Source organism: Lates calcarifer, linkage group LG1 (assembly GCF_001640805.2).
Source record: "Lates calcarifer isolate ASB-BC8 linkage group LG1, TLL_Latcal_v3, whole genome shotgun sequence".
Lineage (NCBI taxonomy): Eukaryota > Metazoa > Chordata > Actinopteri > Centropomidae > Lates > Lates calcarifer.
Window position 1 is genome coordinate 7,285,549 of NC_066833.1, and position 110,929 is coordinate 7,396,477.

The 110,929-nt window shown below is 38.1% G+C and overlaps 5 protein-coding genes across 7 annotated transcripts; 1 reads left to right on the forward strand and 4 right to left on the reverse strand.

Moving 5' to 3' along the window:
- Positions 1 to 1,411: 1,411 nt before the first annotated feature.
- Positions 1,412 to 46,629, reverse strand: slc49a4 (solute carrier family 49 member 4). The gene is made up of 9 exons (XM_018696530.2): positions 46,195 to 46,629; positions 40,517 to 40,610; positions 34,495 to 34,769; positions 33,561 to 33,690; positions 28,585 to 28,693; positions 22,015 to 22,082; positions 15,889 to 16,016; positions 12,054 to 12,236; positions 1,412 to 2,979 (listed from the first exon to the last, which is right to left on the reverse strand). The coding sequence occupies exons 1-9, from the start codon at positions 46,487 to 46,489 to the stop codon at positions 2,864 to 2,866; spliced, it is 1,398 nt and encodes a 465-aa protein (XP_018552046.1). The 5' UTR covers positions 46,490 to 46,629; the 3' UTR covers positions 1,412 to 2,863.
- Positions 46,630 to 46,694: 65 nt separating this feature from the next.
- hspbap1 (hspb associated protein 1) lies at positions 46,695 to 63,144 on the forward strand. Of its 3 annotated transcripts, none has more exons than XM_018696527.2 (8): positions 46,696 to 46,855; positions 49,875 to 50,085; positions 50,954 to 51,138; positions 52,253 to 52,389; positions 54,604 to 54,775; positions 60,086 to 60,169; positions 60,608 to 60,718; positions 61,895 to 63,144. In XM_018696527.2, exons 2-8 carry the CDS (start codon positions 49,890 to 49,892, stop codon positions 62,504 to 62,506), a joined length of 1,497 nt encoding a protein of 498 aa, XP_018552043.1. In that variant the 5' UTR covers positions 46,696 to 46,855; positions 49,875 to 49,889; the 3' UTR covers positions 62,507 to 63,144. The 3 variants fall into 3 exon arrangements, with proteins under 3 accessions (XP_018552045.1, XP_018552043.1, XP_018552044.1); XM_018696528.2 differs by lacking the exon at positions 46,696 to 46,855 and adding an exon at positions 46,879 to 47,133; XM_018696529.2 differs by lacking the exon at positions 60,608 to 60,718 and having other exon boundaries at positions 46,695 to 46,855.
- A 491-nt stretch (positions 63,145 to 63,635) lies between these two features.
- On the reverse strand, positions 63,636 to 85,489 carry slc15a2 (solute carrier family 15 member 2). Its single transcript, XM_018696526.2, is given in 24 exon segments — positions 63,636 to 64,741; positions 65,429 to 65,500; positions 65,502 to 65,534; positions 66,331 to 66,474; positions 66,564 to 66,663; positions 69,005 to 69,112; positions 69,278 to 69,324; positions 69,710 to 69,874; positions 70,352 to 70,477; positions 71,540 to 71,621; positions 72,193 to 72,281; positions 73,676 to 73,711; positions 74,003 to 74,047; positions 74,677 to 74,766; positions 74,915 to 74,998; positions 75,148 to 75,230; positions 76,415 to 76,492; positions 76,597 to 76,687; positions 77,653 to 77,752; positions 78,319 to 78,411; positions 78,794 to 78,855; positions 78,857 to 78,936; positions 83,611 to 83,698; positions 85,257 to 85,489. Coding segments are annotated over 24 exon segments (2,115 nt in total). The 5' UTR covers positions 85,266 to 85,489; the 3' UTR covers positions 63,636 to 64,531.
- Positions 85,490 to 88,067: 2,578 nt separating this feature from the next.
- si:dkey-91i10.3 (cytochrome P450) lies at positions 88,068 to 99,928 on the reverse strand. The gene is made up of 9 exons (XM_018696555.2): positions 99,368 to 99,928; positions 98,652 to 98,842; positions 96,513 to 96,712; positions 94,073 to 94,270; positions 93,285 to 93,448; positions 92,818 to 92,984; positions 91,850 to 91,931; positions 90,995 to 91,198; positions 88,068 to 89,621 (listed from the first exon to the last, which is right to left on the reverse strand). Exons 1-9 carry the CDS (start codon positions 99,620 to 99,622, stop codon positions 89,460 to 89,462), a joined length of 1,623 nt encoding a protein of 540 aa, XP_018552071.1. The 5' UTR covers positions 99,623 to 99,928; the 3' UTR covers positions 88,068 to 89,459.
- Positions 99,929 to 100,888: 960 nt separating this feature from the next.
- eaf2 (ELL associated factor 2) lies at positions 100,889 to 106,043 on the reverse strand. Its single transcript, XM_018696562.2, has 6 exons — positions 105,866 to 106,043; positions 105,349 to 105,443; positions 104,418 to 104,554; positions 103,839 to 104,017; positions 103,485 to 103,706; positions 100,889 to 102,613 (listed from the first exon to the last, which is right to left on the reverse strand). The coding sequence occupies exons 1-6, from the start codon at positions 106,005 to 106,007 to the stop codon at positions 102,567 to 102,569; spliced, it is 822 nt and encodes a 273-aa protein (XP_018552078.1). The 5' UTR covers positions 106,008 to 106,043; the 3' UTR covers positions 100,889 to 102,566.
- Between the last annotated feature and the right edge of the window lie 4,886 nt (positions 106,044 to 110,929).

Here is a 110,929-nt window from a genome sequence, read left to right on the forward strand (position 1 = left end):
ATCTTCTCGTTCAAACACACTGATATTAATTGGAACCAGACTGTCTTCAACAGTCTCCCTGCATGCAGACTCGCCCCAGAGACATTCTCACCAGCATGAATAACAGAGCATGAGCTCATCCCCAGCTGGGCCAGCAGGGGGAGGGGACTATACATACACACAGGCGCTTAATGGAGGGTTTAAAAACAGTGAGATCATAGCTATGGGTCATACATGCTCATTCTAATTTGTATTCAAAGAAAGACAGAAGTAGGAAGATTTCCTAGAATGTAAGAATCCTCTAAGAGCATCCTCTGCTTCTGACCCAGGACATTATACGACAACATTCCTGCACTGCCAAAAAAACACAGCAAATGAGTTCCTCAAAGCACCATATGTCATCTAAATGTAAACAAAAAAAGCCACTACTCAAGATTGGAACCACCTATCAATCTTAAATAGACTGACTACACAAAATTATTTATTCCTACACTAAGTCATATATGTTGATGTTGTTATATCAACAATGCTTGTAAATGGGAGTAACACAGACCAGTGTTTTAAGTCAAAAAGTCAACCTCGGAGAAAGTAATGGGGGGTAATATTTATGATACTACTTATGATACACATACTAGGGGCACCTGCGGCTCAGTAGGGTTGCTCACTAATCAGAGGGTCATTGGTTTGATTCCTGGCTTCTCCAGTCTGTGTGTCAATGTATCCTTGGGAAAGGTATTGAACCCCAAATTGCCCATCACTGATGTGTGTGTGTGTTAGTGAGCTTCATATATATATATATATATATATATATATATAGATAGATATATAGATGTGTGTGTGTGTGTGAATGGATGAATGTCAGCTGTAGTGTAAAGTGGAGATGGAAAAAGAGGAAAGGTTATACAAGTTGAACACAATGTAGTAACAGAGCAAAAACTTTTTCTACACCCTTTCATTTGTTCAACAGTCATTCTGACAGGACTCCATCCTACACAAAGCATGGATAAACTTCTCATCGACCGTAGGCCCTATGGAGAACAAATAATGGACCAAAATGTACTGCAGCCACAAAGAAGGCTGGGTTTTGAGTAAGGACCTCAGCGGTGATAATGGAAGCACAATAATTATTATAATAACTTGCAGTCTGTACAAATTTGGACTGTCAAACATTTTCTATTGTGTTGGCTCTGTACTCAAACACATTGGGTGCAAAATGAAACAGTGACTATGAGGTAAAAGTGCAGACTTTCAGCTTTCTGAGTCTTTGAGATGTGCATATCCTCACTGGGGGAACTACAGAAAGGCAACAAAGTAACATCCCAAAGATCACAAAACGACCTCTAATGGAAATGTAGATCAGTAATGTAAGAACAAGTAACAAAGACAAATTTTTAGTAACCTTCATTAGCCTATCAAGAGAAGAAGAGCGGTATTATTTTTAAAATGTTCTTTTTAATAAGGTGCTGGAAATATTGATTGAGTCACATTAGTTCTTTCTCCTTTCCACAGAACAAGGACATTTAGAACCCAAAGCCCAGGAGTGTGACATGCTGAACAGAAGAACATAATCTTTAACAATATATACAGACAAAATAGTCACAGTGTGGAAGAGAGGGAGACTGAACGCACTGCACTGGGCAATTAAGGCAACACGTCAAAAGGTAAAAGACAACCTTTTCTGTACAGGGAGAGTAAAAAAAAAAAAAAAAAAAACAAGCACCAGGAAACACATTACAGAGCCTTCTCAAAACCCACAGGAAATGAAACACTTGTAGCTACTATGCAAAAGACAGACACAAAAATGTCATGGACAAGTTAGAGAAAATGTTTGTCTATAAGTGACAGATGTTTTTCGTTTGCCCTTATGTGTTTCTTTATTAATATGTCTATCTAGACTTGGAGCTGGTGACACCTGCTGGTGCTTTTGGAGGAGGGGCAGCTTGGCAATTACAATGCAATGTAATCCTCATATGTTTCTGTGACATAGGATGTTTGGACCAGGATGACATTTCCAATAAATACTGGCAGGTTGCTGAGGAAAACTGATGATTAAAAATTGTTGAAAAAAATAAAAGTAATTAACATTATTCACTTAGATTAAAAAGTAAATCTTCCAGAAATTGACACAATTAAGTTGGCTGAATAACATCTGTAGTGTGAGGGTGTAACAGCTCCACATGGACAGTTCATTGGTGGGAAAAAAAACGCAGGCTTATCCAATCCCAGTGCACATCTCTAGCCAGCATCAAATCATCAATCTAGATAGGTTTTGCATATTTGTCTTGAGAAGGTGATAAAACATAAGTATCTGCCTCTCAATGACAGGCAGTTTCACAGGTCACTTAAGAGTGTTACGCCAGCACAGCCAGGCTGTGATTGGCTGATGAAGCTGTCTCATCCCTCATTTCCTCATTAGAGGACAACACTTGACATCCAACTTGTGAGCTTTGACAGTGTCCAGCTTATTTTAGAGATGATAAAATGGAGAAGCCACACTGGGAAGGTGAATGGAGAAGCCACACTGAGAATAACTTAAAATATTACATCATCTGTTAGCAACAACAACTAACAGTCCATCATGTTGTGCCTGGTTTTAAAAAAATTACATACAAACACAAACATAAAAACAGGTAATGATGTGTTAGACAGTCATATGGCATTGAGTCGAATATGTATAAAGAGTAAACACTGATGTAGAATCGCTTTGTGGTTCTTCTCAGCAGCCATACAATACACATATACATTTACAAACTAAAATCTTATTTCTTAAAAGAGTGTGGGGTTTCCACTTTCCCCTCATCTCCCTTTTCTCCTCTCCTTTGTGCAAGAATAATTTATTTAGTCCCTTGGTTATTAAGTTGTCTTGTTTTTGTCCTCTGCAGTGTCACACGGAGACAAAGACATCCAGGTAGAGGCGGTCGTATGACTCCCTGAAGAAGAGGATGAGGACAAGACTGAAGAGACAGGAGCCTGTTAGACACCAGTTTAGCCATGACAGTTCTGGATGGAGGAGAAAGACAGAGAGAAAGAGACATGCTTAGGGTTATATTTTAAGTTAGATAATAATGTGTTTTTGTGGCAACAGCTTGTGTTTGGTCTTTCCAGTTTCAACATGACAGTGTCCTCTGTGCACAGAATCAGGTCCATAAAATGGTTTTGCCAATTTGGTGAGGGGGAACTTGACTAGCCTGCATAGAGACCTGACCTCAACCCCATCCAGCATCTTTGGGATGAAACACGTACTGCAAGCCAAGCTATATTGCTAACCATCAGTGTTAGACCTGTGGCTGAATTGGAGGAAATTCCTGCAAGCTACAAAATCTAGTGGAAAACTTGAAACTGTGAGAGTGGAGGCTGTGATAACTGCAGAATAATGCCCATGATTTTTGGAATGAGAGGTTCAACAATAACATAGGTGTTTGGTCGTTAAGTATTATAGCTGTGCAGAGGTGAATATTAAGTAAAAAACAAAAAAATATGTAATGATACATGTGTAAATATAAAAATATAAAATAAAATAAAAATATAAATATTATATATATATATATATATATACATGCATACAAACATTAAATAAAATAAATTATTCAAGATTATCTTCAAGATTCAAGATTAGGCTCAAAATCTGAACAAAATGCAAATGACCACTGACTTCGACCCTGCCTCAGCACTAAGCAACAGATCACAACATGTGGGAGTGTGTTCTCCTTCATAATGAAATATGAGACATCCTCATACATTCTGAAACTTAATGAGAATTAGTATGAAGTGACACTGAATAATTTATGATTATCATACAGGTCTAATGTCAGGAATTCCTGACATATATGGGTAACAAGAACAGCCTCCTGAGCTGTCTTTCATAATGATTTTGAATAATTCAATCATACTGTCAGTGTTCCCCATTATCATTGACCTACACTTGAACCTAAACATGGTGCAGAATGAGGTGCTCTATTTTCTCAACACTGTTCAAGCCATTAACCACAGGAGAGGTGCTTTGGCTGTCTGCAATATTGCAGAATCTGGAGGGCAGACGTGAAGCTCGCAACTGCACTGAACTGTTGGCATCAGCACACAGACAACCTCTTCTTTTCATTCTCTGATATATATACGCGCCTGCATGAATACACAGTCGCATACACATATCCAAATTAATGACACTAAAGTCTTTCAAATGCACTAAGTAGCCCACGCTGCAAAGCTGGCCATCTCAGCAACACTTAGGTGTTTGAGGTGTTTTGTCCTGACAGAGACGTTAAGCAGAATCTATGGTGCTTGGTGAGGGCCAATGTCTCTCCCATGGTGGAGGATATAGTGGCAGCAGGCAGCTGCTCAGGTCCTGATAACAAGCCAAACTAAATATAGAGAATCAGGTCGTATATGCAGCGCTGCCCTGGTGGCGCTGCCAGCACAATGTGTTTCAACTCACACCGGCTCCAGTTTGACTCCAGTCAGCTGGGTTGTCATATTGCCAATCAGCTAACCTGGCCTAAAGATTGAACCAGATCAATGCATGAGGAGAATGGTGTCTGGACTTCGTGATGGAGCATTTTCATGGTAAATTGTGAGTTTTAGCTGTAAGGCACAAACCTTTGCACACACAATGCTTCAACTCTTCCGTGTGCTGAAAGAATGTAGGGTAAGAGGTGTGAAAATGAAAGCAAAGGGTAAATTGAGGTAAGAGGAGGGGTGGATAAGGGACCTGAGAGTGGAGAGAGGTGAGGGTGTTTGCAGAGAGGTGTCGAGACTCCTGCAGCAGCCTCATTAATCAGGAGTGTGTAAGCCGGACAGGGGGAGACCCAGCGTGGAGATGGGTTAATGGAGTTTTGTTTATCTGACCTTAAGTCTTCTCTGTCTAACTATGTCTCATTTTCTCACATGTACACCTGCACAAAGACATGTCCATTTAAAGTTGGAGAAACACAGTCTGTTTGTGTGTGTGTGTGTGTGTGTGTGTGTATTTGGTCTTACAGTCTTAAAAGAATGCTAATGTGGCTTTGGGTAATTCAAACTAATTCAATCAGGCAATGTGGTAAAAATGGACAGGCAGCTCAATCGCTCCTCTCTGATCTCTAAGGACATGCCTGCAGCAAAGTTTGGAGGAAATACAGTTAAAGTTTGGTTCAACAATAAACAGACAGGAGGGGAAGCGAGGAGGAGGAGAGGGAATAGAGTAGAGCAAACAAGATAAAAAAAAAGGTGAGAAGAGTGAAGTCACTCTGTTCCATTTCTGGAGGCTCCTCAGATCACTGGTTTGTTTTAAAGTTGATTATTAGATTTTAATGATCACAATTTAAAGGACAGTGATGACTCAAGCTGTGTTGTAGGCCTGTAAACTTTCTGTTCTACACTCCAGGCTGAGCACTAAAGGTGATTGGGCTTGAAAACTTGAGAGGCTCAGTCTAATAAAATTACTTCAGTCTTTTAAATCCCTTGTCATACTAATCCAACACTTTTTTTTTTTTTTTTACTTTTGATGAATTGCTTTTATCTTTCAAGTCCTGTTAGTTTTCAATTGTTTCAATCCATTTGATGATTAGGCTGTTATACTGATTGTTAAAGCATTTTATGGTGTCATTTAAAAAGATGATAATTAAGTTGCAGAAGAAGAAGGTTGTGATGATGGTAAATGTTTTAGGCAATAGCACCCAAAGAGGTGGTAGACTGTTATTTCTATTAAAGTTCAATCTCTTCTTCATTGTTTCATCACCTCCATCTTACTTAACCTTTGCACTGTGGTCCTCATGATAGTGCTATGGAAACCAAGGTCAAAATTCTGAAAATTAATTACCAGCTTTGTCAGTTATACAAGGGGAAACTTTTCATGTAGAGCAATCAATAGAAAAGTATGAAATTTATTACTTAAACTAACTAAAACTTCCAAACTTGTATGTACTATTCCAGTTGATAGGATGGCATATGCTGTTGTACATCATCTTTACCATGACCCGGAGCAAGCCAATTGTGCAACATTTCCACTGTCACCTCTCCTCCTCACTATGGGTGCATCAATATTCACAACAAAGTGAGTAGCTCTCTCATTAGAAAACACTATGTACCATAAAAAAAGCAACCTATGATGCTCTCCAACTATTTCAGGGTTCCTACAGTTTTACGCAAATAAGACTTTGTAAGACTTTTTTAGTGTCCTCATCTTGAACATTACAAACAATATCTGGATCTTGTCCCTTATACCAGTTAGCCCACCAACAACAACATCCTCTCTCTTACACCTACAGCATAGATCTGAGTTCTTTGGCTTTTGTCTTCAACTCTGCCTAAAATTCCTGTAATTCACAGAGCTTTTCTTAGTATTGTTTTCTCACAGTGTTTGATTTTGTGATGTCAAATCAGCACTTCCCCATGTTGTTGACACATAGCCCAGTTAGCTAAAGGTTGCAGACAGGGAACTGAAACCTAAGGCCTGAGGCCTGTGCTATGAAGCAGGATTTGCGGTTAGGGAGGCAACTTCAGGTTTAATTCTGGGTTTTCAGTCCTACGGTGGTTCACTACTTATTGAGGTAAATCGCCATGGTAACTTATGCTGAATGGCTAACCTGCTTCAGGGCAGGTTAACTTTAGAGTATGAGATTAAAACCTGTCAACAGCCCAACTACTGACCAATCAGATCACTGGAAAACTAGAGTCATCATTCCAACAGGATCCCATCGTGGAGAAAAGAGTTTACAAATAAAGTGACAAATAATAAAAATCAATAGATATTTTTATGGCTCAGTGGAATCGTTTTCCTGTTCCAGTCTTTCCATATGTCCACAAAAGAGCTTCTTCTAATGTTTCTTTTCTATTCTAGTCATGTGATCATATTGTTTACATTTCACCTTGTTAAATATCATTTTTGGACATCGCTATAACCGAATTAACCCCCAGGTGTCCGCGTTACTTCTCATATTAAGTACTATTGATGTGTTCTAATAATGTTGCTTGTATATTACAACTCTGCTTCTTTCACATGAACATGCTCGGGAAATCCTGGGTTGACTCAACGAGTTAATAAACACCGTCATATGACCGCTTAGTGAGACTGTGGTTGTAAGATTTAGTGAAACCAGAGAACGAAAAAATATCCTGGGTATGCTGAACTTGCTTCATAGCTGCACTATGCCTCTATTCTGCGCATCCCACCAGAAACAAAATATGTGTAGGCCTTCTTCTTTTTCTTTTGTTGGTGGAGACTAGACACAGCCCCAGCGTATTCCTGCCACCCTCATTCATTCATTCATTCATTCATTTATATTGTATATGTTATCTGATCTGCATGAAGTAAGATGAGGCATTCGGTACTGTTTTTATTTTAATTTTTAAAATACATTACATTTTATTTTCAGATTTAAAAACTAATATGTCAAAAAGAAATACATAAAATCCTACCTCCCATGAATTTTTAAGACTTCTGTGAGACTGATTTAATACATTTTATTACTTTTTAAGGATCCACGGGAACCCTGTATTTACATGCCAAATAGCACTTCATTTTTGTTTGTATCTAACATACATATGTACAAAAGAGGAATCACAAACTGCAATAACAATCTCAACAGATTTTCTTCCAAAGGAAGTAAAAAACAAATTTCCTATCATACCACAGGATCACTTTTTCTCACTTTTCCAATTTTCTTGGCAAAGTACTGCAGAGCCCTTTTTTCTTAAAGTTGAAATGATTTTTAAATCCAAATCTGCACTTGCAAAAAACACGCCAAGATGCTGACTGTAAGTTCTGTCGATTTTTTATTTTGTAGTCAAAACAAGCAAGAAAGAAGTTCTCAAATCTTGATTTAAAAAAAAAAACTTTTTAATTTTTTTCTTTTGTTTAAAGCTATTTAAAGCTATAACTTTTAGACACCATTTTCCTGATTCTAAAAATGTATCCAAAAATAGACCAAAAAAAAAAAAAAATGTAAAATAGCAGGGGTTACAGGTAGGCAGTGATGGAGTGATTCACCCTAATGTGCTGTGAAATTTTAACTGAACCATTACAACTGGACATCAACCACAACAAACGTGTGCAGAGGACATTAATGTGAACAGCCAACAGTTAATTTATTAACAACTTATTACTGTATCTGGATAGCTTAGCAGGACGGTGGTACAGATGAAGGGTTAGGGGTTAGGGTTAGGGTTAGGGTCAACATGTGTCTTATGGCCTTAATCAGAATTAATTGAGGTCAATGCAGCATTATAGTTAATGTGGCCACAGCTGAGGATATGTAAACAAGCATCCTGTAAAGAACAAAATGACTGTAGACAAGTTGGTGAGCACACCTATAATAACCAGATTACTGATAATGACTGCCAAGTGGTTATTTTAGAAATGTGTAATTAATATGCCCCTGCTCATTTACTCAGTGTTGGCTCTTTCTCATGATTCAAAACTGAAAAAGGCTTTTATTCTCCCAGGAGTGACTGAGTTCTACGAAGAAAGGCTGTTTGTTTTGTTTTTAAACACCTCCACAGTCTTTAAGGGAGGCTGAAAAAGTTAGTCTGCAAAGACATTTTCACTTCAGACGAGAATGCAAAGTTTAGCAGGAAGGAAAGAAAAGTTTTTGGGACTAAAGAACTGCAGCAATTATTTCTCTGTGCTGAATAATCTCTGCTTCCCCCAATGCAGGAAACTCTTAACAACTCACAGCTGAAGGGAAACTCAACACTATTCCTCCCCTCCCTCCTCATCTTCTTCCTTTACTAAATCTTTGAGTCTCTTTTGCTCCACAATACCTCTCTGCTGTTTTGTATTCCACCTGCGGCTCCACACTAAATGACACAAACACATAGCAGATGAAATTGAAAAAAAGCGACAAGCGTAGATATATCGTCCGCAGGCTCCATTCATGTTTCTGAGTCACATGGCTCAGAGGCTTTGGAGATTTTTAAAAAATGAAAAAAGAGTCAAGAGGCCAGTTAGGGCTCACTGAACCAAGACTGGGCTCTCATGGATATTAAAATGGACAAGGAGCTAAATTCATGAACAAATCTCTGCTTGCAGGGAAAAGGAGCCATCTTTTAGAATGCACAACAAGGCAATGGGCAGCCAAAAGGAAACCCCTAAAATGAACTATAAACTGGAAATGGATGGAAAAGTTGCAAATTTTCAATATCGGGTGTTGAAAGGGTTTTGAGAAGAAGTGGCTCATGCAGAATTTATCAGTTTTGAAGTCTGCATATTATTTGCCACATCCATTATGGGATGACAGAGAGGAAATTAGAGTAATGAGACGGCCCACCAGAATACTTCCAAGGGGAATTTACATAATAATCTTATTAATCTTCACAGGACTGATATCTTCAGGAAAACAGAATAGGGCTGATTTCCAAACAAGACATGAAGCATGCACATCTTTAATTCCCTTGCTACAGAGATTGGACCACATGAGTGTTTTAACATCATGATATATTTTCAGAGTAGACAGAGCTGTCTTCTACCACAGTGTGTGTGTGTGTGTATATATGCACAACATTAAAACCACAAACAAGTTCAGTGACTAACATTGATCATCTCATTACAATACAATATTCTACTGGGAAATCTTGGGTCCTCACATTCATCTTGATGTCTCTGACACATACCACTGCCTCAAATAAATTCCACTGTTGGAGGTAACCAAATCCTGTACTGAGCCCTACATCATGATATCCATATTACACTGGTTTATCACCCTGCACTACCATCTCTGACATGCAAACAGTGGTTGGTTACCTGCCGACATGGTAGGAACAGAAGATATCAACAACTTGGTACCAACAAACACTGGAAATATGTGGCAATCCACCACTCAGGTAGTTATCCTAAGAGCTCACGCTCACATGTACAAAGCCAGCCAGCCAGCCAGCCTGCCTGCCTGCCTGCCTGCCTGCCTGCCTGCCTGCCTGCCTGCAACAGTGTGAACTTTCTGACAAGAGGGCTTTGACGCATCCTACTCTATTAGATGACTTCAGGGTGGGAAGTGAAGAAAGGAGCAGCAACAGCCTCCATCATCTCAGCTTGGTCTTTTACCCATCTGTTCCCCACAGGGAAGTTGTCAGGATCCATCTCAGCACATTAGACACCCTTCGTCTCTCTCACATACACATGCACACTCTGCACTCAAAAACAAGCACGTACATGTGCACCTACACAAAACATGTAAGACATTGAGATGCACACAGACAAACCAACCACACCAAGCAGGCTATCATTCAGCATCACAGAGACAAGTGTTGAGAAGAGGATAAATCATGTATTTTTTATGAGTTCTACTCTTGTGTGATTAGGTGATATTGTGTGTGTGTGTGTGTGTGTGTGTGTGTGTGTGTGTGTGTGTGTGTCAGCCTGCAGCTGCTCTATCTATCCAAACCTCTGTCTATCCACACCTGGTATATTGCTGTCTAATCTATGATTTATCACCATACGGACCTGGTTCATATACTTCAAAACACAATTGCAATTTCTGACAATTTCATTTTTACTGTGAAAATAACTACACCTAATTTAAACTAATCCACTCAACATCTCTTCAGCTTCATTCTCAACCCTTCCACCTATAAAACAAACAGTCCACTCCAGCTGCTGCACTGCAATTCTCAGCCTCAGCTCCTCAACTAAAATTAATGATCACAATAGAATCCTAAATATACTTCTGTTCTCATAAGCTTCGGTCAAGCAAAAAAGCAATTTGCAGATGTTAATTTTTGCTCTAGGAACCACTGTCTGACATTTTAAAGGTTAAGCTATTAATCGTTTAATTGGAAATATGATCAACAGATCAGGCCACAATGAAAATAATCATTACTTGTGGCCTTGAAATCCCATACTGGGGTATGTGTCATGTGAATGTTGAAGACCTGCTGTGACAAGACAAGCTGGTTTCATGCCCTGGCTGCCGCAGGGTTGCTGGGCCCCACGGCTGTTTAGGTCAAACAAGAATCATATCCACCTGTACTGGCAAGAAAACCTAGAAGGCAGGATCATGATACAGTTGTCTGGCAGCAGCTGTCAGTTGTCGCATAGTAATCAGAAGGATTTGGCAGAGACAGAGGCAGAAGCTCATGAATATTTATGAGGGTCTGAAAATATATGTCTTATTTACTCAGACAAACATGGTAGAAGGAGTGTGTAGGTCAGAGATCTTTCCAACCGATTGGTGCTGTGCTATAACCAAACCTACAGGGAAGGATAATGAAACTGAGGACCAGTGAGCAAAGGAACATAATATTGTCCAAAGCACACACCAGCATACAGTACAAGCATACACACAAAAATGTACTCTCTCTTTCTCTCTCTCTCACACACACACACACACACATACACAGACAGTTGGTTACATGGATGACTGAACTCGCTTTACTTATGAATTCACTCTCTCCTGTGAAAGCCACGGAGGCAGAAGAGTAGCAGATGACATCCTCTGCTCTCCACTCGTGGCCCTAAATTATTATATCAAACTCTGTCAGGCACACAATTCAAAGATAAATCTGAGGCTAAATTACAACAGGAAGTTTTTCTTTCTTTGTGCTGAATGTGTCAATTGCATTGGAACCTAATTTTCCCACTCTGTGCCTTTTATTGGCAGCATCTGCAGGGCTTCAAATTGATTTTTTGAAAACAATGGAGCCTGAGCATTTTGGGAGGTGAGAGAAACCTGCAGGGTGACAGAAAGTTTCTGAATTGAACACATTTGGACATTCTCCACTGACAAAAATAAGAAATACAAAAGAAATATTTAAATGGTGTCATCCTGGGGGTGACCCCGATAGCCAAACGGTTAGGGTGCATACCACACAGGCCTTGGCACCCTGAGCAGCGAGTCCCCAGCTCAACTGCCGAATTGGCCGGGACCTTGCATGTCATTTCCCTGCTCTCTCTCCCTGCATTTCCTATCTCTCTTCACTGTTTTATCTAAGGCCAAAAAAATAATTGAAAAAATTGTGTCATCCTAACCCCATGACACTAAATTGGCAAAAACTGTTACAGAAAACAAATGAAAGAATGCATTCATATTTAGAAAATATTAATACAGAAGTGGGTATTTCATCACATATTGTTCCCCATTTGTACACAAGCCGTAAACCCGTCTTACCTGTACAGTAAAAGGTGAGGAAGAAGAGGAGCAGGCCAGTGACCAGGTTCCCCAAGAAAGTGACCACTCCACAGGTGATGCCTTCAGGGACTGGATAAACTGTCTCGATAAAAAGCTCAAAGAAAATTGGCACACTGCTGTTGATAAAAATGCCCACTAGGATGCAAGAAGTGTACAGGATGGCTGTGAAAAGGCAAAAGCAACAGTGGAACAACAATAAGTTACAGTTTAACTGGGAACTTCAGCAGTGATGATTTATGCCATCTTCTAAAGCTTTCTACTGTAGCACTAAGATTTATGACAAACCCTCATCCTGAAATATTGTGAGTGTTTTAATGGAAAATGGGCAGTTTGCAACCCAAATAATATGTAAACTCTCCCCCAAGTCCTTCTCCTGGTCTGGAATGTCACATAATTAATTGCATTTGGCAGGTTTGTGTGTTTCTGGGTTCCTGAGTGTGTGCAGACAGTACATGGGCCTGAAATTAATTATAATTTTTTATACTTGTGTCAATATGGATACTTGAGTATCACCAACAATAACAGTCAGTCCTTTTTCGATGCCTTACTCAGACAGAATTTTTTTTCCAATAAAGACCTTTTTCAATGCATCAAAAGAGGGCAGACTTTCTATATGTAAAAAGCAGCTGTATAAGAACATTAACAGAATATGGTCAAAGTTTTTGTTGTCTGTAACATTTAAATCAAAGAATGTATAAACAAGGTTACAAGTCTCACAATCTTTTGGTACTGAAGTGTTGAGGTTTGATACCCAGCACTACTTGTAACACTCCAAAAGGAGGAACTTTCCTTTTTTTGATAACAATGGAGTGTCATGAGACGGTTTTGATTACACTGTGTCAGCAATTAAATTTGATTTCAATTCCTTTTGTAAGTTATTGCTCTTTTTAGTTTACTTGCAGATTCAGCATCAAAATATAACTTATTTCTACAATATATTAAAAATCCAATTTCTTATTCTTTTGCCAAAATGCATAGTTGTTCACATAGTTAACAGCTTGGCTCATTGGTTTCTCAGCCATGACGAGAATGTAGCTGGTTTAATTTGTGTGCACTTCTTGAACTGGAAAAAAAACAGTAGTATTTTATGTTTAATAGTACATTTCTAATTTTTAATTTAAAATCATAATGTGCTGAATGGTTAAATCTAATTCGCACAATTGACCTCAGAGGAGGTTGTCTTTTGCAGAGTTTTGTGTAATATAGGTTTATTGCTACAACATACAGCATTTTAATGTCAAACTGTGTGTGTGTGAGTGTACATGTTTGCATTTGCGGTCACTACGTTTGGCTATCTCAGGTTCTAGTCTCAGCTGCAGTTCTCTGGCCAGGGCCAAAAGTAATACGTATGAATGTATATTAGAGTGGATGTGCGGAGAGATTAAGCCATCACCTCTGGAGCATCACAGCACCCTCCATCTCCCTTATCACAGCAGATTGGTCCAAATGAGCTCCCCATTAGCCTGCACGTCCTTTTAATCACAGTGCCTCTGAGGGCTCTTGCGTGCTCGCCTGCCTGCCTGCCTGCCTGTGACAAGGTACCCAGGCGGCACTCATGCAGCCATCAAAGGCAGCCTTCTCCTCTGCTTGTCTTTATTCAAACCTAATGAAGCACTGATATCAAGCCTTAAGAGCACATCCAACCGCTGCGCTTTTCCCCACACGTTATTGAATTAGGCTATCTGCTGCTAGTTCCCAGAGGGTGTTAAAAGATGCCTTGAAGGAGGGAGATATGCAATGAGCACAGCAGCAGAGAAATGTGGAATGAACCTCAAAACGATGTTTTTTCTAGAAATTATGTTGGGGTCATATTACAATCAAGGATTAAACATCTATGCATTTAGGCCTGCAACTAAGAATTAGATAATAATAATAATAATGATTGTAATAATTATAAACAGTCCTTAACTCAAGTATCAAGTATGCCCAGTTTTACTTATGGCCATTTTCTGATGGCTAGTAAAGTGTGTAACAGCGTTCCAACCGTGTGTAAAATCCTTACAGCTAAAAGCACGTGAGTGTGTCACTAAAAACTGATGGAGAGTTACCGACCAATGACATTTCCATCTGCTGACCTTTGTTGCATGCCATTCCTCATCACTCTCTGCCCTAATTTCCTATCATCTCTCTACTGTCAGCTTTTTGGCAAATACATCCAAAAAATGGGAAAGCTGATAAGTCTAGTGTATCTGAGGACCTTCTTATATTTGGACCAATGTATATTTGGTCTTGTGTCTGTCAACACTCATTGCTGCTTTGAATAATGTTTAGTTAATTTTAGGATGTCACTGACTTTAGATAGGATCATTGCAAAAACAGAAACACACAACAAAGTCTAACAGGCCTCACTGAAAACTTATATGCATTTTTTTTCCAGATCAGTTGTTAACAGAAACTGCAGATTACACTGCTCTGTGCGTGTGCTACTGACCATCCCACACCGGGATAATGAGAGGTTTTGGCAGAATTTGCTGCAGTATCATACCACCCTCTTGTATGATGCCAGGTGGAAGAACAAGGTCTGAGCCATGGGTAGAATGAGTGGCTTTGAGTGACATGCTGGTATGCTTATTGGTTTGCAGCGTTTCCCCTAGAATGACTGTGATGGGAGGGTGGGGGATTACCAGGAGCTCTGGAGCTCCTCTGCTCCTGTGTGTGGACGCATATGTGGAGACGCATGTGAGAACAGGAAGCAGGGAGAGAAATGCAAACGTAAATTATCTTTACATTTTTAAACACTAAAAAACACTTGATGTCTTTGTTGTCTTGGGGAAACACTGGGTTTGGCTTAGAGAAAGGCAACTAAGTCCACTAATGTCCCTTATGGGTTCATCACTGACATCTACTGATGGATTGGTGCTGCTGCATATGTGCAAAATATACAGTGCAGTCTGTAAGTTTTTGAAAAGTGACAGGTATTGTTTAATCTGAGGACTGGGAGGGTCCCAGTTAAGTTAGTATCTAATGTATCACTAAATGAAACCACGCACTAACTTTCCAAATATTTTATGAGGGATTAACTGCACTGAACAAGTATGTTAGACCTTAAAGATACACATAATGTGTTTTGGTAAGAAGCACTGACTGTAAACTGTGTTGGTACCTTTAAATAAGGTGACTTTAACTCATTTTGTGTTTAATTTTTGGTTCCTTAAAATTTGGGGACTGTGCATAAAAACAGCTCTAACACTTCTCATTTGATACTGAACACCACTATGTTAAAGCTGTCAGCATTTAAATCTTATAATCACTATTATTGTACAGAATACAACAAAATTAGGAACACTCTTCCTGATTGGTGCATTAAAAAAGAGACACAAGGAAACAACCTCAGCAATGACAGCCAATGACACAGGTTCTAAAATAATAAGTAAAATAAATAAATAAATGTAATTATTGCACAATATTCATTAGATAATGCCCTGGAAAGACAGTGATCCCTTACATGCAATGTGTTGTCTTTCTAGTCTTTCTAGGGCAATACCAGTGGAATCTACTGCAATAATTACATTTATTCTAGTACAATAATTAGCGGGGGTAATGCTCCTAAATTTGTTGTATTCTGTGCAATTACAATAAAAGCTTTCTCTTCTACTCTATTCAATGAGAAGGACTCCAGAGCCAACACAAACACTTACATGCTGGTCTAAATGTATGGAAATGGAAACGCAATACAGAGCCTCTGGCAGATCTATCTGAGCAAGAGCACTGAGCTGCCCACTGAATTCATTTTGGCTCTGGGTTGTATCAGAGCCTCTAAACTGTGCCACCCATGTGCAGTGTCACCTTGACAGTGATGCTGTTATAGACTCACCTGCAGTGGAGGGCAGGTGAGTGACTCTGCTCAGACAGGTGAGTGTGAACCAAGTAGAGGACAGTGAGGCTCCAGCTAGCATCAGCACCAGGATCAGCTTCAGCATCCCCCGAATAGAGTCTGCAAACCTGGGGGTGGATAAGGGGGGAGAAAGGAGGAATAAAAACACAGAGACAATGTACAATAAATTCAAGATACTGATCTCAAAAATACCAGGACAAAAAAGCAGACAGGATTACTGAAGTGAGTAATGGCAGCTGCTTTAGAAACAAGAGGCATCCTTCATAAAAACAATAAGCAGCTATGCAATTTCTAAATGTCTGCTTCTTCCATGGCTTGTGTCATAATCTATTACTGGAGACATGCATTGTTTCAGAGAATGGCTAGATCATTTCCTTCTCCCACTTATTTCTGAGTGTGTCAGTTGTACTTGTCATTACACAAGCAGACACTCTTCCAAGAGTTGATTCAATTTGTCTCACCAGCTAAACAGACAGACTTAAGATGTGCATTGCATTATATTGTACAAGACAAGCCATCCGGCCATTCTCAAATTCTCTTGAGCATTGTGATCTCTCTTCATACCCCTCTCTAAACCCTCATAGTTCATTAACTCTTCTCCGCTCCTCTGGGTATGCATATGTATGCTTGTGAAAAGATTAGATGGAACTACACAAGCCCATAGCAAAGACAGACACTAATTACTTTTGTTTTGTTGCTCACATACAAGATGCTTGAGAAAAGAGGGCTGAACAATGAACTTAATGCAAGAATAAAAAGAAGTGCTGGAAATGGCTGACTAGTTCAGCTAGGTTGCAAAATTCTGTCAGTATGCTGAGGGCCAAGGGATGAGAGAAATCATCCTTTGGGCAGATAATAAGAACATCTTCACTCAGAATGTTCTGGGGTGGCATTTTTCGATGACATTAATGTCTCCTTGGATTTCATGAGCTAATAGATAATTTGGAGCAGGCCAAGGGGGATTACATGATGAATCCTATCTTTTCCAATAAACAGATCTCAAGCAATCATATTTCAGTTTTTAAAAATGAGATGGTTGCACTGGAAAAGGAGTTTTCCCAATGCACAGAGATGTCTGGTTTCTCTGCCCAGAGCTACATCCCTCAAATCTGCATCACCCATCTGCCACTGACTGGCTCACATCCACAACCCTTCAACCTCCCCTGGTGCCATACAAGGACAAAATCTTTAGCCTGCACCCAGCTAACCCCTCATCTCTTTGCACAGAGGATCACAGGTTATTTCTCTGTATCAATTCCAATCCATTCTCTAGGCAGAAACATCATAAGTAGCTTATTTTGTGTACTCAATCTCTGATGGTCCCTGAGTCCATTTGATAAAGGGCTTGATCCTTGATTGCCAAGATAAATAAGGTGAGGCACAGTTTGAATTAAACTAGTAAAACTGAGCAGAGCTTGGGTGTTGAAAACCACTAGCATACAGTTAACCAACAAAACTAAACATCCTATCATTGGATGTTCTGTCCCTAATATGTCCCTAATATTCAGTTTTCTTACTGTCTACAAATTCTACAAAGATCAAACCCAACAGTCAATGCCACTAACAATTAATGCCTGTGTAGTCAGAGCCTGGTACTATATACCTTTGTGCCACAGAACTCAGTTGTGGTCCCAAAACAATTCAAAACACATCAGTGAGCCACACTGTTGCAATGTTCCTTAATTACAATAAGCATGGCCAGAAGTTATCCCACATTCACTAACTATATGTCAGCAATTTTGAAGGATTTACTGTATATACTTAGTAGAAACAGAAGAGCCAGCCACAAACATGAAATACTTTGTTGGTTTTAGTGTTTTCAGAGAATTTATTGACAAGAAAAAGACTGAATAATGATATTGAACAGGAAAATACTTACCAAGTAATGTAATTCAGAGCTCTATTACACTACTCAGTGAGTAAAGAGGGCCATGTCATCTCATGAGTCTGACAGAATTAAAAGCCTATCTTTTACATTCCTCTAACAGGATGAATTGGCCATAAAGATAGCATAATTTAAGTCATGTAGATTCAGATTCCATTTTCTGCTCTCCCAGTGCCTGCAGGAAATGATGAAATACCATCAGTATGATATTATTATTTGGGCCTGTCTATTTTTTCAGTGAGGAACATTGAGTAAATAACAGATGTAGATGGTGGAGTAATGCCACTTAAAATGTGAAACTGCAACACAAAAAGCATTTAAAAAGGGGCAATTTTCTGCCCCTTGTGGCAAACTGTGCTCAGCATTGGTATGGTACTGTGCTAGCTGGGGGGAGAAGGACAGGTAGTGGTATGGAATAAGTCACATCTCAACATTAATATCTTAAGGGCTGCTAGTGGGTGAGGCTAGGGACACAGACTGCTCTCTGCTCAGTTCATTACCACAGGCTTTCCAGGGAATGTATCTAATGCTGCCATGTTGCAGCAAGTTGATGAAGAAGGAGAAGGAAAGAGCAAAGACAGGCAGCATTAAGAGAGCAAAGAGAGAAGGAAAAAATTAAAGACACGGTCTAATTTCCTTCTGTTTCTGCTGTTTTAAAACAGTGGTCTAATTAAAGGACCCCAGTCAGATTGTATCTAGGGGCTCATTTCCCAACAGACACCACAATCAAAGAGGAGACGCAAGGGAAAAAAGCCATCAGCCTGGTGACTGATGATACTAAATGAGAACGTCTGCTTCCTTTTTTGCATGGCCCAGGAACAGCAGCCACAAATCACAAGAGGTCAATGCCTCAATTATGCTCTACCATAGCACAGCATTATCACACAGATATAGATGGACAATAAATAGGTGTACGGTTAAATGATAATGAAATATCTGACTTTTAAATTCTGAGATAGTAATGATTGAATCATCGTGATGTAACTAGTTTAGAAATACAAAATATATTATAAGACTATATCCAATCTAGGTCAAATAAATCTATAATTAATTTCATTTTTTTACCTAATTACCAGTTTTACATAATTTCAACCAACTACAATATAAAAAACAATGTGTTGGCTCAACAAAAATTTTTTAAGGCAATAGTTTCCATCCATCCTTTTTAAATTTCCACCGAAATTATCTTAATACAGCCAACTACATTGAGTTAGGGGGATTAGCTTTTCCTTTACAATTAGAAGTATTTTTAATTCAGACTCACTCAAGAATTATTAAAATAAACACACAAGTTTTTAAGTTGATCACTCATTAAAATTAAGTTGTTCCAACCACTTTTTCCACTTGACTCAAAATCTTGCTAAAGACATGGCAGAGGTTGCCTGCCATGACCATGGTGTAGTGTGTAATGTTTTAGCAATGTTGTGAAGGTTTCAAATTTACACATTTTGCAGCTGTAGCCCATTTTTTTGGGCCAATTTCACAAAACACGAATCAGCATAGATACATGTAGGCCTGGGTGATCTAACAGAATCACATATGCAAAAATGTAATCATTTAATCATTTTACTCCCCACAACACAAATGAAAAGACCTGAGCAGAAATGTAACTTCATCATTCTTACCCATCGCTGTGCTAAAGGGTATGATGGCCACATTATACTGCTAAGTACTTCTAGTGCTAGCTATGTGTAGTAAACAACATATTCCATCAACTGTATTAGTTGCTGCAGCTTTTTACATGAGTCCACTATTGGTCATATCACAATTGAGAATATGCCCAAATCCATTGCTTTAGTGGAATTCATTTATAAATGAAATGGTACTCACAGTGAAAATATATGTTCAGCTTACAGATCCTCTAATACATGGTCTTAACTGTCTGTCTGTTTTTCCATGCATGATAAGAAAGTCGAGGAGGAGACTTAAAATCCTGAACCAAGGTGGAGAAATATTAAGTTGTCAAGCCATTTTTTAGTCAAGTTACCACAACTTAAAACTTGTTTCAAATAAATTGATGCAGCAATTTGAATTTAAATTACACACAACTTGACAGTTGATATAATTACCAACATTATCGTTTCAACACAACTTATCAAAATATGGTTTGCAAAGTCTAAATCAATAAATTAGAATTTTTATGTTTTTAATTAAGTGGTCGTAAAAGGTCCCCTGAATTACTTTTTAGAGTATGCAGAAAATACCCCAAGTTTACCTACGTAACACTCCACAAAACCAACATTACAAAGTTCTTCACATAAAACAGACAACAATAGCCCAAACACTATGTTGAAAAAAAAAAATCAACAAAGCAAAATACCAATAAAAACTTCAGGAGATAAAAATGTGAGATAACTTTTGTGCTTTAGAGGCTAAATTTACACTAAATGGTAAAACGCAATAGGGAACCATTTCTATGGTTGCTACCCCATGAACACACCTCACAGGCATGATCAGTATAAGAAGTTCAAACCTGACCTGTACCTGTGATGTTTAGCATTTTGTGACATGTGACACTGATATGTGGCCAATTGTTATAGCTGAATTTCATTTAACTATCAAATGTTCCACCAAAGAGAGACTAATCAATCCCTCCAACAACTCAGAGTCTATGTAATCAACACCAATAATTCAACAGCTCTGTTTACATTCTCATCTCGTGCTGCAAACAGCTTCATTGATTGAACAGTTGGAGTTATGGGCTAATTTCCCTGATTACAACTTAAGGAAAACTGTGGGTTTGCCTGGAAGTGCTGATTGGGCCTCAGCCTGCAATAAACATATATCCATCAGAGCAGGAATGAATCCCTTGCTTTTGCAGACTCCACACTTTGCCGTCGTGGTGTGGTTTCCTATTCATCAAGGGAGGTGAAGTGGCAGATGCATTAGCATCTATTCCGCTCACTCTATCATAGTGTTGGTGGATTCAGATCATATATTAAAAGAGCATAGATTAGATGAGGGGAGCGAGAGAGAGGCCCCCTCCTTTTACTCAAGTCAACCCTCAACTGTTCTTTACAAGAGATTTATTAATTATTAAAAGGTTAGAAACAGTACAGTGCTTCATAAAGTCAGGGAAATGACTGAATTACAATATGTACACATACCAAGTGACCACAGCTATTCCACAGTGAGGAAGATTCAACAGGTACCAGTTCCTAATTTTGTTATTCAGGTAGAAGAGGCAAGGCTATTGCACAGAACTTGAACTGATTATTTCCACAATTTATGAATCAGCGGACATTTTGCTCCATCTTTTGTATTATTTTACATCAGATGCACATTCAGTCATTGAACAGGTGGTTTTGGCAGTCAGCCTTCATGTTTGTATTAAGGTGTAGATGTGTTGGACTTGTGCTGTTACCATCTAATTGCATGCTTTTCCCCCAAGTTTTTTATTTATTTATTAATTTTTTACTTCTAATGATAGACCATATTTAAGTCAGTTCATCTGCTTAACCTTCAGCTCTATCTAGGCCAGTGGTTCCCAGCTTTCCATAACCCCCTTCTATTGTCTATGTGCAACCAATCACTACCCAATGAATTTAAGTGAGATTTTTTTCCATTAATCATCTCCTGACCCCTCCAATTTATCTTACAAGTCTTTTGTGGGTCCTGAGCTAGAGGCTGAGAACCACTGACCTACACCACTTCATTATGTATTTGCTACTGTAAATACATGTTTCTTAACTCCAATGTATATTTTCAGTCTTATGTAACTGAAAAACTAAAGTAAAAGAATTTCCTCTCAAGCAGATAGGAGTTGTAACATTCCTCTATATTGTGATTATCAGACTGAATCGCCATTTTGTTTTAACTTAAAAGAGAAAATTAGGAGAGGTGTGTAGCAACCAATAATGTAATACCTGCCAATAACGTAATATTTTTGTCCATTTCAAATGTAATAAAGCCAATAACGTAATAACATTTTGCCAATAATGTAATAAGTACGTTATTGGCCGGTTATTACGTTATTGGCCTAGCATTAAAAAAATCCCTTGAAAATGCAATAAATGCAGCCGATAGCATAATAATACATAAATAGGACTGCATTTCTTGGAAATAAAAGATTTTTTGAAGATCTTTTACACATCAGCAGTCTAAATATGCAGGACTTTCTTGGCCAATCTTCCCGAACAGCTTCATGTTCACCTTAAAGTCAAATTCAGTGGTCACAAAGTGAGACAGTTACATTATAAAAAAGTTGAGGTATAGCTTACCTAGCCATTGCCACTCCAAACACACACCCACCGACAGTTGACCAAAAACCAATCCAACCTGCATCTACCTGTGTGAAGAAAAGATAACAGGATGGTGAATTAAAAAGTTGAGAAGAGCAGATTATTCAACATAGCAATCCATGACTGTGAGGACAGAAAGCAAGCACTAAGTTTCTGAAGTCTGCTGAGGCCTGTCAGTCAGTGTGTCTGGTAAACTGCCAGGCCGCATTGCTTTTTTAACAGTTATGTGTGTGTATGTAAGATTGTTGTCCTTTACTATTCATCCTGATGAAGGCCAACACATACACTTGGCCTTAAAGTAAAGAGAAACAATGTTATGGCCAATGGACTGCAGCAGAATCAATATGAGGTAGCACATGTACACGCGTGCACACACTCGCACACACAAAACCAATCAGTGTGTGGCACCCAGGCAAGAACGTCTCCAAGTGCCAATGAAGGTGTTTGGTTCCCATCAATCTCCCTGAGGCAATAACTCACATTCAACCAAATTCACCCAGATGGAGGATGAGACAGCAAGGGAGCAGAATCTTAAGTAGGATCTGATGCTTTTTGCTTAATCATGCTCTACAACAACCTGTCAGGAAAGTCTATAATGAAGAAAAGTGGACTATCAAAGTTATTAAATGCAAAATGTATTCTGCTTGAGTAAGTGATGAATGCCAAAATGTCATTATATTTGATCAAAATTGCACTCCTCTGAGTGTTCTATGTGGGCCAGCCATTTATTATTCGTTAAATACTCATTGGAAAGACATGCATGGCCCGAGGTAAGGTGAACTGCACCTCCCCCAGTAAATGACGCAATCAAAATATTTGATTCACTAACATTTTAAACACCCACAACCCTGTGGCACCTACAACTGCTGCTTATTATCTATGTAGGCTGTGCTGCACCAATGGGTTTCTAAGGTGTATAATGTCACATCAGTTTGTGCAATTTAGGAAGCTAAACAAATTGCTTGCCAAACCATTTCAATTCTGATTATGTAAATTACTATGTTTCATGTGCGAGTGGAACATTAATTAACTGCAATATTCTTAGTGCCTTGGAACTCTAAAAAAAAGTACAATTTGAAGCTTTATCATGTCTGGTATATTGCAATTGTGTCAATAAACTGGAGATGACTACTGATAACTACCAGGTCTTCAGGTCCTTGACACATCAACATGTTTGTTTTCCTTATTTTTTCTTTTAGTCTCTTGTAGTAAACCATTTAGCCAATAATCAAAGACCTTAGCCTTAGCTTTAGGTCGGCATGGTATTCCAACTCCAAGTCACTTCATGTAATACCAGAAGATTCACAAAACAGTCTTTAATAGCAAGGAAGTGTTCTGGGGGGATCTGAGGACAGAACATGCATTCTGAGTTAAACAGTGCTGTGGAACTTTGCAAGTGTCCTTGTAAGGGATTAAAAACAGCAATCAAACTAAAAAGAAGCAGGACACTTTGGATCAGCCTTTTAGTTTTGTGCATTCTAAATGGCTTGTCTCCATTTTGGGAACAATTACAGATGACTGATGTATGGTACCGTTTCCTGAGTAATACTCATTATGCTGATGTTAAGCTCTGTGCTCAATCCTTCCATCTGCAGGTCTAGAACATTTCCCCCTGTAGACCTCACACAGCAGACATTCAAACCCCAGGAGTGCAGTGCTTTTTAAGCTCCTTTACTATCCCAATTCCACATCAGATCCAAATCGAGAACTATACACCTTATCGTTCAGACCAAAATCCTTTTGTGTTTGAATGATTCTTGACCTGGTCTCACCTTATTCCCATCTCCTACCCAATTCTAATACAGTCACAGTAACATACAAGCCACAACTCAAATCTTGTTACATTGACTGGACTGGGTTTGTTAACTCCTAACTCCAATTATCTTGTTTTGATGTCTGAAACTTATACATAAATGCAGATAATTTTAAGGTTCACTTATTTTTTCTTGCCATGGTACTGGGCTACATGATATTGGAAAAAACTGACATTGCGATTTTTTATTTTTTTTGTAATACATATTGCGATATTTAAAAATTCAAGAATTCTCACCAGATGACTTGAATTACGTTGATTCACCAAGGTCAATGATCTAATTAGTAAACATCTTTTAAACAAAAATCTAAAAAGAGCAGCTGCATCAGCCCCCCAAGTGGTTCACAAAAATACAACATAAAAATCTCTTTGTAAAACAGCAGCAAAGTAGTAAACATCTTTTAAACATATAAATGAATAAACAAAAATATTTTAAAAAAATAAGAGCAGCGGTATCAACACTCAGAGTGGTTTACAAAAATGTAACAATTAAATAAAAATCTCTTTTTGTAAAACAGCAGCAAAGTAGTTCAAACAAGAGTGGACCATGTTTTTAAACCCCTCTTTTGCAACTGTGTAAATTGGTACCATGTCTTTTGCGAGGTGAAAAGTTATGGCATCTGCAATCTCTCTATGCTGTTTTGACTGTTTGTTGTATGGTGTCACAGTAGCAAAGGCATACGGAACGTTTTTTTTGTGTGTGTGTGTCGTAATGTTAGTTTGAGTTCTTGCTTTGCACTCATCATATAGCGCTCTGTGATGGTGACTCAGGTGACCAGAAAGATTTGTTGTGTTACCTTGTGTTGTGGCAACAACGGCAAGGCACTGTCGGCACAGTGCGTCCTTTTGGTCTACATCATCTATTATGTATCCAAAATATTTTGGATGTTGACCTTCTTTTGGGGACTAAATCGTCCTTCACAGTGTCTCCCTCTTGTTTATCGCTCATCTTTGGCGTGGTGTGTGAGGGACAGCATGTGCATAGGGGGAGGGGCTGACTGTGAGCTGACTGCTCAGAGAGAGTGTGTGTGTGAGAGAGAGAGAGCAGAGCAAGGAGCCGGTTCAGAGATGCTCTTCAGAAGCAAAACAAAAGTTGACAAAAAATCGCAATGACGATGCTCAAGCCTCAGGTTTACCTAGTCTCAGGTAAACCTTTTGGGAGCCACTTGGGTTCAAATTGGTCAAGCCATTCCTCCTAGTCACACCCTCTAGGTTTCTCTGACATTGGACATTTGAGCATTGCCTTCACCAAACTGTGAAATCTCTTGGTGGGGCCCTTTCAAAGATCCTACAGAGAAACTTCAAGGAGGAGGACCAGGTAGGGCCACTTCTTGGATGTACCGTATCAACATGAAATGTATATCCTCCAAAAGTGGCTGGATCTGTACCCTATACTATCCTGCCCTTTCTTCACCTAGAGTCCATCCCTGCTGTTAACATTCAAAACTAAATGTCAATCAAAAGATTCAGGGCTGAGGAGGTGGTATAGGGTGCAGCATTTGACTATATGTTACATTCCCCGAGGAATTAAAACACTATAACACTGTAACACTGTAACACTATACCACTCAGCTAGCTTCACCCAGGATACACCTAAATATGCATTTTTCAGTCATTTTCAAGAAAGGGAAGGAGTTAAACCCACCTCAGGGTTTCAGAGTCCCTTCAGAATCCCATGGGTGATGTTACAGATGCTCTTCATATGTCTAACTCATAGTATGCTTAGACTGTTGTGTAATTTCTATGTTGATCATATTTATGATGCCACAAACATGAAAACTTTGAAATCCATGCTAATGTGCCTTAAGAAAGCCCAACAAGTAGACAGCCTCAAGTTAATACAGTTTCAGCCTGCAAAGTTTCATGGCCTGGTTTCAGTCAGACCACTACATCACTTCCTGCTACACCATTTGTCAGTCAGCTGATCCCTGTGTGTCTCTGCCCCTCTGCCTTTCATTTAATGAATCAATCCTTGCAAGTTGTTTCTGGGTCATATTTAGTAAATTCCTGTCTTTTGGTCACAGCATGACAGCTGTGACTATGGGGCATGACAGCTGTGACCAAAGAGTTAGTTTGCTGCTGGAACAGTTCTTGTCATCTGTAGTGCATGTTTCTTTTTGCCTTGATGTCAATCAGGACATTTCACTACTACAGATGTATTAGGGCCCTTAGCTGTGAAATGGGTGTAAGTTTGTTTTTCCAGTCCAGTTTTAGAAAGTAGACAGCAGCATCTGTCTCATTTGATGTCACCCCTCAATCAGACATTGTGGCTAGCTGAGAAAACAGATGACAGAAGTGACTATATCTTTGGCGAAGAACCCGAAGGAAACAGCTAAAATAAAAATATTGACAAAGATGAACTCAGGGTAGAGAAGAGAGAAAAGACATGACAGCATGCAGCATCAGACCTGTTGCTGTGAGAGGGAGAAGAGATGGATAAGAAAGAAAGAAAGAAAGAAAGAAAGAAAGAAAGAAAGAAAGAAAGAGTCCTCAAAAAGTAGACAGAAGCCATGAACTAGGACAGTGGAAATAACCCAAGATGGCTGGAAGTTAGTAAGTAGATGGGGTGCACTACATCAGATCCCAATGTTCTCTGTCAGCACAAATGAAGGGAGCATGACAGGATGTAAGTGGTGCACTTAGGCAAAAAAATTGCATGCCTGTTACCTGCCCATTTAGGGCAAGAACTGATCTGCATAGATAGTGCTAACTGGAGGTACCTTTTGTATCATAACAGACTGACATAGGTGACACAAACAGAATGGCCCCGGCTCCAGTACAGTGTAGCAATTATCAGGAAAGGAGTAGCGAAGTATACACATCAGTCTGTGAATACACCTTCATGTAACAACCCATTTGCACCAAAATGAAAAAATGCATGATGAAATTAATAGAAGTAAGAAATTGCCCTTTTGCTGTCAATTTGTGTGCCTTGGCCTGAAGCTCTTATTGTATAGTTTAAATTACCATAGAAACAGTAAGACTCAGTAGCATTTTTCAGGGATGAGAGAAAGAGGGAACTAACCAATGCAAAATGTTTGTTCCAATGCAAATGCATGGAAGCTCAGGGATAGAAAAAGGAAAAAAGGTCTACATACACCACATCTTGTGCAGCATCTCTCTGCACTGTTTTTGGAACTGACAGAGGCAGACAGAGTTAAATCTATGATTTAGATCTGCAGAGGCATAGTGAACTTCAATAAAAAGTAATTAAATATAGTATTTGTTCTTAAAGTCAAGTTGAACTGAGGAAGAACCAAACATCTCCATGCCTGAAGAACAAAGAAAAGTACTCTTCCATCTCACCACGTTTAGATGCATCACTGTACCTTGTCATTTATCTTTTACGCCCAAAGTTTTGTACCCAAGGGATATCCTGTAACATAGCTCACCTCACTGCAACAGACCTTTGTTCTTAACACACTTTTATCTTTTTAACTAGCATGGATAAAAGTAATGCAGAAGAGAGAAAAAATCTTTTGAGAACAAATGAAATCTACAAACAATTTGGTATGTGCTCTGCTACGCCTTGAAAGGAGTGCAAAGATAGAGGTGTGACGAGAAGTGTCTCATCCTCCACTCCCCTGTCTGTGATCTCCTCTCAAGCAACACCTGTCTAATGATAACCTTGAAAAGATCCTCCCTTTGTCTTTGGCATACTGCTGTGTCGAGACCTGGAAGATGCAAATGATACAGTGCTTTTTCTCTAACCTGCACCATACAGCTTGCCTTCCTCTTTTGTCTGTCTCAGAATGAAGATGGAGAGCAGGTATACATGGTGAATTGCAATTGATTGGCCTTTCACAAAAGATGGACAGAAGCAACTGAGTATGATGAATGATCATTTTCCTCTAATTTTCCCTCTTTTTCCTCTTTTACTTTCAGGTTCCTAGAAATATGACTGAATCAGATTTTTGAGCAGTTAAGGAAATTGTTTTTGAACTACAAAGCATATTCACAAGAGGGTCAGAGCAAGTTAATAAAGCACTGCAGAAAAGTTCATCTGTCAGGAGGCCTTCTACACTGAAATGCACTTCTCGTGTTAGTACAGGAGCCTTGGAGTTAATTATCCATCAACAATCTCCAGTGCTTCAGATCTGCTTTAAAAAGCAATGCATGCTCTCTGTGCATTAACTTTAAGGACCATCAACCAGACAATAATAGGCCTTACTCTTTGAAGGCATGATGAGTTTCTGAAAGGTGTTTCAAGATGTAACCATGCAACTGAAGACAAACCTTAACAGCTATTTATCCCATTGTTGAGAGAGTTACACTTTTGAAAGGCTCTGCAAATTGCTGGCACAGTGAAGGATTTCAAAATGGGAAAATCTAACCTGGCAAATGGAACAGTGAGTTACTCATGCTGCTTCATATTTATGCAGAAAGACATGATGAGCATCTTTATGTTCTATTCTTGGTTGCAACTTATCCACCTGAAGGGTAACCAGAATGAAAACTAGAGTGTTGGGCAGAATAAGTGCTGACCTAGTATGCACATTTTCACAAAAGGCAGTTTTGATTAAGAATTGTAGCCTTTTGATGGAATGGTATTTGGAATGGCTCCCAACACAAACATTTCTGGGCAAAATGTGCACTGAAAAAAATGCCTTCTCATAGCTACTATATTCAGTGTTGTCAGTGACCTTGGTTTATTGATGTTCTTTTTATCCAAATTGAATAAATTAACAAGATTAAAGGTGATATGTTATTCTGCTGCATGTGTGTTTGCTGCCTACCTGACTGACTTTGGCTGGTGTAAGGACCATGTCAAGGACTCCCGCCCAACCAGCAATCACTCCTGTGGGGACAGCATAGGCCAGCGCTATCATCAGGAACCGCAAGTTTCTAGAGAGGACAAAAACACATTTCAGATTTTAAAAAGTCTTATCACTAAATTATTTGTGTACTGATCCCCTCAACAATATGAATATGGATGAGTTCTTTGAGCAGGTGTATCTTGGAGCAATTAGATTAGCATAATATGTGTAATATGTCCTTAAATCTTCTATAATATACTGGACAACATTCTGTGAAAAGAATTATTATGTTCTATAAAAACAGACTTTTAAAATCAAGTATAGTCTGCATCCTAACAGCACTGGCCTGAGATGAAGATGAAGATTGATTGAAGATTAAAGTACCCTCAATGCTTGGCCTGGTCCTGTGTTGTTCAACAGATGGAGTGAAATATCTTCTGATTCATTCATTGATGATAAATTAAATAATTATTAATTAAATAAATAAATAATTCTGGAAACAAAGAAGATATTCAGTCCTTAAGTTGCAGTTTAAATGCCATATTCCAGTTTGACAGCACTGTTTAAAGAAAGTCTTTAGTGTTAGTATCACTTTATACTACTCAGTGAAAATGAGGGAGGAGGATTGGAGGTTTACTTGTTAATGTAAAAAAAATTATTTGTTCTGTTTCAGGTAATTTTTTTAGTATAGAATTACCTGTCAGTTATTTTAAGATTCACTGAAAACGCATTTAGTCTATAAAACACTGTAATATAATAAAAAATACCTGTCACAATGTCTTTGATCCCAAGATCTCCCTCTCTTTCTCACCCCAACTGGTCGAGGCAGATGGCCGCACATCCTGAGTCTGGTTCTGCTTGAGGTTTCTGCCTCTTAAAAGAAGTTTTTCCTTGCCACTGTTGCCTAGTGCTTGCTCATGGTGGGAACTGTTGGGTCTCTCTCTGTAATTATAATAATCTAAAGAGTACGGTCTAGACCTGCTCTATATGAAAAGTGCCTTGAGATAACTTCTGTTGTGATTCTGCACTATATAAATAAAACTGAATTGAACTGAATTAAAAACTAAACATATTAAAATTACAGTGATATTATACAGTTTGAGGTAGAAAGGGCTCATATTTGAGAAGCTACAACCAGAGAATATTTGGCATTTTGGCTTAATAGATAACTTTCTTAAAACTGTCACCAACTACTTTTCAACTGACCAACTCTTAAATCAACTGATGTTTTCAGCACTAAGTAAGTGGATTGCCAATTGATGGCTGCTTATCAAGTTATCAACTGAAGTCAAAATGTACAATGAGAGATAAAAACAAGCACCATTTCCCAGCTGTGTTAAATAGCTTTAGGCTACCGATACTGTGCTGCAGGGTTTGATATGAGCTGTCTGCTAATATCTCATCAGCTCACAGTGATCTGTGCAGAGCATGGGGGGAAAAAAAGAAAAAAGGCAACTCCATATGCCTAGTTACGTATGCTCATCTCTTTAGGGTATATGGCACCTCTCCAATCACATGCAACCCAATTACAATCACTTGGAACACCCACGCTAATCACCTTCGTCCAATGAGGTGGCATGCTGATTTAAATCAGTACCACCTCCTCAACCCTAACAATGTGATTAGAATCACTGGGCGTCTGACAAATGAGGCAGGGCTGGCAGAGCAGACAGCAGATTCATAGATTGTTTTGTTTTCCTGCTCTCCCCTTTTTTGTTTATGGACACTGTTTAACTCTGGCATTTATTCTCCACCTGCTTTGCTCATTATGATGCAGGCAGCATCCTGAGTGATATCGTGCAGGGACATCTGGAAAAAACTTTTGGCCTCCCACATCCTTGCTATGGCTTCAAACACTCAACACAAAGACAGATAAAGTTCACACACACACTTTAAGTCTGTCTTTGAGTTGCAAACTATCGGGGGAACATGTCCCACAATACAAAGCTATACAGCAAAAGCACTGTTGCTGTAAACATATGCACACCCTTCCCCTTTCCTAATACTGGTACACTCCAGACAATGAATCATTTTTACTTGCATTATGCTTTGACTCCACAGAAAAACACAGTCTGTTTGTCTGCTGCAGGCCTGTCTTGTCCTAAGCAGTATGAAGCTACGTGGCCTTGAAAAGCCCCATGATGGAGCACCCTCTCAGCTTTTCTCCTGCTACCCTTTTCATTAACCTTACCACAACAGTAGGAAATCAATATCCACGCACCTTTTCCTTCATCTGGGAGCTTATTTAGATAAAAAAAAATGTAAGCAAGCAAATGCTAGCTACTGGGTAAGAGAGGGGACATTTTTTCCCCTCCATTCCTGGTGGTGACAAAATATTTGTGAAGAAGTCTCAAAGCCTAGCAGCGTCATCAGCTAAGTGCCATTTGTCCTTGGCAGACCCAACTGGAGATCAATGCATCAAGATGACAACTTTCAAAGTTAAAGTGAGTATGACTGGGGAGGGAGGGAGCATCAATACTCAGGCTGTTTACCATTCCCTCAGACTGTGATCAGAATACAAGGATAACTTTACACCACATGTAGAGACAGTCAGGCTTCTAATTAGACTGCCGCTGTTGAAGCAGATGTGAACAGCTGGAAGCACTCATCAAGCTGAAGATCATTAACCAGTGCTCATACCCTAACAGGCTAAATAGATGAACAGATACATCAACGGATAGGTATCAGGCAGACAAACTGACTAGCTGGCTGGCACCTGCTCTCATCGTGGATGGCAAATCCTTACCATTTTGTCAGCTTCCACACATACAAACGTTACAAGAAATGCACCAATTAACTGAGCTTCTGGAGTGATACTGACCTTATTAAGCATATTAGGTATCATCCAGATGCAAATAATCCACTTCAAATAAAGTCTCATCAATGTCATTATTAATAATTACCTAGTAATATTTGTTAAGTCACAACCAACTCAGTTTTTAGTCCTATAGCAACCCATAGCCTCCTGTTACCTTACATAAAAATGGGTAGCTAGGTAAACTATATCAGTCTGTCTGTCATGGGTAGCAAATCTTAAAGAGTGCATACAGTATTGACAAAAGGTTAAAAACAAAAAAATCACACAGGAACTTCCAAGAAAAAAAAGAAAAAGATTTAGCCTTAAGTAATTAAACCACAGTTGCCGTATAGCTTAAAATTATCCATTTTTGGTTATAGTTTGCAATTGTGAATTTAGTTACTTTAAAGCTACAATATTTTTTGTCCACTTAGGGCAAACAAGTACAAACTGCCACAAAACATACATATACTACTTGTTAAAGTAATAAAGTTGCTAAATAAATACATGGAGCAACATAAGCATTTATTTGGTGTTGGGTTTCCGTCCATTTAGTGAATCTAAGTATTCATCATTTTTGGCTTTCATTTGGTCATCATCAAAACTTTGAGAAAAATACCTGGCCCATTAACTACTAGATGTTCCACTTTCCTCACCAGCTTAATAGCTATACTGATGTTTGGGCTGGGCAAGTAGAGAAAAACTGATTTATGGGGGTATTTTAGTTGGAACCAGCTTCCTGCTACAGCTAACAAATGCACTAAGACTTAAACAAAGAGGTAATGTGCTGTAAAACCAAAACACTGAGCTAAACAAGGCTGAGAGCTGCGGACTTGATTATAAAATCAACTAAATAAATACATTTTTAACATAAAATACTGATTTAAGTATTTCCTCCTTATGTCTTCCACCTGTATGAGTGCACATGGACACAAAGACTCAAAAGTCACTTTTCCTACTCCATGTTCAGTCCCTACAAGAGAATTCTGAGGCTTGATGCTGCTGGACTGAGATACAACACACTGCCCAAACAGGTCACTGGAAGGCTGCCTATCTGAAGTGGAACAGAAACCCTTTCAGCTAGATGGCCTACTTAAGCTGGCCAGTCTGTGCCCATGTGTGTGTGTGCGTGTGTGTGTGTGTGTGTGCGTGTGTGTGTATGCATTAGGTTGATATCTGCTTGGCCCCTGTCATCTATCTGAGGGATCTCTTACAGCGAGTTAAGCCTGTCTATGCTAGTCAGAGGCCTATGGAAAGCCTGGTGCAGTAGTAAAACTATTTCTTACTACAGGGGACAATGTGTAGCCATTAAAACTAGGCTAACTCCCCAGCTGCCATTGGCCAGCTTTTCTTTTCGCACTGCCACAGGCCTCATTCCTCCACAAGCCAAGCAAAAGGCAAGATCTGTGCTCCTCAGGCAATGCTGTTGGCCCAGAGGATGAACACTGCCACAGCAGAAAGTGTGGGGAGAAGGGTGGTGATAGGATATTGCATAGTGAAGTGTAACTCAGTCATTGTCTCTAGATTTCCTATTAGCTGTCCCCTTATGCCTTTCCCAGGGAAGAATAAAGACGGTGATGAAACCTCAATAAATGTATTCCTCTAACACTGAGATTCAAGACCTTGTCATGAGTGATTATCTCTCTCCTTCTCTAACCACATGTCTCAGTGGTGTCTTGAGAATATATTGATAACTGACCCTGATAGTACGGATGCAGAGGATGGAGTAGTTTTCAGTAGCGACCAGTATATTATAGCTTAGTAATTAATCTAGAGGGAAGACTGAGGTTTCTTTGATAACAAACCAAACAGATGGTGAGTGGCAGACCCCTTCATTAAAATTCCATATCCTTCTCCAGCTCAAGATTCTGTCATTTTAACTTTATAAGGAAATAAGAACGCAAACTAGACCTAATGGATTTGTAGACTGTGGTGCAGAAATCTGACTGTGTCTGATGTCGTAAAACAGCACCTGAAAGTTATTTCTAATGCAGTGCCCAAGTTTCACTTGCTTTAGAGTTGAATCAATGACACATCAAGTTAGGCCCTTGATGTAATTAAAGAATGGTCTCAAAAAAAGGTGTCAGATATTATTGGTGTTTCAGATGACTTTGTGTGTACATAGTATACGTGTGTTAGCATGTGTGTTTGGTTTTACCTAAGAAGTCGGCAGATGCTGCTTCTGTAACTGAGTCTCTGGCTTGCTGCAGCCACACTGGGAGGCATCGGTGGGCGTGATGGGAAATAGAGCAGGATTGCCGCAAAAAGCACAGCTATTGCAGTCAACTCTGCCAGAGCACAGCGACACAGATAAATGAGACATACGTTATCTTCACAGATAAGACAGTCAGAATAATTTGACATTTCAAAAAAGGTCACTGTGACATCTGAAAGTCCTCTTATACCATCTGTGGGATGAACATAATGGCCCACTAGACCAGACCATAGACTAAATAGACATAGACTAAATACATGTCCATGTCAAACAATCATACAATCTGGCATAGCACTGGTTGAAATCTTAACTCATTTCTTGGAAAAGCAACACATTTTACTGTTTAGGTATTTCCAAAAAGCTCCATTACACCTATATCTATATAGCCCTTTTATTACATCATGGATTGATCAAGCAGCAGCTGGCTATTATTCCCTGATAGAGATGCATTCCTGCTCAATTTGATCTATCATATGGAGAGGTACCCAGTATTTGCAAATTTTTATGTGTTTCATGTGTGTCATTTTTTAACCTCCAAAAACTTTTGGTTCACAAAGGGTGCCCTCTTTGTCCTTAAAAATGAATAACAATACTACCTTAGGTTAAACAAAAGCTGCAGCCTTAATCTATTACAGAATGCTTGTTTCTCTTTTCGTGTGCTTTTAATTTTCTGAATCAGTTAAGCATAACAGCCCCAGCAATCTATTTTTCAGAGGGGCAGTTTGAAGATTATAATTGGAGTTTTTTGGTGTTTGTGCAAAATTCATGGATACCCTTGCCTGGTTGTATTTTTGTCCCTTGACAGGGCTGACATGAAGTTGAAATGATGTGCTATCGATCCTCTAAGCCCTCAGAGGTTCTCACTTGATGTTAGTACCTGCATACATAACCAGCTGGATCCTGTCTTGGATAGAGATATCGGAAATTGCTGCTGCTGCCATCGTGGTTACTGCCTGTGTGTCATTAGGGGCTGGCACTACCAGAGGTCCTACTACAAATGAAGCAGCACCCCCCAGGTAGGAGAAGAGTGAGGCCACAGCTGTTGCGGTGGCCCTCTGATCAGGAGCAAACCATGTGGTGGAGAGGTAGGGGCCAGCACTCATTATGGTTGGGCCGGCTAAACCATTCAGAAACTGACCTCCATGTATTAACCTGTAACAGAGATAGCAGGAAGAAAAAGCTTACAATCTTCACTAAAAACAACCAATAGACAAAAGAAAACCACACACCATATTGTGAGAAAGAGGTGCAGTAGTAGGCATAAATTTGTGCTGCAGTTTGGACTTTTCTTTGAACAGCAAATTATCAAGAATTATAATCTTGAGATGAGCGTGGGGTTCCTACTCTTTCAAAGAAAAATAATTCCACAACATAGGGACCAATTTAAAGGCAACATAAAAAAATGATAATTAGGCTAATATTATTCTAACAGTGAGACCAGGCACTCAAGGTATCTAAGTTTTCTGTCTGTCTAATTAAAGTCTGACTTCAGTTAACCAGATGCAGCAAATCCTGTTCTCTCAGCTCAAGTTTAGTTTCTGAGAGGTTGAGTCTGCATTTGTGTGGGTCTATAATAACCTTGAAAAGCTACAATAATAAATAATCAATAAATCCCTGACAGTATGATCCCATATGATATTTAACTTTAAATTGTCCCTTATCAGATGGAAAATTGTAACTTCTAGCTGTTGCAGGGACATTGCACCTTTGAAAGTTCATAAAACAACTTAACCATAACTTTGTGGCATACTTTTGTTTTCAAAGATACTGTATTAATTACAGAATTTTACATTTTTTAGAATATGTAGTAACCTTGCGAACCATTCTTTTGTGTACAACTTTTTATACACACTGTATTGGATCAATCATTGTTAAACAACAAAGATAATCAAACATGGCTGCACCAGTGTCTTTATTAAGTAAAAAAAATGCATAAAAACACCAAGTAATGAATCATTTGTTATAAAAATTAGATGGAACAATGACAGGCGAAGGCATGAAATTAAGATGTAATTATTTCTGGAGATGTAAGTAACAACCTGCTACTGGGATCAAGTTGTAGTGTCACTTGTGTACCTTCAGACTGTGTGAGACAAATGCACTCTGAGATGTCCCCTGATGGCACTAGACCCCTCAGCACTGTCTAACTGAGACAACCAGCTGACAGAGACACTGCATGGCTGATTGATTGTCTGTGAGCTCAGTAAAGACACTGTTCATTCAGAGCAGTTTGAGATGGCTCAGTAGAGAGAAAAGGAGAACAGGAAGGAAAGTACAGAAGAAAGGGGCAGAGAGAGAAAATGATGTGGAAGAGAGGGGACAAAGAGGGACCCTGGGCAAAGTTTTTGGTATTCAAAAATATTCAGTATTTTTGCATTTAGATTGTAAATTTGACAGCTAAGAGTCCCTGCTGATCCTTTCTCAACATAAGTGAGTGCAGGCTGGTAGGAGAAAACTAGTTGCGAGTTTAACCAAGTTAACTTAAGCACTTTTAAAGATCTTGTATACCTGTTGAATGAAATACATTACCATTTAGATGTAAGGTTATATGACAAGGGTGTATAACAACCCCATGCATGTTTTCTAAAACATTATTATCAAGATTTAACAAATTATGCAAAAATAGTTTCAAATAACATGATTTATGAGACTGTTTCAGGACTAAAATCTAATCTAAAAATTAATATGACTATTTAAAACACTCATCTGTGCAGGAATGACAACTACATTTAAAGAACACAATATTCAGGCTGACAAAGTACATAGGTTTTGATCCTGATACCATAACCTTATAAAATCTATCAGAAATATAAACGCAATCTTAACACAAACAGACACACACAAACATTCCTAGAAGAAATACAGTTTAACACTGGCAATGGTTTTTATTTGAATCAGTAACAATCAAAGAATATGTACAAAAGATTAAAAATATGATCAAACAAAGCCCACTTTTGGTTTTTGGCAGTTTTCGATACTCAGTGCTACGGACACATTTTGGTGGACACCAAAAAGGTATTGAGGTCCAATACCCAGCCCTACACTTAAAAAGCAATATCTTCAGTCATAAAGCAGGCATTTACTAGTTTGTTCATTCTTCAGGGTGCTCACACTTTCCACTGCCTCTACGGTTCACAGATAAATGTGTTATTGCAGAATACAAAGTGCTGTGGTCAGTGACAGATTGATTGGAGAAAAACTTGTTCACCCTATATCTCCTTCCCATATCTCAGGTCCGCTCACATCCCAGCCTACACACCAGCACTTCCCAAAACATTCTGCAACACTTACTTTTTATTTGTCCGACTCCTTTGTTTGTAGAGTTCTTTATAATGTGCCTCAGTCTTTATTGGTCAATTATAGAGTAGTGCACTTCATTGATAGCATCTATGAGAATGTTTATACATCATGTTTGAGTTATCTCAGCAAATGAGGGTGAACCCAGTGTCAGAACACTGTGCTATTTCTTTCTTCATCTTATTACATGATGGAGGGCAACATTCATCATCAAAATAGAATAGAACAGAAGAATAGAATAGTACTTTATTGATCCTTGTCAGGAAATTGCTTAGTTACAGCAGCAGCACACCAACCAACACTAAATTAAATTTAAAGGGACTAGTGAAACCAAGAAGAATGAAGAGCAAGAGAAAAACAAGAGCCATGCAAGATACTGCATGTGTGGCAAGAGCCATACTAGATATAGCTCTCAGTACCTCACAGCTTTTGAAACTTAATGTCACAAAGTTTGGTCAGTACTTTCATAGTCCTTAAGTTCAGTACCCTGTCTCAGTGTCTGTATGATCTCAGGATGGATGTGACTAAGAAAATTGCCTTTAATGTGACAGGTGATGAGGACAGATGGTGACTAACATGAGAATGAGCCAGTCATATGAGGCAGCTGGGCTGTGGCAGGAGAGGGAGAGAAAGGGAAGGGAGCAGCTTTTTTTCAACAACAGATGATTAAGTTAATCAGTATTGATGAACCCTGTCAGAATCTGATCATGAATGAGACAAAGAAGCCAGCACTGCAGTGAAATCATCTGACTGCTTCTGGTCCGCCAGGGCTGACAGACCCAATTCTGCCATCACAAAAAGGACAGGCCAATTCTGTTTCGAAAATGGCACCACAGCAATCACCACAGTAACATGACAGCCTGCTGCCAGACCCACAGCGTGTTCTGATGGTCAATCAGACAATGTGCGTGTGTCTGAGATCTAACTGATAGACACTTATTAATCAAACAGCTAGTCTATATTTAAATATATGAGAAAGAGAAAGAGACTGAAAGGGCAAGAGGAAGCAGTGACAGCATGAAAACAAAAGAGACTGAGGAAGGTAAAAAGTTGATTTGTCTTTGATTTGAGAGCAGCTTTAATCACAGCAAGGTCTAATCAGTGACCACTAATGTAAGAGTGCCTTTTCTCTCCCTGTCTGAACTTCACCAAAATAAACACATTCATCTGAGTTCTTTTTCAAACAAGACTGTAGCAGCTACACAGAAGATCCTGTGTATAAAAGAGAGGAAGTTCCGCTGTTCACATATTCACAACTGCCTTTGATTTCCTAAAAAGGATCTTAAAAACTCAAAACAGAGGCAGTTTACTTCTTTGGGAGGATAGCATGAAAAGAAAAAATAAGTAATCACTTATCAAACATGAAACGGCATGCAGAACAAACACAGATCTACAGGGGGCTGTCGAGGGCACTTCCCTGTTTCTAAACCTGAATAGCTGTCGCCACTTGTCTCCTGATCAGGGGAGTAGGAAACTCAAACACTGCATTTGATCACTCTTGCAATGCCCTTGAACTCTACGCATTCAACATTTTGGAGTCAGCCAGACTTCACGGTTTTGTTTTATTTGGTCACCTTCCCTTTTCTCTCAGGTCATCTAAATCGTCATCTAAGCCCATACAGTATCCAACAGCTCACTTAAAAAAGCTCTCACAGTGTGATATTGTTTTATCTCCAAAGGAAAGGCAAAGCAAAGACTGACATCTACTGGTGACCCAGGAAGCTACATGATTCTATCAGACTGTACTTTACTGTGATAATCCACTATGTCATCCATTAAAGAGCTATGACCTGTTACATTTAATATGTAAAGCTCAACTGTGTCAGAACTAACATTTGCTATGTGTAATCAGTAAGTACACTAAAACAACTAGGAATAAATAGCTTGATAGATAGATTTGAAAAGATTTATTGATAAAATGTATTGATATAACTTCAGCTAGATCCTTACATAATTTCTGGAGGACCCCAAAATAAATAGGCTCCATAAATTTGTGCTTTGAAATAACAATGGCAGATATGTGAGGAGCATACAAACACGGGATGCAAAACCTGGCATAATTTCAAAGCAAATTGTAAATACTCTTTTCCAACTAAGGCACTATCACAAGGGAATCGTGACTCTTCTTTCTGATATACTTTAACAGAATCTTTTTATTTTTCTTACATTTGGTCTGTATCACTTCAACTTTTCAGTCCACTGAAGACTTTCTTACTACAGCCTCAAGAGCTTTCAAGAGAGAAAGAGACTGCGATACAAAATTGATTTATCTGCTCTCTGAAAGAAAAAGAAAATTAATTTAAAAAATCTCAAACCCTTGGAGTATAGTGATATGTGATTCAATTTTGGAAATACAATTTCCTCAATGTATTGATATTTTATGATATACTGTCTCATTGTAGATCCCAATAGGAATCATTAGATAGATTACTACTCAGAAATATTCAATTAAATTACATTTTTAAAAGGTACATGATAATTGAAATGACCTTCTCTTAGCTCTTGCACTTTCCAAAACACTGAGCTCATGAGTAAAACTGAAAATGAAGAATAAGAATAAGAATAATGGGATCCTTTTTATGTTTTCCAGTGATGGTCTGTAAAAGTGCCATCTGATAAGGGAGGAAACTTGCAGCGAAAAACATCAAAACAAAGTAAAGGATCCACACAATATTGAGCTGTCTCTCAGAATCCTGTTGTCTGGTAGCCAAATGCCTTCTGGCTGTCCCTCTATCCATTTACAGGTCTGTACTTTGAAGAAAAAGAAACAGAACCTTGTCTTGAATCAATACAGCTGAAACACAGCTTAACTACCTGAAAAGTTACAATAATAGTCACCATTGCTTATGGTAGTGATGTTCACCCTAGTGCTTAGGTCTTATGGATTGCAATGTCGGTCTATTAGTCCAGCCAGTTAATTACCAAATACTGGCAGGGTAACATACTAAGATGGTGAATGTGGTGAACATTCTACCTGCTAGTGCTTCAAGTCAGCAAGCTTGCAGTGTCATTCCAAGTGTGAACAATTATTTTCAAAATAAACATAAAAAATAGTAAAATATTTTTGTTTTAATGTCAAAGCATTGGGTAACATATTCAAATTTCATGTTTTTACAGCCCAAACCCCAAAGATATCCAGTTTACTATAATATGTGATGAAGAAAAGCATTAAAATCTTATATTCCTCACAGAAGCTGAAACCAGGGAATATATAACAGTTTTGCTTGAAAAATGACTGAAACAATTTATCAAAATAGCTGCTGATCAATTTTCTGTGGATTTACCAATCCATTAAATTACTTCTCATAGTCAGCTATATTACAAATCATGGTGAACTCTTTAGTCAAGGAATGGTCCTAAATTTTGAAAGCAGCTCTTTTCATCCATAAACTGATGCACATAGCTGCTCCTGAACAGGGTGTGGCAACCAGATTGAAAATGTTGTCTTTTAAATAAAATTATGGACATCATGGAAGGCTCATGACTGCACCAAAGATCACAAGTCATTCTCTGTCTCCTTTCCAAAAGCCTTCCAAAAGATCATCATTACCCTTGCCTGCCTTGAACCATCTGCTACCGTAATGTTTACAGAAGAGTCTTACCATCGTCTGAGAGGCTGCTCTGTCAGTGGGATGCTCCGCAGAGCTGCTCCTAGCAGCATGAAGAAGGCAGAGAGGAGGAGGGATGCCCGCAAACCTGGACGAAACAAGATATAGTCATGGAAGTGAAGAAACAAAAGCAAAAAATGGCAGAGGTGCTGACAGGGTGAAAATGGTTGAGGTCACCAGCCTATATTTACAAAGTATTTTACCTCCAAAGCAATACTGCTGTTAATGATTATTTTCCAAAAGATATTCAGTTTACAATGATTAAGAAAACAGAGAAAAGCAACAAATCATCACAATTCAGAAGCTGGAACCAGCAAACATTTGGTATTTTCTATATGGTAAATTACTTAAAACTATTAATTGATCGCAAAAATCCCCAAATACAACATCCCTGCAATAACTCTGACTTTCATGAAGGTTATAATGTTTAGTTTTTGTTTAAACTCTAGAAAGGTATTGATTCAACTTTTTGATTATTTGAGAGGATGTAGTTTATGGTGCTGTTGAGCTGTATCGAGTTACACAGAGAGGTGTTTCTTTTATTTAGGTTACACTCTCTAATGTAAATGAGTTGGGCAAAATAATAGAAACACAGTCAGTATGATGAAATACAATTCAACTGCAACACAAACTGCAGCCTACAAAAATTAAATTTAAGCTTGGTGTACCAAATAAACTGGCCACTGAGTGTATGTGACCAAAAATAACACTAACCATACAAACAGACAGCAGGAATCCCAAAGTTCCTTGCTTTATACCGCTGGTTACAGCAATAGTACGACAAAGCGCCTTTTTCTGTCAACTTAGAAGTCCCTATTCTCAGTTTCACCCTCATGATGTAAATTTAAGGAAACTCTCTTCACTTCCCTGTTCTTCTTTTTCCATGTGAGCTGTCATTTGCTGAAGGTTTGGCTACCAGGCTGCAATTACAACAAAACTGAAACAGGGCTGTGGTCCACACTGTACCTTATTGATCCTTGGTGGGAAAAACAGGTTACATGACAATATATATATAGAATTAGAGCAACTATGATGACTCAATTACTTGATCAGTCAATCAGAAAAGATTTTTAAAATGAGCAGCTGTTCTGATAATTGATAAATAATTTCAGGTAAATTTAAAACAAAAATGTCAAACATGCTTGTTTTAGCTTGTCAAATATGAGTATTTGATGTTTTTGTCAGCTATAATGGAATTTGGATTGTTGGTTGAATAAAACAAGCTTTTTGGGTACATCTCCTTGGACTGTGGAAAATTCTAACACACACACACACACACACACACACACACACACACACACACACACTTTAACCACTGTCTAGGGGACCTTAAATGATGCCCAACAGAGGACTTTAGTTGTGTTGAGAAGATCACACGATGAATGCAAATGTAATGATCCAAGTGTAAAGCAGGGAATTGTCAAAAAGGGGGCAAAACTAGCAAAACTAACTAGTCTGGAAACAATTAGACAATTAATCAGGAAGTAGATAACAATTTTTGTAAATAACTACAGATTTAAATAATTTATCAAGCAAAAATACAGACCTTGTAATATGTGAGAATTTGCTACCTTTTTCTGTTTTATATAGCTGTAAATTGAAGTGTCAGTTAAAAACATTTTATAAACTAAATGATTAATAGACAAAGCCCTCTTTTAGTAGTTTTGATTCTTAAAAGTGAGAACAAACTCTAATCTAATTGTATTTCTGCAGGATCAGTCATAATCATGCTATGATTACTGGACTTTCTGTGATGAAAGTGGCTACTATTTCAAGTAATGCATTTACACACAGAAAATTCACATGGCATTCACAGGCCCTGGAGGCCAGCTGCTGCAACCTGGACTTACAAGCTTGTAAACCTCAAAGTTACCTGGGTAAATCAGCTCTGTCTGACACATTCTGCAGTATCACTGTATATGAATGCCATACCCTAAGCACATTATGACTACTCCATAACTGGATCTTAAGACTCTAGCCTCTCTGGCAACTACCATGCTGTTGATCATCAGCAGTTTCTCCCCTTGAGTACGAGGAACTCCCAGAGGGAAGTCAAGGATTTTCCCCACTGACAAGTTGGAGTGGAGCCACTGTGTGTGTGTGTGCGTGACAGAGCATGTAACAAACACAGACAACAGTGTAGGCCTGTTGCAGCCTCTGAATGGCTTAAACAATTTGTGAAAGCTGAATTGCACCTAATCCAATATATGACTCAGAGGCAGACTTAACTGCAAGATGAGCATAAAGCTGAGCAATAACTTTACAGGTCTGTGGGGACTCTACAGCTAGATTATTTTACCTCACACATATGTCTTGTCAGTAAAAAGTTTCTAGCACTCACAAAGAGCAGCAGATATGATGTGACAACCTTAGGTAAACAAAACACTCAGAGCTACTAACTGCTGATGAATCAGGATCACAAGGTACATTATGTAATTTCTTGGCAAGATTTTGCTTGTGGTCTTTAATTCATCAGCAGCCTGGTTACAGCAGGGTAGCAAAGGGGCAGAACATTTCTGGCATATTTCCAGAAACTTTCCAAGGGAAGTTAAGCTGGGGGATTTTGGAAATATTCCAAGTTGAAAACTTGTAAAATATTTTATGATTGATGCTGGATAAATGAATACACTGGCTGCATGAATAGATGAACACTCATCAATCAGCTGCTGAATCAAACTCTAAACTACCGTTTTGTATGAACAGAAACCTGGCTGAAGAAACAGCATCACATTTGAGCCATCTTGCTTGGGAAGCAGCACTTATCATGATAGCCAGACTCTTAAATTCAAGTCAAGTAATTTTTTAATTCATATAGCACCAAATCACAACAGAAGTTGTCTCAATGCACTTTCCATATAGAGCAGGTCTGGACCATAGTCTTTATATTATAATTTTCACAAAGAGAGATCCAACAATTCCCACCATGAGCAGCACTAGGCAATGGTGGCAAAGAAAAACTTTGTTTTAAGAGGCAGAAACCTCGAGCAGAAACAAACTGTCAAATTGTCAAATTGTCAATGAAATGGTGTTAGCTAGCTTACATTTAGCATCTCTGATTTACTGGTTAGGTAGCTACACATTTTGATTTATTTTCTGCTAGTTAAACTTCAGTAGCACAGATCAAATATATTGAGCCCAGTAATATGACATGATGAACTGACTTGACTGGATGTAGTCTGTGGGCTCAGATGCAGTAGTGTGGCTTCAATAGTCCTTCTGTAGTGAGCAAGGATTCTCAAAATGATCTGTGCATGTGATGGAGGAATGCACAGAGCAGGGTAGAAATTCAACTGAATTTGCATTAAATCTGGTTGTTTTAACCAAGATTATACTGCAAGATATATCTACATTTAAGTTCCCTGTTACATGCTAACCTGCAATTCTGCAAATTTCCTTTTTATTCCCATTAATTCCCATATATATCCATTAATTCTCATATATTATACTGTTAATTCCCATGGAAAGTTTCCAACTTTGAAAATTCCAGAATGTAGCAACCCTAGGTTACACTGATGTTGTTACTGCGTAGTTACTGTTTTTGTCATCTGATAGTTCAGCCCAGGCAGTAACTACATGGCAGTCAGGTGATGTGGAGGAACTGGTTAGGTGAAGGGTGACTGACTCAGTAGTAGAAGTCAAGATGCCCTCTTGAAAGAGAGAAGTCTTAAGAGGCCTTCAAAAGTTACTTATCAAACATTGATCCAACAATGTTGATTTAAAAAGTAGTATCAATCTTTTTTTTTCTGTCTGTCTTTTTTCTACGAAAAAGCCCATTCATACAAATGTCAACCTTGTACACCTGCATGCACACCAAGATCAGTTTTCTGTCAATTTATTGATTAAATTAGAGAAAACTGTCAACTGTTCTTAGAATTAATGAATCACATACATTATCAGGCAAAAGTACCAAATATTGTCCTCACTGTTCACAGCTTTTGGGTTTAAAGCTTTTGGTTGAACAAAACTAGTAATAAAGTAGTCACCATAATATTTGGGAAATTGTGAGGGGCATTTCTTCACTGTTTATAGACTTAAAATAAAATAACTAATTCTGTCTGTCATTCTGAAAATTATCATTTGCTACAGTCCTATTTTAACCCTTTCACACATAGTGGTCACTACAGTGGACAGCTATTACAAAAGCTGTTTTCTTGTATATGCATGGGTTTTGATGATATAGTTGCACATCAGCCACCACATTGGATGCTTGAGTGTTGTTCCATATGCTGCCAACTACTGGCCAGTCGATGTAAGTCTAACACAAATGTCTCAAAATGGATGGGCAGAAATGCTGCTCAGCTCAGGAATTTCTTGCCAGTCCTTCTATAGAAGGAGACCTCTGCAGGCAAAATCAATCAAGTAACAACTATGGAGTAATAGTATTGTTAAAATTTCCAAGTATTGATTTTATGTTAGGAGGAAATTACAATTAGTCATCTGTCCACTAGATCGGACATCATGCATCACTAGCTAAATAATTTGTTCACTATATTAAACATCATCCATCGCTGGCTATATTTCAACTATATTTCATACTATTGCTGCAATTTTGTTGTTCTTGAAAATACTTCATTTGCAGTATCTGTTTTGGATGTGAATCAACTGCTTAATGTTACTAGAATGTACTAGAATGTAGAACTTGCAGTTTTGTAACAAAAACAAATGTATGTGTAGATTAGGTCCATTATGACATGTTGTATGAAATGAGCAGTTAGTGTCTTTTATATTTTGTAGAGCTCAAGCACAGCGCTTGACAGAAAGGCCTACAGGATAGTGGAGCAAATACCACCTGAGTCAAATGAGGATGATGCTAATGGCTGTGATGATCGATGGCTACCAGAACAAGACGTATTGACAAATGCTAGCAGTAGTAACAGAGGAACTGAGGATGCTGAGGGAACTGAGGATGCTGAGAGGCTAAAGAGTCAGGAGCAAGGTTCAATGTTTTTGCAGTGCGCTGAACAGTATTAAAATATGTTAATGTTATTATTTTATAGTTTTAACATTATATATCATTTTATTGATTGGCAGTCCACCCAAGTGGACATGTAAGAAACATGAGTTTTTAAAAAATGAAGTTCAAAAATATTTTTCATGCATAAAAAAGAATAATAAACACAAATCTTCATAATTCATGCATGATAGGGTCAAACTAGAAAATCGGTGGAGGAAATATCTGATATTGGTATCAGATAACAAATACATGATATGGTGTCTATGATCCTCTGGTTGAACTGTTTGAGTTATTTCAAAAAGGATTGATTGGTTTATCAAATATTAAGACAGACCAAAAATCAGTTTCTGATATCACAGGCATTTAAAAAGTGGCCCTACCTTAACATTATGGAGTCAGTATTGATGATACAAATACATTATGTCACCAGGATGAATATCTTTTTCAGTGGCAAAATACCCCAAATTTCCAATCAGGTCACGCAAGAATATCATAATACTGTGTAACACCCGGCATCACCACTTATCTTGATCCAGAGAAGCCTCGTGTGTAGACTTCACGTCAACTAACTGCATCAAACTTTTCAATGTCTATCACAAATTATGATGTCATGACTTGAGGTTGATATCATCGCAGTAGTGAGGTTGGGGTCAAAACGTTGAAGTCAGCCACCACAATGTTAAGATAGGACAGAGTGTCCTAGATTAGAACAGCTCACCTTTTTTATCCATTAACCACATAAACAGCAGCCAGGGGACGAAGCCCAGTGGGCCCCACAGAACCAGAACTGCGATGTCGGACTTGGTGAAACCGAAGGCGTGAACGGCCGAGTTCTGGATGGGACCCCAAAAGTTCCACACCATCCCCTGCATGAGCGCCAGCAAGGAAAACTGGGTCAGGACCAGCCATCTTCTCCCGTACACTCTGCTGTTTACTGGTTGACTGATTGCCTCCGCATGAGAAGGGACGAGAAGTGGCTCCCTTTCGGCCTCGGTGCTTGAACCGGCACCCATGGTCGCTGTCTTGCCAGTCAGTTGAATTAAAATTCCAGTTTAAACGTCAGCGCAGTAACGGGGACAAGACGTCTCGCGGAGTTTCTGTCAACCACACAAAACAAAAACAGCCGTTAGCTCCTGTTTCTGTCACTTAACTCTATTACGCATGCCCGAACGGAAACAGTTTCTGTCGTGGAAACTGTCGTCATCGGGCTGCCATTTTGGCTCGTCTGGAGCGTTAGCTTAAGCTGGGTTGTTGTATAACCACAGAGCCCAAATGGAGCAGATTCAAAGTGAGGAGCTCCAGATGTAAACAGAAACCCTACACTGTCATGTGAGTTTTGTTTACTTCCGCCTGAACCTCAACTGCACGTGTAGTCAAAGGTGAGTCCCCTGTTTTTCCAAAGTTCCATCCAGAGATCCTTCTGTTTGCGCGAGCCTTGCTAACGTTAGCTTTTCTGTGATATCTTTTCACAATCAGAGGCTAGCAAATAGTACTATCTCATTATTTGCTGAAGGAAGTTACCTAAGCTAGTTTGAGTTGTGTGATACATGTTCCTCACTCAAAACGATGTCAGCAAGTTGGCCTTTCTGTCATGTAATGATAGTCAGCCACATGATCTGAATGCGTAGTGACATCGTAGTGGTGCTGATTCGGTCAGGTGAGAAAAGTATAACTTGAGGTATCTGGCATGTTTCTTTTTAGAGGACGTTGAGCAAACTAAATGGCTCATCAGTAACCTGTGATGTGTGTTATATAACGTTAACTCAGTAGCGGCTGCAACTCACGATTATTTTCATTGATTAATCTTTTTTCGGTTGTTTATCCCATGAAACGTCAGAAATGTCTATGATTACTTCGCAGAGCCTAACGTGACGTCTTTAGACGTCTGTTGTCTTCAAAAGTTTAAATACCACAAACATATACAGTTTACAATGATAGGTTAAAAAAAGCAAAAAAAAAATCTTAGAGTAACCAGAAAATGCATTTCCTGCAGAAAATGCAGTGTTAATGCTGATAGCTGAATGGGTTGCTGAAGCAATGGTGAAAGATGGCTGAAATTGTTGAAATACAGAAAAAAACTTAAAAGTGGAAAACCAACAGTAACTGCTAGTGATGGGCATTTTGATTACTTTTTGAAGGTTCATCAAACCAATTTAAGTCGATTAGTCGAATAGTCGTGACGTCATCGTTAAGACGTGCCCTCCACCCAAACCAAAATAATAATGTTGTCTTGTCAAGTCATGTTTTTGCAGTGTTGTGTACAGATGCACTAACCTTACCTCCCAAACCCCACTCATCAACAACGCACCTCAGACTAGCAGCGATGTTCTCAGCAGTGTGTCTCATCTGTGCTGCAAGTCTGGAGTACAGATCCAGAAATGTTCCCGTCACCGTCCATTTAACAGTAGGTGACAGTGACATAAAACTCTGATGTGAGAGCTGTCCATGCATGGGTTGTTATTGCTACTTTTTTGGCCTCCCTGAAGTTATTTTTTTTTAGAGCTGTAGCTGCCTCATTGTACTTTTTTCTCAATCTGGCTTCACTCCTCTGACAATGCTAATAGGAAATGTCTAAAATCATTTATGTCACCAAAGCAGTTATTTGTTCCTGTCGTTTACTTAGTTAATGAGACATTGGAAAGTTTCCAACTTTGAAAATTCCCAGAATTTTGCAACCCTATTCTTTAGGGATGTGCACGAATAATCGATTACTCGATTAATAGTCGACATCTGTTTTTAAGAATCAACAAATTTTTATTAGACAAATTTTTAATTGGGTGGAGGTGGGGGGAAAGACGCAGAACTAATGTTTATAGTTCTGTTTCTGCCGAGTGCTTCTTCTCTGCTGCATCTTGCTCTGTATGGTGCAAGTAAAAGACTGGAACAGACGTCGGCAATAAAAAGAAGTGAATTACGGCATTGTGCTTGGGGGGGGGTTAATGGTCTTCGCAGGAGTTATTGTTTTAGTAGTTTCACTTTCAAAATGAGTCTAATGAGGTTCTGCGGGCTGATAACCAAGCAGCCGCTAACGTTAGCTCACGTTGTTTCTATATGCTCAGCTTATTTTTGAGTTAGGATCCCTTCAGTGTTCATCGTTTAGGAGGTTTTTACTGGGAGATGAATTATCCATCAAGGCCTTATAGAATAAAGGAGTTTCATATTTATAAAAATCTATGTTTCTCCGCGATGCAGACACAGGATGTTGAGAGAGGAAAAAGTAGCAAAGAAAGTAGCAATAACAACCAATGCATACACAGCTTTCACGTTGGATTATTTTTGTCACTGTCACGGTTACAAGGATGGTGACCAGAACATTTCATGTTCTATGCTTTAGACTCTCAGCACAGATGAGACACACTGCTGAGAACTAGTCTGAGGTCTGTTGTTAATGAGTGGAGCTTGGGATGTAAAGTTAGTGCATCTGTACAGCTCAAAAAACATGACATGACAACATATTATTATTTTGGTTTGAGTGGAGGGCACGGGTTAATATTGGCTTGATGACTTCAAAAAGTATTTAAAATGTATCATTTATTCAGATTTTTGATTTCTTGTGTAGTTTTTGAATAATCACAGTTTAGCTTCCAGCTCCAGTTTTACATTTTAACTTCCAAACATTTGATTCTGCATTTATCTTTTTTTTCTACTAGTCTTCCATGCTTTATGCTGCAGAAACCATTCAGCTATCAAAATGTTTAGGTTTTCTGGATATTTATGCTAGTTACACTACAGTTTTGCTATTCTGCTATTAATACATTCTGCAGTTTTGCTATTTTGCTATTCTGCTATTGATATATTCTGCAGTTTTGCTATTTTGCTATTCATATGTTCTGCCATTTTAAGCATTGCCTCAGCAATCCATTCAACTATCAGTATTCACGCTGCATTTTCTGCAGGAAATGCATTTTCTAGTTTTATATATTTGCCTATTTTTGCCTATTTAAATTTAGCTGGGTGGTTCATAGCACATTTTTCTGTGGTGTGACTAACTCAGAACGCCATCAGTATTACTACTTTACATAGACTTGCAGGTTTATGTTACAGCTAGTATAAACAAGCTCGGAGACAAATGGAAGCTTCACTTACCTTTTGTCACCAACCCAGGTTCCTGGGGGATAACACCTTTAGTGAGAGCACAGTTGTGGGTATTTGTAAGGTTGCTGGTGAAATGACACTGTTCTGAGAGAGGAACAAATAACAGTAAAGAGACACACAAAAACAGCAGAGTTTTTTCAGCACATATAAAGAACTTCAGTCTTGTTCACCTTTATCCTACAGAAGATTAAACAGACTGTATCTTAGCATTTGGCAGTGATGATGATAATGACAACAACTTAAATACCATTTATTTACCAGCTAATCTGTGTGTACATCCTCTGTGTTGCATCCCACTACCAGTGTATACTAGATGCCATGGCTGCCTCCAACTCCATTAAACCCTTCAGCACAGAGGAGACCCAGATGATTCTGAGCCATCTGCAGCAGCCAGCAGTCTTCATGAACATGACCTGTGGCTGGCCCGTTCTCCACTGGACTGCAGAGAACTTGTCTGGCTGCCTTGGTGACAAACTGATCCGATTTAGACTCGGGAGAAAAGGGAAGATGCTCAGTAAGAACAGAAGATAAATCTAGACAGATCTGGGTCAAAATAATTCCTGTGTTATCAATCAACTAGATTGAAAGTGCAGAAATATGTCCCGAAAAGATTCAATTCAGACTACCCACCAAGCACTGCTAGTGGGTTTAAGTTATTTTGAAATTAGAATTAATTAAAAGTATGATTAGATAAATAGATATAATGATAAATTCATTAATAAGCTTCTCTGTTCAATGTGCCAGGCCTCATATAGCAATTCTGTACTTTCACTCAATTTTCAGTGACCACGTAATGGCCTGCGATCTTGAGTAGTTCATCTTCTGACAAGTGATAATTTACAAATTAGACTGTATTTACCATCACCTGATGAGGTTTTGAAGGCTGTTACTGATTAAAATACACATAAGAAAAAAACAAAAAAAGAGCAATGAAGGCGTTTGCCTTAGAGCATCTGGTGTATTGTGGCTTCCATGTGGTTTTAAAACAGCTACAATTATGACTCCTCCTGTGATGAATAACAGAGAGTGTGTCCTCTGATAAAAACTTGCTAATTAGATTTCTAAATCATCTTTTTCAGCTACAACAGCTGACAGGAGGGCATCGCTCACTATAAATGTCATCACTCAACCACAGACACACTTTGTTTACTGAAATAAAAGCAAAAGTAAATCACTGCAACTGTGATTTATTTTTCTCATAAACGTGGGTAAAACAAAATTTCATGCCTCTGTGATGATGCATAGTGCTGCGGTTCTGGTATATGAACTGAATTTCTTTTAGCATAGATCAAGTGAATCGTTTTACTGAAACTTTATGACAATTTTCCAGTGATTACACTCTTTCTTGTGCCTTTTCTTTCTATTTTCTCTCACTCTCATAGCACCTCTGTTTGAAACTCAGTGTTCCTTTGTGGAGGCCAAACTGGCACACTTTCTTAGCTGGACCCGGGGTCATTCTAGGCCAGACGTTGGACCTTTCTCTGAGTTCTCCTATGCAGAGTATTGGGCTTATGCTGACTACAAATACATTGCCAACCTGTTTCAAGATCAGCCCTCCATGTTTAAGGTATCAGGCACTTGTGTACATACGTACATGTTAACCTTTCAAAGTCCACTGTCTCACCTGTAGGATACCACCTTGACAAATTATACATTTCTTGAAACCTCTAAGTCTTTTGATTCTATCTGTGCAAAGCATTTTAGTATCTCCATATCACTGCAACTGCTGTTGACAGAAAACACATTCACATCCTGGTGGAGCTTATCATGTATTTATTTATGATTTATACATGACCCTAAAGTATTTAATCACATACAGTCTAAGCAGCACAATAGAAACAGTATTTTCCCAAAGTTTAATTTAAAAAATATTATTCACATACTATTACCGTCTAATCAAGTTGCAACAGCTTCAGCTTATCAACAAATAAAAAATTTAATGGAAAACGTCAAAAAATGTTTTCTCAAATTGTTCATTTATATCATTACATTATTTTCTTACTTTTTTTCCCCTTTCCCCAATTAAAGTGTTAAGCTTTTTCTGTAACAACTTTATATTGGCTTCTGTTCTTGTCCTCCAGTAGGTAAAGACATAAAAGTGCCATCCTTTCTCGAGCCACTGCCACACATTCATTTCATTTTTATCGCAGTGATAAATTTTTATTGGGCATCCACCTGCAATTATTACCCGCTGACATTCATGCCTTTGAGACATGCAGACATGGGCTTTTTACGGGATAAATGGTGCTGGGAAAATACTGCCTGAAGGCTAGATTGACCAGTCTGTCATCTGTCTGCCTATATGGTAATGACTTCATTATTCAGGATGCTGGGATGATTGCTACACCTTTTTGCTCTGACAGGGCTTGACAGACCTGCTTTTTTTTTTTTTTTTTTTTTTTTTAAAGATTACAAATACTGTAGTTTGGTTTCTTACACAGAGATCTCCATTGGTCACCTATAATAGGCCCTGTCAAATTAGCTGATGAGGTGGGAGTACATCTGTGAGCTTACAGCAGAGTTCTGATAGTTGAGACAATGTGAGTCTTGTCTCCATGTCATGCCATTATTATCATGGACAAAAAGAATGGAGACTTTTAATTTAAAAGTCAGACTGTTGTTTATATTTCCACATTATTTTGGATTGTTTGTAATTTTAATGTGGTGCGGGTGTATTGCAGGATGTGAAATGGTCAGACTTTGGTTTTGAGGGCCGTGGCGGAAGAGAGAGCACCTTATGGATTGGCACAGAGGGAGCCAACACACCATGTCACCTGGACTCTTATGGCTATAACCTGGTACTGCAGGTACAGGGACGGTAAGAGAGACAAAAGCGTGTTTGCCACATTTTATGCACTAAAGTAGCCAGATTATAAATCAGTAATCTAATTTCTGAAACATCACATAAACAGTAAAGGTTTCTTGTTTGTATTTTCTTTCTGTATTTAAAAGAAACACAGATAGACTTCTGCTGGAGAAACCTGATTATGTGGCCATGGCCTTTCTCACACTTTCTTCTTTAAAGCAAAAAAAAAAAAAAAAAAAAAAAGCCTAATTGGAATATACTTATCATATTACATTTCACTGTACTTCAGCAGCACATCTCAATGTCATTATCCCCAAGCCTTTACATCTTCAAGCTACTATTGGGATTATTGTTTTGATAACCCTGAAATTATTTATAGTATATGAGTCATTTCTGTTTTTATATCATTTTTGTTATTTTTATTATTTTTACTTCATTAATCAATTTTATTAATTTCAATCAGACTTAAAACTTTTTCATTTTAACTGATAAAATGTCATATTTTTGTGTTAGCCATAAGACACACAGCTGAACAGCAGAATATTTTAAAACTTACAGGCAATGCATGTGTTTATAATATATTAATATATGTTGATTAATATATGTTCGAGTGCAGTCAGTAATGGACAAATCTAAGATGCAACTTTGAATATATCATTGCAATGTTATTGACAGAACTTTACATAAAGCATCAGTCATTTCCCTGCCTCATAGATTTGTCAGTATTGTTTCAAGTCATAACAAAGGCTTAAATTAAAGGCAGGACAAATCAATACTTAGGCATAACTAGCAGTGTAAGAGCCTTAAAACTTGTAATGGGGTAAAATGGTAAGTGCGGAAAGAAATAGTTTGGTGCTCTGCACTGGAGAGACAGTGCAACACTGTCCAATATGTGATGCAACAGACATGCACCATCTGAATGTAGTCAAAATACTGCAATGCATGTAAACCTGTTCTCTGATTTTATTTTATTTTATTTTTTTGGGGATTTTTTTCTCTTTTTTTTTGTGCCGTGACCTGGTTTCTCACAGTAATCTGTTCTGTCTGTGACTGAATTTTGTTTTGTTTTGTATCTAAAAACACAAAATTATTAGTTACTGTACTGTTCAATTTAAGCAACAGAAAAAAGTATAAATAAAAAATACACCTGCTAAGCGGTGTAAAATAAAAAGTGACATTGTCCTGCCATATCTGTGATAATGGGTCTCTCCACTTAATAGAGAGGAGCTGTAACTTAGCAGAGAGAGGGTTCAGGATTCCGTACGACCACAGCTGTATTTCACCTCACTGGTGGTGGTGGTTTTCTGCCTGTTAACCACCTAGCTCTTCCACAACACAAAAGGTGCAGGGTACTGTAACTGCTGACACAGAGTATGATCTGTCCTCTGCCCTCTGAAAGAGAGTTAATTTGTGACAGTGCTCACCAGAGCAAGAAGGAAATGGAAACTGAGAGTGAGGTGCTATATGGGGCTCTGTGAGTCAAGAACCAAAAGAGGAAAGGTCTTTTTTCTGTCTTATCTCACTCTTTGTAATTGGGTCTCAGCTTCTTTTATTTGGTATTGATCTCAAATGAAATAAAATGCAGCTCAAGCTGTTCTTTGACAGTGCTGATCCATGAAAATACAACAATGCTGACTGATTCCATGACATCTGAGACAATGGTGGACATCAAGTGTTTTTAGACAACACCCAAACTATGCAGGGGATGTAATATGTGTTTCAGGTTAAAGAAAACAGAATTATTTTCAACTGATTAATCTGCATTTGGCCCTGGTAGCTTTTATCATCTCACAGAAAAACAAAGGATTTAGAACACCTCTGATAAAAATTAACTCAATTAACTATGAGAATGAGAATATTATAAACCAGTGTAACATCTCTTTAATTTGTTTAAGTACTTAATTATAAGAACATTTTTCTTCCTCATTTCATGATTCCTAAATTACGTGTTGTATTTTGGGTGTTCATCACGGGGGTAATCTTCTCATAATTTCTTTATTATGAGTATTTGCTATGCTCTGTCAGAGTGCAATAAAAGTTTTGTTTACAGTATTGGAAAGCTGCATTTTTGGCTTTCAACAAGCCATTCAGCCTGAATTTATGGCTTACTAGGTAATTCACCGACACCCCTTTATCTGAGCAAACAATTGAATTAATTTCTAACAACAGTCTTTGTTTACTCTTTAGTCTGAAGTCATATCAAACAGTGTTGTTTTCCCTTTGTAGGAAACGCTGGCACCTCTTTCCTCCAGAGGACACTTCTAAACTCTACCCAACCAGGATTCCATATGAGGAATCCAGTGTCTTCAGCAGGGTGGATGTGCTCCATCCAGACCTGCGGAGTTTCCCTGACTTTCAGAGAGCCAGAGCCCATATTGTCACACTGCAGCCAGGACAGGTCAGAATTGTTCACATAGAATTATAGTAGCATAACTGATATCACATTACTCTGATAATTCAGACTGAACTGTCATGGGTGTGATCTGGTTTACATGCTGATTTTCTTGAAAAACATGACCAAGGAAATATAAAATCAGCTTGGCACAGGTTGTTAAATTTAATTTCATGATCCAATATTCATGATCATATGCTATTCTAACAAAATTCTGGTATTTCTTGTCTTAGTGAGGATGTTGCTGATACACTGATACTTATATTCTCATCTATCTATTTTGTTCTTGAGTTTAGTTGTAAGTAGTCCAAGCCAAAAATTTTTAGGTGCTCCTGAACTGAACCATTTTTCAGGATTAAATAGGTTTAAACTCAAATCTATAAGAAGACCAGAGCTGAAATCAGTTAGTTGTATAATTGATTAGCTAATTGACAAGACAATAAGCAGCAACTATTTTTAAAATTGGCAAATGTTTCATTTACGAATTTACTGCTTTTCTTTGTCTTTGTGATAGTAATCTTAAAACTTTAATATTTCAGTATTTCTGAGTGTCATAGAACAGTTTGTTCCCAGTCAGACTATGTAAAGCATTTTAGAGCTGTGAGCTGAATTATAGTACTGCTACCAGGAATTGACCAAGAATGATTTACTGAAGTTTGATGTTATGTAATACTGTAACCCTACATTTATTCAATTCAATTCGATTCAGTTTTATTTATATTGCACCAAATCACAACAAAAGTCATCTCAAGGCACTTTTCATATAGAGCAGGTCTAGACCATACTCTCAAAATAGGTATTTGCAGAGAGAGACCCAACAGTTCCCACCATGAGCAAACACTAGGCGACAGTGGCAAGGAAAAACTTCCTTTTAAGAGGCAGAAACCTCGAGCAGAACCAGGCTCAGGGTGGGCAGCCATCTGCCTCAACCGGTTGGGTTGAGAGAGAGAGGGGAAAGGGGGGATAGAGAAAAGCAAGAGAAGAACATAGCATAACACGGGTTAAAGTAATAATTGGTAACATAGCAATAAAACTAATAGCAGTACAAGTAATTTCTAATTTTAGTAGCAGGTGTTGAGTGGAGTTGCAGGAGCAGCAGGAGACTTATCATCGCAGATCAAACTCAGACCTATTGCTCCAGAGGCAGAAGTACCTGCAGAAAGAGACAGAAGAGGAGAGAGAGAGACGGAAGAGCACACGACTACTGGAAAGGGGAGATATTGAGTTAGTAACATGTAACATGGGATATGAATCCATATTGAGTGGAGAGAGAGGGAGAGAGAAGTTCAGTGCATCATGGGAGATTTCCCAGCAGTCTAGGCCTATAGCAGCATAACTAAGGAATGGATCAAGCCAACCCTAACTATAAGCTTTATCAAAAAGAAAAGTTTTAAGCCTACTCTTAAAGGTACATAGGGTGTCTGCCTCTCGGACCGAAGTTGGGAGAAGGCTCCACAGTAGAGGAGCCTCATAGCTGAATGCTCTGCCTCCCATTCTACTCTTGAAACCTCTGGGAACCACCAATAAACCAGCATTCTGGGAGCACAGTGTCCTAGTGGGATTGTAGGGGACTATGAAATCTTTAAGGTAAGATGGTGCCTGACCATTAAGGGCTTTGTAGGTGAGGAGGAGGATTTTGAATTCTGTTCTGGTTTTGACTGGAAGCCAGTGTAGAGAGGCTAACACAGGAGAAATATGGTCTCTTTTCCTGTCAATAATCATGCTGCAGCATTTTAGATCAGCTGCAGAGTCTTTAGAGATTTGTTGGGGCAGCCTGATAATAATGAATTACAGTAGTCCAGCCTGGAAGTAACAAATGCATGGACTAGTTTTTCTGCATCTTTTTGAGACAGAAAATGTCTAATTTTGGCGATATTACGCAGGTGAAAGAAGGCAGTCCTAGAAGTTTTTTTAATGTGTGAGTTTAAGGACATATCCTGATCAAAGATCACTCCCAGATTCTTTACAGTAGAGCTGGGAGTTAGGGCAATGTCGTCTAATGGAACTACATCATTAGAAAATGTATTTCTGAATGATTACAATGACTTCAGTTTTATCTGAGTTCAACAGTAAAAAATTGCTTGTCATACCAGTCTTAATGTCCCTAAGGCATGCCTGGAGTTTGGCTAGCTGACTGGTTTCTTTAGGCTTCATTGTGTATCATCTGCATAATAATCGAAATTTACGGAGTGATTCCTCATAATGTTGCCCAAGGGAAGTATATACAAAGTGAAGAGGATTGGTCCAAGCATTGACCCTTGTGGAACTCCATATCTAACTTTTGTGTATATGGAGGAGTAGTTCTTAATATGTACAAACTGAAGCCTATCAGATAGATAGGACTTAAACCAGTTTAGTGTAGTTCCTTTAATCCCAATAAAATGCTCCAGTCTCTGTAAAAGGATGTGATGGTCAGTCGTATCAAAAGCAGCACTGAGATCTAACAGGTACAGAAATAAGTCCGTTGTCTGATGCAGTTAGGAGATCGTTTGTAATTTTTACTTTTACTGAAGTGCTGTCTCGGTGCTATGATACAACCTAAATCCTGACTGAAAAACCTTGAATTAACTATTACATTGTAGAAAGTCACTCAACTGTTTTACAACTTCTTTCTCCAGGATCTTAGAAAGAAACGGGAGGTTAGATATAGGTCTGTAGTTGGCTAATATGTCTGGATCTAGAGTGGGCTTTTTTAGAAGAGGTTTGATTCCAGCTACTTTATATGACTGCGGCACATAACCTGTCACCAAGGACAGATTTAACTTATCTAATACAGAGTTGCAAATTAAGGGCAGAGCTTCCTTAAGCAGCCTAGTTGGGATGAAGTCTAAGAGACACATTGAAGGTTTAGATGCTGAAATAATTTATGTGAGCTGGGGGAGGTCGACTGTAGCAAAAGAGTCAAGGTTAGGTTTTGCAGCTGAGTCTATGGATCCTGTGTTTTGACTTAAATCAGTGCTGGTTTAGGGCAGGATGTGATTAATTTTATCTCTAATAGTAGAAATTTTATCATTAAAGAAGTTCATAAAATCATCACTGCTGAGGGATAAAGGGATGTGTGGATCTATAGAGCCGTGACTCTCTGTCAGCCTGGCTACAGTGCTGAATACAAACCTGGGCTTGTTCTTATTATCCTCTATTAGTGACGAATAATAGGCGCCTCTTGCATTACAGAGGGCCTTCTTATATCTTTTAAGACCATCTTGCCAGGCTAAGTGGGATTCTTCCAGTTTGGTGGAACGCCATATTCTTTCAAGCCTACATGCTGTTTGTGTCAGTGAACAGGCTTATGAGTTGAACCATGGAGCTTGACTCTTTCTCTTTATTGTTCTAATTTTTGGGGGCGCGATGGGATCTAAAGTAGTGCACAGTGAGTCTGCAACACTGTCTACAAGATGATCAAGCTTGGAGGGAGTAGCTTCTGCTAAATCAAGATAGGGCATTGGACCTAGGTTAGCTGGAATCATTTCCTTAAATTTAGCCACTGTACTATCAGAGCTGTTTCTATTTAGGACATTTTTACCTGTTTGTACATAATCCAGCGATATGAATTCAAAAGTGATTAGAAAGTGGTCAGATAGAACGGGATTGTGTGGGAAGACTGTTACATGTTCAATGTCAATACCATAGGCTAACACAACATCGAGAGTGTGACTGAGACAGTGAGTGGGTTTATTTACACACTGAGAGAAGCCAGTACAGTCAAGTTATAAGGAAAATGCAGTGCTAAGGCTGTCATTATTGACATCTACATAAATATTGAAGTCACCTACTATAATGACGTTATCTGTTTTAAGTACCAAACTCGACAGGATTCATTCAGGCTAACATACTCATCCTGACACAGCCAGGTTAATGTCAGACAGAATAGCTCAAGATGGTAATCTGATATCAAATCATTAACTAGTATGGCTTTAGATGAGAGAGATCTGATATAATGTGATGAACTGTTTGTAACACTGAAGCAATAGCCATAAAATATAGCTTTATTGCTCCTTAAGCTCTGAACATGTAAAAGTAGACTCAACGATAAGATTTATTTGTCATGGTGTCCTCCATAAAAGTGTGAAGCAAGGCAATGGTTGTGACTTGTGTTCCAAGTAAATTCTAGCCTGTTCAGTTATAGTGTTTCACCTTCAGCAGACTGAAGTTTTTTTCTATTAAAGGAAGTGGAAGGTTAAACTGCATTAAAGTTATTAATGTTTTGTCCAGGAGAGAAGTTACAGGGATCATGGGTAGACCAGTAGATCAACTGACAAATCCATCAAGTTCCCATCATCTATTCTGCTTTAGAAGCAAATGAGCTCAGAGTTATGATTGAAGTGTTGTGCAATCAGAAGCTTTGAATTCAGAATTACTGCAAAAGTGCTCTTGGGTGTTTTTGTTCTACTTTGCCTTGTTTCAGATTCCAGCTGCATTGTTTTTCACATGTCAAAATGGTGACAAAGCAATTAGCCATCTGTCTCTTTTCACTATCTGCTTGTGCTGGAGACCCTGTAGCATATCAAATACCCTCCTATCAGCAACACCAAACTCAGCTGTCAAGTAACTCTGGCAGCTGATTGTGGAGCGATGTGTAGGTCACTGTTTATACTAAAACAGGCTAGGTTTACTGATTTTGATTAATGGGAAGATTATAAACCTTATTCTGAGTAAAATGCCTTAACTCTATTTATTACCACCTTTACTCTTTTTTGCTGCAATGGTAATACGGTAGTTTTGGCATAAATAAGCCAGTCTAAGTGAATCCCATGGTTGAAAGTACTTTTGAGTATGGATGTTCTTTCTTAATCTTATCTTACTTATCTTACTTAACAAAGTTGACTCAGGTGTTATCACATGACCTTCATTTGGTCCTTTGGTCAAAAAATACAAGTGGTAATGTATGGGAGACAAAGAGGGCTTCTGTACTTAGATTTTTCTACTTACTTTTAGATTTATTTTTTTTTTCCTTCACCATTCACCTGGAAATACTTAAAATGTTGACATAAAATTGATAGTTGGTATCTACAGCAATCTCCTTCTTCTGCAAATCAAATCAAAGGATAGATCATCCCTCTTGTCTTGTCAGACCACAAGCCATGAATGAATCAAGACTGCTGAGGAGGCAGGGAATCAATAATTGTAAGAGTCACTTTATGAAAGGGCGAGCCACTGACAGACTGGGGGGAAAAAGGTGTATGCAGCCATCTAGTGGATGATCAGAATGGGTGCGTACTCTCTCTCGTACTCTATATTACAAAGGCCTGGAGACAAAAAGGATGGAAGTGGGTAATGTCTCTAAACTGTTTATGGTGTTTTATCTTCGCTCCTCAGGTGCTTTATGTTCCCAGACACTGGTGGCACTATGTGGAGTCAGTGGATCCCATCACTGTCAGCGTGAACTCCTGGATCGAGTTGGTAAACAACCCAATTTTGTCTCTCCCTAATCCTGAACCATTCAGCTCATAACTCAAATAATGAAAAAGATATTCCATGACTTTCCTGTCATAAATACATTTGAGGCATGTTAGCTCTCCTCCTCTTTGCCATGAAGAGCCCCTGATGAAGTCCCCTCTCAGCTTTGAGTAATGAACAGGTCTGGCAGTAAAAGATGTGCTGTCATTATGATGAGTGTATGAGAACAACAAGGAATGTGTGCTGCATTAAGAAAAGCTCCCTGCTGCCAGACAAATGTTTATTCAAACAGCAGCACCCGCTCCAGCTTTACCTGCAAGGTCACAGACATAACAAACTGTGCCTGCAGCAAACCCTGAGACTGTGTCTCTACCACTCAGTGTAATTATCTTGATATGCAGTACTCATACTTGTTTTTCTTGACTCTCTGTTCCTGCACAGGCAGTGGATGATGTGGCAAGAGTTAGTGAAGCTGTAACCAAGGCTGTTGTCTGCGCTATTAAAAGTGCTCCGAGTGATGACAACACTGACAACTGGCTCAATCCCACTGAGGTAGAAAATGAATACTGTGTTATTAATTACTCCTACTAGCTACCACAGAAAAGAGTGAAATAGTCCAAAACATAATTGTTAGTTTTTGTAAAAGATTTACAGGTTCTTGTTTCTGTTTAACTTTGAAAAACACCAAGGCTGTCTTTGTGACTTTGTTTAATTTTCAACTCCCTTCTCACTATACTCACTATAAAGAAGTCTCTACAGAGGTCTGTATAGTGTGTCAGATGACAAAATCAGATGTCAAATTTGGTCATCACTCATGTCATATTGAAAAGGCATGAGTATTTAATGCTATTTTATTTATTTTACATGTGATGTTTGCATGCCATTGCCATATTTTGATATACCTTATTATTATCATTAACTTGCTCATATTGATTTCACCCTTATCTAGGTTATTAATAACTCAGTAATGGGCCAGGGACACCATATAGATAATAACAAATTATTTTATGCACATCATGTATTGGTATATTGGTGTAAAATACAGTATAACTGACAATGAGACTCTGTTCTGCCAATGACAGATTACTGACCACTGTAGCTCCCACACCTTCCTCTTTTTCTGTGTATCAGATGACAGAGCTAGGCAGCTTCCACCACTCAGAGGGTATATTTATCCCACCTACAGGAGGTCATTTACTGTGTGGTCACAGTATGAGCTGCTCTATAGAACTGCAGATGTTAGGGAGAGACTAAAGCTCCAGGGATGCTTCCTGTATCTTCAAAGACAGGAGAGTGGGATTGAACTTTAAACCCTCTTACTTTCTCAGTGTTTTACTACAAGCTGTTTTTTGCCAAGCTAGATAGCTGGCATGCTGTGCTATACAGGAGTGGACAGACCAGCTTTAAATCAAGCAGTATAAATCTAAGTATTATCTGAAGTTATAGTGAAGTGAAGTTTTGATACTTAATACTAATAAAGACTTAATAGAGAAAGACTTAAAATTAATTAATAGAGGTATTAATCAAAGCTAAAAGTACAAAATTATACTAACCAGCTGCTGTTGTAAGACATAATTTTTCTGGAGATATACCAATTACTAAATGAGCTGATACTTGGATGCAATAGTAGCCTAAGTAGCCTAGTAGCCCAGAGAAGAATAGGTTACTTAGCTGGCAACTCATGCTTAGGGAACTCACTGACACAGTTTATCTGTTATGTTTCTGCAGGAAGCAGTAGCATCTCATAATGAGAACATGCAATATGTGAACCTGGCAATTAGGGCTTACGCTGAAAGACAGAAGGATCTCTGCTACAGCAAACTGACCCAGGACCCAAAAGACACCTGTCCAGCTAAACAGGACTCCAGCAGACAAATTAGGAAAAACTGTGATTTGATTAGGGATTCTGTACCCTTCAGCATTCCCTTTGGGCCAAATCTCATCTCTGTGCATTGTCAGCAAGAGGACTCACCAGAAATGAAGGAAATGACCCCAAAAGATCTGGAGGTCAAATCTTCCAGATACTGTGCAGGCAAATCTCAAGAGGACTGCTCTGTCAGCTCAAATGCAGTGCAGAAAACTGAGCCTCTATCTGCTGTCAGACTCTGCCAGGGAAAACGTGAATGTAGCCCTGGTTTAACTCCGTGTAGAGCATGTGATTCTGCAGATGGGACATCAGAGAACAATTCAGAGCATTATGAGGAATCAAGACATGCAACAGTAACCACTAACGACCTGTTAGATTGCCTACTACATCCTGATATCATCATCCGTGTCACTGAGCTTTTACTTGAAAGGCACACAGGGAGTCACAGGACCACTGCACCATCCTATCCTTAAAATTCATCTGCCATAATATATAAGTCTCACTGGAGTTTACAGTGATGCAGAGCTGTGAAAAAACCCTAAAGATCTTTCGCTGCAGAAATCCATCCTCCAAGCTAACAGTAATGCTTTGGTGTCATTAAGAAGTGAGAGGAGAAAGATGAAGATTGACGCAGAGTTTCATCCTACATTTCTTTTTCTTCTCATCCGCCAAGGTCCTCTGGAGATTAACCCCAGATGCGACAAGTCATAACCAAAACTAATTGTAATGCAATGAACGATGCCATTGAGTGGCTCTAACATTTCCTTGTTTTGTTGTCCAGCACATACTAATCCTGTTTGGTTCCTCCAGGGAAAGAAGAATGGCCACTTAAATCAATTTAATATGCTAATAAGCCAAATAATTCAAGATGATATTCCTGGGATGTGAACATTTGTTTTCTGCATAATGTTTCTCTGTCATTTAGTAATGAGAGTTGTCACTGAACGGCACAGAGGGCCGTAATGGTTTGATGATTGATTAAAGCTGCATACGGAGCCATGAATGAAATGGGGATGTTTGAATACAGTCTCCCACCACAGGTCACACATCCCAGAAGAGACAAATAGAGGGTTTGTACTTACAAATAAAATAAATACAATCTTTACACCAACATTACATTTGCTAAATGTAATTTCCTGTTCTTTGTCTCTCATCAACGTGAATTGACAGACCAGACCATGGGTAATCACAAATTTGAACATAATATATTCTGGTGTAATACTGTTCTAGTTATAAAAATGTTTTTAAATGGTGAGGATGCAAAATATAATCTTAATTAAAGATTTCTAACAGCACCATAACACGTTTCAGCATCACAGCAGTCTATTTACAGAGCATAGAGGGAGCAGCATAACTCATGTTTCCCTGAATAAAAGGTTTCTATCAAGTACTTTTACGGGATTATTATAGTTGGTTTTGCATGTTTTAGCACAAACAACTGATTACATACTATTTATTTCAGTAGGCCATTTTCATAGCAGACATTTTGACCACTCATAACAGGAAAAGCACAGCTGTGAGTTCTGTTCAAGTCTTCCAGTAAAGCATGACAGTGTGACAGTGAACAAGTATAAACAAAACCAGGTCTCTGAAGCATTTGAATGGAATTCAGGCATCAATAATTTTATTATGTACACCTGTGCTTTTCTTAACTGTGACATGTAAAAATGAGCATCCAGTTGTTATTTTGAAGTACTTTATGACAATGAAGTTGAAAGTACTGGTTTTCTTGGTAATAAACCCTGTTGACTCTATTACATCAGAGTTTTGGTGATGACAAGCTTTGTTTTTTCAGAAAATCAAACCAGAAGATAGATAATAAAAAACCTGAACATGAATTTGGCTCTTACCTACACTAAAATGTTGCTGCCTGATACAACTATAAATTGTTGACTCAAGAAGCTTTCATAACAATCCCTGTTTGCAACTAAAGAATCAATAAAGTAAATAAAGAAAATATGTGCATTGAATATACATATCACTGATTTCTGTGTTCTAATAGCTCCCTTTATATCAGAAAACTTACAGTATGCTAAGGAAAATGGTTAGCAGTAATGTTACATATGCTGGATTTTCAGTTATAGGCTCATAACCACTAGTAATTATTGTCCATTGGTATAAAATTGTTATGGGAACACAATGTAATTTTATCTATATCTCCAACATGTTCTGTTGTATTACTTAGCATCATAGAAAATATAGAATTTGACATGGAGTTAATATGTGACAAATATATACAGCATATAAGACATTCATTTGAAATAAACCTATTGATCATGGTGTGAGGAATCACACTGTATTTTGCCTCTTTTAAACACTATTTCATGTAGTGTTATAGTAGTAGTGTGTGTAGTGTTAAAGGTTTCACAGAATATATTAAAATTATGTCACAAACAAATGCTGGATATACTGCTTGTCAAACTAATCCAATACTTAACCTTTTGTAGCTAAATCTAATCCACTACAGCAAAGATGATGGCATATGCAATATGGCATGATTATAATCTGGTGCTCTTCCCTATTTTGTTCAGGTGTATGTCATTAGATTTTTTCTTCATATTGTCATCATCATCTTCCTCCTTCCCTGAATCCTCCCGGTAAATCTTGTCCAGCTGATCAGGGTCAACATAGGTGTAGAAGTAGGCCATGATGGAGAAGATGACAGAGACGCCCAACAGCAGGCCAGCAAACAGCAGGAACTCTTTCCACTATGGGAGCAAATAGAGTTAGCCTATGAACTGTCTGGTGGAGAAAGATTCAGTTCACTGTTGAGGTTTGTTGAACTCTTATGTAAAATACTAGTTACATTTTATAATAAAAAGGTTTTAGGTGAAGATGTGAGTTATATTAAAGGCAAAGTAATAAAAATGTGTTTTATAGAATGACACATTTTAACTTGATGACTTAGTGGTGATAAGCAATAGTGATTAAAAAGCTTAGAGTTATAATCTCCACCCTGATCATCAGAAAAGCAAATGGAAGTTTTTTACCCAAATTACAAAAAATAAAGCATTCTTTCTTACTTACCCCTATCCAGGTTTTTGTTTGCAGTGCTCATAGCACTGAATAATGGCATTTAGAAAATTCACATTTAATGACAGGAACTATTTACAGAGCAACCAGATAACTGGATCTGGAAAGACATTGCTGATTACTGTTACAAATGCAATTTTTCAGTGTTGTGAATGTCCAAAAATTTAGTGGAACTGACACATTAAAAGAGTTTACAGCTACACGAGCTAAGCATTCACAACATTAAGTAATATTTCAGACTTAAAAGTATTCCATAAAAAAGTCCTTAATTATGATTTATGCATATGTTTACCTGACTCCAGGTAAACATATGCGTAAATCAGAGGTTTTAATGTCTCTCACATTACCCCATGAAGTCCTACCTGTTCAAGTCCTGCCCCCTCAGCCACAATCAGCACTATCACGTTCCCAAATGCGACAGTGAGCAGCCAGCCAGGCCTGCAAGACTGACTTCATGTTGGCTGGGGCCTGAAGGGAAGAGAGATCCAGTGATAGAATGGACAGAAGAAGAAACCTTTGGGTCATACAAATCTTTAATGGTTCCATGAAATGGGATCATTGCTTCCTAAATGTGACAGAAAATATTTCTTTGTGTTACAGGATGTTGGGGGATGGGATATTAACCAATTTTATGGCTGAACCAACAAGTAATATGTTATGGAGAGAATTGTAGTTTAATCTGACAGAACAGACACTACTGATTAACTACTGATTCCATGGGATGTTTAAAAACTACCCTTCAAATACTCGGTCCTTGTTGGTTTTAATGGTTTAAAAAAAAAGCAAGCGTAGTCAGGATTTATGGCAGTTATAATGGATTCCAACAGCATCCAAGTTTCATGGTGAAACAAGGTACCAAAATGTCAATAGAAACATTTAAAATTACTACTCCAGTAGCATAATGCTGTTCTTCAGTATGATCTACACACTCTTTTTCTGATTAAATTATGTTGCAGTATTTAGTCATATTTTGGGGAGAATGTTAATGTTTGGAACATAGTGATAATGCAAATGGACTGTGGAAATGTAAATTATGCAGCAGTAACAGTTTGCTAAATATTTATGGATGTTTTGAAACCTTTTTTTCTGTGAAACAGGGTGGATGCTGGAATTCATTATAAAAGCCTTGCCTAGTACTGATTGAGGACAGTAAACATATCACTACAACTATTAGAAGTTCAAGATGTGAAAATGATTTTCACAAGCAACAGAGACTGCAAAGTCATCACCCCATTTCAAGTTAGTGAGTAGTATAATGACAAACCTGTGAGTAGGAGAACTCCAGGCCTGTAATGGAGAACATGACCTCTCCAGCAGTTATGAGCACGTACTGGGGGATTTGCCAGGCAATGTGCACGTTGTTGGCTTTCACATCCTCAATCTTATGAGCCACAGTTTTACCTGATTCCTGACAAAGCACACATAGATGGTCTCATGAGTGTGGCTTACTTTTTAAGTCTTTGTATAAAATGGTATTTGCATGGCAAGCATCCTCACATCAATGAGTATGATGGTATAGGAAGCTCCAAAGTCCAGCAGGCCCAGGTTAAGATGAGAGCACTTCTCTGACTGTGGGGTGCAACTGACATCTGAATATCTACCCAGGGGCAGGAGACACATGAAGGATGACATAAATTAGAAAAGAACAAAAACTTTATTTGACTAGTTATGTAACCATCTACATTGAATTAAAAAGTAATATTGCACAGAAAATCAATTATTTAAATTAAGCTGAATTGGGTTTTTCTTAAATCTTTCAGAACTATGGAGAGCCAAATTGAAACCAGTGCCCCCAGATTCTTTATGTATGAAAACCTCAATCAAAATCACACTGACATTTGTATTAATGCAAATTACTAAAAATCCAGCCTTGGAACATAATCTTATTTACTTACTTACAGTATATCATGCAATTCATTTGAGTATGTTGATTCAAAAAATGTGTATATGCACTGTTTGGTGCTGGGCAGGTAGTGAGTTTTTAGAGCATTCTCACTGAAAACAGCTGCCTGCTGTGGCCCGAAAACAATACTATGAGAGCACTGAGAGTGCAACAAAACAATAAGATTGTGGGCTTGAAAACCAATACAATGATGTAAAAGACATCTTAAGTAAAAGCTTTGCAGAGCATAAGGGTGCTTCACAGGTCAGTAATAATTACCTGTGACTTTTTTACCAGCAGCTCCTTCCACATTACTATGAAAAAATATTTTTAAAATACATAATATAGCACCTCTAATATTTCTTTTATAAGAAACATTTTATTTATTCATGTATTAGGTATTTGTCATTTATTATTCATTAGGTCTTTAGGTCTCTATGTAGTATTAGGCCATGTGTCTCCACAGGCCATTCCCTGTCATTTACTAGGAAACCGTAGTTCATTTGTTTATTTCTAGCATAGCTGATAATGTCCATCTGCCCAATCCCCATTGGCAGCTGCCATAGCAACCAAGGCTGTGGTACAGACCATTTACATGTAGGAGAAGATATGATAAACTAGGCCCCCAATGTAGGACAGAAGTACAATGCTCAAAAAATTAACACTTAAATCACACATTGGATCTTGATGAAAGAATTATTCAATGCTCCTGACGAGTCTGTGGGGATGTCCTCCCAGACCCGGATCAGGGCATCAGTGAGCTCCTTGGACAGTCTGTGACAGTACTTGGCAGCATTGGTTGCATTGATACATGATGTCCCTTAGGTGCTCAATTGGATTTAGGTCACAGGAATGTGAGGTCCACCCAGTGGCATCAGTGCCTTCATCATCCAGGAACAGCCTACACACTCTTGTTACATGAGGCCAGGCATTGCCCTGCACCAGGAGGAACCCACGGCCCACTGCACCAGCGTAAAGTCTGACAATCACTCTGAAGATTTCATCCCAGTATCTAACAGCAGTCATGGGTACCCTTGGCTATGACATGGATGTCTGCACAACCCTCCATGGATATGCCTCTCCAGACCATCACTGACTCACCGCCAAATTGGTAATTCTACAGGCAACATTACTTTCACAGCATCTCCATCTCTTTCACATCTGTCACGTGCTCAGAGTGAACCCACTCTCATTTGTAAAGAGTGCCAACAGCAGACCTGCCAATTCTGGTGTTCTCTGGAGAATGTCAAGTGAGCTGCATAGTGCTGGGCTATGACCACAGGTCACACTAAAGGATGTATGGCCTTCATGCCACCCTCATGGAGTATGTTTCTGACAGTTTGGTCAGAAACATGCAAACCAGTAGTCTGTTGGAGTTCATTTTGTAGGGCTCTGGCAGTGCTCCTCCTGCTCCTCCTTGCATAAAGGAGCAGATACCAGTCCTGCTACTGGCTTGATGCCCTTCTATGGCATTGTCAAGCTCTCCTCATTTAATGGCTGATCTCCTGGTATCTCTTCCATGCTCTTGAGCTGGGAGACACAGCGACCCACCTCATGCTATCAGTAGTGACAAGGACACTAGCAGAGAACAAAACTAGACAAGAATCAGTCAGGAAGGATAAGGAGAGAGGAATTGTCTGTGGCTACTAGATGCAAAAATATTCCCTTTTTGTCTTGCTTTTGCCTCTCCATTGCACCTGTTTTCACTTTCATTTGTACCAAAGGAGAAGAAATTGATTCACAATCACTTGTGCTTCCTAAATGGACTGATTTATATCCCTGAAGTTCAACTGACTTGGTGTTATACTGTGATGATTAAGTGTTCCCTTAATTTCTTGAACAGTGTTTAAGGAATATACAACATAATTTAGGTAAAACCTGATCTGATGTTTAAGATTTGTTACCTAACGGAGTCCTCACACGAGTGGATGTGTAAGGATCCCTGGACAGGCTTCAATTAATATATCTGCTTAAGACATTTAAGTCTCCTGAACTTCATCCATCAGTTCACAAGATTTTCATGTCATGCCCCACCCCCCCTTCCAATTGTACTCACTCTCCTCGTTCTACTGTCTTGTTCACAGACATGGCGTAACCAGCGGGCACGGGGAAAGTCACATCTCCAACAGTTAGGTTTATTGCTTCTCGCTCTGCGTTGAGGAACCTGTTGAATTTTAATTATAAGAATTCATGGTCAAACAAACATAACCAATTGATCAAGTTAGTTGACTTTCAAGGAAAGTTTTATTTTGAAGCCAAATTATATTTAAACGCTTTACAGTGTAGGTGTAAAAATAAGTCTTAAACTCTAACATTAAACATCTTTTACCTCAGGAGAGGATTCCCATCTTCGTTTTTCTTTATGACATCATCAACCTGGGTGATAAATAAATACAGCAATGTCGAGGAGGGATCTGTCAATAACATCAGTTTCTGTTTTCTTTTTAACTCATTTGTGTTGTTCTTTGAATTTTTAAATATTAGTTCTTGCAAATATTTTGACTTTACAGTCAGCACTCATCAACACAGACACTTAAATAATAGTAATAACTGCAAGGAAGACTGTCAAATCTGATTCAGTCACAACCACATAGGCCTGATGAATTAGATTAGCTGAGTTTAGGACTTTTAAACTCTTCATATATAGCACCCAAGGACATTCTTTTCAAAACTAACTTTAACTGTTGCTTATTTAGTCATAAATAGTTTATGCCATTGTAAAAAAAAAAAAAAAATGGAACCAATTTTCAGAGGCACTCACAAGTTTGCACTTGATTCTAGTAGATTCATGGTAGAAAATGAGACTATAGGCCTTTTGTTGTTGAAATGTCTGGTTACACTCTGAGGTCGTTCCATTGAAGGTGACTTGAATCGTCAGATTCTTGCTGGATGCCCCCAATAGAACCCTTTCATATTTAGGAGGGTCCTGACACAGAGAGACCAGAGAGTTAATGTTCAAGCTCTTCATAAAACCTTTGAAAAATCTGAGAGAATACATCTGTAAATATTAGAAGATAGACATTCTTGTCTCTGTTGAGCTTTTAACTTAAAAATGTATTACAGAATTAGCCAGCTCTGACAGTAGTTGGTAAACACAGCTTTAGCTTGGCTTTCATTAAAATGTAAATACAAACTTTTAAGACAGACAAAGCCAGTTTTAGATGTCTCAAACACCACATTCATAATGACCAATGACCAATATACATCCATACTCCGGCTTTTGTGTACCTTGTTAATTATTGTGTTTACTTTCTTAGCAAGGACACACCACATTTTCAATCTCAGTGGTTAAATAAAGTTAATACTATTGAGTGAAGGCAGTGATAAACACACTCCTGACTTGTGCTTTAAATGCAAAAGCAAAGAAAAAAACCCTATAGATGCCCTGCATCCAGCCGATTACCTGAAGGTACTGGATCGGTTCTGGGAACAGCTTGCTGTCAGGGATCTTCACATCAACATTACCACTTGCCAGGTTCAAGGCCTGCAGGAGACACTGCTCTGCAGGTGCCGGATCTACCACTGTTTTCTAGCAGATGGAGAAGAAAATTATAGCACCATACTGATAAATATCAAAGAACACACAGAATCACATAGCTCTCACTTTTTTGGAAATATTCATAGCATTAAAATACAACTTAAAGGAGAGGTTTGAGGCTGTTGTTACCATACACATTACTCCGAAGAATATACATATATCTTGAGACATCTCATTTCAACAGGGATCAAAATAATATTATACACACAATAACAATACTTGCATGTTGACATTAAGGAGGTATGTTTACTGTCTTGGTTAAGCCTGTTAACATGCTGTCATTTGGCTTACTAAAGAAGCTGAGGCTGATGAGATTGTTATTAGTTTTTCAGATATTTTGACGGCGTGAAATGAGAGGTAAGGGGGTAAGTGGGTAATTTTTACATCTCTTCCTCTGGGCACCATGAATGTCTACAACAAATTTAATAGTAATCCAATTTGTAGTTGTCGTAATAAAATACCAAAAATCATGGTGTTAAAGGTAAAGTCAGATAATCAGCAATAATTAGCAATCATCCTGAGGGAGGCATGAATGTCAAAATTTCAAACTTTTATTGGCAATCTATCTAATAGTTGTTGGACTAAAAGTGGTGGACCGACTGACCAACCATGACCTCCAGCTACAGTACACAACTGCAAGCTGGCCACATAATTTAAAATTTACCTCATGAAGACAAATTTACATCCTGAAGAGAGGTCGCATTTGCCAACTGCTATAGTATGAGAGACAAGTTCAAAAATAAATTTGAAGGTTTGTGACAGTTTATATAACAATCTCACCGTAAGGACAGCTCAGTGTTTTCCAGGACATATTGGTCAATTATGATCTCTTCCAGAACTGAAAACCTGCATTAAAGAATTCTAGTTCTTCCACAATAAATAAGAACTCTGGATTTATTTAAACTAGTCTGTGTGCAAGTATTTTCATGTTTTTTTTCCTGGGTTTGCATGCATGCAGGTAATGGTACGTGTGAGTAAGCAAGGGTTTTGGTGAATGTCTCTTTATTTTTGTAAAAGGAGGCAAAATTGTTGATAATTGCTGCTGATACGTACCACAACATTCACCTCCACCAGTGTGGCTGCTCCAAAGGCCAGTGCAGCAAAAATCATCCCTGTGGCCATTTTTCTTAGAGGCCTAAAGGCAGAGAGAGTCAGTCACAAACAGTCAACACTTTTTATACACCTATACACGACTGTAAGCCCAGTGTGTGTTTATTGTTCTGAAAGTCAAGCCTTATCACTTTATAAATCAAAAGAGTGATTTCCACATCAGCGTCCTCACTGTCTGATAGGAGACTGCCTAAAACTGACTAAGACACTGACATTGTGCCATTTATTGCAAATGTGTCATTTACAACTTGAGCTCTTCTGAAAATACAGCTCTGTGCTATTTTTACATGTGAAACCACATTTGTACATCTGAAAGTAGTTACAGCTCCCCTTTCCTGAAAGATAAGTGCAGAAAGGTGATAATTTATTCTACAAATCAAACTTTGTATTTTGCAGTAAGCTACGATGATCCCTGGATAATAAAGAAAAGAGCTGCACATGGTCATTTCTTTCATTTAACTATTTTCATTCCTGAGGCATATCCCTGGTATATAAATGAAAGGTTACCTGGCTCATTTTCCCAGTTTAAGATGCTTCTTGAATGCTCATCTCTGTAATAAATATGGGAGTATCTAAAGCAACACACTTCTACTCACGTGATGTTGATTCTGCAGAGGCCAACAAGCGGATATATGATGAGGTCAAAGATGGGCACAAAGACAAGGATCAGCAGAGCATTCAACATCTACAGGAAGGGAAAAACTAGCATTTCATTGCCTCTGTAAAAGATCACTAAAACTCATAAAATCATAAAGGCCGGAGTTACACATGAATAAAGAGACTAACAAGATTCTTTTAAAAAAGAATAGTAAAAAGATGGCAAGATGGCTGTGATAAACAGCTGTAAAAGTGTTTTCATGAGAATGCCTGCATCACTTGTCAAACATGGTCATCTTTAATTCATTACATGAGATACTGGTGTGTGTTTATCACAAACATGGAAAATACATGTTTCTGGTTGAAATGAAAGTCTTTCATTTTAAGTGTTAATCTATTATACACTAGGTATTTGGACAGTGACACATTATGTTGTACTTTACCACACTAGATTTGAAGCTAGAAAATTACTCTGGTAAATATATACACTTGACTGATCAATCACATAACACAAGTACTACTGACCATATGAATTCAACGATATCAACGATTACACATGATGCCTTTATTTAAATGTATTTTATCTTGTCCAGTTTGACTGTGTATAAAGATAGCTGATGTGGATGTAAACAGCCTCAATTCAAAGCTTAAGTCAGCCTTTAACCTTAAGCTTTAAGCTATTTTTTAGGACATTGCTGCGCCCACATACATAAGGCATAAATTCCAGTCTTTTCAAAAAGAGTGTCTTATAAATGAATGAAGAAAACATAATCTGCCATTCCATAGAAGGCATCTTTAATTTTTGTGTAAAGTAGTAGATATCCATTATTGTAGACATCCAATATATATTTTGTCAACTTGTCAACAGAGGAACTTGTCAACAGAGCTATTACTTTTTTTTTTTCTTTTTTTTTTTAACTCTGTACTCTAGGACATTGGATTTTGGATGAGTCACCATCCAAATACTTACACAGTGCAGTGTAGTTCTGGTAAGTAGTTTAATCAATGAAAGTAGGAGTTAAACTGAACCACACACACACTTTAAAAAATGGTTGCTGGCTTCATCGCAGCATCTTTGCTGCCTTTGGTAACTGGACAGGTTACAGCACAGAGATTGCACTCACAGGCAAGCAGAGTTTTTTTTTTTAGTCCTTTAAGTGGCCCAAAAAATACTGAGAAAATGCTTCCACAATTCCATGGTACCTAAAAACTGATATGATTAGTTGTCATATGCCACAATTGAAAGCTACATGAATGAAGTTTGAACCTCATCATGAAGTTTCAATTCAGAGTTGGAACAAGCTGATACATAATGTATTGGATACTGTCAGACAAGGGGGGAATATGAGGGATGAGCTGGAATCTACCTCATTTCTTATTTTCTTATTTTGGGACATCTTGTCATATATTATTGGTTATGGAAAATCAGAGTAACTGTACAACAGACTTGATTCCATTGAGACCAGATAGAGCTACGCTTACCTGCATTTGGTCTGGCTTAATAATGAAGGACTCTCCCTGCAATAAAACATGATTTCAACTTAACAGGACAGCCACTTAAACTTTAAACGTTATAAATCTAAACCTGAGTGCATGATTTATAAAGGTCATAAACAATGGAATTTACTGAAATAAAAAGACAAATTGTAACAACATCCTATAAAACTGAAGATACCTTTTACTAGACAGCTTGTGCAATCAGACAAATACAACAACCTACCCACTGATGTCAAAGTGCATTGTAAAAAAGACGTTATCAGTTTTTGAAAATTTTGACACCACTGTTATTTCATGTAAGGAAACTCTTACAAAAGCCATGTTCATCCTTGTGGCTTGAAGCGTCCAGCGGGAACCCTGCAATAAAGAAAAACACTGACCGTTAATCAAGTAGATTTGATTTCCTGGAGAGACTAATGATGAAAATATATAAGATGTGGGTTTGTTTTTCTGGCAGTCATTTTAAATGAAAAATGAGTTGTGGAGGAATGAAATTCAAGAATGTTGAATGTAGCTTTGGGGTTTTCCATAATCAGATGGTTGTGTTGAGCTTTGGCTAGAGGAGAAGATAACAGATAGTTATGAGATTGTGTAAGAGAGGTATTATACAAGACCTTGACTTTGTGCTAACTGAGAAGTTAGATGTACGTCAAGAAGGATTTAAGCAGAAATAAAATTAAAAGTCATGAGAATTTATTTGTTTAGTCAAAATTACAGACTACGTTTGCTGTATAAATTACACTTAAGTCTAAGTTTCCAATCTTCATTGATTCTGCTGGTATTAGATTTTGGATTATGTTGTGATGTGAAGTGAAACAGTCTATGCTTTGTTTTTAGCATGTCATTTCTATAAGAAGAAGATACCTTAATACGCATCATCATCCATCATCATCACACACTCAGTTATAGATATGAGGGAGGGAAGGCTATTCATTAAAAAAAACAAGGTCTTGTTGTGGCAGCTCAAGTCTTTTGTCTTCTCATACCTGCTGATCAAACAGAGCCCAGAACATTGGAAGTGGGATGTAAAGCACCAAAACCCGCAGCACCATCTTAATCTCCTGGATCAGACGCTTCTGTTAACAAACAAAGCCACAGACTAGAGGGATTATTGATCCACTGAAATCACAAACACTCTTTTGACTTTTTCAATGCAATCCTCGGAGAAGACTCTCAGATACAAATCCTTGTATAGAGGAGTTAATAGTAGGAATCCTTTGTTACCGAGTACTTCTCCTCAGCCCAGTCCAACCAATGCTTCCTCTGAGGGTCATACTTTGTGCTCCTCCAGCGGTTTTTGATGGCAAACTGCAGACCAAAAGCCAATAATAGAGACAGAAACAGAAGCAGAACCAGTGTTTAAACTTCATACCTTTATTACAGCACAAAATTATTCTTGACAGTAAATACATTAATAAATCATCTGATGCAACTGGGACAACTGGGAGATGACTCACTCCAATGCAGTTGCAGACTTCCAACAGGATGTTTCCCTGTGGAGGATTCCTCTTGTATAGCCCGCTGCCAGCAATGAACACAACTGCATAAGATGGATGAAGGGTTAGATTGGAATCAGAGGACAGAAGAAAACTGTTTATGTTGAAAATGGCTCAGCTGTGCAAACAATTTGCCTAACATTAGTGGAGTGCAGCAATAAATCTACAAATTGAGATGAGGTACACTACAGACCAAAGAGTAGAATCTAACAGTAGTTTACCTTTTAAAGATGCTTTTGCCCACTTACAGTGGCCTATGAAATGGTTCAGGGTAATAAATTCATGTTCAACATGTTGTTAACACACTCCAAGCCTCTAACAGTGAAGCCCCTATTTTGTCTCACCCTCACTGCGATCTGTCCATGACCTCTCCAGTATTGAAAGTGCTCTTTGTTTTCACTGTGAGCGGTCAACCAAGCATGAATCACAAAAGGATCAGAGGTGATGGGGATTGAAAGGCAGAGACAACTGGCTGTCAGGAGGATGTATGTGGCTGGGGCCATGATCACATACTGTTCATATTGTACAACATGTTCTCAACTTGCAGATCACAGCATGAGATTCTAAAATGTGACAGTGAACTTGAACATTGATACTTAGAATATTACAATTGGGGCATTACATTGGTAATGGTGTATTTATTTATTTAATGCTTTAATATTTGTTTTACATTTTTCCTAGGAAAAAAATGTTCTTTGGTCGCAGAATTGCATTTCACATCCATACAGCTTGCATGCATTCACAGTAATCAGATCTTGACCACTTACCAGCACCAGCAGCTACAGTTTAACTGGGGTTTAATTGCTTTGGTCTGGGACACTGATGGGAAAGTAGCAGAACTCCACTGATATAATCAACAAAGCAGACAATATTAGCTGATATTGGCTGGATCATTATCAAGACATATTGTCACAGATTAGTAGGAACCTCAGTACTGTTTTAAAGATGTATATTTTTACCCTTATTTGTCTTTAAGTCTGTGTCTTCATCCTCTGGGGCTCATGAACATCTAAATTTGGGAATGGTAATCCATGAAGTAGTTATTGAGATATTTCAGACTGGACCAATGTGGGGACTGACAACATTGTTGAATCTCATTATCAGTTAATGGTCTTACTCTGTGCAAATCAGGCTGTGGAAAGGAGAATGTTATGCAGTCACAGCCTAAACTTTCACTACTAGATGTGAATTAAATCTGACTGGATGTTGCAGGTGGATGAAGACTCACCTAAAGCCACAATCATCAGAGCTGCAGGAACCCCAAAGGCCAGAGCATAGCAATCACCACCAAAACACTGCACATCACCTGCAGGAGCAAATCCAGCATTACCAGCATCAACACAGTAATGTTAGTCACATAGTGGACTTCATTAGGTTCATGTGTTGAACACCAAGACTGTGAATTCTCACCTCTCAATATGGGGGTAATCACAGTTGACAAGAGGCTCCCAGCATTGATTGACATGTAGAAAATGGAGAAGAATTTCTGCCTCTCACTGACCTGGAGGTGATCAACAAAATAATCAGGAGAAACATTGTTTTGTTTTTTTTTGCCAGATTTTTTGGCAAATACTATATTTTGCAACATGTAGGTCACTATTAGGATTTCAGAATAGTTTTGAAATATCATTATATGAAAACTGTGAATACCATGTAAAGTTATGGATAATGGATCCCAAGCAAATCTAGTGACCATGCAATTTTGTGTAACCCATTTTTATAGCCATTTTTAGGGGTTCTATTCTAAATTAAAGCTGCATCCATTTTTGGCCACTAAGAGACAAAAGAACAAGCTGACAGATAGACAGTAACAATTTATGTAATGTATATGGCTGAAGTGTTTGCAAACAATTACCTCTTTCAAATTCAGCATATACAGAGAAACATTATTATTCATCATTCATAAGATTGATGAGATGAGATAAATGTGCCAAAAAACCAAAACAATGAGCTAAAAAAAAAGGCTGAAAAGCTCTCTAAAGGTGAAACAGTTGACATACATGTGTAATGGCACTATATCATCACTGAAAAAATACTCCTTTATTTTTACTTTTAATTTACTGTTTTCCTGTAATTTACTGTGCAAAATGCTGATTAATGCAGGTTTTAAGTAAAAGGGAACCATATAATTACTCAAGTGTATTTTTTTGTGAGAGCCAATACACACATGGGGTTTCCCACACCACTATTCAAAGCACTGTTTTGTATTATTCCAATAAACATGTATCAAATTACAGGAGGGTTGTTTTATTGAGAGTAACACTTAAGTTGACAACATTTTTTACTCTGTGACCCCTTGGTGAAGTCTTCTACTACCATCAAATGGACCTTTGAAAATGACTTTTTTCTTTTTAAATGACATTCACTGACTCCTTTCAAAGAGCACTTTTCTCACTTTGTCCTTCAAAGACAACACAAACAGTGTTAGCTGCCCCACTTTCATGTCTTCAAAGTAAAGAGCCTTACATGCTCCTCGTCAAATTGGTCTCCTCCAAATGCTGCCACACAGGGTTTGATTCCTCCGGTCCCGAAGGCTATGAGTATCAGACCTACCATGGACAGAGTACTGCAATACAAAAACAGACTTAATGCGTGTGGAAATTAAACTATTTATTAATTAAACAGAATTAAAAAAGAAACTTTAACTTTTCTTTTTTTTTTTAAGTCAGTCTGTTGATTAGTTGGTCTGCAGATACTTCACTAACAACAACAACAATGATCAATTTGTTGAAGTTAATAAGTTAAATATCAACCAAAATTGCAAAACATTAGCTGACTCAAATGTAAGGATTTTTTGCATTTTCTTTTTTATTGTAGATTGACTATATTTGGGTTTTAGACTATTCACCATGGGTTTTGGGAATTTGTGATGTGCATTTTTCATTGTTATCTGACATTTAAAGACTAACCAATTCATCAAAAAAAAAAAAAATAGTAGATGAATTTGTAATTAAAATAATTACTGGTTGTAGTCAGACACTAATCCACCACATCTATGCAATATGCTGAGTAATTCAAAGTGAAAGGAAATGGCTCAAAGTAACAATAAACACCTCTTTCTCTTCTGTCTATTAGCACTGTGCCATGATTGTGTCTGATCAAAATGACTGAAATCAGCTCCAGATAACTTACATGTGCACATTGCTGTTTCCCACAGTGGGAATGGCCCCAACCGACTTGACCACATGGCCGATCACATAGACAATGGAAAGGTAGATGATGGTCCTGTTGGGAGCAAACCGTGATTATGTACATTCAGAGTTGCACTCCTATTATTATACAATTTGTGTGTATGTCGTCAGAGTGATTCCTCTCCACTAATAGGTGGTATTGTTTAGACAAATTCCCAGGTTAAAGGGCTAATGATAGATTGCAAACTGAAATCATCACCTCACTTGGATTGGGGTGATAGAGACACATATCTCAAAAATTGCACGATAGTAAAACTATTTGCACATTTTAATACCACTATTTAGAGGCTCCAGCCCCCCTGCGACCATTAATGGATAAGCAGTATAGATAATGGATGGATGGAATACCACTATTTGGTGATTTTGGATGAACTGACCCCTCAATTCATCTGGGAATGAGAGAGATGGGGACTCACTTGAATTTTCCAAGCCAGGAGTCAGCGATGAGAGCTCCCAGTATGGGTGTGAAATAGCAGAGGACCGCTGAAGGCATGGTAGACAGCAGTGGAGAGGTCTTTGTCCCAGTGGAGGTAGGTGAGGAAATAGAGGGTCAGCACCGCTATGAACAGACAAACAAGCATGAGCAGTGACCTAGTGCAGGGGATGGACACCTGTCCGATTCCAAAGTCTCTTCTAAATGTAGCTGAGAAATGCAGCAATGGTTTCCTTAAATTTGAGTACTGTTCAAATGTATCAATGAAACCCCCAGAATCCCATAATTCATTGTATGCTGGTAAAATGATTATTAGAGCCTCCATTCTGGTATCCATCCCATAACCTGGACCGATGAAAAGCTACTGAAATAAATTAATAATGAATAAATAAACACAAATAAAGACATAAACTGTATCCACTCTATCCTGTCAGTGCGTTAAATTTATTTTATACTCAGGAAGTTTTCAAAGATACCAAATTTGTCAGGTGGAATTTTGGGGGGAACGTGTATACAATGATGCACAACAATATGGAATATTTCCATTTGATGACAAATATGACTTGACTGTTGGTTGTACAAAACAAAAACTTCCTAAAGACATCACCTCTGGCTCTAGGAACAACTGACTGAGCATTTTTCACTATTTTCTGACTTTTTTATAAACAAGACAATTAATCACTGAACTGATAATGACATTAATAATAAGTTTCTGCTCTGACAATTTGTATAAGTTGGATCATATGTTCACTGAACTCCAAAACAACATGTGTATTGAATATAAAACATAAAGTTCAATCAACAACAGTGGTCACACTGACCACACTGAGTGTTTTAGATTGCATTTACAGGTGTGGTTTCAAGTTACAAATTTTAGTCAACCCAGGCAATTCTTCTTTTTTAATGTGCTGGAAAAAATCCAAGATGACTTAGATCCATGCAGTGTTTTCATTTCATTTGTGAGCTTTCAGGCTGTCAGACCTTCATCAGAGCATACACAACTGAACGATAAGCAGACAGGCAAAGAACACAGTCACCTCCTAATCACTGGCAGTATGCACTACACCTGTGTCACCCCTGGTGATTTGGAGAGGGGTGGAGCACAGTGAATATATGGTCTTTCTTAGACATGTGGATTGAATACTACAATAGGAGCCTCATCATTACTCTGTTTCAAAGATAACAGATAGGCATACATTCCTTCTAGGCAGTAGCGCTCACCTTAGCGCTCTGAAATATGGCTTAGTTAAGAGGCAGTTCTATAGACTTCGGTGCCTTTGTTATTCTAATGAGGAATTCATTGATAAAGCTGTTACAATGAAAAAATCTACTCTTTACAGTGTATTGATGAGGCTTACCAAGCTGTTTTTTCAAAATTCAATTATGATCTTCTACAAAAAAGTGTCCAAAAAGATCAAACTTACTCCATCTCCTGTATTACTACATGCACCCCTCAGGCCCATATCCTCAAAAATACTATTCTAAAATCTTGTCCCAATTTGATCTCTGACCCAGTATTAGCACGGCAATTCAAGGATCCCCCCCGGGCCTAATATACGCAACAAGCTTGAGTGGGCAAACATCATGGCAGATGCAAAACAGACTCTTTCAGCCCCTTTAAAAGATGGGAATTATACATGCAGCAACTGTGCCCAGTGCCACAATACAAGGGCTATATCACAGCACAGAGAATGTTATTTATTTATTAAAATGTCCATGTGATAAGATTTATATAAGGAAAACTACATCTGCAGTTAAGGATCCCCCCCCCGAAATTTGAAAGTTTTATCAAAATTTCCCCAAGTGCTTTTTTAACAGAGCAAGGAATTTCAACATAGCATTTCTAAACATACTAGTTTCTTTAGAAAGCACAAATTATTTCTATTACACACAATAACAACTATTCAGAAAAAACAAAAATTACCAGGGTCAATATTATTAGCCCCTTAGGAACTGACCTTTTTATTGAGCCATAGCGCAAACCACTGTTGTGCAATGATGTGCTTTAACTTTGTAATGCTTAAAGCTTGTAAAATCAAGTTAAAACTGAGGGTTATCTCCCAATTTACACACAATATAAAAACTTCAGTAAGAGTTTCACTGTCACTTGAGAAAGCATCATGTCAAAAACAAAAGAAATCAGTTTAGACTTGATGAAAAGAATTGTTGATGCTCACAAAGCAGGAGAAGGATATATCACAGCGTTTCCAGTTTCACGTGTCAAGTGTCAAGAACTGGAGTGAGAAGTATCATCAGGAAATTCAAAGAGAGCCACACAGTACAGAACAAGTCTGGCAGAGGTAGGAAGCCAAAGATTTCAAAGACCCTGGAAAGAAAACTAGTGAGAGATTTGTCTAAAGACCCACAACAACTGCCAAGACACTAATAAATGACTTAGCCAAATCGGGAACTGTAGTCTCAAAGTAGACAATTTGCAGGTTGCAGAAGAAAAACACTTCTGCAGAAGAGACACCTTCAAGCCAGACTGAAATATACTAAGGACAACCTGGAGAAAGATTATGCATAATCTTTCTCCATTTCTCCATACTGGAAGCATGTCCTTTGGTCAGATGAGATGAAACTAGAGCTCATTGGCCATAGAGACATTGCTTATGTTTGGAGAAAGAAGGGAGAGGCGTATAACCCAAAGAACACCATCCCCACAGTGAAACATGGTGGTGGAAGTATTATGCTGTGGGGATGCTTCAGTGCATCCGGAACTGGGAATCTCGTCAAACTGGAAGGAATCATGAAGAAAGAAGGGTATGTGAAGAATTTGAAAGAAAACCTTAAGCAGTCAGCAGCAAAACTGGGTCTGGGTCATTGTTTTGTCTTCTAACATGACGACGACCCAAAACATACATTGCTCCTGGTGAAGAGCTACCTCCAGAAGACCAAAGTGAATGTTATTGACTGGCCTGCAGAAAGCCCTGACATGAATCCCAATGAAAATCTGTGGGGTGAACTGAAGACAAAGGTCCATGCCAGAAGGCCATCAAATCTGGAGGAGCTTGAGAGATTTGCCAAAGAATGGGCTGGGATTCCTCAGGTCAGAGACTTGTTGAAAACTACAACAAACAACTGCAGGCTGTTATCCAGCAAAAAGGATACACAATTGACTATTAGCATCAGGGGGGCTAATAATTTTGACCCTGGTAGATTTTGGTTTTTGTGGAATAATTTTGTTTCTGTGTGCAAAGTAAAATAATGTAAAATTTCTTTGCTCTGTTTAACAGCACTTGAATACAATGAAAATTGAATGAAATTTTCATAGCGGGACTAATAATTTCTTCCTTATCTGTTTGCTAAATTAAAGGATCAGCAAACATAAGAGCTCCATCAGACGCAATGATGTGAACTATCCTGTTGCCCGTCATTTCAATTCAATCTCACACCCAACTTCCTCTTTTCAGGGCATTGAACACATTATACTACCAAGAGGAAGAGCTATAGAAAGAAAATTATGTCAAAGGGAGCTATGTTGGATTCACACTTTAGACACACTTCAACCTATAAGCCTCAATGAGGATTTTGATATGAGTTAATGTTATAATCTAACATTGTTTTTGTTATTGTCATAGAATCTTGAGGTCTGTGGTTTATGATGGCCTATGCCTGATATTCCTCCATAGCTTTTTATATCAGTGATAATCTGGATATCACTGATATATTATGATCTAAAGCTTTTAAAGCCTCATTGTTAATGTGATGGAATTATATATGAATATTGTCAGTATGAGGTGCTTTTTCTATTGTTTTGTAATGATGTTTTGTAATGTTTTACTATATTTACTGTGCTCCACCCCTCTCCAAATCACCAGGGGTGACACAGGTGTAGTGCATACTGCCAATGATTAGAAGGTGACTGTGTATCTTTGCCTGTCTGCTCATTGTTGAGTGTGTAGTTCACAAATAAAGTGAAAACACTGCATGGATCTAAGTGTGTGGAAATCTTTTTCTATCATCTTGGACTAAAGTTTTTAACAAAATGCATTTTCAAAACATATGCTCAATGCTATATGCTGTATTTTTTTAATGTATTTTTTAACATATAAATAATGATTCCTCAAAAAATATCTGTAGATAAACTGATAAGAGGCTCATCAACTGTGAAGCATGGTGGTGGAAATATTATGGTGTGGGGTGACTTCATTGCTTCAGGGACTGGGCAGCTTGCAGTCAATGATTCATCTTTGAATTCTGCATCACATCAAAAAGTACTTGAAGATAATGTGAAGCTATCTGTCCTAAAGAAGCATTTGAACAGGAAGTGGACCTTTCATGGGAAAAAGGAGCCTAAGCACACCAGCATAAAGAAGAAATGGTGGTTTATGGGATGGCTTAGGCAAGGCCCAGATTTGAATCCCATTGAAATGTTGTGGGGGGATTGTGAGAGGTACATGTAAGAAAACCCTCAAATATCTTGCAACTGAAGGAGTTTTGCATGGAAGAGTGGTCAAACATTTCAGCAAGCCAATGTCAGAGACTAGTGAACAGTTATGCAAAAAAAAAAAAAAAAAAAACACCTACAAGAAGTTATTTCTGCTGAAGAGGGCAGCAGTAGCTTCTGAGGCTAGGGGTGTACTTACTTTTTCCACAGAAAAATATGAGATTTAGTACTATATTTTTGTTGAATAAATTATTCAAAAAATGTATTTCCCTCTTGCTTGAAATATAAGACACCTGTACCTGTAGGCACTATGTCAAAGAGGATCAAATATTTTTGGCTCGTTCAAATGTGTGATGAACATCCCATACCCATAGTATGCCATGTGTTGTACAGAAAGAACGTTTACATACCTTTCATGCCATAGTAAGAGAAGCGTTCACAGAACTCATTCACTACTATGAAGCAGATGCTGGTTGGATAGTTGGTCCCACACAATTTCTAAAAGAGGCAAAGTCTGTTCACTGGATGAGAATCCACACGTTTCAAAAAACATCATACAGTAATTAAACAACCCCTCTGACAGTAAATCCATAATTCTTGGTCTTATCTCTTCTCTCTTAGACAAATTTAAACAAAAACTTCCTTATTATATCAATGGTTTCACCTTTTCTAACCAAGGTTTGATCAATATTTTGCCACAGAATGGGAGGAATGTAGTAGATGCACACCTCCAGTTAGTCAATCACTCATGAGATAGTAGAGAGTTTTCATTTGTTTTATCTTTTGTGGTTGTTGTAGAGATGCATTGCAGAAGTACTTTGTATGTGTATTTTAATTTTATGCAATTTTATGCTGCAGCTAAGGTATAGTTTAGAAGGATAAATTATACTTATAAATAGATTAAATCTTTAAAGAGAACAGTCCTTCACCTGAATGGTCTCACTTATAAGACTTGATCAGCGCTGATCTAGCATTAGTGCCAACTGGTGCTGGTTATCAATCCACATTAAATACACTTTGTCAGTATTTTCTCTATCATTCAACCTGTGAGATGCCACAGCAGCAATCACTGGCCTCATGTTACCCTGTATAAAAGTCCTGTGAGTTGCACACAGTGAAATATACTGATTTTTAAAAGAAACAGAGCACTGGAATTGGATCTGTACTTAGTACAAGCATACAAAAAAAAAAAAAAAAAAAAAGTTGGATCAGTGCATCCTTATTGCTGCTAGTACTCATGTTAAGGGTCACTTCCATAGTTCCATGATCAAGAAATGTATTCTCACATACAGCACTTACGCTGTAGTTGTCTTCGTTTTGTCTCTATGATCCATTAAAGTGGAGGTGAATGTAAACAGTTTGGAAATAAAATGAAAATGTTCTATGAAAGACAATTAGTAAAAACTCCTTTTCCCGATGAGGATCATGTGATATGATCATAGTTCTACAACAGCTGCTAAATGGACCCTGAAGTTTCGTTTTGTCAGTCAGTGTCCCTCTCTCTCAGTCAGATATGCCAAAACATGGGCTAATAAAAACAAAAGTGCATAGATTCTGCATAGATACCTCTAGGCATCATTTTTGAAAAAAAAAAAAAAAAAACGTTTGTTTGTGTTTTAAGTGGGTTAAATTACTCTTTAAAGGATATGATAGCTGTCTTCAAGAAGTTTATCAGAAGTACTTCTGGCACCAAATTTCTCCAAAAATCAGTCTTATGGTTTGCTGTTGGAGATGATGCGTCTGTTACATCATCTCACTAGGGATTTAACGTAACGGTTCAGTGAGAACTGGTCAGCGGAGCAAATAACTCTCTAACGCTGTAACAGGCGTCTGAAGTTTGACTTAGAGAACGAAAACACTTTAAATTCTCTTTTACACACATTTGAAGCGCCCTGCGTTCCCATGTATCCACGCGTATGTTCTGACTATACTCGGCGCAATTGTTTTTCTTTTTTCCACGGTGGATTTAAATGGTTTTAAAAACCTTTTAAACAACCAAACAACCAAGCAGCCTGAACAATTCCGATTATGTTCCACAAACATTGCATGTATTTACCTTTGTCATGTTGCTGGTGAGAATTTGAATCTTTAGCTACTGCTGCATCGGGAGCTCCTGACTCACATCCAAGTCCGTCCCACTCCGCTCTGCTCTCTTCTCTGAGGGCACGAATGTAAAACCTCGATCATTTATGCTCTTATACCCGATTTAAAGTTAATATTCCACCACAAAACCTGAACTTGCTACTTAAGGAGCGGCAGTGGGCCTCCACAGACTTCAGTTCATGAGAAAAATTCCAACCAAGACAAAAATTTCATCCAGATGAGTGTTTTTGCATCTAGAAGTCTAAGTTAGGATTTTACTTATTTGATGTTAAGCAAGAGCAGGAGGTCCGTTAGTTGCAGAGGAGCAGCAGCTTCCCCAGTTGTACAATAGTGTCGTTGTTACGCTCACAGCCGCAAACCTGACTGGGGAGTGGGATGAAGGGTCAAAGCGGACTGTAAGTAGTAGGATGACTCAGAAAGCAGGTAGTCATACGGGATATTATAGTCACATATATTCTCTATATGTGTAAGTCTTTGAAAAAATGCATGTATTTTTCTAAATCAAAATAGTACAGTGTTAAAGTTGTATATATTTAATCTTTCTTAACACCTTCCTTATTTTGCACAGTGCCACTTTAACTAGATTCCTTGTATACAGGGAAACTGTGTGACACCAACTCATTCAGATGCCTAAAAGGTCGTATCTTTTAGTCAGTATGACTCATTCAGGGTTTCCCCTGTATTCCTTACTCCAGTTATTTGGTAAAGACTCCAAACCACAGAGCAGTCAACCACAATCTATTTATTCTAGATTAGAATAAAATAGATTTTTGTGGATGGAGATTTCTTAGGTGTCTCAGAGAGAACTACGGTGTCATAACAAGTGGTCATATACCAGGTTGATGGCTGGAGTGGTGTATGACATCACATGCAACAATGGCAAGGACAGTGGACAAGAGACTGAAAACAACATTAGCTGTCAACTTCAGCTGTCTGTAGGGACCAAAATAAAACTTCACCAAATGAGAAGGGTCAAAGGTCAGTAACCAGCAGTCAGCTGACCAAGGCCAGGGACTATAGCAAGGATTTAACAGATGACATGAGACCTAGTCAACAAGTGCCAACCCAGCCACCTAAGACAGTTTGACTGGCCATCAAAAAAAAAAAAAGCTTGTCAAACCCTCTGATTATTTTTTCCTTCATTTAGTTTTGCCATCAACTTCTCCTTCAACTTTAGTCTTGCAGCCAGGTAAAACACAGAACACAGACTAAATATGATTTCTGTATTTCTTTCTTGCATAATGATCCACACACTGTTCCAAGATTTTCTGCCAACTAGATTTTTTTTTTTTTGTCCAAAATAGCCCATAGAAAATCTGTAGTGACATTGCTTCATATTTTATGAACTGATCATTATGTTTTGTTTGTAAAAACCACAATCAGCAAAGTAACTGGTAAAACAGCTGTCAAAGGAATATAGTTCAAATTCTCAAATTTAAAAAATATATAGCTTGAAAACAGCCCTGCTAAAGACCATCTTTGAACAGAGATAGGAGTTAAAACCTGTTATCACATAACTGAAGTTGCAAACTCAGTCATTGCAATAATAACTTAAAATTCATCTAGTCATGACAACAGTGAAATGTGGTTGAAAGCCTTGAAAAGGCTAGTAGTGGACCTTAAAACCTGAACGGTCAAGAATCAATTTCACATTTGATAAGTTTATGACATACAGAGGATATCACTCTTGTGGTCACTCTTGTGGCTGCTACTCATTCTTCCAAAGAATAAACTTCTTCTGAGATTACCCTGACTAAGATAAATTTCTCATCATCTTTCTTGTTAACTGTATTTGCTATGAAGTTGTACTTTGTACCACACAGCTGATGTATTTATTGTTAATAATAATCTAATATAGAAAATATTAAGAAACTAACTCTAACTGCAAAAATACTGAAAAATCAACAGAAATGTGCAGGTCATGCAGTGGTTAGTTTCTTCACCCCCTCTGTGAAGTCCACTGATGAGATAGATTCAGATCAAGGCCATTGTGAGTCACTGATTCTCTTTATTACATGGATCCAATTTACAGTGGATGTAAGTGAAAAGTATAGCAGTTGATGAGGATTTCTATGCTCAGAGACAGAAAAATTGATTGTACGAATGGAGATGAAATGCTCACATTATGGCTCATAAAGTTTCTCAGAAAATGGGCCTTATCTAATTCTGCAATCTAAAATGAAACAAATCTGATTGGCTGTAAATGAATAAGAATCAAAGTTATGATCTTGTGGTGAGCTGTGTCAATGATGGAATAAGTCATCAGTACTTTATAGTAAACTTTCTGCTCACACCGGGTGATTTTAGGGTAACTTACATCTACCCAGGGAATCTCACACATTTACAGTAATGTCTATTTATGTGCATTGTTCCATTTATAGAGAGAAATTCATGAATAGGGCCTAAATAAGCCAGTTGGAAATTGATGTAGTACCATAACAGTCCACAAGAGAGCAGCATTGCTCTACTGTACAGACAGCTGACAAACACACGTTTTGGAAATATAACAATTTTTTTAATGAATCATTTTATCACCAAAGAAATTGTGTAAAATGCACGAAATTAAAAATTAAAATCAAGTTGTCTCAGAAAGGGAACATGTTTGTGGTGTACAGATTGTATTTTACTCTATTAAGTGCTTGAAAATGGAGACAAAATCTTTTTTGTTTGGTATTATGGGATTGTATACAGAAACAAACAGAGATAATCAGCATTATAGTTTGAATTTTGTATTTTTGAGAGAGAAAAACAAGAGAGTGCATGCTGTACTTTCAACAATAAAGTTTGTTTATTGTTATGTTTTTTTCTGTTTACTTTGTCCCAATTCCATATTTAAAGTATGTACTATAAACTATTTGTCATAGAATATTGTTTTGCAGTTAGTATATATCTTATTAACATACTTGACCATTTTATTCTAACAGGAAATGAATCAATATTTGGTGTCACTGTCAATTAAATGGCAGGAAGTGGTATCTTCATTTCCTTTGTGCGTACAAATGGGTAAATCAAGAGCAGGCAAAAAAGCAAAAAATTGGTGTTTTTCAGTCAGCTTACTTTTTCTGTCTATTTCAGTCTGACTTACTGTGAAAACACACTCAGAAATAGTAATTTGGATGGAACTGGAACTTTTTTCTCTGCCTTAATTAGAAAAAAGATCAGGAGAAAGGTGTGAATGATGTGGTAAAGGTTCAGTATTACTTACATGGCTGTAAGGAGTTACACTTCTTTAAAGTGCTTCTGTTGTTACAGAAATGTTGTTATTGGGACTTTATTAAACCCACTAAGACACTGCATGAAATATTGAGCTGTACAAATAACATTTTAATTATAAAAGAAATCGCAATTATAAACATAGTTAAAACCTAAAAACACATTCTGTATGTGCAAGTTTTAACCTTACTAAAAATAAAGAATAAAAACCATGAATGTAGTTAAAATTCCAACTCTCACTGCCAATAATTTTATTTTTTATTTTAGTTTCCTCAAAACTAGGGATCTGAATATTTGTAATACACATTGTAGTCTATTTTGACTCAGTCCTACAAACACCATCCTGCTCTAGAGGACCAGATGTGGATTAATCTGCAGTTGCCAGTTTGATAGCTGTTTTAAGAAATTACTGAGTCTTTTAAAAAATTAAACTACAGTTTTGGACCTCAAGATTCATATTTTCAGAAGCCCATGGGCTTGGGACTGAGTGCCAGAGACAGAATGGGGAAGTCTGAAAGTACTGAGAGTTGCACTAACATGCTCTTGGTTTTCATGGGATTTGCTGACAATATAGAATAACACTGGACTTATCTTGTAGGAGTAAAATGTATGTATTTTTGTGCTGGAGAAACTAAAGAAACATCACCCAGGAAACTTCCTGTTGCAAGGCAACAGCAGAAGAATTTAATAAAAACAAAAACTCTCACTCTTTATGGGTTTTTTGTTGGTTAAATGACTCATATTTACATGAATACTAATTTCTTAATTTCTCTTAATTCTATACACACTGCATTTTATTCTGTACTGTACAACCTACTTCAATGAACTTCTATTTTATGTCACAGTTTAGGTGCATTCCATCCACCCAGTGCTCATGATGTGAACTCTGTATAAACAAGTGCTTGGTGACAGGCAGGCAACACCGTGTGAATACTAAAACAGCTCACAGAGAAACTCCTCCTGCTGCTGCTCTTGGTTCGTTGTGCTTGACTCTTCGGTCCAGAAACTGCAGGTTGATTGGTTTAGCAGGGCAAAGCAGGGTTCTGGTGATTGGCTTCACTGTGGTTCCAGCAGGATCTGGCCTCACCTCATAGTGCTTTATCAACTTTAAAATAAAAGAGAGAGAATTCTTGTCCCAGTAGAAAAGAAGTGAAGTGACAGAGTCCACATTTGTGTTAATGATTACCAATATATAACTGTGGGTTTTGGATAAGATGATTGAGTCCAAAGTCAGATGACTGATTTGTGGTTTGTATCATTCCAGTGCCAAGACTCACAACAGAAGAAGAGTCAGACCCCTGTGCTCTGGTTGAACGGTTACTACAGGTCAATACTGCTCTCTGAGTGTAACTAAAAAACAATAACATTTAATGGGAGGTACATTACCGGTCAAAAGTTTAAAAACACCAACATTTTTCCTGTTGTTGCTGAAATTAAATGTAATGTAATCAAAATTTCTGACTTATTCAGTAAACACACTCATGACATTCTTTCTACAATGGAAGTTAAACATTGTAAAGTTTGTCCCAACATTGTTGCAGAATTTCTCACAAATGTGTTAGACTTTTTTGTTTGTTTTGCTTTCACCTTCTGTCCAGTTCATCTCAAACCAGCTTGATGAGGTTTAGCCCTGGAGAATGTGCTGGTCTTCCATCATTTGAAGCGACAATCTAGTTCTTCCCTTCAATTGTCTGGGGTCATTACCTTGCTGTAATATGAACCCCTGAGCAACTAGTCTGTCTTCCTTTGCTACTTGCCTTTTTCTCATTCTGATAGCAATATACTGTTTATACACAGTTTGTTCTAATACTGCCTTTGCACAGACATACAGTTTGTAATCAACAAAAGTCTGGGCAGAGAAGGAACTGTTTCAACTGATATGCAACCTACGGAGGGTAAAAACTAATTAGTATGCATTTGGTTTTATTAACATAATATATTGATATTCAATATATTAATAATCAATGACAAAATACTGTTCCTGATTTAACATAAATGAGGAGATTCCGTCCATTCAACAGCACCTAATGCTGTACTATCGGTGTAGTAATTGGTTAACACTTTAAGCCCTCCTATTTAGCATTTATAAGCAGTATACAAACATGATTTAGTAAATGGTTACTTTAAACACTATACTGTTATTGTAAAGCTGAAAGGTTTATAAACTATAAAGACATTTTAAGTGTTTATTAATGTGCAGTATTTGTCAACAAATATAGCTTTTCATATAAAGACATATTTTGTATTATTACAACTGTGTTTTACTATATTGTCATTATCTCTTTGTACATGAGCCCCCACTTATTGCTGTCCACAGGAGGAGTTATAATTGTTGACAGTTTGTCAGCTTGATAATAAGTTTGCTGTCGTCAACAAGCTAAAAATACATACACCTCTGATTTGTTGTTTCCTTATAAAATTGTTAATATTCACATGTAAACAAACAGTGTAACAGAGTAACATTAGCACTGTTCTTACCCTGGACAGGAGAAGATACATCTCGAGTTCAGCTACCCGTCGACCCAGACATGCCCTGATCCCAAAACCGAATGGCACTGACCCAAACGGGTGCTTGGACTTCTCCTCTGCTCCTCGGAGCCATCGCTGCGGCAGGAAAGTGTGGGGGTCGGCAAAGATATTCTCATCATAGGACACAGTGTAGTGGCAAAGGTGAAATAGCGTCTATGAGAGAGAAGACATCTCTATTTAATTGTAATAATGTAGTTTTTGCTAGAATGCACACAGGTCCTTCACACATACTATACAAACCATTAAATACATGTGAGGTATAGCTATTGGGCATAAAGCCTTGTGATTATTGTCTTGAGACAGAACAAGTATCCAAAGTCTACATAAAAAAAGTCAGAAATTAGACATTCACTTAACCCTAACCCTAACCCTAACCCAGATTTGGGAAGGGGATCTATATATGATATATATCTTATGTCAATAATACATGAAAGTCAAGGCAAAGCAAGTTTATTTAAATAGCACAATAAAGAAATAAAGAAAAAGCTGCATTTTAACATTAAATTAAAACAAATGATTACAAATTAAAGGAAAAAAAAATCTTTCCAAAGGAAATAATAGGTTAGATAAAGTAAGGGCAAGATGGCTGATGATGAGTATCTAAGGTTCAGTCAAAGGCAGTGGAGAACATTTAAGTTTTTCACCAGGAATGAAAGGTTGTCAGAACACCACCAGATGTGATTAAAAGAAAGAAACTGTAATGGAAAATGCCTTAAACAATTGATTCATTATTGGAATAGCTGAGATGGAAAAGACCCGGCATTACTTAAAGAAACCACATGGCAAATGTGTGTCTGGTCTCACCTGTTTAGGGAAGAGGTGATCTCCCACCACAATTTCATTCTCAACAGTGACTCGGGCATTTCCTGGCACCACTGGATACAGCCTGGTGATCAAAGAACAGAGTGGGAGTCAGCACAGACTTCATTGGTTTGTTCAGCAAAAGCAGCTGTTCATTAATACAACTCTAAGACATAGGGTACTGCTCAGATCACAAACAGTTTTATTGACATATGAATGGTTTTGTTGTCTACACTTTGTGTTTTTGATCTGACTAAAGAAAGAAGAAGATTTAAAAAAATGTCACTTAATTAGTTTTATAAGTTCTGGTACTAGGAGAGTAGTATTGATCTTCTCATTTAACTTTTGGTGAGAAATTAATAAGCATATTTCCAAAATCTTCAGGTTCATATCTATATAATAAACTCATGCTGATGCAAAGTGTAGATTTCCATGTTTTTATTTGTCTCGTTCAGAGTTGGAGCACTTAGCTTATTCACTACTTTTTGATTTGAATTAATTGTTTAACTGATTAGTTAGTTGATAGAACATTAATTGGCAGCTATTCCAATAATGAATCAGTTGTTCAAGTCATTGTCCAAGAAAAGACATTTACTGGTTCCTATTCCTCAAACCTGCACATTTGATGTTCACCTTTGTCATAAATGAAAGTTAACTGAATATGTGAACATGACTAATGGTCAAATAAACAAGATTAAATATGAATATGTCACCGTGGACATTTTTCACTATCAACTGACATTTTACAGAAAAAATTATTAACCGATTAATCAAGAAAATAATCTGCACATCTATCAACAATGAAAACAGCTTAGTTAGTTGCAGCCAGCTTAGTTAGTTGCAGCTCTTTTCTAGTTATGAGATATATGTTAACACCTTTCAGCCTTAGCAAAGATACTGTAAACAACCAAACAAACCATCAATATCTTATTGACTAGATGTATTGATAAAAATTTAATCATCTCTCTGACCGTAGTGTCTCTCTGATGATAGCCTTCAAGTATGGCATCTGAGAAATGTCATCACTCGTTGGCACCTTGTCTCCAGGGCAAACACTTATCACTTCCTGGAATAATTGTTCTTGGATCTCTGGCTCTTTTGCCAAGTGGTACAGGGACCATGAGATAGTGTTGGAGGTCTGAAACAGAGAGGGCGTACACCGTTATCTTCTGTTAAAGTTTCAGTGTGTGCCATCTCAGTGAGAGCTTCAGGTGAAACAGTGTAAGACTCAAAACCACACCAAACTAAATTTGATGTTTGCATACATAAAACTGCCATTTCAACATTTTAATGGCTATATTTCAGTATGAAGCAGATCTAAACTATGTTTTGAAACAGAGAAACCTTGTGCATACATAACTGAAAAAAAAATCTTTAAACCAATAACCTTTACATAATGTAGGAAAAATGGACCACAGAGTGCACACCCACTACTGACCGTGTCGACTCCTGCCAGCAGGAGTTCGGTCATGCTGCCCAGAATCTCAGTGACTGTCATCTTATCACTGAGTAGCAGGTGTGTGAGGTACGCTCCTTCCACATTCTGGTCCAGGTGCACCTTCTCCTGGATGTCCTCTATTTTTTTCTGCACCAACTCTTCAGCTATAGGATTAAAGAGAAAATTCACCTTTTTCATTTCTCATAGAAGCAGCAGTAAAACAAGACAGCCTTGACACTTTTGCCCACCAGATGGCGTAAAACAAAAACACTGTGGGGGATCTTGTTCAGACATTGTGTAAGAGCAGCAGGACCTGTGAGATGGACTTTGTCCTGTCAGTCAGCAGGGTCTAGTGTCCTTGAAATTATTTGATAATGCAGCCTGAAAAATGTCCATGAAGACTGAACTCAGGGTTTAAGGTGAAGAGTTCTGAGAAACTGAGCACCTCACAATGGCCCCCTGTAACTACGTCCAAAATGACTGAGAGACTGAGGCTTAAGTTCAAATGGTTTTTAAAGGAGCTTTGTGAGACTGGGGGATTAAACATGTATTACGCCATAGAAAAGCATACAAATACTTTGGGTTTTCAGCCCAAAGTGATGACGTGGTGTTAATTAAGAAATATAAGGTCGATACTATCTAATGTTATTTTGTACAGTTCAAATATCTGGCACCTGATCTGTAAAACTCTGTACTATTTGGCTGTAGGTGTATAAGGTTTTAATGTTTCACTATTTAAAATATCAGATAGCTTTTATGAAAGCTGGTGGCTTGCTGGTGCTGCTCACCAACTTTAAAGAGATGATCCCAGGCTGCCACAAACCGTTTCCAGAAAGGCATGTAGGGCCAGGTGGCCTTGGGAAAGAGGACGATGATTTGGGAGAGCCGAAACATTTCCCCCACAGAGAGGATGAACTTTTGGGTTTCCTCGGGCACCACCTCGTTCATGCAGCCCATACGTGTCTCAAACAACACTGAACAGATACCTGCATTTGAAAATAAAATTAATAGAACATTATTACACCTTGAATAATTGGCTACTGTAACCATCCTAGGACTAAACAGGTGATTTTACTAGAGCAAGATTTTTATCCATTCAACAGCATATACACTATGGCCAAAATAATGTGGACACTGAAAAATTACACCTTTAGTGGTTGCTGGACATGTCATTCCAAAACCATGGGCATTAATCTCCTACTGTAACTGCTTCCACTCTTGTGTTTCATATATTCCACCAGATTTTTTAGACACTGGCTGCAGGGATTGTTCCCATTCAGCAACAAGAGCATTAGTGAGGTCCAACACAGGAAAAAAATGTCCTAGACCAAAAGCACACAAAAAGTATGTGGACCAAATTTGACCAAATCCTGTACCGTAGTCTATGTGGGTCAGTTTTTATGTTGATGACATGACACCACTCTTTTACTATAAAATAATAACAGGCATAAAGTAAATAAACAAACTTGTTGGTGTTTAAAGGAATTGCCAAGACTTTAGTGAGGGGATCAATACAACTGCCATGTCTGTCCATTAAATTTGATACATAGGAGGCACAAAGACAAGCTGGAGCTAGTCTGGCTCTATCTGGAACCTAAGCCCCTGTAAAACCACAAACTACTGTTTCTGCAATCCCACTAAATGTACTGATTAAACAAACAAGATAACATATTAGTTCATGAGAATAAAAGGTGCTGGTATGTGGATTTTGTTATCTTTGGACAGAGTCAGGCTGTTTCCTTGCTACAGTGTTTAAACTTGTACTGATATGAGAATAGTAACACTCATCTAATTCTCAGCAAGAAAGCAAATGAGCATATTCACCAAAATACCCACATGCTCTTGAAATTTAATTAAATTAATCCCATCTGAACGGAGCTTTAGAAGTGCATTAGAAATGTTTCACTGTTAGGTGACTTACCTTGAAAATGACTTTGGTTAAAGGTCATATAATGTACCTAAACCTCCCTGTGTGATCCTAGCAAGTACTAGGATCAAATCCACAGTTTATCTCACAGTATCTAATCAGCTGTCAAGGCCAAAGGACTCAGCAACTGTGTCAAAGTCAACATCCTAAATGACAGCACACTCACAGGCACGTTGCTCTACAAGTAGCTAACTGTCTGCCCTATGTATATGAAGAAGTCATTCATTCATTAATTAATTCATTATCTATACCACTTATCCATTAAGGGTCACAGGGGCCTGGAGCCTATCCCAGCTGACTTTGGGCAAGTGGCGGGGTACACCCTGTACAGATCGCCAGCCATTAACAGGGCGAACATATATAGACTATTCACACTCACATTCACACCTATGTCAATTTAGAGTCACCAATTAACCTAACTTGCATGTCTTGTCTTGGACTGTGGGAGGAAGCCAGAGTACCCAGAGAGAACCCACACAGACACAGGGAGAACATGCAAACTCCACACAGAAAAGCCCTGGGAAAACCCAGGATTAAACCCAGAACCCTCTCACAGCAAGAAGCCCCCCCCCTTACAGATAAAGAAGTCAGTATTGTTGTTTTCATTACAAGAAACTGGCAAAATCTGTGGCAGACTTTAAAAGGCAGCTGCAAGATTTCCATTGATCTCTAAGCACAGAGTGAAGTAGTTAGATGATGTAATGCAGACAGCTGCTGAGGTCTACAGGAGAGAGTCAAGGACAAGTGAAGCAAGTCTGATAGCAACTCTGTCATCCACTGAAGTTTAAAGTAATTCCAAGTGGCACAATCAACAAAAAATAAGTTTAAAGCAAAAAGCATAGTAGTAGTAGTACAGTTTTGAAATAAAAAAGGTAAAATAATGGTAATAACTTAATAACTTACTTCATTACCTGAAATTGTACCTGTGATTCATGTGAACTGTTTTTCTTTTAGTCTTTTGTCTTGTTGTGTCCTTTGTTTTTGGAATTGGAAGAAATGATTGACAAACCTCTGGTTGGTTGGTTGGTTGGAAGGTTGACAGAAATAAAAATACTGAAAAGAACTCTGTTCTTATAAAATTTTCCATTCAACTTGTGTTAAAATTATAATGGTGTGCTGGTTCCTACATTCATTTAAGATTTTTTAACCCAGGAGCTATTAAGTGATATGCATATTTCCTCTAGTTGTCTCTATACAGTATTAATAATCAAGGGGTTTTCAAATATCTAAAAAAAAAAAAACAGATAAGCTTCCACAGCTGATTAAAAGAAAACATTTGATTTGTCCTGTTCTCTGCCTACCTTCAAAAGCAAATTTGTAGAGTTCTCCAGTCAAGTCATTGACCATAACTCCCTGGCCGCTGGTTTCCCTCAGCCAGTCCACTCTGTTGATGAAGTCTGATACAACCTCGTTGATAGTGTTAGCGTAAGATGAGACGTGTTTGGGCTTCAACATTCGAGGGTTCAGGATGCTGCGGATGCGTTGCCACTTGGCCCCCATCCTAAAAAAAGAGGATTAATAAGAGGAAATGAGCTTGCAGACAGAATGAGACAAAGGTGTTTCAAACCTGCACCAGTCAAACTGAAATAAACCTAAATTTAAGGTGGTGTAATACTAACCTCAAGCTAGCTAGAGAAAGACGGATCTGTATCAGAAACAACAAATCAAATGAAATGAAAAAATCCAACATAGAATTGATCTGACTAACAAGTAAAATCTGTGTATCCAAAGCATAATATATTATCTTCCTCCTTGCCATAGACCTAAAAATAACATCAGTGAGCCACACTGTTGCAGTGGGTGATATGTTGCATCAGTATTACAAACACACACACTGTAGTTTATTTTCGGTCAATCACACAAACACCATCCTGCTGGCTCAAACACTTTTTTAAAGATCTACATCTTTTTTATGAGCAAACAGGCCTTAGGCTGAGGGTCACAGGCATGAAGAGACAGACTGGTGTTGTTGATCTTTGTCTTTTCATAGGATTTGTTGACAATAAGAAAACTACTTTTCCAGTCCAGTCATGTATACAAATATAATAGTATAGTTTAGTTAGTATAGTATAGTATAGTTTAGTAATAGTATAGTTTCTCTTCCTTTTTACTCTGAACTAATCTTTGATTTGTTAAATAAATGTTTTAAAAGCATCTGAATTATTTAAGGTGTTGTATAGGGCAGATTCCTGAGCAGCTCTGCAGTGTCAGAACATTCACTACAAATGTCGAGTGCTGCCACAACAAGTCTGACAAGATTTACTGAATACCAGTGAGGGAAAGCTGCAACTAGTCAAAAAAATTCAAGAAAATTATGCTCTTTGTGCCTGTTTGGATCTGACTAGAATGAATGGTACATGGAAGGAAGAAAAGTTCCCTTTACATGGCTTCAGATTTTTTATAAGCATACAGCAAAGTACAAAGGGCAGCATAACTATACACACTGTATGTATAGCTAAAGTATCTTTAATAAAACAAGTTCTTGGATTACTTATTATGGTGTTACTGAGTATTAAATGCTTTGTGGTCTTGTATGGATATTAGTTATGTTATATTCATTTTAATTGTGTTTTAAAGCTACTAAGAAGTGTGTTTTTGGCTGCCACATCCAAACCTAAGTTCCTGATTATAGTCCTTTGAATTTAAATTTGCAGTTACTTGTTTATTGTATTTATATTATATTGTATTGCATCTTTTAGTTAATTTTTTGAGTTGAGCTGATATGGTGGACAGATACCCATTTATGCATATAGTGCATCACAGTGCAACATTAGCAAACATTTGGAGCCGTGTTTGTGTCCACCTGTTAAATATAAATCCAATATTCATTGGCTCTGTCTGCTGTTCAGTGTTGAGCAGGTAGTGTGAGTGTTTTTAGAGCATTTTTGACTAAAATAGTTGTCACTGCTAATGGTGGCCATGAGAGTGAACCAACACAGGAAAGCTGCAGGCCTGAAAACCAAAACAGTGAACTGAAAGACACCACTATGTTCTGTAGAGCTGAAGGGAACTGCAGAGTGAGGTGAGAATTTTCTGTGGATTCATCATTTCTAGCAAGCCCTTTTACATTACAAGTAGTCATGTGATCCATTGTTAATATAAAAAAAAAAGTCTAGTAGGACCTTCATGTAGGACTCCGTGGCCCCATGCAAGCACATTATAAATTAAAGAAACACAAATTCTTAAAACTAGATTTTGACTTGGTTATTATAATGCAGGGAGCTCTGCTGATATTATATTGTTATATTCCCCAAACAAACTTGCAATAAAACTAATTAAGACAAATAACTGACACAGTGAATTTAGATTTTTTGGGGATCCTTATGGAAACATGGTGGTGATCCAGCCATGCTGTGACATAATCTCTTTAATCGGGAAGCACATCTTTTTATCCCCCTGGCCTCAGAGGTAGATGTAAAACTGGAGGATGACTGACTCACTCTGTAAGGGGTCCATGGGCCTGGTTCCTGAGCTCTCTGTAGGTCCTCCAGTGGGGCATGTCAGTCCGAACTGGGTGTCTGCCCTCCTGCCTCAAAACCTGCTCAATCAGCTCAGCGCTGGCCACGTTCACAACAACCAGGGGGCCGTACTTCGACTTCCACAGAGGACCGTAGATCTTGCTGTGCTCGATCTTTGAACAAATAGAATAGTTTGGGTTATTAAATGAAAATAGATTTTATTTTATTTATTTATTTATTTATTTATTTTTGAAAGTTCGTGGTGCTCTTAGTATTGAAATTACATTTATTACATTTTGACAACATTTTTCCGAGAAAACTTGCGGGAACGTTTTTCATATGGAGTACTTGTACATAAAAAAAATTCACTTTTCAATGCTGCCAACTGCACAAGTAAAATTCACTTCATTTCCATTGTTGCTACTGGGGTCTAATAAGTCTTCGCAAAATCAATGCGCAAAAAACACAAAAAATGTCTGCATGGACAGTTAGCCTCCCAAGTGAAAAAAATATGTGTTTTTATAATATGGCTGATATATATACATAGGCTGAAGTAATTTAACTTTTCTTAAAATTACAGTCAGTGCAGAAAGAATAATTGCAGTACAGCTGTAGCCCACCATATATCAAAATTAAAAACAAACAACAGTGTCAAGTCGCCTCTTCACGTTTCAACTCTCCCACTTAATTCCTCTTACTTGCATTTGTTGCGTCGTTTGGAAGTACCCCTTTACAAAAAGCCAGTATAAGGTTGTCATAAAACTTGGTCCTCCTAAATCGTCCATAGTTTTCAGTTTGTTGTTGGTTCCCATCACGGTCGTGGTGGTGGATGTGTCGCGGTGGTGAATATCCCCGTAACTCGCTGGATTAAGTCCTGCTGTCTCTCTCTGAGTCCCTTTATGTTGTTGTCGGTTCACTCGCAATCCGACGTTGATCAGGTATTTTCTCAACATTTTACCCACCGCCTATTTTCTGCAGTGTCTGAGCTCCAAACAGAACTGACAGTCCTGACCTGTGTGTCTGATGTGCAGGCTGTCAACAATGGCTCATTATTTACAGTGACACCGCGCTGCAGACCCAGCCTCCGAGCTAACTGTGGACTTTGATACTGCCTTAAACTTTTGTTACATACTCAAAAAGAGCTGTAGGGTTCCGTTAGTTAAGGGAATAACCGCAACATAAACAAAGTCGATTCCTAAAATGTAGGTTAATATATTTAAATAATTCTGATCCTCTACAGTAGCGGGTGACACAAGATCAGTAAAGTTATTAACTAGCTGTATTTTCCATAAGCACCACAAGGGGCAGTGTCACATTTAGAGGGCAGATTACGGGGTGTGTATGACTGTGTTTTCCTGAGCCTGATGGTGCCTTGAAACATAGCAGTGTCAATTTGTGACCCATTATTACAGGGGGTGGTCTATTACGGTGGGCAGTTTAACCAAAGAGTCATTTTCTCTACTCAAGTCATTCTATGGTAATCATTTTTAGAGTGTGTTGACTCTATGTGTATTTCACAAGAACAGATTAGGAAAAAGTCATAGAAAAATAAACAACTTTTTAATCATCTGACAGCACTTCAGATTTATCCTATGACCCCTTAATGCTTACCTGACCCCAGTTTATAGGAACCATAATAGGGTTGCAAAAGGGCGGAAAATTTCCAGTAAATTTCTGGAAACTTTCTGTAATCGTTCCACAGGAAGTTAAGCTGGGGAATTTTGGAAATATTCCAATTTGAGAACTTATAACATATTTTACAATTAATGCTGGATAAATGAATAGAAATAGCCTAAATGAATAGATGAACAGCATCACAGTTGAGCTAACTAGCACCATGATAGCTAGCCTCTTAAAATCAAGTCAATTTTTATTCATATAGTGTCAAATCACAACAGAAGTTATCTCAAAGCGCAATTTGCTTTAAAACTGGTTGTTTTAATCAAGATTTTGCTGCAAGAGATTGTTTTTTTTTCCAACTACACTTAAGTTCCCTGTTACAGGCAAACCTGCAATTCTGCAAATTCCAGTTTATTCCAGTTAATTCCCATGGAAAGTTCCCAACTTTGAAAATTCTCAGAATTTTGAAACCCTAAACCATGAACATTAAGCCATCCAATGCAGTACCACAAATTACTGCACAGTCTGCGTTTATCAATGTAAAGTCACCACCTCTCTGGTAGGCCTTGATAAAAACAAGACTTTATAAACTTCACAAAAACAATTAAAATCTTTATTCTTCTACAAAGAAATGACTCTCAAATAGTTTACAAATGATTCTCAGAGGCCACCGTTCTCCTTGAGAGCTAAACATATTTTCAACTTCTCAAATTCAAAAGACATTGTCATTTCAGTCTCTCATTGTACTAGCTAGGATGCCAAAGAAATGCTGCAACATAATGCAAATAACAGAAAGGCACACGACGTTCTGTAAGACTCACATTGAGGTGCAGTATCATCTGGCTTGTTTCGCAGTATAGTTCATACTAACTTGCACTTCCAATTGCTTGGCTCTTAAAATATATGTAATAATATGTAATATATTAAGCAATTCACCATTGGTCGAATATATTTGAAATATAAATAATTAGATTCAAGTATTGCAGGTTTAAAGCTACAAAGCATGACCCTAACTGAGTCAACTGAGCACTTGTGCATTACAGACCCACTTCTATAGTGAAATATCAATTTTAAAAAATGGTATAAAGACATTTCAAACAATGAATTGAATGACTGGGTGTGATGCAAAAGGGGTCTCGTACTTATTAAGCTACAGATAATTACCACAAGCCGTTTCCCTTAAGCTCTGCAGAGCATTTAACCACATTTTCATCTCACTGCTTTGGTTTGCTGGCCAGTGAACTGAACTCTTATCAATCCAGTTTCCACTCACAGCAGGCTGTGGTTTCTGCCAAAAAGCTTTGATAGACTCATTATACAGTTTTTCTAAGGGGTTGGTGAAGACCAGAACAGAGCCAAAAGGAGAGTGAATATTGCACATCTATTAGGTCTGCAAGAAACACAATTACAAATGAATTCTAAGGTTGATCAGTGACTCCTGGATGTATAAATAAGAAACTGTTTGCTCCACTTTTGCAATATAAATTTTCTAAGCTGATCATATATCAATGTTAAGTTTTAAGCTTGTTCCACTGCCCCCACAGTGGCCATAATAATAATAATTTTAAGTAATGCAGCTTTAAATGAAAAGTTTTTTTGTTGTCCTGCAGCTGGGTTTCAGTAATCCAAATCAAAAGGCTCTACAGCTAACTTTACAATAACTCTATGAGACAAAAGAAGAAGACTCTGTTCTATCAGTGTGGCTCATCCTAAAAAAAAAAAGTTTCATTTCTGTTATGACAGTTAAATGTCTCCAATCAAAAACTAATGCAGCTGAGATTCTCAAAAATGAACTGAAGCTATTAATCAACATATGAGCTAAGCACAATAAAAGTTCCAAATATTGCTACACTGAAAGACAGAAACTCCAGTGGTAGCTGAGGACGACTGATTGAAACATCCATCTACACTACGTGAACATTGCTGTCATTCTGCCTCCGATATGCTTGGTCGGGTCAACCACACATCTGCATCCACTGAGATGAAACATTATGCATAGTTTTGCTGCTTCTCTTGCCACAACCACATCATACATCCACATCTCTCAGAACTAAATCGTCTCTTTAACATACAATCTTCACAAAAAAATATACAGATCATAAAGCAATAAATGAGACATACAATTTGAAGTTTGTTGGCAGAGAAGCAACAAATTGTATTTGCTAGCAGAACTGAAGAAGACAGTCCCACATTAAAGGAAGCAAGTCGCTGTCAAGTCTGTGCCTGGTTCCTTCACTCCTCTTCATGTCTACAGGTAGGCAGACGTCCTCATGTTGTTCAGTCATCACTTTCGCTGCCTGATTCACTCAGCTGGAGGTCATTCTCTGCAACAGCAGCAGATGACAGCATAAGCTGAGTTTAAAAGGTCTGGTTACATTCATTCATGTATTTAAAAAACTTGATAATACTTGAGTCTATTTTATTTATTTATTTATCTATTTTGTCAATTTACTTCACTGGGTTGTCTCAACATTTTTAGGTTTTATTTTACAGTTGGGGTTTTGTTTTAGGAAACTCTGAAACCTTGTAACTTTAGAAGAAACAAACAAATACATGTAGTGAGTGTCATATCTTTTCACAGAGTACTGCTGTGCATCTGCCACTTTAAACAATTCTAATATACACAGTAACAGTGGTTTTATGTTTTGTGGTTGGAAGTTAAAATTAAACAAAATTAAACAAACAATAAAATAATGTTTACAATGTTGGAGATGTACAGTACTGTGCAAATGTTTTAGGCAGTTTTAGGTACTAATGGTAAAGTGAGGATGCCGTCAAAATTTTATTTTTATTCATCAATTAACCTCATGTGAAGTGCAGTAAACAGAAAAACCTAAATCAGATCAGTAATCTCAGACTGACTCCATGATGTTAAGATCAGGACTCTGTGGGGGGGTCTGACCATCTGTTGCAGGACTCCTTGTTCTTCTTGTTTCTGAGAATAGTCTTTATGATGCAGACTGTGTGATTGGATTGGAGAGCCTAAAACTTCTGCACAGTACTGTACATTATATATATGCATTTTTAATTCATAATGTATATTTTAAAATGTTAACATTTGTGTCAGATTGAGCAACAATGTGATCACAACTATGAAGGTTCCTGGCTCATCTTTGTCTCACGAGCAACTGGCAGGTATCAACATCTTTGCAAAGATAAGAAAATAGGACGCTCAAAAAGAGGAGGGCTACTCACTGAGTGTGTTCATGAGTCCTCCACTCTCCTGGTGGCGACTGCTGGTGTTGATAATAGGCATGCTGTAGTTAGCTGGGGCGGAGGGCGGCGCAGAAGTCTGTTCATCTTCTGAGTCACTACTGCTGGAGCTGTCATCACTGCTTGAGGATGAGGAGCTGTTGGAGTCTGAGGAGCTGTTGCTGCTGCTCAGCTGGTCCATGACCTGCGCCTCTGCCATCAGTTCTGAATATAATAGCATAAGCACAAACAAAGATGAAGAAATGTGTGATAATTAGCACCATTCATGAGTGCACATTAGATAAAAACCAAGCTGTCGCACACAAAGAACTGATGGATGTGCCATGTCAATATTACCTCTCTCAATGTCGTCCATGGGGGATGCTGGGGATGTCTTCTCTTTGGGAGGAGAACTCTTGGAGATAGCTATGGTCTTGTTACTGCTGCTGTTGTTGTTGTTGTTACTCCTCATCTGCTGACTCAGGCGACTGGTCTGTTGCTCCAGGCGAGAATGGATCTTGCTGCTGCCCTCAGCCCTGGGAATACACATGTACAGTACAAAAAATATGCAGGATATTTCCATCATAATGGTGCACAAATTTAAAGCAACATTCTGCACAATTAAATGTGAACCCGTGCATCAGCTATATGTGAATATATTTGAGAGGGAAAAACAAGATTACTTTAATTAATCCAGGATCAGTAACTCTCCCTCATCAGGGCATTTGATTGCTGCCCTCAGTCAAACTTAAAAACTGTTGTGTATTTGGCTTTCACTCAGGTTTTTCATGCCAAATTAAAAACAAACATAAAAGAGTGAATAGAAATATGTTAGACATTTCACACAAAATCACAGATGGTAAAAGTTGTTGTAGGAATATGGAATTTTGAAAAAGAAGAATAATAACATAATTTGTAAGTAGTTTTTTGACCCACCTAGTCTTCTTGACAGCTATGTTGCTGTTAAGTTTTTCCAGTCTGTACTCTCCTGTGTCATGGTTCACAATGAGGATGCACTCTTTCATGTATGGCCTCTTGGATCCTTTGAAGACTGTTACTGGAGCACTTGAACCCTGAAAAAACACAGGCAACACAGGCAGGGTTAATTTTGAAATACTGCAGTCAGGAGTCTGAGTCCTTTCCCCCAGGAACCTTGACAAAGCACCAAAAATAAAGTCGCAAAACTGTTTATGTTGTTTTTCTTTTCTAATCCATTATATTTTATTGCATTTGTCATTATATATTTGTATTAATCTCCCTACCCATCCCATTTTTATGCTTTTTTTCCCCCTTTGGTCTCATGGATAGCTTCGCAGGCCTTTGGGATGATCTGTGATGTGGTTATGGCAGCTGTGAAGGAAGAATTGCTGGGGAGCACTGGCTTCTCTGAGTTTGGATTTTGTGCTTATAGCCTCTGCTTTTCTGGGAGCTGACCTTTGCTTGTTATTATACTTGGAAATATACTGTATATGATACTAAAAGTATTAGAAACCAGTCCATTAAATATCCACCAAATATCTACACATTTTCTGCATATCAGGCAATTAACACACAAAAAATGGTCATGGTAGTATTTTTACATCATTGGAGTACTGTAAGGCTGCAATTAAGTTATCTCAATAATCAATACATCTGACAATGTTTATTTTTAGTAATAACTTAATTGGTCTGTATATAAAATGTCAGAAAATAGTGAAAAAAATGCCTACTTTCCATCATAAAAAAATGAGGAAATAATGAAACTGCCATGTGTAGTGAAGGTCAAACGGGGAACCGACAAAAAAAAGTCTTGCTCTGTAGGAGATTAATCCAGCCATACCCCACAATATTTCGGATGGAAAAAAGCTTTGGAGAATCAAACACTGACCTCTAAATTGGGCAAAGTAATAGTGACTTGCTCTCCTTTGCCCACTTCAAGCTCCCCTTCACATGTTGTATCAATGGAGGCTGGTTTGAAGTCATCTGCGGGAAAAGAGCAAGGAAATGCCTTTTACACACATTTCAATATGTACTAAATGTTCAACATTAACCACGGTCGTGCTAAAATATCTGCAAATATTACACACACACGAGGAAATGCTGCTGCAATTGCCTGCCGGTTCCACCAGATGGCGGTAGTGTACAGGTTGCGCAATGCTAATATTAGCTAACATTTTGACAGCTGGGGAATCAATGTTTATTAACAGTTGAGAGTTAATAAACTAATGAAGACAACAAGGAACGCGGAGAAGTAACGTCTTAATAAAATGTAACAACAGCAGGCGGATACAAAAAGAGTCAAGACGTGGCTAAAACAGCTGCCTCCGGATGTTTAGCTAACTAGCATGCTACCGTTAGCTTCTGTAAAAGCCAGGCATAACCAACTGATTCAAAATCCCACTTACATCGCACCGTATGGTAGGCACTTTTGGGGTGTTTCTCAAACGTCTCTCCTAGTTTCAGGACATGTTCTTGATTGTCAAAGTTGGAGTAAGCTGTCCCATTCATTCTGTGACTTTCATGAGCTATAAACTTTCTGCTGTTCATTTATATCCGATAACCATATACGGTAAAGCGTTGACTACCTCATTGGTACCATTAAGTCCCGCCTCCTCTTCCTTATGATTGGTCGTCGGACTCTTTCGTTGTCTGATTGGTTCAGTGTCTGGCAATCAAGATTTTGTCATAACGGGCAGCCTCAGGGAAAATGTCACATGGTTTCTGGTACTTTACTAGTCTTTTTTTTTATGTTACCAACACCAATACATTGTGTAGTGTACTTGTTTTGTACCTGACGTGCTGTATACTATTATTTCAATAAGATTTGTTAAAAAAAATTATACTCTTGTTAGGTGGTGCCCGAGACAAATAAAGCAATCTGAATGTATTATGATGTTTTTCACTAGTTTCTCGCCTTTCATGCATTCTCCAATGAATTAGATTTAGACTTAGACTAGACTTTATTGATCCCTTTGGGATGACTCCCTCAGGGAAATTAAGTTTCCAGCAGCTTATACAGACAGAATAGAAGGATAAAGAATAAGACAATAAATAGTAGACTCTTAATAGGATAAAAATGCACAGTAAACTCTTAGCTAAATATACAAAATATAAATAGAATAAAATAAGAATGAAATAAGATAAATAAATATGGAGAACTGTATATGGCACATTAAGTGACTACCACTCCTTCCCTTCTGTCCTCTGTACTCTATCTCCTCCTCCCCCCAAGTGAGGAGTTGTAGAGCGTGATGGCATGATGGACAAAGGAGTTCTTAAGTCTGTTAGTCCTACACTTGGGAAGGAGCAGTCTTCAGTCTTCAGTCTTCCACTGAACAGGCTCCTCTGGTTGCTGATGACGGTGTGCAGAGGGTGGCTGGCATTGTCCATAATATCCAGCAGTTTGTCCAGTGTCCTCATCTCTGCCACCATCACTAGAGAGTCCAGCTTCATGCCGACCACAGAGCCAGCCTGCCTGATCAGTTTATCCAGTCTGGATGTGTCCTCCTTGGATATGCTGTCCCCCCAGCACACCACAATGTAAAAAAGGACACTGGCAACCACAGACTGGTAAAACATCCACAGCAGTTTGCTGCAGATGTTGAAAGAGATTATTGTAGAAAATAAACTGTCATATTTATTTATAATAAATAAATTTGCCACTTAAAGCTTCACAGTACTTCTGTGATTAAATTGTGTCACTTACCTTGTGGTTTTCTGTGCGTTAATAACAGAAGACACAGCAAAATTGAAGTAGATAAAACACAACTTAACAACTAACTAATTTAATATAAACTAAAATAATTGCTGATGTTTTTACTCACAGTGCTTTTTTTTATGTTGTTTTTCTCGTTTATCGTTGAACATATTAATTTAGAAATAAACTACTACTAGTAATAGTATAAATTCAGCATTGATATCAGTGTCTGGAAAAGTATTAGAATCTCAACCCACAAGCGTTAATTACAAATTACCTTGTACACCAAATTAGCAGCATCACTCGGCTGAGCTGTGAAGCTAATTAGTGAATTAGCTGGAACGGGTCAAGCACACTGTTATGGTCCTGAAGGTCTGGCAACGAGATACTAATGAACTGCCACAATAACACTTACTAACTGCTGTTTCAGGCTCCACAGACTGCAGGGGCTCTGAGTACCATGAACATTGTGGCAGTGAAAATAATCTCTTTTCATTTCTTTAAACTGTTAATGATTCCCAAGCCCTGTCCGCACGTTAGTGAGGTCATATGCTCTGCTGCCTTCAAACATTAATGGATCAACATCTACGACAAGTGGAATGTCGAGATTACACAAGTGTATAATCGCCAGTTTGTCACATCAAGGTCCTCCTGCCTCCTGTCCACATGAGGTGCTGGTGGGTATGTACATGTGTGCAGGTTAACAGGAAGCAAGCCTGGAGTGGCTAATCGGTAGAACCGGAAACAGGAAAATTCCCGGTGGGCTGCGTTGGTTGTGGGGTCGAAAGCCAGTGTGCAGTGACAATAAGTAGATCATACATACTGCACTCGCTAGGAATGGGCACTAGTCCTCAATATTTGGTCAGCGTTTCTTTATAGACAGTTATGTTCTCCAAAGCCAAACAGTGGGCTTGGTCCAGGAGGTCCGTGTCCGACTGGAAACACAAGCATGGATTCCTCAGTTACTTCCGCTATGAGACAGAAGATGCGATACGTGGCAGAAAAGGTCTAATACGATGGACAATAAAAAGAGCAAAGGCGGCGGAGAAAAAAATCAGAGTTTAAAAAAAGGAAAGCTTTAGAGGCTGACGGGGCCAAATGCGCCAAACTGAATGTTTTTTGTTTGTTTGTTTTTTTTTGTTTTGTTTTTTTTTTTGATCAACACAAGCCCGGAGCTCACAGTCGGGTGGAGATGATGACACGGGTAAGCTAGCAGTATAAGCTCAAGATGTCCGATGTGCAAAACAAAACACAACATATAACGTGAAAACCACCGTTCAAGTTTATGTATGGGGACTAATTTGATCACGTCCAATTTTTCACACACTGTAGGTGACACCTCTTGGGTGTCACCGACAGCAGCACCTAGCTCTGCTTCTGACAAAAATGATATTATTTTCTCACGTTTATAAAAGCCTATTTCCACCACTTAAAAAATATATAAAAATGTACTTGATTTACAAAAAATCCCATGGTAAGTCATAGTTATGATATAGTCATAATCATGAGATAGTTTTGAGATGGTATGTCATAATATTGAGATAAAAGGCTCATATCTATGACTTACTATCTCAAAATTTTGGCTTTTTTATTTCATAGTAATCATAACTATGAATAGCTATGATTAACTATTGTGTTCTGGCCACTTTTCCTATAAAACAGGTCTAGACTGTACTCTTTATAATATGAACACTGAATCCTACCCGCCCACTCTGGAGTTCTCAGCTCATTGCTCGTGTTTGGTGGCTTCTGCTTACTCTCACTAGCAAACTGGTTGAGGGGCTGCAAGGTTAAGTTTCACACTTAGTTCTTGTGCATACTATTTGCAAACAACTTTGTATCCTATAAGTTAGGCTATATCACACCAAACACTACACTGACTTGATTCATAAACTTGAATGGTGGTTTTCATGTTAAATGTTGTGTTTTGTTTTGCACATCTGGCATCTTGAGCTTATACTGCTAGCTTACCTGTGTCATCATCTCCAGCCGGCGCATTTACTGTGTGCTCCGGGCTTGTGTTGATTAAAAAAAAAAAACAAAACAACAACATTCATTTAGCCTATGTCAGCTTCTGATGCCTTCCTTTTTTAAAATCTGACTTTTTCAGTGCCACTTTTGCTCTTTTTATTTTCCATCGTATTAGAAATTTCCTGTCACATAATGTATCTTCTCTGTCTCGTTGTGGAGGGAACAACTCAAGGATCAAACGTGATTGAGGAACCTATGCCACAACCAGCCCTTCCCCTCATCATGCTTTAATAGTAGAATAGTATGATAATAAATATTCTAATTCTTTTTAATAGGATGGAAAAAACAACTAAAATAAAACTATATTTTGCCATGGAAAAAACTTTTAATTGTTTCAGTCAAAACATGTTTTTTTAAACAAAAGGCTAATATTAAGAAAATTTGTGTTTTCATCTTTGTTAAATAATTGTTGTGAATTTCTAGAAATTTGATTTTGTATAAAATACACTATGAATAACAAAATTGTAAAGAATAGTGCACAATTTCCAACCAGCAGGGGTCTGTTTCCATGGATGGAGGTAAACACTAGCTGTTCTCTGGTGATATCAGTTACTGAGAGGGTTGCCCTTGGATCATGGGAGGTAAGGTTTAATGTTGCCAAGCAACTATCTGAAAATTCACACTACTGTGGTTGAGCCACAATAGAGTTGTAAGCCAGTAGCAGTGGTGACAGTGAGATGACAGCCCCAGTCTGCAAGGAGAAAGTACATACTCAGCCAAAGCAAACTAAGCAGTTCACTAGGCTGAAATTTTCACAGTGTGCCAATTTATGTGCCTATAATGTTACAGATTTCAGAGTGGTCTATAATATTTCAGTCTATAGAGCATACTACATACTCTTTATTTGATTAATATGACCTGCTTTCAGGAATGCACTTAACCCAGTAACAGAAAGTCTTGGATACCATGTACCACTGTGCTCTATGTTTTATTACTGGCTGTGTTTTTCCTGTACACAGCTTTACTTTGAATGATGCTGGATGCTCATTAGTGAATGTGTGAACATGTGCCCACCAATTGACTTATATTATTATAAATAGCCTTGTGCAGACATCGAAACCAAATGACTTGTGCTTTACATATTCCTACAGATGTTCCTCAAGTTTTATCAACAACAAAATCATCCACATGGGACCATGGGCAGAGGGGCTTGACATTGTCAAAGGTAACCACAAAATCCACAATCCCTCTGTACAGAAGGTTTATCTGAATCCCTGTGTATCTGTATCTCTTGAGCAGCAGGAATCACTACACAAGAAAAAAACAGTTCCAGTGTTCATAGCGGCACACTATGAACACTGACTATTGTTTTAAAACAGACTTGAAAAAATTTTGAACATGACTTTTGAGGAATATGATAAAATATCACTCAGTCTGACAGTCTTTAGACTAATAGAATAGAATCAGCTCCTTTAATAGTTGAGTGTTGTATTGAATTCCATTATTTCGTGTATATAAGTAAGTATTAATGTTACTATAATTATCACAATGCTGTAAAAGGTATGTTGTGTACTAAGCAGTATATGTACAGTCTATATTCAGTGTTAGAGTTTATGTATTTTGTGTCTTACCAGCCTTGTTTGTTTCATGACTTATGTGACTTGTCTTTGGTGTTAATAAAAAAAAAAGCCATCAATTTATAGTGTACAGAAATTTCTATTTAGTATAGGAAGAAAGACACAGGCATCTGCCAGAACACAGACACATCAGGTTCAGATTTGACTCACGATGAATGATGCAG

What these genes read in the sequence shown, in the direction of transcription:
- slc49a4 (XM_018696530.2), bottom strand. Translation starts at nt 46,489, where the DNA reads ATGGGTGCCGGTTCAAGCACCGAGGCCGAAAGGGAGCCACTTCTCGTC. An exon ending in CACCAGCCAAAGTCAGTCAG is followed by an intron (nt 22,083 to 28,584) that starts GTAGGCAGCAAA and finishes TTCTTCACACAG; the next exon opens with GTAGATGCAGGTTGGATTGG. An exon ending in TCACCTGCCCTCCACTGCAG is followed by an intron (nt 12,237 to 15,888) that starts GTGAGTCTATAA and finishes GCCTTTTCACAG; the next exon opens with CCATCCTGTACACTTCTTGC.
- hspbap1 (XM_018696527.2), top strand. Translation starts at nt 49,890, where the DNA reads ATGGCTGCCTCCAACTCCATTAAACCCTTCAGCACAGAGGAGACCCAG. An exon ending in TCACACTGCAGCCAGGACAG is followed by an intron (nt 54,776 to 60,085) that starts GTCAGAATTGTT and finishes TTCGCTCCTCAG; the next exon opens with GTGCTTTATGTTCCCAGACA. An exon ending in TGAACTCCTGGATCGAGTTG is followed by an intron (nt 60,170 to 60,607) that starts GTAAACAACCCA and finishes GTTCCTGCACAG; the next exon opens with GCAGTGGATGATGTGGCAAG.
- si:dkey-91i10.3 (XM_018696555.2), bottom strand. Translation starts at nt 99,622, where the DNA reads ATGTTGAGAAAATACCTGATCAACGTCGGATTGCGAGTGAACCGACAA. An exon ending in AAACGACGCAACAAATGCAA is followed by an intron (nt 98,843 to 99,367) that starts GTAAGAGGAATT and finishes ATTTGTTCAAAG; the next exon opens with ATCGAGCACAGCAAGATCTA. An exon ending in CTACAAATTTGCTTTTGAAG is followed by an intron (nt 94,271 to 96,512) that starts GTAGGCAGAGAA and finishes TTTCAAATGCAG; the next exon opens with GTATCTGTTCAGTGTTGTTT.
- eaf2 (XM_018696562.2), bottom strand. Translation starts at nt 106,007, where the DNA reads ATGAACAGCAGAAAGTTTATAGCTCATGAAAGTCACAGAATGAATGGG. An exon ending in TTACTTTGCCCAATTTAGAG is followed by an intron (nt 104,555 to 105,348) that starts GTCAGTGTTTGA and finishes GTGTTTTTTCAG; the next exon opens with GGTTCAAGTGCTCCAGTAAC. An exon ending in CATGGACGACATTGAGAGAG is followed by an intron (nt 103,707 to 103,838) that starts GTAATATTGACA and finishes TATTATATTCAG; the next exon opens with AACTGATGGCAGAGGCGCAG.